The sequence below is a fragment of the Peromyscus leucopus genome, chromosome 17, assembly GCF_004664715.2.
Source record: "Peromyscus leucopus breed LL Stock chromosome 17, UCI_PerLeu_2.1, whole genome shotgun sequence".
Lineage (NCBI taxonomy): Eukaryota > Metazoa > Chordata > Mammalia > Rodentia > Cricetidae > Peromyscus > Peromyscus leucopus.
In genome coordinates this window covers 32,618,389-32,762,567 of record NC_051077.1, presented here as the reverse complement: position 1 = coordinate 32,762,567, position 144,179 = coordinate 32,618,389, and the positions used below count along the sequence as shown (strand labels likewise).

At 45.8% G+C, this 144,179-nt stretch overlaps 1 protein-coding gene across 5 annotated transcripts; it reads right to left on the bottom strand.

The window, feature by feature from the left end:
* Window positions 1-39,315: 39,315 nt before the first annotated feature.
* Dctd (dCMP deaminase) lies at window positions 39,316-135,425 on the bottom strand. Of its 5 annotated transcripts, none has more exons than XM_037211735.1 (6): window positions 135,310-135,425; window positions 66,749-66,880; window positions 66,205-66,340; window positions 43,539-43,655; window positions 42,099-42,195; window positions 39,316-40,646 (listed from the first exon to the last, which is right to left on the bottom strand). In XM_037211735.1, exons 1-6 carry the CDS (start codon window positions 135,370-135,372, stop codon window positions 40,568-40,570), a joined length of 624 nt encoding a protein of 207 aa, XP_037067630.1. In that variant the 5' UTR covers window positions 135,373-135,425; the 3' UTR covers window positions 39,316-40,567. The 5 variants fall into 5 exon arrangements, with proteins under 5 accessions (XP_037067630.1, XP_028710364.1, XP_037067631.1 ...); XM_028854531.2 differs by lacking the exon at window positions 135,310-135,425 and adding an exon at window positions 68,003-68,049; XM_037211736.1 differs by lacking the exon at window positions 135,310-135,425 and adding an exon at window positions 68,007-68,039.
* Window positions 135,426-144,179: the final 8,754 nt, after the last annotated feature.

The following is a 144,179-nucleotide window of genomic DNA, read 5'->3' as shown; positions in this document are numbered from 1 at the left end:
GTTTACGCCCAATTATAATGCTTTAGGCAGAGATTAGGCTGTGGCAACTTCAGGGAGGAACCTCCCATCATGGCCAAGAATGCAGAACTGGGCTTTCTCTGAGAGGACAGGGTTTAGAGAGAGAGAAATTGAGCAGAAGCAAGCTGGAGGTTCCAGCCGAACAGTTTAACAGGCACCTCAGTCATTTGTCCTGGGCTTGATACTGAAACCCATCAATACCAAGAATAGCATCAAAAAGGCTTTGGCCAGCATCCAAAAGAAAAGAAGAAAAAGTAAAAGTGAGTTGCTCAGGAAAGTAGGCAAGCCTCAGTGCTACACCATGAGGATCTGCTAGTAACTGGGGTGGGAGTGGACAGTTGTTGGAGGACAAGCGCATTAGCTCATTAGGGGATAATTATTCTTCCCATATTCCTAGCATGTCCTTAGATGAGTCTGTTTTCCTGGGGGATGGTCTCCTAGCCAGGTGATAGACAGACCCAGTTGAATTAACTCTTAAGGAAGGAGACAATAGTATGTAATATTGTAAAATTTTGGAGCAGATCAAAATGTCTTGTCTCTACCAAGGGCCAGAGATGTTCCATTTTGGCCAAGGGGCCTGCAGAGTAAATGCTAATGTTTCCTTTATTAGTGTTACCAAGGGAACAGGAGGCAGAGCCCCAAGTCCACCATGATAAGGGAGTGTTCATCCTCAAAGCGACCCTCCCACCAACCCAAAAGATAAGAATGTAACCAGACAGCATCTGAAATCTAGATTCCCCTAACACTCTCCCGCAAGTCTCTACCGATGTTGTTGGAAAGTGCCCTGATTTATGACTTTCCTTTGTCCTGTAACCGTGAGAGTCCATATAACTGCTTCCATGTTTGACTGTGTCTTTAGGGGCAACTGAAATATGGTTCCTGGGCCACTCACACTTGGCTTAGATTAAGCTATCTCTTATGCCCTTGGAGATGAGAGCTATATTTTTGTGTTGACAAAAGAAAAGCAGATGATAAGGAAGTTGAGGGCGGCTAAGCTTTCTGCCCATCTGGTCCCCAAGTCAGAGCCTTTATAGAAAGCAACATAAGTGTTTTGAGTCTGAACAAAGCTTGTGTAGAAACCAAAGTCACCAGTTTCGCTCTCCCAAGGAGTGGGGCTGTCTACATGGCAGATCTAATCGCTACCATTTTATTTCCGTTCCGTCGTCAAATAAACATTTTTATCCCACAAATTTATGGGAAACAGCTCTCTCTCTCCCCGATACGCGCATGCTAATGTACTTCCTGCCCTGCCAGTGTTTGCAAAAAGCCTTCTCAGCCTTTGACAGGTAGGAAATTTGCATTTCCATTAGTGAGGCCTTTGTCAATTGTGAGTCATAAAAGCCCCAGAAGAATAGGGAAGAGGGAAATGGATTGTGTGCTGTAAAAAGGGAACCTTATTGCACGGTTCAAGGCAAGGTACCGAAGAAGGAGACAAAGCCTGCTGAGTAGGCTGGGCAAACCCCCACAATCCAAGAACTTCTGAAGGCTCACGCCTGTCACAGGACAAGCAGGGGGAGGAGCCTACATGTGACTTGACTTGTTCACCATTTCTTATGTTTGACATTCAAATCACACACCCAGCGGAGGGGGATAGGAGAACATGGTACTGCTAGTCCGGGACAAGTGTTTCTTGTTCCTGCCCCATTAGCTACTGCTGTAATCTTCTCATTTCAGATCCCCACCCCACCCCATCCCCCCCCACCCCCCCACCCCCACCCCACCGTTTGGCCACAGCGACTCCGGCCGGGCTGAGGGTTTGATCTGTGTATGTGGTTTGTTTTCCTCTTTATGGTGATAGAGTCAAGACGCCCAAGGAAAAGAAAAGCTCGCGAATGAGCTAGCAGCGAAAAGAATGATGCAGACCGAGCTGCTCCGTTTGTTATCTCATTTGCCCTCCAAACTCTGTCCCTCATCACTTCCCGTTAAGGAATTCAGAGGCCGCACGAAATGCCAGAGAGAGGGAGGCCGCTGCTGAGTCCCGGGATGGAAGGAACACGGGACTTCCACGGGTAGCAAGCAAATGCAAAGGAGGGGGCCAGAAGCAGTCCCCTCAAGGAGACCCCAAGCCTCTTCGGGGCTCTGGAGTCACCACAGAGTAGGGGCTCCTTAAACAGTGGTTACGTGATAAACAGAGGGGAGCAAACTTCTTTAGCAGTGGTCCAGAGTCTCACCTGTCTAGGTGCGGGCTACAGGCTTTGTTCCATAGACGAACGAGCTAGCTAACCTTGCCACATCCAGCCCCTATCCTTTGCAGATGCTATCTGAGTGACTGCTCTATGCCAGGCACTGAGGGTACAAAGACTCGGGCTGGCCAGATCCTCTTGCTAGTGGATGCTAGGCAGAAAAAACTGGAATGAAATGGCCCTCTGCAGCCATCTGCTCCCATTTGGAACATTTGATTATCAATATGTCAGCTCTCTGTGAGACAAATGGCATGATCAGTGGTCAGTAACACCCTGCTAGAAAGGGAATTATTTTTATTAAGGAGGCAGATTTCGAGCAGTGTAATGGAAAATCTCCAAGCTGCTTGTAACTCACTTCTATCACTGGTCCTCCACGGCTAGATTAAAAAATAAACTAGTGCTGCTTGCCAGTAAGTGATGGGAATCCAGAGTTTGTTTGTAAGTAATTGCAAGGCTGAGGGTGAACCTTATCAAGATAACCAAAGGATCATGGGAAAGGGAGGGTAGAGACCAATTTGGAAGGTATGAGAAGGCTGTCTGTGAGCAAAGGGAAGCAAAGACATGAACAACAACATGGAATTTTCCAGACAGTGCAAAACTATCCACAAATTCCGAGGACCTCATCAAGCTGGGCCTCTGAAGCGTCAGAGCTGAATACCAAGGGAAGAGAAAGGCCTAGCTCTCTAGCTAGAGCCCAGATCCAGGATCTTGGAGAGTTTAGTCTGGTTCCATTCTCAGTGGGACACCAGGAGAGGATTTTAACCCAGAAGTGACACAATTCATCCAACATGCGTTTTGTAAAGCTCTCCCAGGTACTGAGAATGGGAAGCAAAAGCGAAGAGATTTCGTTATGATATAGCTGAAACCAGGACTCTGGGGTCTTGAACACCCCCCTCCCATAAAGAGAGAGAGAGAGAGAGAGAGAGAGAGAGAGAGAGAGAGAGAGAGAGAGAGAGAGAGAGGGAGAAGGAGGGAGGGAGGGAGGGAGGGAGGGAGGAGGGAGGAAGGAAGGAAGGAAGGAAGGAAGGAAGGAAGGAAGGAAGGAAGGAAGGAAGGAAGGAAAGGAAAGGAAAAAATCAAAAAACCCCTAAGCATTCATCTTTCTTACTGAGTTTGGCAACATTTGAAGAAAAACAATGAAATAACAGGTGGAAACTAAAATGCCAGCCATCCTGTTGATTGACTAGGTACAAAAGCCAAAGCCTTCTTAATAAAGACCCAACAATCAAACAGTCCTTCACCTAAACAGCTTAAAGCAGAAAAGGAATCAAGAGTGTAAGTTTCCCCAATCTGGACTGACCATGTTTCTCCAAAGAGCCATAGAGTACCTACCAAAAACTCCAACACCAGGCATGAGAAGTTCTCTTTTGAGTTGTTGGTCAGAGTTGTGCAGAAACTCCCCCCAAACATTACTGGCTAGCGATATTGCCTTTGATTGTCTCCCAGAAGTGGAAAGTATTGCTTCAATGACTCTGCACCTCAGACACAGAGCCCAGAGCACCTAAGCTGAGTCTGACCTCACAGCTTCCTTCCTGAGGGTTAGCTTTCGTGGTACCAGAGGGCACCATTCAAGCTTCCAAAGGCGGGAAGCAACCAATAGTCCTACCCAGTTATGATGCCTAGGACTTGCAATCACAACCAGCACGGCCCAATAACCCTAAGGATGAAATAGGGGCATGCATAACTTGGCAGTCACCAATAGCTCTCCAATTGGACTTAAGGCCCACTCAATATGAGGGAAATCATGTTCATTCCCCATACTGAAAACCTATCCAACTATTAGGGGCAAGTGAATTCATGGATCTTGGGGGCAAACCTACAGCCACCACTTTACTATGCTAGCATAAACATAACTACATTCTAAATATTTATTCTTACACCCACAGATAAGCATGGCTTCCACTCCTCATCAAGGCGAATTTCTCTTCGCAAAAGATGGGGACCATGACAGAAAACCACAGCCCATCAAAATGCAGAGCTATGGCACCCAATCCCGCCTGATGCATCTGCAGCACAATCCCTACACCTCAGGCTCAGAGATCATTTTGGAAGAGGGATTGCAAGAGCCAGAGGAACAGAGAGTTTAATGTGAGATTGTGTCTTCTAGAAATGTCCAAGAAGCTACATCCATGAAGTCTCACCAACATGGCTGCCCATATCAGGAGGATACCGAAAGATATGCTAAAGTGGGAGAGGGAAGTACAGGAGGCCTCGAGGATACACAAAGAACTACACAGGAAACTGAAGAATGCTGAGAACTGGAGAAAAAGTCTTCCCCAAGGAAGGGCACACCAATGGGTAGTCCAATACCAAATGGTCAGCCCTGAAAACAAATACATACAAGTTAATGTTATCTAGACCGAGCAGGTTGTCTTTATGTATTTAGGAACACACACACACACACACACACACACACACACACACACACACACCACCACCACTTCCACCACCACCACCACCACCACCAACAACAACAACAACAACTAAAGAAAAAGAGGTCATGAATTTGAGAGGGAGCAAGATAGGGTCCATGAGAGAAGTTGCAGGGAGATAAAGGGAAGGAGATGAAATGATATAATTACATTATAATCTCAAAAAAAAAATAGAATTAAAAAGACTACAAGCTTCCTAACGTCAGGTTCCCAGAGGAGGAAGTCCAAATCCGAGCCAGCCACACCTTCCTCATTCTCCCCAGGCAACTGTCACTTGCTTGTCCCAAGGATAAAGAGGAACAGGTGACATGAGATGCTAGGTAGGAAGAAAAGGAATGGCAAAGGGTCGCTTGCCGCCATCAGCACGCGCCATGACAAATAAGAATCAACATGGCAGCATCTTCTGGAACAAACGGTATGACCAAGATTTGGTAACATCCTTTCTGATGTAGATAGACAGACTGTGCCTCCTCGGTTGAGGGTCTGTTTGGGGGTACTTGATGTAAAGTACCAACGTTGATACCTCTTGTCATAAATATAGTGGTGGGTAGTCAGTAACTCCTTTTATATATGGCTAAGATGGTAGTTGATCATGCTTTTTTGTATAAAGAAATGCTTCCCTCACCTGACAGTATCAGTCTCTATCTGTGTAAAGCAGAAAAATATGATTTTGCAACTAAAGAAGACCAACCTAAAGTTGTGTTGGGTCCTGCCCACCCCCCTCATGCTCCCCTACCCCCCACCCCCCACTCCCGTTTTTTTGGGTAGCTGTTGCCTTGCTTGCTGACCTTGATCAGGTGTCCTCCCTATGCTGATTCCCTGCCAGTTTCCTTCCTCCTACAACAGCTTAGGGAGGTTCCTTGTTTGTGTATCCTACATTTGGTGTCAACAGCTAGGATGCAAGAATGTAAAACATCTGTAGCGAACTTCTGCCCTCCGGGATTCTCCCACAGTGCTGTAAGCCTGTATTTAAGGCCTCCTCCCTCCTTCAATAAGCTGCAGCATTTGGCATTCTGCTGAGAGGAATGACCCACTGTCTTGTCTCTGTTTTTAATCCTCAGCCTCTTGGTGAACGGGTGGTAGCGTGGGCGCTACAAAGTTGGAAGATGAAAAGAAATATATGATGCACCTTAGAACAAGAGAAAAAAAATTGAGAGGGCACTACCACCTTAGTGAGATATCAATTTACATATTCTAATACTCCGTAACTTAAAGTACTTGCCTAGAGTCTCCCAGGACTGAGCCTGCCGGCTTCTTTGACCTCTGCCCCAGGAAGCATAACATTCCCTTTCTCATATTCCCATCCTCCTGGTGGTAGTCATAATCTCTGATGTGCCTGCCTTGGTTTTTGTTTTATTTTGGTTTTTTTTTGTTTGTTTGTTTTCTCTCTTTAACTTCAATGAGTTGACCTTGCACTCACTTATGAGTACATCTTAAAACCATTTTGTCTGTGCGACCAAGAGCCTGCAAAAGGGACCCTGAGTCTTCAAGTGACAATGGGGTGGGTGGGAGAGGCCAGAGGTAACAGTGATACAGGACCTCTCTGCATAGCGAGAAACATCAAGCATGCAGAAGCATCCAGCTGCATCCTGTCAGATGCTGGTCATGAAAAGAGCCAAGCTCATAGCTCACAGACTCAAAATATTGATTGCCAAGCACTGCGCTGGCCAGCCCCAGCTCTGGCCTGGGGCTAGCCCACAGCTTAACCTCTCGGTAGGAAACGTTAGTAATGAAAACTTGAACCATCTTCAGGGAGGGGGCATTCACGGTCATCCTTTCAATCAGGAATCTGAACCGGGGCTTCCATGCCTGCACCCTCTTCGGGCGTGAAGGGGCTTCCCCACACACCCTCTCGTAGCTTCTGTACCTTGGCGACGAAGACTCGGAGCTCCACCGCGCCTACATTTCCCCTTTCCAAGTTAGACAATTCCCCAGCTCCTTCGTAACCTTTGCTCATTCCTGCATTTGATTCGCTGCAGCTTTACCTTCTCGCCCTTAAAATTCAGAAAGCAAAGCTCCGCAGGACGCCCTGTCACGGAGCCCTGACCTCGCTGTGTGTGTCCGGCCCAAGGGTTGCTCCCTGGCGCTACTGTGTCCTGCCCAGTTCCTTCTGACCACACTCCCTCTCGGTCAGTCCCGCTGCCCCACTGGTTATGGAATTCAGCTTCAGAGACCCCCCCAAGTCCCCAGGGCTTTGTCTGCTGAGCTGTCTCCCACCTGGATCTGCATTAAATAGCTTGTATTCAATCCTTAAAACCATGTTACCCATGTTATTACTGAAAGGTGCTTTATAATTCATCAGACATTCGTCAAACTTAACAAGGCTGCCTGAGCCCTGCCAATATGGAGACATCCCCTTCCTTCCCCGTGTCCTCCAGTGTCTCGGGGAGACCAGATGGCCAGCTTCTTGGGTGCCAACCATCCTGCGCTGCTCCACTCCCGACCAGTGTTTCCCGAATGAGATGTTCTGGGTGGCATTTTGATAGCATCCCTAAGCGATGAAGATAAAGAGCAGTCAGCCCAGAAGCAGGTTACTGAGCAGAGCTATATATAGCATTTGCCTAGCATACATGAGACCCTGGATGTGATCTCTAACACTAACACAGAGAAGAAGATGAAGGAGAGGAGGGGGAGGAAGAGATAAAAAATAAAAACGAAGTGGGCTGTTAGATGAAGGCCAACTCCAAGGTCACCAAGTGTCAGCTTGTTGCTCTTCACACACATGTATTTTCCAGCCCTGGTGGTTCCCTCCATGAACTCTAGACCTTGAAATGCTCATGGAGGTCCTATGCTAGCTGTGACCCTGGGATGTTCTTGCATCCAACACATCAGTTTCCTTCTCTTATAACATTCCTACCTAGGAAAACTTCCCAGAACAGTAGCCCCATACTTACCATGCTCTATCTTTGGGACTGCTGCTGCCCGACAGAACTTTCTATGATGCTGGCATCTTCTACCTCATCTCTGTCTGATCGGGTGACCAAAAGCCACATTGGAGATGTGTCTGGCAAGATGGAAGAACCGAATTTATGATTTCGTCGAGTTGGCCATTTAAGTCCAACTGGCTACATGTACCTAGTAGCTCACTCAGGTACTGAGTCACTGTCATCGGTCAGCTGGGTGCTGGTACTCAGCATAACTTGGAGTCACCTGGTAGAGATGGCTGAGGCTTGGACAGGGCTGGACCTGAATGACATCCCACTGCTGTGCCGTGAAAGAAACCAACAGCTTCTGCGTTAAACTACTGAGACTTCGTGGCGTTTGCCTGCTGAAGAGGCTGCTACCTCAGGTTCACACGCTGTTGTCTTACATACTGTCAACAAGCCACCACTGGAGTTGAATAAGACCTGACCCTTGACCCCGAGAAGCTCCCACTCAGCTCCATCCCTAGTCCATAGGATACATTCAACCTTGTGTGTGACGTAAATGGTGAATTCTCAGGGTTTTTGACTTTTGCTTTTCAATGCAATTAAAAGCTCACGAGGGACCCAGACCCCATGTCTACCATTTGATGTACATTGCATTTTTTCTTCCATTATTGTATATATCATCTGCAGTAGAGAAGAATAGGAACGTTCTCCCCGGGTGGCTCCCGGGAGGGGTCAGCCCTGCTGATACCTGGATCTGGGGCTTCTCCAGTGCTAGGAGACAGTTCCTTCCTGTTGTACTTGAGCCATCTGCTTGTGGTACTTCGTGGTCACAGTGGTCGTCTAGGAAACTAGCGGATGCTTCATTCACTCTTTTTTAAAGATAATCTTTTATTTCGTCATTGACATTTTCATACATGCATAAAAAGTGTCTAGATCATATGTGTGCCCCCCCATTCCTTTCTTCCATTTCCCCCACATCCCCCAGCATGTGCCTCAAGCATCTTCACGGCCCTCCTTTTTTTTTTTTTTTTTTTTTTTCCATAACTCACCGAGTTCAATTAACACTGCCTATTGGAAAGTCACCGAATCTTCCCGGCCAGATCTTGTACTAGTTGTCATTACCACAGTAAGTTCCTGAATACAAGGGCCATGAAGTCCCAGAGACACGGTTTCACAGCAGTCCGTCCCCTCCCTCTGACTCTGGTGTTCTCTCCACCCCTTTTCCTCAATGTTCCCTGAGCGAGCGTGAGGAGGGCGGGGTTTCATATAGATGTCCTATTTGGGGCTGCGCACTCAACGGTCCCTCATTCTCAGCACTTGGCCCAATCATCAACCTCTGTGTTAACTGCCGCCCACTGCAGAAACAGGTTTCTTCTCCGGCCAAGGCACTAATCCACGGGTAAAACCATAAACATCTAGAAGGCAGTTTGACATGCCCATTTATCAAAACCACAGCAGTAGGTTCCCCCTAGGGCCTATGACCTCCTGATTCATGGCCTTTCCACTGGGTTTATAGGAACATTCATCCCCCCCACCCCCTTTTTTTATGTAAAGGGATAAATTGGGACTGAGAAAGAACCTCGTGTGTCCCAGTTCCCCCCAGCTTAAGACAGTGACATAGAATCACTGTTTTTCCCCCTCGTGGGATAGCTAGATATTCTCCAGGACGCTTTGATTTCAAAGTTTCTATCCCAGTTTCCTGACGACTACATGTCACTGTGACTTTTCTTACCCTGTTGTGCCATTATCCCTTAGAAGAGGGAACACAGATACCACACGAACTTCAGGATCATTATCATATATATATATATATATATATATATATATATATATATACATATATATATATATCTCATTATCATATACAATAGAAAATGTCTATTCCAGTGTGCCAGGGGCTCACGAAAGCAGATCAAGAGGATGTGACACTTATGCTAGGGGACACTGGGTCCAAGGCCAGCATTCTGACGGCACGATGCCGTTTGTCTTAATTTACTAACTTGTTCAAAGTGTACTTACTTCACGCCTATTCTGTATCATGTGCTGGGGGGTGTCTCGTGAAAGCTTTGAAAATGAGCAGAAAGAATAGCCTAGAAGGAAGTTTGGCTATCGGCTTCATTTCTGCGCCTGCCTGTTTCCCGGGGAGGAACTGAGCGAGGGGCCATTTGCAAGAGCACACAGTCATTAGCCCAGGGCAGGCAAGAGGTAGGAGAGCTGCCAGCCATCTGCAACAACAGTCCCGTTGCTATGTGTCTCTCTTCCTCACCCCTGAAGTCCATGCCTTCCGCGGCCTGTCCGCGGCCACATTAGAACCCTGCGGGTGGCTCCCTCCAGCCAGGCCGGTCCTGAGAAGACAGACCTACCTGCTCTCTGGCAACTTGGAAGCCAAATGGAGAAAGATGCACCTCCACGCCTGGCCACCATGCCCACGACTGAGTGATCCTGCCTGCCACACTCAGAGCACAGCCACCAGAAGCTGGGTAGTTCTCTGTTGTCATCCTCATCCAAAAGACTGCTGCTCCAGTGAGTCAGAAATTAAACTTCCTGCCAGCTGAAAGCCTTCATCGGACAAAAATGGCAAAACACCATCACTCTTGCTGGGGTTCTACAGCTTCTTGGGGGCAGACGCGAACAACTTCCTGGGTATCCCACAGTGTTTCCTTCTGACCCCAGCCTTTGCTAGGTACTTATATCCTGTGTAGCAGGAATCTTAAAAGTTCTTATTAATAAAACAAACCTGGAGCCAAGTATTGGGGTGAGCACTGGAAAATCAGAGAGACAGAAGAAGCCACAGCTAACCTCCTCTGGCCAACTTCTCAGCTGATCCTGTTTCCTCAGACTGGAAGCCTCTGTGTCCTCATAGCCTAATGGCTCTCAGCTGAACTGTGCTGCTCAAAACCTAAAAGCTTAACCAGCCAAATGCTTAACCAGCCAAATGCTGCTAGTTTCTGGTCCTCACACCTTATATACCTTTCTGCTTTCTATCATCACTCCCTGGGATTAAAGGCTTGCTTTCTGGGATTAAAGGCATGATGAGTCACCATGCCTGTCTGTATCCTTGAACACATGGATTTCTGCCTCTGGAATGCTAGGATTAAAGGCGTGTGCTACCACTGCCTATCCTAAGTATCTAGTGGCTTTTCTGTTCTCTGACCCCAGATAAGCTTATTAGGGTATACAATATTTTGGGGAACACAATACCACCATAATCCTGGACTAGAAACTCAAATCACACAGGTCCCTGAGTGACTGACCATGCACCAGCTTCCTCCCTCCATGTCTCCTCTGCAAAGCCTGAGCACTCTGGTCCATTTGGCAAGAAGTTATCCTAACTATGGGGATCTCACCAATCTCCACAAAGTGGAGAAAGGAAGGAAGGTAGGAAGGAAGGGAGGAGGAAGGAAGGAAGGAAGAAGGAAGGAAAGAAAGAAAGAGACAGAGAGAGAGAGACAGAGAAGAAAGAAGGAAGGAAGAAAAAGAAAAGAAAAGAAAGGAAAGGAAAGGAAAGCAAGCCCTGTCTGAAACCAGGAAAGAAAATCCAATATAAGAACAACAGGCTGTAGCTGCCCCCGCTGGCTACCAGGTCTCTGCGATGAGTACCTGCAAGACGCATTGCGTTCTCTTTCTCCATGAAAGCAGATGTCTAGGCACCTGGTAGCTCTGCCAGGCAGAAGCTGCAAGGGTCAGAAAAGGTACAGCAGGCACAGTCACTCACACCGAGGCCGAACGCTGGGCGTCATGACCTCAGAGGTGAGGTCGAGCAGAATCCAGCTGCATCATTGAACCTTCTCTCTCTGAACTGCAGCTCGGTCCACCTTGGGCTCAGGTGTCTTGGAAGCGTAATTAACCGACAGTTGTCAACTGCCTTGAACTAGGGAAATGCCACAATAAACAGTACATCTCATGAAGTGAGTCACCGCTCCAGCCTTCCTGCTGGGTAGGAATCTGGGTCATGATTCAGGATCAGTCACCACTGTTAGTTTGTGGACTAGATACATTTCTTGGCTAATCTAAACAGCTTTCTGATTTCTATTGTTTGGACTGTCTGATGCAGAGAAAAAACAAAACAAAACACTTTTTAAAAACTGGGCCGAATCGAACCTCAAGCTGGCCTTGAACTCACCATTCAGCTGAGGATGATTTTGAACTTCTGATACTCCTGCCTCCACTTCCCTAAGTGCTTGGGCTACAGGTATGCACCATCAGGCGCAGCTTATACCATGCTGGAGATCAGAACATGGGCTCTGCGTACGCTGGACAAACACTCTACCAGCTGCGCTATACCCCTCACCCCAGCTGTTAGGTTTTCTGTTTTTCTTTTTTACCTGGACAGAGTCCGCACGTAACCCAGGTTAGCCCCATTCTCATCCCTTCTCCTCTTCGCGTGTGTGGTGCCTGCCCACGCGTGTGGACAGGTATGGCGGCAAGAGGCGGACGCTGGGATGTCTTCTTCAGTCACGTCTTCATCACATATATGCATGTTTTGAGACAGGGTCTCTCACGCTGCGGCTACACGGTTTAATAGCGCTTGCTCTAAAGCCAGTATCTAAAGAACTTTCTGTCTATGAGGACAGCAGCCTGCGGTGGCTAAGGAGGAGGGAAAGAAAGGAACTGTCCACACTGGAGAAATGTCATGAGCTAGGAAGGCACAGAAAACATCCCCAGAGAGACCTGATGGCTATGTTCGGGGTCTGAGTCGCCCTTCCTGCTGTGGGCAAGCAAACCTGGCCATGGCGTGTCTTGTCTTCTCACACAGACTCAAGTCCTAGAAAAGCCAGATCCCAGCACCTCAGTACCTCACAAACGCTATAGGACCACCCATTGTTTGTGGTACCCCATCGAAGACCTGTGAGCTTGAGTCCCACCTTACAGACAAGCCCCCCTTCTGCTCCTGCTCCTGCCTGGCCAGCATCTGAGGTCGCCGGAGACAAACAGCAGCAACTTTACCTCAGCTGGTGCCGGAACAGAAACCGTAGATGTAAAGCCGCTGGGAAGTCAAAAAGCCTGACCCAGAGGAAGCACTCCAGCCTGGCAGGCAGCATGGATTGTCCACTAAAACACAGTGACTGCTGGTAATGCTGTTCCCACCACGTTCCCCCTTGGGAAGACAAGGGAAATACATTATTTCTAGGGGTGGAGAGGAAGGGAAGCCATCTTTTTTTTTCTCCGCAGGAGACCATGGGGAGCCACAGAGAGGTGGTGAACTTGGAAGTCCCCTCAGGCACTCACTCACTTCAGGAGCCCTGGGGAGAGGAAATAAACATCCTGAAGTTCAGTGTCCTCACCTATGAAATAATGTCCACCTTGCCACAGTGCAGGAGGCTAACAGAGCTCACCCGGCGCTGGACTCTTTCTTCCCTTCATGATACACTGGAGAGATTCCTCAAGGAACTCGGTGAGAAATAGCATCTGAAGGGGGGGGGGTTAGACATGACCCCTACGGGACTCCTAAAATCCCATGCTTGTTAGGCACATGCTGCCACTGTCTCCTTCTGACTCCCATCAAATGTGAAGCTCGGTATGAGGCCACTTGGTGCTCTTTCTCTATGGAAACTTGTCGCCTGCTCCGGTCCAGAACCCGACACGTAGGTGAATGTGGGGGTCTTCCCGAACACCACAGCGGAATGTATTGGAGGAGCTGGAATTCAGGAGTTCTGGCCCGGGTTGCAGAAACCCGAGTCCAGAGGAGAAAGAGGCTCAGATGCCCGAACACTTCACAATGAGGGGTGCAAGCAAACCAGTTCCTCCCAAATTAAAGGGTCAGCATTTTCTCAGCATTTTTTTTCTCCACTGCCAGGTAAGGTACATTTTTATTTGTTTGTGTTTTTGTTTGTATAAAATCCAAGCTAGCCAGGAACTCATGATGTAGCCCAAGCTGGTCAGGAACTCACAACGTAGCTCAGCCTGGCTTCCAACTTACCATCCTCCTGCCTCGGCCTTCCCTAGTGCTGAGATTCAGGTAAGTGCACCTCGCCAGGCTAATGATGCATGTTTATTTTTATAGTCTCTTTATTAAAGATGTATTTATTGTTTGCTTGTCTGTGTATATGTGTACACACTGTAGTACATACAAAGTCAGAGGGCAGTTTATGGGTCCTGCCACCCTGACTTCCCAAGGATTGTACTCAGGTCATCAGGACAGACAACAAGCATCCTTAGCCCTGAGCTGTCTCTCTTGCCCATAATACTTTTAGTTAGTCATTATGAATGGACTTTACCTACTGTCCTTTCAAAGCAGGATCCGTATTCAGGCCATTTGAAAGGCTCTTTGGTCTCTCTCTCTCTCTCTCTCTCTCTCTCTCTCTCTCTCTCTCTCTCTCTCTCTCTCCATTCAAATGAAAACGTTTTTTCACAGATTCTGGTCCCACCTCCCATAGAGAAATTTGTGCTTTTCAAGATGGTGTTTCGCCCCAGCGTCTGGTGGGGGTCGGCTCAGCTGTTTCTAAACCAGGTTGTGAATGTCTCTGAGCCACACAGATCTCCTTCAGGTCCTCCACCTTGTTGAGACTCACAAGGTGGTTGGTTGTTCTCGCGGTTTCAGTTTCTCGGGAGGCCTCTTTGGCTTGAAGGCTTTCTTCAAGGTTTCCCGAAAAGGATGTGTGGCTGCTCTGTTTTCAGTACTGGCCTTGGTCACCTGTCCCTCAGTCTCCACACTCCCACTTTAGGTGGAAGTGAAGCTTGGTTGCCTGTGGAATCCAGAGTCTCCACCCTCCCTGCGAAACAGGTGCTTGGTGTATTAACACAGAGCTGAAACATGTCTCCGTTTTCATCTAGAACCTGCCGCCTTGTATTTCCTTTGACCTGTGAGAGATTTTGTTGCTAGAAAGATGCATCAGGGTCTGTTGTTTCTTCTTCCTATTGTTTTATTTTCTGTGTTTTTCTCTCTTCAGAAAAAAAAGCTTTATTAAGTATAGCTGCTTAATAATAATAATAATAATAATAATAATAATAATAATAATAATAATGAAAACCTAGCCAATGCTTCTGGTATATTCCCGGAGTTAACAGTCACAGATTTTAGAAAATTTTCATCACTCTAAAAATAAACTGCACACCTGTGAGAGTTATTTCCAATTCCCTCCCTGACGACCCTAGGGAAACCACCTGTCCCAGTCTGCTTTCTGTGGGTGCTGATAAACACCGTGATCAAAAGCACCTTGGGGAGGAAAGGGTCTACTCATGTTAGAGCGCTTACAGTCCATCCACAGGGGAAACCAGCAATCCAGCAGGCCTGGAACACAGACTCAGGGCTGCAGCAGAAGCCGTGGAGGAACGCTGCTCACTGGCTCACATTTAGCTTTCGTTTACCACCTAGAATGACCCACCCAGGGGTGGCCCTCCTCACGGTGGCCTCAGCCCTCCATATCAATCATTCATCAAGAAAATACCCCAAGACTTCCCTAGAGGCCAACTCTGATGGAGGCATTTTCTCATTTGAGTTTCCCTCTTCCCGGATGACCGACCCTACTTTGTGTCAAGTTGACAAAAACCAATGAGCACAGAACCAATCTGATCTCTCCCGTAGATTCATTGGTCTTGAATAGTCTATAGAAATGGAACCACATATAACACGTGGACTTTTGCTTTGGTTTCTTTTACTTGGTATATTTTCAGAGTCCATCCATTGTGTTGCATAGGTTAATATTTTATTACTCTTCACTGGCCAACTATATTTTGTGGATCTACCGCATTTTCCTAATCCACTCATTAGTAGATGGCTAATTGGGCATCCATGGATCCATGGGACGGGGAGGGGGGGGCCGTCATATGCAATGTTGCTGTGCGAATTCATGTGCAATATTTTGTAGAGATCCAGGGGTAGATCTGCTAGGTAATTTCTCATGTTTTGGGGAAACATGCTTCTCTTACAGGGTCATTTTCATCCACTGCTCCTGAAATTCTTTATTAAGCAAGTATCGGTAAGTGTTTAGGAAGCCATTACTTAGCGGTGGCAGCAAGTAAGTCCCAATATTTCGGTGATTCAACATGTTCAGCGTTTATTTCTCCTCTGCCTGCCGACGAGAAGTCACTGGTTGGCACACACAGCTCCTCCCAGGTGGTACTTCAGAGACACCAGCACATCTGCTTCTGAAAACCCACGGGCATCGGTTTTCCCACGAGTGAGACGCCGTCTCGTCGACCCAACTCAATGCACGTGGGACTGGAAACCCAGACCGAGTCAGGATGAGCAGCTGTTCCCACAAGCAACTTCATGGCACGATAAAACAATCTGAAAATGTCACTGGTCAGCTGGCTAACTGCCACATGTGGGTTCAGTAAAGGCTGTATGCTGGACGTGGCACAGGATGAATGGGGGAATCTATGCCAGGAGACCGGTGCAGATGGGAAGGAGGATTTGTGTCTTTCTACTTGTCGTCTGTGTCCAACCAAACACTGTGATACAAGTAGGAACTGTTAAGTTGAGGTGCATCTGTGAGCTTGGGATCACTCCTTTTATCCAAAATACCCCATCTGTTTATTCCCTGACGCCATAACTACCGCCCCTATGGAGAAGAGGCCAGCCATGGATCTTTGCATTTGGGACGTTATCTAATTGGTCTTCTCTAGTCACAGTGTAGACCCGTTCCTCTTCTCAGTAGGACGGTGAGTCAAAGTACTCCCCTGCCGCTAGCCACAGGATGGACATTTGTCCCACAGTAGATCGGATTGACCCTTCTCTCTGGAATTTGAACCCAAAGTAAGATGACACAAAAATAGACACACCCAGAGGTCGGGGTCCTGAAGGGATATTGTCCAGTCCTTTCAGCCTCTGACACCTCAAAATGCTGCCGTCCCAATTTTCCAGAGCCCGGCGCCTTAGCTTTGACTCTGTGAGTTGCCCCAGATCCTCACACGGAAGCTCGGCTTAATTAAGTCCGTGTTGGTCTCTTGTCACTGGCAACAAAGGATCCTAACTAACACTCCACCTAAGGCAGGAACCTAAGGATCCTTCTAATGCCGCCTCTGATCTTTCTGCCTTCAAATCCTACAGGCCCTACAACCTGTACAGCTCTCAGATCTGGCTCCTTTCTCGGAGAACTCCGTTGCTAAAGTTCGGGTTCTCGCCATTATCTACCTGAACTTCAAGAGATCCCTTCACCGCTATTTCTCCGTTCCCATAGAAACTCTTCGAAAGCACAAATACAGATTTTTAGACATTATAATGGCAACATCGGTGCAGTGGAATGATTTGCTGGAGGACTGTGTCTGTTCCTACGGTTTTCAAAGGCAGTCTGGCCATCTGCATCAAGAACCGTTACGAACACAATACCGTAACACTCAACACCATTTGCTTGCCAGAATTTTTTTCCACTAGAGAAAGACTCACACACAAAGATTTATATCTGAAAATGTTCTCTGAACTGTCCATCTATTCATTCACTCAATAAGTATTGAATGCCTGCTCTATTCCAGTGCTATGATTGCTACTCAAAATAAAATTATTGAGGGCACAAAATACATGGGTAGTTAGAAAGAACAGATGAAATCAGCAGTTATGGTGGTATGGTATGAGTCTGTCATCACAAAATGCAGCATTTCAGGGAATATTTAATGGTACTGGGAAATTTACATTAAGGGCTGAGGGGGACCGGTTCAGTAAGTATATAAAATATAAACCAGGTTTAAAAGAAATCTTACAACAAAATATTAACAATGGTCAACTCCATCAAGGAGATTGACATTTTTTAAAAAAATCTTTGCCTTTTTCTCAAATTTTAATAATGAAAAAAAAATAGATATTTTTAACCAACATACTCCCTACTCAATTTTATTTGCCTCATACAATTGGTCTAGGACCTCATACAAGTTGGTCTTTTTTTTTTGAGACCAAGGTCCTTCTAGGTAGCCCTGCTTGTCCTGGAACTTGCTATATAGAGCAGCCTGGAACTCATAGAGATCTGCCTGCCTCTGCCTCTCCTTCTAGAGTGCCCGGATTAAAGGCATGTGTCACCAGGCCTGGCTTGGTCAGTTAATTTTTTTTTTTTTGGTTTTTCGAGACAGGGTTTCTCTGTGTAGCTTTGCGCCTTTCCTGGAACTCACTTGGTAGCCCAGGCTGGCCTCGAACTCACAAAGATCCGCCTGGCTCTGCCTCCCAAGTGCTGGGATTAAAGGCGTGCGCCACCACCGCCCAGCTTGGTCAGTTAATTTTTAAAGGTCTTAAGAATCAGTGAGGAAGCACTATCACATCTCTACACTATGAAAAGCCCATCAATCTTCTACTCACCTACAGAACAGAGGAAACAAAACTCCCACAGTGTATCCATCCTCGTCTCTCCAACTCTGCATTCCTTCCCTACCTCAGTTCCCAAAGTAGGAACTATACATACCTGAGTTTCAGATCTTTCATACCTCAGAGGCCTTTTCCATGGCCTGGTCCCCCTCCCACAATTGCGCTTGCTTGTCTGTTTTCACCCAGTCCACAAACATTCACGATGTGCTGTTCCCGAGCCTGGCTCTGTTCCGGACCCTAAGGATGCAGCCGTCAACAGCAGACAAAGTCTGGTCTCACGGACCTTGCACTTGAGAAGAGGAAGTCAGAGCTGGGGCACACGCAAGTGAGCGTGGGCAGCACTGGTTTCTTATTTCTACTTCAACAAATGACCAGAGACCCTCTCGGCTTTAAAGGTCAAGTTTATTCTTGTACAGCTCTGGAGGTCAGAAATCCAAAATAAATCCTGTAGGCTGAACTCAGGTGTCAGCAGGACTGGTTTCTTCCTGGGGCTTTCTGGCCTTTGTCGTCTTCCGGTGGCTCATCGTGGCTCCTTCCTCCATTTCTAAAGCCAGTAGTTCAACTTCATCTCTTTTATTTGGTACCCAGCACCCCTCTGAAAAGGTTAGGCTCAACCAGGTAAGTCCAGAATGACTTCCTCCATTTTCCAGTGTTGTTAATCATATCAGCAACATTCATTTCACCACAGAAGGTAATTGTGTGTGTGTGTGTGTGTGTGTGTGTGTGTGTGTGTGTGTGTGTGTGTGTGTGCATTACAAAAAAATTCCTATTCCTCCTGTGGTTGATATATTGTGCACCCCAGTAAACTTATCTGGGGGGTCTGAGAACAGAACAGCCATAATATTAAACATAGAGGTTAGGCAGTGGTAGCACACGCCTTTAATCCTAGCATTCCAGAGGCAGAGATCCATCTGGATCTCTGTGAGTTCAAAGCCACATTGGAAACAGCCAGGCATGGTGACTCATGCCTCTAATCCCAGGGAGTGATGGCAGGAAGCAGAAAGGTTTAGAAGTCGTGAGGACCAGGAACTAGAGCCTGGTTAAGCTCTTAGGCTTTTGAGCAGCAGTTCAGCTGAGATCCATTCGGATGAGGACACAGAGGCTTCCAGTTTGAGGAAATGAGACCTGCTGAGGAATTGGCGAGGCGAGGTTAGCTGTGGCTGGTTCTGTTTCTCTGATCTCTCGCCCCAATACCTGGCTCCGGGTTTGTTTTTATTAATAAGACCTTCTAACAATTCCTGCTACATCCTCTTTTTCCTCCTGCATTTCCAATTCTGTATCACTTCCCTACCTCAGTTCCCAGAGTAGTTATGTGTACCTGAGATTTTGAATACATATATACATTTTGAATATATATATATTCAAAAGTTCCAGTGACTGGCACATGGGGATATTCTGGAGGTGGGAATCTTGTAAAGGAGTCAGAGGAGGTCACAGTGACCAGGTGGCGGTCAAGTGCAGTCCTATCACCCTCGATACCCTCCGTACTCATGGCGTTGCCCTGGCAAAAGAACTCACAACAGCATGAGTTTCTCTCCTCTGGAAGACCCTGCTCTCCCTGCTGCCTCCTGTGGTGAGCTGGTGTGGCCAAGACCATGACTTCACAGGCCATTCTCATCCTGCTTGATAAGTTCTGGTCCAGGTGCCGATTTCCCCAATAGCCTGTGAATTTCTTCAGGACAAAAGGAATGAATTTTTCCCCACCCCCACCCACCCTGCCCTCTCTGCCAGGCACAGGGAGCGACCAGTGAGTAGCTGACAGACACTTGATTACGTGAACGGGACCTGGCCTTAGAACCAAATACGAACTCAAACTCTGCGCCTCCCACTCGGCAGTTAGAGTAATTGGCAGGGTTTCAAATCCCTCTCCAACCTCTTTTCTCACGGCGGAATGGGATGACAGGGATGTCGCTTGCTTGCTAGGATTAATTTGGGAATCTAATAAGGATAAGAATATGTAAAATGTCTAGTGCTTGGCTTACGGTGGAAATTTCATTAAACTGCAGAAAGCTGTGTTTTATAATATTGGGGGTGAAGAGCAGTTCACAGAAGCGAAGTTACTGAAAATTTGTCCTCAGTCACTTCAAATCAAGCTGAGGCCCTAGAGCTGAGTGCACACACAACGGAGGCGCTGCCATCCTGGGGGAGGCCTTTGGCCTCTGTTTGCAGAGCTCTTTGTCTCACTCACACTGTGTCCCTCTGGGGCCCACAGCATACATTTTCATACAACACAGATGTGTGAAGTATTCACTGTACCCCAAGAACTCGCCGGGTACCAAGGTCCACAGATCACCAGACAGGCTCATTTCAAGAGAAGGACAAAGCAAAGTAAAGAATCCGACTCAAGCCTGGGAGGGAGCGTGTATTCTGGGTAACATGAAGATAATATTTGCTTCACAGAACTCCTTGGCCTGTTTGACTGCACTTCAGGGTTGGAAGAGAACACAGTCTATTTCCATGAGATGTCCCCCTATTTTCCATGCAGGCTCTGGGCAGCCATACCGCTTCACGTCTGTGGAATGTGCTGGCACACCCATTCTGATCTCCCATACGGAAAGATGTCCCACGACATCCGTGCAGCCCCGGTCGGGAACATGCACGCACAGGTGTGTAGAGAGGCAGGCAGCCGCACAGGAGCAGCCATGATCTCTCTGGAAGTTTCCACTTGCCATCTCTCCACTTCTTGCTGCTCAACCATGACGTCTGGTGTCTCCAGACAGTGAGAACATGTGAGATTCCCAGTAAAACGCTCAGGCCCAGTAGGCTACTTATTTTTCTGCCGCTGTGTTAAAGTACTCTGACGGACGTAACTGAAGGGAGGAAGGGTTTATTTCAGCTAACGGTTTCCGAGGGATACCGTCCATCACTGTCGGGAAGAACAGGCAGAGAAGGCAGGAAGCAGGGTGTGAGCAGAAGTGTGGCTGGGCTACAAAACCTCAAAGCCCACCCCTACCTCCCTTCCTCCAGTGAGGGTCTACATCCCAAAGATGCCATAGCCTTCCCTAACACCTCCACCAGCTGAAGACCATGCACTCAAAACACATCGCGCGCGCACACACACACACACACACACACACCCCTCTCACGGGGGGCAAGTCTCATTCAAATCGCATCTGGGATGTTATGTGGACATCGTGTCAAATTGGCTTGCTCTTTCTACAAGGTCAGGTCCTCAGTGTCCACTCCTGCCCACGCACCCCAACACTGAGAGGTTGCTACACAGTTGTCTGGCCTGCCCTCATCACTCCCCTCCCTGGCCTGGTGACAGGCCACTAACAGGGCTGTGGCCACACACCTTGCCCTTTGCTCTGGGTGCGACAGAGGCAGCTCCGGTAGAGCCGCTAGTCAGGTAGCCATGGCAACGGATGTGGGGGCCAGGTACCACGACTTCCCAGGTCTCACCCAGGTGTGTGGGCGACCCGCTCTAGCCTGCAGCTGACTTTGGCTTTCCTCACTGACCCCCGGCCTCCTGCTAAACACATCTTTCCCCCACCATCCTCACATTTTCTCGGAGATGCAGCGTGAATTTTCTCTCTTGCCTGTTTGTCCTGGATACCAGTGAGAGTTCAGCAATGATGGGAAAGGACAACGTGGCCACGGAGTCTGTAAGGACCGGGTCCCGCTTATTTTGAAATTTAAATTCGGTTTTAAGTCATAAAAGGGCAATAAAAACCTTACGCTAAATAAGGAAAAGGATCCCATCCGGGGGCCTAATCCCTGCCCCGTTCTGCTCGGCTTCTCTTCTTCATTATGCTTGTATAATACAGTATGGTTTCTATTGAGTGTTTCCTTCCTGTTTTTACACTTATTCTTGCTTCACTGACTTTATTATCGGCAGAATTTTGCCGCATTTTTTTTTTACATAGCCATAAATACTATTCAATTCAACAAATGCATACAAATGGTTTCCATTAGAATTTTAATCTACTCTCCAAATGAAAGAAAAGCTTAATATAAATCTTTTTAAATTACCAGAACATAAATTCAGACAGGGACAGCTCCACCTAGACGACGCACACGGGGTCACATCCTGCTGTCCTCGCTCATAAATTAATTGAGGTCTCTCGCTGCCGTAAACGAACAGTGTGCATTCCGGAAAGATCATATCTGCCAAGATTGTAGATTGCTTTCCCTCCGACTTTGTAAAAGTCACAGCTTACAATACCTTCATTATGCCAATGAGAATGGCTGTCTCCCCAACTGGAAGGAAATGGGTGTTTTGTTCTGTTGGACCAAGATTTACAGAATGCAATTTTCCTCCATGCAGGAGATATGACAAACCTACTGGAAAAAAAAAAATGTCATTTCACAACTTTTCACTCCGTCACCTTTTTTTTCCCCCACTGTGAGATGTGGACTCTCTCCCCCGCCGTGAACGGGGCTGCGCTGACATTTAATGGCTAAGTGAGGTAGTCGCAGGTGAAGTGAAGGCATCCTTCCAAGGGGCTGAGCTGAAGAGAGTTCACGTCCTCTTCTTTCGCTCCCTGTCTGGAGAGGTCCCTGTGCCTGCTGCAAGTGAAGGAAGGAACCGTTGGGTCCTGGGACCCACTTGAACATGAGAACTCCCACGAGAGCAGGCGAAGTGGCCTCAGTTTCCCAGGTGTTCTCTCTGCATCCCAGACTCCCAGCCTGCCTGTTCTGCCCTTGGCCAACAATCTCTCCCTCTCTCTCTCTCTCTCTCTCTCTCTCTCTCTCTCTCTCTCTCTCTCTCAGGAGGACACCTGAAGGGCAGAGTTGGGGCCTGGATTTTTTTTTTTCCCAGTTTCTCGTGTCATAACCTAATGCTGTCTAGCAAAGCTTCTGCATATTAAATCGCCTTTTAGCAACCGGGAAGGGGGTGGCGTGATGCGGGGAGGAAGGGCCCCTTATGCAAATGCATGATGGCTGACAGGACCTCACCCAGAAGAAAGGGCAAGATTAACTGAGAGACCAGGGGTCAGGAAACCCCAGGAAACATCACTCTGCAAAGCCACTTCCCTGTCCTTGAGTCAAGAGCCACCGCTACCGATCTGAGCTCTTCGCCCAAGGCCGCACCATCCTGGATCTGTCACCGCTTGGTCTCAGGGCTTTGGTGGGTGAGAAATCCGAGGAGGTGTGAGGAGGGGTCAGGAACTGTGCTTTGAGTTCTGAGGGCTTCTGTGAGCTTTTCATAGCAGAGAAGCAGCAGACAGCTAGGGCAAAAGGGAGGTTCTCTCCCTCCCCGCCGCCCCGGGGTGGGGGGTTGGGGGAGCCAGGCTGGTCCCAGGTGACATCGGTCCTGCAGCAAGGCTTCCCACCTGGGTGGCTGCTTAGCTGCAGTGGGCAGGAAGGACAGGACAACGTCCTGGGGCGGTGGCGTTCCCACAGGCTGGCGAGATTTCTGCACGTCTTTCTGCAAATGATGATCTCCAGGCACATAAAGTGGCCTAAGAGCCTCTTCGCAAACAGAGCGGTGCCGGGCTGCTCAAGTGCCTATTTCTTGACTCGAAGCCCATTTGCTTCCCATTAGCAGTAATTCCAAGCCTGAAAACTCCAATCACCGAGTGATAATAGAAAGACTGCTCAGCCATGGATTCTCGGGAACACGGGGTCCAAATGGATTGAGTCCTATGCTTAGCCACGAGCCTTCATGTTTATGCCACAAGGGCCAGGGGAGCATGTCTGCATCACAGGGACCTAGGGAGCTGGTAGAAACTGGCCTGATGTTCCTGAGAGGCTGAGATACTGAGAGAAAGAGAGAGAGACAGAGAGAGCACAGAAGAATGGGGGTTAGAATGCGGGAAGTTCAGTGCATGTCTGTTGGATACATGGTTGGGGGAAGGACATACTGTGAACTGAATCGCATCCCCCCACCACCGACCACCAATTTGGTTGAAGCTCCCTGTGTGATGGTTTTTGGAGATAAAGCCTATGGGAGGTTGTTGGGGTTAAACGAAGTCTTAAGAGAAGTGTCATCATGATAAGATGAGTGACAGTTATGTTTGAATCTGAAATGTCCCTCAGAAGCTCATGCTTTGAGTCCCCATGCCTCAGGGCGGGGTGCTATGTGGACAGGCTGTGGAACCTTTAGGAAATGGCGTCTAGTTGGTGGAAATAGGTTATCAGGCCTTTGAAGTGTGCGTTAGGCACGGTTCTGCAGAGGAACAAGACTGACAGAATAAAAATATATTGCAATGAGGTTTGGATTAGCTAATGTGACAGACAGGTGTAGTCAGATTTGGGGGGGGGGCACCAGCTCCCAAATAATAACACGGAGACTTATTATTAATTATGAAAGCTCGGCTTTCAGCTTAGGCTTGCCTCAATGAGCTCTTATAACTTAAAGTAACCCATTCGTTTTCATCTACGTTCTGTCACGTGGCCCCTTACATCATCTTTCCATACGGCCCATGCTGCTTCCTGCACGTCCAGCTGGCAGCCTTGCCTTCTCCTTCCCAGAGTTCACTCTCTTTAAAGACTTTATTATTTTTAAACATTTTTTTCTGTGACTGTCTATACCCATTTCCTTCCTTCAGCATCGAAGCACATTTTTAAACACATTGTCCCTTTTTCGAGGTGTCCAGATCGTGACCCCCAGAGAGACCACCAAAGACGAGCATGCCGGAATGCAAAAGCGAGGTTTAATTCTGGATATCCAAAAGCAATACAAGCCTAGGCAGGGACTTTGTCCAATACACCCAACGCAGTGGAGGCTGGAGGAAGCGCCCACCTGTCTGCAAGCTCAGTTTTTAAAGGGGAAAGTCACAAGGTTACATCATTTAGGGTGCTAGTGAGACCAAAATGAGCCATCTTAGAAATAAGACCAAAATGCTTTCACCTAAAATTAAGCCTAAGATTTCTCCTTTTGGGAATAGCCATTAGTTACTGAAACCAGTCAGTTCAATTCCAGAAACCAGAAGTGTAGAAGTTCAGAGTCACAAGATAGTCATGAGTAATGCTGCCAGACTATGAATGTCCTCTCCTGGTTTCCAGGTAACTGCCACAGAAATGCCCACCTGAGGCAGCCAATGAGAAATGGTGGCGGCAACCACTCCTTAGAAGTAATTCTAGAAGTCCCTACAAGCGAGCCAATCAGAATTGTACCCGTACTAGCACCCCTAAATGATGTAACCTTGTGACTTTTCCCTTTAAAAACTGAGCTTACAGACAGGTGGGCGCTTCTCCAGCCTCCACTGCGTTGGATGTATGGACGAAGTCCCTGCCTAGCTTGTATTGCTTTTGGATATCCAGAATTAACCTTGCTTTTGCATTCCGGCATCTCGTCTTTGTGTCTTCTGGGGTCACGATCTGGGCACAACACTAGTATGGATACAATTCTGATTGGCTCGCTTCTAGGGACTTCTAGAAATTACTTCTAAGGGAGTGGTTGCCCACCACCATTTCTCATTGGCTGCCCTCAGGTGGGGGCATTTCTGTGGTCAGTTACCCTGGAAACCAGGGAGAGGACATTCCATAGTCTGGCAGGCATTACCTCGTGACTATCTTGTGACTCTGTACTTTTACACTTCCTGGTTTCTGGAATCTGAACTGACTGGTTTCAGTAACTAATGGCCTATTCCTAGAAGGAGAAATTTTAGGCCTTAGTTTTTGGGTGAAAGCATTTTGGTCTTATTTCTAAGATGGCTCATTTTGGTCTCACACTCTGACTACATGAGCCAAATCTTAAACTGTCATGGCATCTACTGTGTGGCTCATTCTGTGCATGGTGCTGGCACATGGCACTGGCTGGTTAAAGCCAGAAGGCAATGGCGGGGAGCCACATCTCTGTACACCCAGCACTGGCCTGCCTCAGAGACTACAGGACCAGGGATCTACATCCACTCCTTGTCCAGAACTTTCCTTAGCTTTCTTAGGCCCTATGTTTGGCTATTCCAGCCTCCACGTTGGACGCCGTATGTAGCAAGTCTTTCTCTGTACCACCAGCTCCCAAATAACAACACGGAGACTTCTTATTAATTATGAAAACTCGGCCTTCAGCTTAGGCTTGCCTCAATGAGCTCTCATAACTTAACCCATTTATATTAATCTATGTTCTACTACATGGCTCTTACCTCTCTCCCATTCTGTGTGTCCTCTTCCTCTCTCTGCTAGGAAGTCCCGCCTATCTCTCCTGCCTACCCATTGGCCGTTCAGCCTTTTATTATACCAATCACAGCAATTACATCTTCACACAGTGTACAAGCTATTGGCATGCTTTAGAGACGAGGAACGTGGTGGCTTCCTTCTCAGCGTGTGAGACTGGATGCTTCCACAGTTCCAGTCTGGCACTGCAGGCCGGCAGGATTCCTGGAGAAGCAGCGGTCTGCAGTCCATGTGGAAAGGCTGAAGGAGCTGGGTACCAATATCAGCAAACAATGGCAGTAGAGACAGCAACAGGCTCTGTAGGCTGACTGGCAGAGGAGCGAAGACAGGCAGACAGAACAGCATTCCCCGCCCACCCCCCACCCCCCTACCCCCCAACCCCCCACCCTCCCCACCCATGACCCCCCCCAGGCCTCTTCATGTCTAGACCTCCCCGACACAAGGTCCTACCCATCAGTCTTCCTCCTTCAGCTAATCCTTCCAGAAACACTCTCACAGACCCACCCAGAGGCGCGTCTTTTAGTTAATCCCAGATATAATTGAGTGAACAATCACGATTCACCGTCCCAGTTTGGACCCTGTTCGCCGTTATGTTCTCTGCTCCCTGACCCACTGAGGTATGATCAGCTCCCGCGACACCCTCCACCACCTCTCACAGAGAGCTGTGTTGCTCTGCCACAGCTTTCCCACCAGCGGCCTGATGCGCCCCCCAAAAAACCGTGAGCCCAGACAAGTTCCTCTCTTACTTATTTTTGTCAGATACTGTATATAGCCACAGCAGTGCAAAAGTGACTGATACACTGTCCTTGAAACAGACCAGAGAGCTCCCCCATATCTCCTCCTGTCATATGAGCATCCAGTAAGAATGTGGCCAGAGTTCAACAGGATCTGGCTATGATGGCACCCTGATCTCGGACTCTTGGGCCTTCAGAACAGTGAACAGAGAGTCACCTGTTGTTAAAGGCTGCTGTAGTAGTAGTCATGGTGTCCTGCTAGAACAGCTTACACTAAGATGGGCAGACAAAGAGCAAGTCGTGAGCTCAATACCAGGTGAGGCCATCCAGAACCGACCCCAGTCTGCTGATCCTCAGCCATTCTACAGGCCAAGGCAGTGGCTTGATCTTCAGTGGTGCCGGGGAACCTAGCATGACATCCAATGAGCCTTCCTACACGGTCAGCGCTAGCTATACGCACATGGGTGTGGGACCAGGCAATCTCTTTATCTTGTCAAACCAAAATTCCGCCCATTAATGACTCCTCACCCCCCACCCCCCACCCCTGCTCCTTCCAGCCCATAATTCCTTCTGCCTCTACGAATTTGTGTTCTTTACCTACCTCTTCAAAGCGGCATCAGGAAATTTTATCATCTACTTCTTTCACTTAGCGTCCTATGCTGTGGATATCGCTCTATATAAATAAAACACTGATGGCCAGTGACCAGGCAGGAAGTATAGGCGGGACAAAGAGAGAGGAGAATTGGGGAAACAGGAAGAAGGGGGAGAGACACTGCAGCCACCGCCAGGACAAGCAGCATGTAAAGACGCCAGGAAGCCACCAGCCACGTGGCAAGGTATAGATTTATAAAAATGGGTTAATTTAAGATAAAAGAACAGTTAGCAAGAAGCCTGCCACGGCCATACAGTTTATAAGTAATATAAGTGTCTGAGTGATTATTTTATACGTGGATTGTGGGACTGCGGGGCTTGGGGAACCTGGAGAGAAGCCCTCCAGCAACAGTCCTATTATCCAGACTCATCGTATTCCTCTAGACAGTAGGACTTCTTCCTCTCTAAGACTGAATATTCCACTGCACGGACATGCCAGTTTGCTTACCTGGCCATCCATGGTGGAATGACTCCTGCCTCTTCACTATTGTGAATGTTACTGCCATGAGCACAGGTGTGGAGTGGCTGGTTTATAAATGCCAGGCAGTCTAACGCCCCTCACATCCGTCATCTGCTCCCCTACTCCATCCAGCACCTCCTGAGATCTCCCTCATAAAGCACCCCACGACCCCAGCACTAACCTCCCACAGCCAGGTCAGCATTTACCCTGGCTGAATTTCCTATCTGCCTGTCCCACATGTTCCAGACAGGGTGCTAACGTTCCCCAGCCACGGCTGTGGAATGCTGGCCACCCCAGTACAGACTCACAGAGAACTCTGCGAGTCTAAACTCCAAGACTTGACTCTCCGGAGCTTGCGATTCTCCCCCTGAAAGCTGGCTGGTGCTTCTCTGAAAGTGGAAACCTGCCAACCCGCAGCCCAGGGACGCTGACAACTCACTTGGCCGGGTGAGCAACGTCACAGCTGTGTCCAAGAGAGGAGAGGCAGGAGGAGCAGAGACACAGGCAGGAAGCCCACTCCGGGACAATGAGGCTCTTAAGAGTCCTGACTGAGCAAGCAGGCTAAATTGAAACATCATCCCAGTGCCGCGGAGTGATTGCGCCGAGGCACATTGGCAACGCATCAGACAGCAGGCAACATGGCCGCCGCCCGGGCAGGGGGGCTCCAGCTGACTTCCTAATTGGGCCAAGGCTCCTCCAGTGTTCTGGAGTCCAGCGGCATCAGCACCAGTGGCCAAAACACTAATCCTCGAATCAATTAAACCGTGTTGCCTTCCCTGAAGCCACGGGACTTCTCACTCGTCGTGATCAGTCACGGCTTTGAGCCCCACATTCAGGGCTGTGACCCCGGGTAGCTCAGAGTCTGTTGTACTCCTTCCCGAAACCCTGGCGGCTTCTGCTCACTGTCCATTTTTGCTCCTCTTCACTTAGACGCTCACAAGTGATGCTTCGTTAAGGGGTTGGACGACAGGGTACGTTCATTCCATAGTAATCCTTTCTGCATGCACACACCATTCACCATGAGTCCCCGGGGAAGGAGGGAACCCCGTCACAGGCCGCTTTCTAGCTCTTAGAGTTGGAACTGCATTCCCCAATCCTCTACCGCTTCATCTCCCTGCCGCCGCCGCCGTTTGAAATGTAAGGAGTTACTTAATCAAGTAAGTGATTGCCTTCGCTGTAGATTGGTTGGTTTGGGTTTTGGGGGGAAGGGCCTCATGCTGGCCTAGAACTCATGGCCTTCCCCCTTCAGCATCGGGAGTGCTGGGCTCATGGGTGGCATTTTTTTAAATACCACTTTGCATTTCCCCCATCTTGCTTGTCCTGGATGTGACATGGAGCTGTTTGTAGGGGTAAATGAAAACTCAGGGGCACCCTCCCCCCAACCCCTCCCACTTGGAAGGTAGTACCGGAGAAGGGCTGAACTCTGAACTCACCAGTTCCTCCTCCACTTCTGTCTCTTCTAATAACCCACGAGAATCAAGGTCACAAAACACACAGGCAACATGCTCACAGTATGCAGTTTCCTCTAAGTAATACTCTTCTGATTATTAATTAAAGCCAGGCGGTGGTGGCGCATGCCTTTAATCCCAGCACTCGGGAGGCAGAGCCAGGCAGATCTCTGTGAGTTCGAGGCCAGCCTGGGCTACCAAGTGAGTTCCAAGAGAGGCACAAAGCTACACATTGAACCCTGTTAAATCGCTGATCTGTTTGAACTCGCATTAATAGATATTAAATGCTGCTTATTATAAAAATGCTAATAAATCATCACTTTTTTTGGTTGTTGGTTTTGTTTTGTTTTTTTAACTAACCACCAAATGGCTAACAAATGAAATTTAAATCATGAAGTCTGATACTCCTAGAGAGGGATCACAGGGGGTGGTACGTTATAGAGAACCTGTTTTGATTTTGTTTCGTTTTAAACACAAAGAGCCCGTGCTGATTTCTGGCCAGTGCCTCCCTGGCCCCTTTCCAGCCGGCAGTGAGCTTCTGCAGGGCAGCTGACCAAGCAGGGGCTACAGTCTGGAGGATGACGGGGATACCTGGGCTGCAGAGTCTGGATATGACCTCAGCCTCATTAGTCCTCACTCTAACCATCCGAGCTAATCAGCACAGACATGCGCCGCTCAAGTGTTAATCGCCCTGTGTCTTATAGCCTCTTCTTCCAGGATTGCCACGGGTAATTAAAAGCTCCGCCACGAAGGCCAACCAACCTCGCCTGGGCTTAGATCGCTAGAGCAACTGCTGTCCGCTTTCGAGGGAAAAGGAGGCAGGAAGCGTGAGGTTTCCCTAGCTGGACACAGTTCTAATGCGAATTTGGAGCCGAGCATTGCAGCAGTCTGCCCAGGCTGCTGAAAACTCCACCCTCTTGAAATGCACCCCATCCCCTCAGAAGTGCACCCCGTAACTCGACTCACTGTGCTGCCTCTTACGAACGGGTCAACGCAGGCACGCTAACAGGAAGAGTCCTCGGGGCTCTAAATTTGTGAATCAGTAATTGACGGTCCCATTTGCTCGGCATCAGCAAACCACGAGGGCCCGGTATATATCAAGCTGTTCTACCTTTCTGCTTTTGCTGAAGAGACGATATTAATCACACTGTGTAGTCCCGGTAATACAAGAGATAGAACTACAGGTGAGGAGAAAAAAAAAACGTGTGCGTCGGATTTCTGTGACTGTAATGCAATACTTGTGAGAGCCAACCGAAAGAGAAGAGAGGTGGGCTGGGGGAGCTGGCTCAGCGGATAAAGTGCTTGCCACACAGGCGTAAGGACCTGAGTTCAAATCCCCCAGACCCATCTGAGGCTGGACACAGTGGCCTCCCTCTGTAATCCCCAGTGGGTCCACAGGAGGTAGAGAGAGAATCTCTGGAGTCCCTGGGCCAGCTAGCCTGGAGTTCACAGTGGGGAATTAAAAGCAATTCTGTGTCCAGGTAGAAGCCCAGGACAAATCCGAGGTGAACTCTGACCTCCACGTGTGGGGCCGTGATACACACAGACCTGCACACTCATGTACACGCAGACACATACACAGTTCGTTTATTTTTTATGAGGCATGATTTATTTTTGCTCACTCCCTCCCAAGTTTAAGTCCATGGCTAGCTGGTCCCAAGGCAAGGCAGTATTGCCTGGTGGGAACACAGTGATAATACTTCCGGTGGGAGCTAGCAGGACTTCCTGGTGGAAGCAACTTACCTCAAGGTCACCAGGAAGCAAAGAGAGGAAGGGCTAAAGTCCTAACTTCCTCCCACGAGACCCCTACCTCTACTTCCCAATAGCACTGTGGGTGAAGAAACTGAAGATCTGAACTGCAGATACACCTAATGACTGGGCACATCTAACATGCCTTGCAGGCTGGAAGCCCAATCTTCAGAGGGGCTCTGCACCGCCCAGCTCTCCAGACTGCTAGAATTCCTAGCCACGCCCCCAGCTAGAGACCGCACATGCGCTGTCCAGTAGCCAGGCAGGATGCTCAATCATCCCAGGGCCTTGCATCCTATATAATCCGTGCGTGATCAGGTAATTTGCACGAGCGTGATCACGTAGCCTATATACATGCGTGGTGTAGTTACGGAAGCCCGTATGTGCATTTGTGTGTGTAGGTGGGAGATCTATAAGAGTGGGTTCCACCTGTCCCTTCTCCTCTTCCTGCACAATCTTTCCATAGGCCTAAGCACCCCCTTCTATTTCCTCCCCTTAATAAACTCTAATAGTGGGTTTTGTTGTACCTCTTGGCTTTTCTCGCATGGTAAACAGTGCCGCCGCTTAATGAATAACGTTATGCCGCTTAATAAATAACAGACTCTTCCGGGGCATCCCCATCAGCAGAACGATTTCCTGGATCACCTGTTGGCCTTTTGCACCGTGTTAACATTGGCACAGATGCAACAGACCACGGGTGAAGGGAAATGCTGGGGAGCCCATCAACCCATGACTTCCAAAGGAGGGGTGTGGACTCTGAACTGTTACAGTCAGGGAAGGAGAAGAGAAGGAAAGAAGGTGAACTGCCTTTAAGAATCTCCCAAAGGTGTGGGAGGTGGGGGGGGGGGGGGATGGCAGCCGGGCTGGAGAGTTGGCTCAGCAGTTCTTCCAGAGGACCCGGGTTCAATTCCCAGCACCCACATGGCAGCTCACAACCGTCTGTAACTCCACTTCCAGGGGATCTGACACCGTCACACCAATGCACATAAAATAAATTAAAATGAATGTTTTTTTTAAAAAAAATCTCCCAAAGGTGCTAAATCTTGGCTGTGGAGTCATTAGCTTTTGAACACTCCCTGGGATGAAATGGGAAGTTAAGCATAAAGCTCCTCTGCTAGATGCCAAATACAAAGGCTGTCTTCAAGAAAAGCATGGTGCGGTTGTTTGAGCTATAAGCTAAACTAGCCAGTCTGTTCTGATTCGCAAAAGGGCTTTTTTTTTGGTATCAAATAATGAAACGTGTTAATATTTGAATTATCCATCTAACCGGAACCAGTATTTTCCAAATCATCAAAAACGCATTATGATGCCATTCATAGGAAAAACACCAGTTAAAAATAGAGGGTTGGGGAGCGTTCAATTGCCAACACTGCTTACTGCCAAGCCTGATAACCTGAGCTCAATCCACAGGTCCACATGGCAGAAGAGAACTGCCTCCTCTGAGTGCATTATTCATCCCTTGCAAGGGCGGGGCTTCCCAAGTCTTGTCATTTCCCCAGACCACACTTCGAGGGGGACTCTACCACTTGAACAGCATTCCAATGAGGACCAAGCGGTTGTTACTGCTTATGTGGCACCAGGGCAGAGCCTTGTGAATCTTGTAATTTCGTGAGCTCCTCCATCTTGTAAGGTGTATGAGCTTTTCTCCTCCCTGCAAAAAGGGAATATTTCAATCAAGAGGAAACAGCCACACAACACCAACATTTTTCAAAGCTACAAAAAAATGTAAGGCAATGCTACTCTTTTTACTAAACATCCTTGGTTCTTCTGGAGGATTCAATAGTCATTCTTCATAAAAACATACTATTTGTGTTAACATGAGAAAGGGTTGTCACTGTTATTTTAAATGAATTAAAACACAATTTAAATTTTTAATGCACTACATACCAATAGCTCTAATCTGTGGAAAGGAAAAGTCCATTGGTATTTTTAATAATTTTTAAGAGTGTAAAGGGACCGTGAGACTAAAAGTTTGAAAACTGCTGATTCCAAGGGATTGGATCATAAGGGAACAGGAGAAAGCAGTTTTCTGAAGAATCAACACCCCCTGTGGGAATGTCCTATATTAAAGAGGCTAAAGAGACATGACAGCGTAGGCCACACTAAGCCCTAGATGAGACTGTACTTTGGAAAGATGCTACAAAGAAAATTATCTGGTCAAATTTATAAAGTCAATAAATGCATTGTGATGATGTATGAAAATATCCCTGTTCTTAGGAAATAGACACTAAATATTTGAGGACCAAAGGCTATAACGTAACTCAAACTAAAAAAAAAAAAAAAAATGCTGTGTCTCTCTGGGTGTAAAATTCTTATGATAATCTAAATAAATAAAGTTCTTCACAAAGGAGTTTGAAAGTTAATGTAAAGTACACAAATACCTTATAAAAGATGTACCATTTTTCATCTGAACAAATATTTTAGTATGAGGATGTGAGGAGAAGATGAGTAAAAATTATATAATCAGACAGCTTCCCAATTTTCCATGAAAGGACATGCAGCGGCTATTACCATGACTTACAGCTGTTATTCACCTCTTTCTCCGCACAGCCTCCAGGATAGAGTTTTGGATGCTGAGCACCCTTGCAGCTTCCCTTGCAGCTAGGAGTAGCCATGTAAACCAGCTGTGACCAATGAGATGAAAGAGAATTTGCTGGGGAAGTTTTGCTTTCCTGACCAAAGGGACAGGCTAGAGATGAGAATCTTAACTATGTACTTAACCATGCACCACCACGATGTCTCTCTCTCTCTCATACACACACACACACACACACACCCTCGGATTCTCGCCATTCAATGTGACTTGAGGTACTTGGACTCTACAAACAAGTTTGACATCAAGTAAATGCCAGTGAGGACAACATCAAGGGGGAAAGTCTAGATCTTTTGTTGACATTATTGGTCACCTGACCCACTTCTGGGCAATCGCATAAACCTGCACTTCGTTTTATGTGAAGGAAGAGTACCCTATCGTTCAAGCCACCAAGGCGGGTGTCTGCCGCGTACAGCTGCACCCACTCTTGAAGCCTACCCATTAAGGCTCAAGAAATAAAGCAGGGATGAGGCCACGCAGCACCGTGCAGAGGAAGTGACTCCCCAAAACAGAATGCCTACTTAAGACCTGGATCGAATGACATCCTTAAATTCTTAAACAACACCAAGACGCAGTCATTTTCACTAACCAAAGTTGAAGGACCGTACGACAGTTAAGTACTCCACAGTGATTTAAGACTAAAAGGTTAAGGCGGCTTCCAATCAGATGGGTTTCAGCACAAACAGCATTCAGGGTGCCCTGCCAAAAGCATCCATTATTGCCAAATTCCTAATTCAAAACCACATATAAGAACACTGTAACTCAAACACGGAAGTTAAAAACAAGACATTTAAATAGTGATCTCCCTTCTCTCTAAAAGATAAGTGTGCCTATTAACCCCAGATGCTAACAGGGAGATTTCTTTCTCTTATATTCTAAATGACAATTGTTTTTGTTTTTTTTTTTCCCCAAGCCATTCACAAGGAAGTCAACCTTAAAAAAAAAACAAAACAAAAGAACAAAAATCAGGAGGCTGGCTTCTGAAAAGCCGCTTGGCTTAACTGAAATGTGATCAGGTTTCGTAACTTTTAAGTAAAAATATTAAAAGCATGGATTAAGCTGTGCAACACATGGTGAGGAAGGTAGGTGGTGGGCTACGGCGAGGCAATGTGTGCCTTCTGAGGCAAGTGCATGTCTTCTTGTGGCCTTTATCATCTAGTTAGAGCAGGAAGCGATAACCACGAAATGAAGTGTTTCAATATCATTTCCAGACAGTGGAAGAGACGTCATAAAACAAGGTTCTTTATCCGGAAGACTGTTGGGGGCATTATCTGTGGCAGGGTCCTCAAAGAGGAAAAAGCCAGCTAGAAAGGAAGGTCGGAGGAACATATAGAGAAGGCAGAACCCTAGCTCAGTCCTGAAAGAGGTACAGAAACGCGTGGATGGTCAAAGCACACACATTGAGAGTCTAAGAAATGCTGGTTTCAGAGCCAGATGTCGGGTTGGGGAGACCGCTAGTGGAGAGAGTACTTGCTGTGTGCACGTGTGTGTGTGTGTGTGTGTGTGTGTGTGTGCACAGTAGGAAGTTTTCCTGTATCCAACCAGCCCTGCAGCCGCTCGGTCCCAAGTAAACACACAGAGGCTTTATATTAATTACAAGCTGTATGGTGTACGGCTCACGCTTCTTGCTAGCTAGCTCTTTCATCTTAAATCAACCCATTTCTATTAACCTATGGCTGTGGCTTTTCCTGCTCTTTCACATTTTGCTTCTTCTGGTGGTGGCTCCCAGCATCTCTCCTGCCCCGCCTTTCTTCTCTCTATCCCCCATCCCTCTTGGATCTCCCGCCTGGCTCCATCCTGCCCTGCATAAGCCAATATAGCCTTATTTATTAGCCAACTGGAGCAACACATATTCACAGCACACAGACAGACATCCCACAGCACTAGTCTGCAACCTACCCTCACAATCTAGGTCTGGTGGGACACGCCTGTAACCCCTGGGCAGAGGCAGGGGAATGGAGACAGGGGGAACCTAGGAAGCTTGCTGGCTAGCCAATCTAGCTGAAATGGCTGCGCTCCAGGTTCACCGAGAGCCCGACACAAAGAATAAAGTGGAGAGTACGAAAGGAAGACATCCACCACCGACTTCTGTCCTCCGCACGCACAGGCACAGGCAACCATGGCTGCACACATGTGCACACATGTGTATACACCACACATACACACAGATGGAAAGACCCAGGTGTGATGGTACAACCCTATGATCCCAGCACTCACGAGTCTGTGGCAGCGGGATTTAGAGCTGGAGGTGACACAGCAATTTCCACATGAAACCCTGTCTCAAAACGATAACCAAATATAAGGGGAGTGTGTGTGTGGGGGGGAAATGCTGGCTTAAAGAGTCTTCAGCAGAGATTGTGGGTTGCAGGGCATGGGGGAAAGGAGGGCGCAGCAGGTGTCCAGGGCTGAGGGAGACAGCACAGGTAAAGGGGGAACACAAGCCAAAGGCAGCCCAAAGAGCAACAACCCAAGCGTCTGTCAGTGGATGAATCCATAACAAAAGGTGTCACTTTACAACATTTCTTCAGTCTGCAACACAGATGAATCCTGAAGGCATCATGCTAAGTAACACAACCCATCACCAGAGAATTCTGGGACTCCATTTACAGAATGAGTGGTGTGGTGTTATTGTACCGTGGTTTAATAAAACGCTGATTGGCCAGTCGCCAGGCAGGAAGTATAGGCGGGAATAGCAGACGAGGAGAATGCTGGGAAGAGGAAGGGCTGAGTCAGGAGTCGCCAGCCAGACACAGAGGAAGCAAGATGACAAGGCAGAACTGAGACAAGGTACCAAGCCACGTGGCTAAACATAAATAATTATGGGTTAATTTAAGTGTAAGAGCTAGTCAGTAATAAGCCCAAGCTAGTGGCCAAGCAGTTATAAATAACATTGAGCTTCTGAGTGACTATTTTATAAGCGGCTGAGGGACTGCGGGGGGGGGCCCGGGGTGGGACCGGAGAAACCTTCCAACTACAGGGTGGTATCTGGGGTAGTCAAAGTCATACAGAAATGATCGTGGGGGTTACCAGGGACCAGGGAGAAGAGGGAGTTCATTACTAAGGGAATGTGGAGTTGCAGCTTGGAAACCACTCATTCTAGAGGTGGATGGAGCAACAGCTAGCTGCACAACAGAACTGAGACCAGTACCACCGAGCCGAGCCTAAAGACGGTGAGGATAACAAAGTCTTATGCTACACACATTCAAGAGGGGTTTGTTGTTGCTGTTATTGTTTTTCAATGAGAGGAGCGGCAGAAAGCAAGATGTGGACCTGGCTTGTGAGTGAACACAGTGCTTAAATGGAGACTCGGTAGCTGATGAACACAAAGGGCAATGTAGTTGTGTAAGGCTCCAGGTCAGAGCTCCCTGGGCTCCACGAAGCAATTTCTCCCCTTGTCATGAGAAGATAACGCCTTTTCCCTTCCTTGATCAACAAAAGGACCTCTCTCCCAATTTTCTCTGGAAATATCGAACTCCATTTCATCAAAGACGGGAACTCTTCAAAGTCTCTGACCTTCCTGAGAGCCTGGCTTCTACAGAGTGACCTGGCTCTGGGAGATGGCAACACCAACCGCAGAAACCATCAAGGCCATGACTCAGGTGCCTGAAGTTCATCACTCAGTTCGATGAAGAAGATGGCTTCATCGGTCTCACGCCATCACAGCGCGTTGGAAACCGAAGTGGGTAGCATCAGAGAATCCAACCCACGGTCAGCACTCGGTAAATATTTGGAGACATCCTCTACTCTCAGAAGAGAGGGTGCTATACTAACTACCCCATCGGCAGGTCTGAAGAGACGTGCTAGAATTCTAGAGTAGTTCTCACGTAGGCCAACGTAGGCGACCACCATGTAAGTGACGTCTTTTCCTATAAATGTCATCAGGTCCCAAAGCACTGAGCCTGGGCACATTGTGCCTGCCCCTCTGCAGCTCAGCACAGCTCGTCACCACATTCCCAGATGACATGGGTGTGCAAAGTTCTCTCGAGTACATTCCCAGATGACATGGGTGTGCAAAGTTCTCTCGAGTTCCAGTCCTGCCACTGAGCCTAAGGTAGGCTGTCCTGCTAATTACTTAGAGCTACCATTTCTAGAGTGGCCTTACTGTTTTTAAAAACATCACCGACAAACAATAAAACCTGTCTAGTCCTAAAAGCAAGACAGTCTTCACCCTGAATTCCTTGGACACCTTTGCAATTACTTACCACCCACCCCATCCCAGACAGGGTTTCCTGTGTAGCCTGGGCTGGCCTGGAACTCAAGAGAGTGATGGGATTAAAGGCGTGGGCCATTTTTAGTCACCCTGCGTAGCTTAGGGTGGACCTGAACTTGTCGTCTTCCTGTCTCCACCTCCCAAGTGCTGGGAATACAGGTCTGCTTCTGCCTTTGGCTTCATCCTAGATATTTTTAATCCTCTGGTAGATATAGACATTGGAAGAGGAAGAGCTATCCATGGCACCTAAGAATTTCAGATCACTGGACACAGGAGCCCGTTCTTATTAATGAGATTTTCCCATCTGGTTTTGCTCGTCTTATTTTGCTTCACGTGAAATTAGGGAACGTGGCTAATAAGTTAGATCATCTTCATGGCGAGGTCCAGTTGGACTCCAGAAGGCTTTAAGGACATGTGCAAGAGGGGGCGGGGATGTGTAAGACGTCTGGAAAACGGTGCCTACCATTTCCCTCGAACGTCTGCCTTTTCATGTGGTCCTGCCAGCGGTTCAGTGAACGATGGCTTCCTCATTGTCATCTATTAGCCATGACAGGCAGCCACAGCGGCTCTCAGATACAGCCTCCCTTCGCCACAATTATCCAGCCATGCCTGCGAGGCAAAAAGAGTGCTTGGGACACCCTCCTTCTGGACCGCTCTTCCCAAAGGCAACAGTTCAAAGCACCCCCTCTATGAGCAGGAGCCCTGACATCCGCAGAATCCTCCGGACAGGACAATTACACTCCTCTTGGAGCGATGGCAGAAACGAAGACCTAATTACCTGCAATCCAGGCACCGGGGATCCAGGCTCAGCAAGAGTGCAGAGGTGGAGGCCTGCCTGTGGGCGGACACCATCCACGGCACTAGCACCCCGCAGACATCTCAGCCACCACCTGCATACCCCTCCCCCAAGAGAAAAAGGAAGACGTGGGTTTTCACCACCGTTCAACGTAACAAGCCGAGACAAAACAACAGCATCAAAATTAAGAAAACGTACTAGTGACTGACGAGCCCCTGGACCGATCTGCACACGGCACACGAGAATTACTGCCTGAGAACAGGGCTTACAACTCGCAGCAACAGAAAATGAGACGGCGTTTTCTGTCTTTGTCTCTCTTCTGATTTCTTCTACTTCCCTTCGGAGCAAAGCAGGAGCAAGCGGAAGAGAAATAAACCGAGAAGGAAAACGAAAGAGGGTCATGGAGAAAGAGGAGAGCGGAGGATGGGCTTGGGGCCTGAGGTCTGGCTGTTGCACTCACGCGAAAAGCCGGACATGGCAGCATCCGTGGGAGGCTCCTGGGTTCGCAGAACAGCAGCAAAGACGAGAGAGAAACGCCCGCCTCACAACAAGGTGGAAAGAGGGAACTGACAGCCAAAAAGTTCTCTTCCGCCTCTACAGGGGCACTGTGGCACGGTACACACTGCCAGGCACACACACACACACACACACACACACACACACACACACACACCCGCACCCGCCCCCCACATACACAATATTAAAAGACTACAATGTATTAAAAAGAAAAAAAGCACCCCTCCCCGATCCTGGAAAGAACATGGCGTCAACACTTCCGATACACTCTGGGCACACACCTGCTTAACGTGCTTTGCAGACAATACAGAAACAATCCAAGCAGAGAGCTGAGCACATATAATAACACAAAAATGATCATGCTTTGGTGCTGGTAGATGATTCTAATAAAACTTTAATAATATTGGTAAAGAGCAAAAATGACAAAATGCCCCAGAATAGAGTTAAAAAAAAAAAACAACTCAGAGACGAAGTTTCATAAAAACTTTCATGAAAAAGTAAGAGCAACCTAAAAGGTAATCATCTTTAAGATAAAGAAAACCATTTTATCAAAGGCACCGGGCATGTTTAACAGAAGTTAAATGGAACAGAAAACAAAGCTCACAGCGGAGCACACCCCCCCCCCCCCCACTGATCACAGAGCCGAGGCTGCCTGTGTGGCTGAAGGCACACATGAGGGACAGTCACCAGTGGGTCTGGAAGAGACCACCTCCAGTACAGACTTTCCCACAGTTCTCTTACAGGACGGGAATGAACGCACTCTCTGGTTGTAGGGCGCCCTTGGAAACAAACCATGTTGGCACGCAGCATGAGTAACATGTTTCCACACAGCGGGGGGAAATGGGATTGGGGAGGGGGGGATGCCCCACGCTACCCATCCATAAACTCCAGCTGTCATCACACAGTGCCTGGTCTAGGGGGAGGGATGAGCCGCCTCCTCTAGGAACCACTTATCACTGGGATAAATGTAACAGTGCTGTGTGACCAACAAACCAAGGAGAAGAGGCTGGAAGCAGAGGGGTCGCCACCCTCCAGAGGGATAGCGTGCCAGGGCTGTGTGTGAGGCAGGGAGGGACACACTGAGAGGACATTCCCGGTTCAGCTGTGCTGATCTGGGGGGACTCGTGTCACCCTCGATCCTCTCTGGGTAGGTGGGTGCCAGCTCCCCTCAACTGTACAGCAATGGCTCTCCTGCCTCCGTCCGTGGTCCTGGCGTGACAAGGGTAGGCTTCATTTGGGCCAGATGTTCGCATCACTGTGAGGCTGCTAAGAACACAATTATGTGTGTGTCCTAGCGAAGGAGCGGCTGTTGGAATTGGTGGGTGACAGAGAGAGCCGACACTGTCCTAACCCTCACCCCAGCCAGACGGTCGGCGAAGGCGGAAAGACCTTCACTCCAGCCCCGGGGCTGGCAGGCCCTTGGGTTCCAAATCAAACTAAATCAACAGCTTAAACAGATGTAGATCCGTGGGACGGTGGGGACGGGAAAGAGGATTCAAGGTCTGCGTGTGCTGCGCCGGCTATTAAAAAGTTATGCGCGACTTCCAGATGAAAGGCACCAGGGGCTTCTGAGAGGAGAGGAGCCCTCTTCTTCCGGGACTTAACGAGACGGAACTCACTGAAGCTTCTGACTCGGCTGGATATTAATTGAGTCAAAGTCAATGACAATCTTGCTGTACTTGGGGGTGAATTTTCTAAACATGAAAAAAACAAAATATATACAGGAATTATCCAACGAGTAGTTAGAGTGATTTGTTTATTTCAGCTTAAACTGTATTTCCAGGGCAGAGGAAAGAAATATCCTGGGATTCGCTTGATATCTTATCTCTATAGGAGCCAATTATAGTGCCCCATACGGAGAGGAACACAGAGCAGAAGAGGCTAAGACAAGATCGATGCATGGGGTGGCTCGGCTTGTGTGTTCTTCAACTATCCGAGTTCATGAATTATCCGGGAGTCAAAGGATTTCTAACAAGTTAGCAGCACCCCATGATATCCGATTACAGTTTCCCCATCATATTTATCTTATTTTCTAGGAAATCGCTGCAGCCCACTCTGAGCCGCTCTAAAAGCAAACACAGTCCATTTTCTTGTGCGTCTGAGCTATATAGAAAGACAACTCTTAGAAGTGGGGGCAAGGGGACTTTCTAAATTCAAGCTCTCCGAACGCAGATACGGCTACCCTACCTGAAGATACTTGGGGACTTTTTCAAACGAGTAAATAAGAGAGCAGGTAAGCAGTGTTCCTCCATGGTCTCTGCTTCAATTCCTGCCTCCAGGTTTGGGCTTTTTCCTTCCTGCCCTGACTTCCAGGATGCCAGATTGTAACCCGTGAGCCAAACCGAGCCTTTACTCCCCAAGTTAGCTTCAGTCAGTGGTTTATTAAACCAGGAGCACACAAGGCACAATAATTCAAGACACGCATCATGCAAAAATCGTGTTTCCAACTGGGCATGGTGAGTGGTGTCACTGGGGAGACTGAGGCAGGAGGCAGCCTGGGTTACCCAGCAAACTCAGGGGCAGCCTATTCGTACAGAGACCCTGTCTCGGAAAACAAAGAAACTGCCCCACATCTCTAACTAAGACGACAACCCACGGGGCAAGTGGCCTGTCCCACAAGCCTTCTCACTGCCGACCAGACACACAAGTTCACACTCTGCAAAGCTTCTCGGTCCGAAGTCAGTTTTCGGCTGCTCATAAAAGATGGCAAAACGAACAAGGCAAACACGTTCTTCCCTCTGCGAAGATAATCACGGACATGGCAAGGGCTCCCTCTCTTAATTCAAAATGTTGCTCAGGAAAGAATTCCTGGTGTCTCACCCTGGCAGCCCGCTTTCATCCTAAACTATCTCCACCAGAGCCCTTTACATATGCAAGATTTATAAAGGCTTGGCAGGGCTAGCACAAAAGTGGTAAATTTTTAAATGTCTTGCTCCTTGCATAATTAGCCTCAGCCTTCGAAAGTCACTAATATTAAAATATAACCATTACACAGGCTGTCTCCAGATATTTCTGTCGTTTACTCCATACCTAAAATAATCTTTAGGGGCAGATGCTGTCACATTCCAAAGACACTGCCACCACGTGCGGGGACACCAGACTTCAGGCCAGGCCACGTGCATTTCTACACCAGTTCCCCGACCCACCTGAACGTAACCCCAGCCAGTTCAAACAAGAGTCTGGCGGCTGTTGTCTCCTCACTGTCGTGGTATTTATCCGACATGAAAATGACTTCTTTTATACCTGAAAAGGTAAGAGTAGAAGATAAGCACAGACACAAAATTCAAAAGACAGGCAAGAGAAAGAGAGCCCCGCGCCGATGATTAATTACCTTTCTCGAGTGAGCGTGCAGACAATGTCCAGTTACTGAACTATTCATCTATGGCTTCCCAGGACAGCAGAGGGGACTGTATTTAATCTGCCTTCCAGTCTTTATGGATTTTTTTTTTTTTTTTTAAAATATACAAATGAAAAGTAAAAACACGTCAAGCCGTCAAGCCTTGATCTAATTAACAAATTTTCTTCTTCATGGGCAGGTAAGCAACTATTCTTTATTCACGAAGCAACTACTCAACTCAAGAGGTGTAGAAGGAGGGTGCTGGCCAGTCCAGAGGTCAGCAGCATTAGGCATCCAAGAAAAGTTCAGCTATCAGTGTGGAGGGGCAGATCCGCCTCCGATCTCCTTAGGCGGCATGAAGCTCAGCCAGGATTCCTAACCGTCTTCTCCTCAGGGCTGCTCTGTATCCCCTTTGGAAGGGGTGAGCCCACACACTGCTCTGGGCAGGCGCCTACTGCCAACCCCTCCGCCTGTGACCAGCTAAGGAAGCACCCCCAAAAGAGAGGTTAATGGCAGCAGTTTCATGGGCACCCACGGCTGTGGTCCGCTATCAGCCGACTTCTGCTCTGAAACCCGGGGGGCTCGTGAGAAACAGCCCCTTCAGCCCCCACATCTGGCTAAACATGCTAAGTCTTTACATCTCAATCTAAGAGCTTTATGGAGATCAAGCGTAGCTCACTCTTAGGTGGAACAGTTCAAACACAGGTACAATAGACAGAACACAACTTGGTAGGTTTACGGCAGCTGTGATATAATAAAGGAGAAGCTCGGAGTAACATTTGAGTCTCATGGTATTTATATGCAAAGATATGCTTAGACCCTCAAATATCTACCACGTATTAGATAGAAATTAAAATTTGATATACAGACTCTCAGCTGACCTTGTTTCTGACAGAAGTTCATTTCGCTCCCTCCCCCACCCCCATCTATGCACAATATGTCAGAGAATGGTAAACTGACAGTAATTATATGCAATGCCTGTGTTCTTTTTTGGCAGCTTGCAGTTTAAGAAGTTGCAAACTAAATTAAAAACATGCTAAGAATCACAGAGGATGCAATTAGTCTCAGAATACCTGGCACCACTCAAAAAAACAAAACACGGGGCATGTGCCACCAAGTTGATAGCGCAATTAATTTAGATCTAAACAATAACAACTTCCGATCAAACACACCTGCGCGCGCGGAGCTGCTGACGAGCAGACCCCCCAGGCAACGGTGACAAATGGGAAGGGCCTGGTGTGGTGCCTACCTGCCTGGATGATCAGCTTAGCACACTCGTTACAGGGGAATAAGGCGACATACATGCTGCAGCCCTTCACATCAGCCGAATTCTTGTTCATGATGGCGTTCAGCTCAGCATGGCACACTGCGGAAGAGAAGAAAGGGGCTTAGGCTGCAGCTCATGGAAGGTTTACTAAGTAACTCTGTCTCCACCTCCGAAATAGCACAGAATACTCAATAAAAATAAATCGATTGGAAACAGCAACCCCGAGACTAGCAATAAGGGCCGCGTGGTCTGTCTGGGTGGGGATTACCAGGGAGGGTTGGCTGTAGCAGCAGCTGGCCTTGGTGCGTAAGCACCTAGGGCACCAGGAGGGACTGAGGTCAAGTACCTTCACCCACCCTAAGCGGAGCAATACCTCACTGCTCCACAAGACCCTGGGGTATTGAAATGCCGGTATAAAATGGCTCATTTGTGTGTCGGTCAGCATGGCTGTTAAGAGGGCAGGGGGCATAAGGACACAAGAATAAGAAGTGAGGCTGAGAATTTCTATCCTGAGGGGTCTGCTTCTGCTCATCACGCTCAGCCCTGAGCCCTGAGGGGGGAAAGAGAAGAAAAGAAAGCCAGTGGATAACCAGCTATTTATCTGTTTTACAAACACACGCATCCACTTAAGCGCAATGAACAGTCAAGTTCTCTACATACGGATCCACCCCACCAAGGACTCCCAAGGATCATGCGAGCGTCCTTGACTGAGTGAAAGGACAAAAGAAGTACCCTCCTTTCTCTCCCTCGCTACCAAAGCTGATATTCCCTGTCCTGTTAGGGTGGCTGTTGCTACTCCCTAGCCACAGGCCTGAAATAAAGAAAAACTCCAGCACAGATAAAGCTCTGAATCCCTCCACCTGCTCAGCAGGCTTCTCATCTGAAGGTTTTGGGTGTGTTATCTACAACTACCTTGCATACTCCTCCTTATGACAATTACATGAATATTTATCCCCAGAGGAACTTCCAAATCAGTATTTATTCCGTACTGGAGAGTAATGGTCTAGCCTTGGGAACTTTTAAGAGAACCCCCAGATGACTCAAATGTGCAAACAAATTCGGGAAGCCCTGTTCTACAGGCTGCCCGGAGATCCCAACATATACTCCGCACACAATACTAAAACAAGCACCCGCAGTGTGAATGGAGTCTCTCTCGGGTCATGGTCCAAACCATACATAATTCCTAGGAAACAAACACGGCTCCCTTCAAGGATCTCCTCTACCGTCCATCTCCAGCCGCCAGCCTCCCATATTCAACCTTCATCCATCGAGATTGTCAGTGCACATTGGCCTAAGCTCGCCGAGGCCCACGACCCTGGGCATTTCAATCACTACTTGTTCATAGAGTCAGGCACATTTATTGAGAATCTATTCAGGGTTAGAAGGATGAAGGAGGCATATTTATTGAGAATCTATTCAGGGTTAGAAGGATGAAGGAGACACGTTTAGTGAGAATCTCTTCTGAGTTAGCAGGATGAAGGACCAGCCTCCTGGTTTTGCATGGAATAGCCAACTACCTGGATAGTAGTAGCCAGGCAGTGTTTTACCAGGAAGCTACGCGAGAGCTCTCTCAGGAAATGCTTGTGCACACCAGCATCCTCAAACTGGGAATTAATTCCATGTATTAAGAGTTCTCAGCATGAGTGAAAAAAGGAATCGTCTCTGGCAATACAGGGAGCGAAAGAAACAATCTGTGATTCATCAAATCACAGACCACCAGGGAGCAATGGCTGGCTGGAGGGACCTGAGTCCTGTCCCCCAAGCCTGCCTGTCCCATAAACTCCAAGGCCACGGGAAGACAGGAGAAAACCCAGAAAGGGTTGGAGTGGACTTCAAGAGGTATCCATGGCCCCTTCTCCCCTGGTGGCCAAGACGGCAGGGTGGAATCACTGAGTTTAACACTCTGTTCAGTGTTAAAAACAATTAGATATAATTGTTTCCTCTATGCCCCCCTTGGGGGCAGAGCCCAGCCCTCCAAGTTCTCGGTAGCTCTCCCCAGGGTCTAATGGCATGCCAGGAACATAATGGTGTTAAATATTTATTGAATAAATAAAGGAGAAAATGCAGATCCCCATTATTGATGGTGACGCTGGGAAACAGCAGTTCTCTTCCTTTCTCAAAACTGGGCTTTCCCCATCTAAGAAGTGTTCTGTGGATGGTGCCGGAGTTCACGTTCAGAACTTCGAAGACCCCGATCTGTGACCACACAGCCTTCTGGTGTCCTCCTCTGGAAGAACCGTCACGGTGACCACAACCAAAACCAAGTTTATCATTCGTGAAAATCACCCGAAGAAACAGCGCGTCTTGGGTAAACCCCGACATGGCCGGAGACGGGCAGTGTGCAGAAATAAGACACAGGATTCTAAACAGGCGTCCTTTACCCTATCAAAAGTCACGGGATGAAAATGCAAAGCTGCTTTTAAGAGAAGGTCTGCTGGGTGACATGGACGGATGTCGGACTACAGGCCGGCTCACACCCCACAAGCTTACACCTTCAAAGTCAAATGACTGAATGCCGGCGTGTGGCGCACGCCTTAATCCAGCACCGGAGCAGAGCAGGCGGATCTCTGTGAGTTCGAGGCCAGCCGGCTACAAGTGAGTCCAGGAAAGCCAAAGCTACACAGAGAAACCCTGTCTCGAAAAATCAAAAAAAAAAAAAAAAAAAATGACTGAATGATAACCAAAAAGAAAACCATGCACTCTGAGGAGAGGGGACGACAGACCCCCACTCTGACTGCTCTGGCTCAGTCCTGCACCCCTTTCAACTTCAGAAACCACAGCACACTGTTCCCCAGAACCCCTTCCCTACCAGAGGCCTATGTGACTAATACCAGCCTCCTGGGGTCAGAAGGGGTCCAGAGGACCCTCAACCTGGGAGAACACCCTCACCCTGGACCTGCCCATCGCAACTCCCACCTTCAAACTCCCCACAGCCCCTCAGGGTTCACAGTCTCCAATCTTCCCTTGTGAAGGGGGGGGGGTCCCCCACAGCCTCTGTATCACTGCTTCATCGTCTGTGGAGAACCACTGAGTTGGGCCTCGGGCCTAGAGCCCCACACTGCCCTTAAGAAGGAACAACGGACCGACCTGATAATCGTCCACTCAATCTGCTGCCTGTGCACTGGAGTGAAATGCTTGGGGCCTGTTTCTCAGCCACCTACAGACCCTGAAAGCGGGTGACCTCTAAAGCTGCTTCAAGCCAGAAAGCTTGCTTCAAACCCACATGCCCAGCCCTTCTGGTCCTGGTCCTGGATAGGAAGGCCACAAGTTCAGGTAGCTCTCCCCACAACTCTGAAGTCTTCCCTCGAGGAAGACAGAATGGGGAAAGGGCTTCCCAGAGGACAGCACCAGTGCTCAAGGCCCAGCTTGCCACCAGAGGGTCTATGAGCTTTTGATAAGGTGGGTGCTCTGTTTGCATGATTAATACCAGCTCTGGGAACGTGTACTTCGAACTAAAAATAAAATCAAGTAAAAGCAGGCGGGGAAACAGTTCTGTTGATGAAGTGAGGTTGTGAGTTCAGACCCCCAAGGATCCACATAAAAGCTGGACACAGCAGTACATGTCTGTAATCCCAAGAACAGCCACACCAGGGGCAAGCGGATCTCTAGAAGCCCTCTGGCCAGCTAGGCTGGCCTATGTGGCTGAGGTCCAAGCCAATGAGCCTGAAGTCCGAAGCGCCTTTAGATGGATACCCAAGGTTGTCCCCGGACCTTCACACATAAGCCATAACCCACACCTGTGCGCATACACACCCACCCACCCACAAAGAGATAATAACAACAACAACAATAATAATAATAAACGGTAAAAGCAGTTTTTAAAATATCAAAGTCCACCGACTTTTGGCTTTTTCCTAACATTCCTCCATCCTCCAGGACAAGCTCTCACTAACAAAACAGGGGCTCCTCTCTCGGCCCAGCACAAGGCTGCAGCCCTCACCCCCACACACACACCCCACCCCCGCGCTGAGTGGTGGCTTCCCTCCACTCCGCTGCCTCCTCCCTTCACCACACACAGTCCTCATTCATTCAGCAGAGGTCAGGCGCTCGGCGCTTTAACTTTCTTTTCAAGAGGAAATCATTTCAACAACTGCTAGTCTAATTTTAAAAATAACTGTCTCATTGTAATGCAGATATAACCTCTAGTTTTCTTCTCTCCAATTTTTTTTGGGGGGTTAGGGCATATTAATTATACAGAATAATAGGTTTCACTGTGCCCTTTTCATACATGCATAGATCATTCTTTAGTCATAGCCACCCTGTATTAACGGTCCCACCCCACCCCAGCCTTCCCCTCCTCTCTTTTCCTCTCCCTGATCTGAGTCTTGGTTTCTAACACCCTTCCTTCTTTCTCATGCCCGCCACGCCCCGTGTGTCTGTCTGTCCGTCTCACTGTGATATTTTTTGCTATAAAGCCCTAGCTGGACTAGCACCTCCCATGTAGCCTGAGCTGGTCTTGAACTCACGACATTCCTTTCTTTAGCCTGAGTCCTGGGATTACAGGCATGCACAACCAAACCCAGCAAGTTACAAAATCAGTTAAGTGGGTTTTCCTTGCTTGGTGGTATCGGGGGATACCTAAAATCTGAAGCAAAACTCACAGCATGCCTGTGTCTCAAAACCAACCACGACTGGTCCTGTCTGGCAGTTCTTGTGTGAGATTTTAGAAGGACAAAGAACTTAGGGCGCACAATGCCTAACAAGTATTCATAAGGCAGTCCATAGTGTCAAAAAAGATGAATTTTCCCATTATTAACTAGAAATCCATATCTACAGCTAAGCAAAAACTTAAGTCCCCAAATAACGCAGATATCCGATAAGCACAAAAGAGTGACAAAAACCCTTTAATTATCCCCAACATCATATAAAAGGGACAAGCGCTGAAAATACCCGATTAATGCATACAAAGCGTGGTCATCAGAAGAGGGTCTGTTCCAGGTGATGATGAGACAATTCATACACTTCGCTCTTTTCTTTCTTTCTTTTTTCTATTACTAACTGTCAGAATTCAGAACTGCATTAACCTTGGCCCACTGAGAAGAGACTGTATAATTAGAAAACTATATTTTTCAAATTCTCTCGCACCGGGGCCTGATTAATCCTTACTGTCTCACGTAGGCGGTTCTCGGGAAGTTTGACAAATTTACAGGATGTACTCTATCCTTGTTAGATGTAAGAGATTCAGCATTTTATAGATCTGACTTCCATCACATCTGATGTGAGACTAATACAATATCTATTTTAGACACCAGGACTATCACAGCTACTCAAGTTGAAAAGGAAAAGAGAAAAAAGAAAAAGAAAACACATTTGAACGATGCTAAACAAATTCTAAGTGCTACACATATAACCTGGTGGTCACAGTGTCACCCCCAGTGACCTTAGTCTCCTGGTGAGACATGAGAAACACTGGAGCCCCATAAAATCTGGACTCAGAAAAAAATTTGCACACACACACACACACACACACACACACACACACACACACACACACACACACACCTCCTGCTTCTAATCCAAGACAAGTTTCCCTTTTCTTGGACTTTACCCTGCAATTAGTAATGGATATGAAATGGGGTACCCCAATTTAAGGCTGATATATACACGTTATTAACAAGCGGTCCCACCTCTGTTCTGATGACCCCACTCTTTTGCCATTATTCTCCAAGTTAGAATCTACGTGAGTTTACTCCGGGGGTCCCAGGGTGTCAGAGTCACTAAGTGTGGGCACCTGTCCAGGGGCACACCTATGTCCACCTCACCCTCACTAATGTGCAGATGCCGGGTGGAAACTTCCACCGAGAGAGGAAGGGCACACACTTCTCCAAGATCCATTTAAGGAACTTGCTTCACCACGGTGTCTAGAACTAAAATGGAGCTTCGACGACTGATCTCTTAATTATTGAGAGATACCCTGACAAGGCCCCATATGTCACTGCCGGCCTTCCATGGACCTCTCCTTCAAGGCAATAATTAACCACAGCCAAGCCCCTGAAGTCACACGCCACAGCCTCCACCGCCCAAGACACTGCCCGACCCCAAAGGCTCACTTTGTAACGGCTACCCCCAAATCTGCAACCAGCATTTCTAGAAATGTGCTCCCCAACAATGTCATACCTATGTGGTAGGGGGCACGAGAGCTCACAGACCACTAGGGACACCAGGAATGTTAATCACACAGGGCTGTCTCCTCAAAAGACAAAATGAATACCTGTTTCCACCCAGAAAGTCGGGAGTGGAAGCTGTTAATGACCAGGGGATCTTGGCTGTCTGTAGAGCCGGGCTTCACCCAAACGCCCCCAGAATGCTTACCCCAGATTCTCCTTCCCCAAACCTTTAGCTTTGTTTCTCGGTCAATAGAACTCTTCCTTGGGAAGATGTCAGATGTATTTTATAGCCTGCTGACCTCCATGCTAACTCAGCCAGAAACCACACCAGGTCCAACGCCCTTAAGCCACGGAACCCATCTCCACGATCACATGTATTTTGCAAAGGAGTTTTGATGAATTCACGCCTTAATCCTCCTCCTGGGAATTAAATTACAACAGGAAACATTTTTTCCCAAATTGTACCATGTTTAAATATGCTTACAATAAACCGCCTGGTGTCAGACTCCACAGCAGTGGGTCTCAACCTTCCTAATGCTACGATCCTTTCACACAGATCCTTATGTCGTGGTGACCCCCGACCATAAAAATATTTTCACTGCTACTTCGTAACTGTAATCTTGTTACTGTTAGGAATCGTAATGCAGATACGTATTTTCCGAGGTCTGGGGTGACCCCTATGAAAGAGTCCTTCAATCCCCAAAGGGGTCTCGATCTACAGATTGAGAACCACTGCTCTAGAAGTTTTGGACCCAGGACCAGCTAAGTCCTGCTGACCTGAGTTTTGTTTTTCACCTGGCCTGGATCATTTCCCTGTTGGCTGTGACACTTGCAAGGGGACCCCACCCCCCAATACACATACACACCGGTACCCAGTCTTCCCCTATAGCAAGGTTTATAACTGTAAAGTGGCAGGCTGATAAGTTATCAGGGTTTCCCAAGGATCTAAAGCCCAGCCTCTCAGAATGATAACACTCTGCCTTTCTCTGGGCATAGTTCATGAAGAACACAGAATTATGCTAAGGAAGCCTTTGTTACCACAGGTCAGAACTTGGCAGGGAAAGGATGACTTCAACCCTAGGAGATCCCCATGATGGTGAAGACTCCTGGGAGATGGACAACAGGGTCTTCTTTGATGAGCAGAGGTGACTGAGGAGGAGAGCATTTTTGCCTGGCCAGCCAATGGACTATGTGTGCACGCTAATAATGCCTCTCCCTTCACCCAGCCCCACATTTAGCCAGTGACCTTTCTCCTCAGGAGATCATGGAAGACAACCTCACAGCCTTCTGGCATCAAGGACACACAGAATTCCTTGAGACACAAGAGAATATAGTTTGTATGTGGAAATGAAAACAGGAAACTGAGATTAATTCGGAGAGGCCCAGCCCTAGGCTGGGAAAATGTCTATTAACTTTCTGTTTCTACCCTGTACCCAGAGAAGAGATGACATTGAAAAAGAACCCAGATCTAGAAAAAAAGGCACAAGCCTCTCACTCAAAAGCAGCCAAATCCCCCAGGTTCCAAGCAAGGCTCGAACTTCTATAGCACCCACAAACTACCCAAGCTCTACTGGCTGCTGCAGCAACTTCCTGGGGCCACGCTTGGAAGAGGACACCCCAGCTCTCAGAGCGGCTGCTGGCTCTGCCTTTCCCCTCTTCTTCCTCCTTACGGCGCCCACTTCGCTGTCCATCACCCCCCACTTCCTCAGTTCAGGACTCTGATGGACTTCAGTATGTACGAGCTTCAGCCTTCCGACCAGAGAGAAGTCCCCCCCCCTCCCCCCCCCGCCCCCACCCCCGCCAGAGACCCTACAGGGATCAGAATCCAGTAAGGGCACGGTGCACAAGATCCACCTGGTAGCTAAAGTTAGTGTTGCTTCCTACCCTGTAGGGTGGCCCCAGAGTAAGCGGGTGGCCCTGGGTGGCACACTTCAGCTGGACCACAGGAACACATTCCCACCCCCTCTCGGCAGCTCTGTTTCCATGCCATCCTCTACCCCCTTCCTCCGCCTCTCAATAGAGCTGCTGGTAACAACTCAAGGCACCCAGGGGAGCCACTTAGCCCCAATGGTAGTGCTTAGGGCTAAAGACATTTCTGACTGTGGTGTTTCCATTATTGATAATAAAGCCCCCAGAACTCTAATTACATTGCTTCCCTATGTGCTAAGGGCACACAATCAGGTCAGGAGGGGGAGGAGGGAGAAATAACTGCATTTTTATCCATGGCGGAGCCAGGCCAACTCTGTTCCTACTGCTCGCAAGAAATACACGGGCATTGCTGAAAAGGGATTGAGAAGGTACCAGGAGCGAGAAAGCATCAGCCACCCTCCGACAGTCTCTCTGTAAATATACACAGCCGGGCTTCAACCCTTCCCTCGTGGGTCCCCAGCTTTTAAAGGGTAAATTGGGAGTGCACTGGGCAGTGGAAGAAGAGTCAGGATCCATGTTCTGGGGCTCATTAATTCCAGCTCCAGGAGGACTGACCGCTTCAGGCAACTCTGATTGCATCTCAGCGAGAGGGGTAAGCAGGATGAGCCGACCCAACTCTAACTTGGGATTTTCCAATCCATGCAGTTCCTCAAACTGCCCTACATTCCTAGGGCGGTCCTCTAGCAGCTGCTCCCAGCTCTTTCAGCTCATTCTGAACTCATTCGAAGCGCTGGACTCACGCTCCACTGCGGCTCCAGAACTTTCCGTGGCTGCAGTCACCTGGTCCCTCTCTGCCCAACGTGTCCCCGCTTCCTCTCACTAAACACGAGCCTTGGGAAGCCATCCCTTCCCCTGTCCTGAAACACCTACCCTCTTTTTCCTTTTCTTAGTTTTTCCCACTCTACTGGATGATTTTTTTTTTTTAAATCAACTAACAAATGCCTGATACAAAAAAACAAGAAACTAAAAATAAGAACTCCCGTCTCACAAACTACACGACTCTGTCTCAGTCCCACATGGTTCCAAGGCTGGGCCCTGTCAGAGCCACACACTTCAAAACTCTAGCTAAATAGTACCCTGCTTCCTCCAACTTGGCTCCAGTTTGGCTCTGAAGGTTACCACTGTTCAAAGTGCTGTTGGCAACACCAGCCTTGATAAACACAGACTCACTTACTCTACGGAACTCTTGGCGGACCTGGGCACAGCGGAAGGCTTCATTGCCACCCACCCCCCACCCTGCCCCCTCTTTTTCACACAGCTCTGCGGCCCTCCCTTCAGTCACACTGCTCTTCATCAGGCCCTTCCTCTTACACCCAACCGCCAGGTGCTGAGGTTCTCATGGGTCAGAACCTCCTGTCTCCGAACACACTCCCCTCTCACATCACCCATGGAGACACTCAGATGCCCAACCCGGCAGGGAGGGTGTCACCAACCGGGTCCTCTTTCCCCACCCCCACCCCCACTCCAGTCTGGCCAGGAGCTTGCACAGTCGCACACTTCATCCCCCCTCCCCAAATCTTGCCCCTCCCCACTGCCCGCTCCATGACGGGGTGCTACTGCTTGGAACTGCTGGGAGGAAGGAATGAGTCTTCCTCTCCAGCTCGGCATCAGCATCAACCCATCTGCTTGATACGCTCTCCAAGTCAGCCACATCGTGTGCTCACCTGTTCCTCCTTGCTCCAGCACCCTCTCGCCTCCAAGCTCCCTCCCTCTTCTGCAGCTGCCTCACAGCTGGGCTGCTGTTACCACTTCTGCCCCAAACACCCATCGCGCGCACACACACACACACACACACACACACACACACACACACAGACCGGCCTTAGTCTATTTGGGCTGCTCTAACAAACTGCTACATTCTAAACAACAGATAACAGAGCATTCGACAGATCTGGACGCTGGGAAAGCCAACGTCAAGGCACTGGCAGATGCGGGGTCTGGAGAGGGTTCCCCTTCCTGGGCTGTAGACGGAATCTCCTCCTTGTGTTCTCAAATGGCTAATTCCACTTGGCCTTGGTGTCAGTGTGTGTGTGGCTTCCACACGTGTGTACACACACACACACACACACACACACACACACACACACACACACACACACGGAAGCCGACACTGGAGTGTCGTCCATCATCACTTCTGTAACTGAGTTTTTGAGACACAGCCTCTCATTCAACCTGGAATTTGTGGATTTAGCTAGAAAGCTAAGGAGCCCCACGATGCTCTCGTCTCTGTCCCTCAGCACTGGGGTGACAGATGTACACCACCACAGCTGGGTGCTGGGGTTCTAAAGTCAGGGCTTCACGGTGTGCCATCACCCCAGTTGCTCACTGAGCATCCTTTACAAGGGTACTAACCCAAAGGCTCCGCCCTCTTGATCAGACGACCCCTTCATACCACCACGTTAGCCTCCAACACGATCTTTGCTCTCAAAGCCTGGGCTACTTCTTTTCTCAGCACACATCATCCCACCAGGGAGCTTAACCCAAGCAGTCCCCACCAGGGATGCCTCACCCATGCCCAAACACCAACCTGCCCATCTCCCCTGATGGGTTCCATCTGACCCTTCAGATCTCTGCTCAAGTTACTCCCTCAGGAAAGGGGCAGCCAATAATGCCGGTTCATTTCACTCACATTGACATCTACCTCCTCCACAATGAACTTGCAGGTGCTGTGAAAACGGACCAGAGAGCGCGTGCATTCTGTTTACCACTGGTACAGTTCCTGGCATGTAAGAAACATACAGACATGCTGTCCTAGAGTAGCAGGCAAACGGATACACAGGAAAGCACTCTGCAAAACACCCATAAAATGTATCTCTAAAGCAACATGACTTGAGAGGCCGGCTTCTTCATGAGCCGACACACTCAGGCTGACAGAAGAACAGATGATTCCTTAGTATTTATTTTAACTCCCCAAAAGGCGTTAACTCATTTGCAGAGGGGAAAAAAAAAATGGCCAAGGGTTCCGCTTCCCTTTATTCACCTAAACTCAAAATTAATGGCATTTCAACCAAGTCTTTTAATTGCAGAATTTAAAAATTCATACTCAGTTATCATATTCAATATTTTAGACTTGCTATATGGCATCGATCATGGGAAAGAAGCAAAGAGATCAAACTGTGCACTTCCACCGAGGAGCCGGTGCGCAGCCCTTCAGGTGGCCGGGTGGCAGCGTGCTAGCCTCTGCTCCCACCTACGGTCAGCGTTCACCACTGGCGTCTGCCAGGGCCCAGCACTCACCTCTGTCCAGATGAAGACCACCACCGCTGCCTGATTCACAAAAGGATTCCCAAGTTCTTCCCACCTGATCTTAAAGGCACCTCTTTCCTCCACGCAGGTCATGTGGCCAAACACATTCTCTCTCGCTTGTGTACGGTTCCCCAACCTTCTCTAACTTAATGCCTTTTAGTCTCCACATTTGCGGGTAGCCTGTACCCTGTAGCTACTCCCCTCCTAGTCTTGAACACTGTCTCTAACTGGTTTATATTTACCTTAGAACTGCGGAGCTGGAGACGCAGCTCGATGACAGAGAACTTGCCTAGCATGCACAAGGCCCTAGGTTCGATCCCCAGAACCCCCAAATGGGATCAAAAACTAAAAGAAAAGGGAAGGGAGGTAGGAAGCCTGAGTCTATCTACGAATTCATCCTTATGCACATATGACGTTCTCCTGGTCACTCACAACCACTTTCATAGCCTGCAGCCTTGTCTGAGCATGCCTTCAGAATTCAGCAAACAGGGCAACACGAACCACACGCCACCGGTTACTTCATTAGTATTTTTTCTTTGAAATTACAGATGGTAGCGTCTTCAGCAATGATCTGCTCCACAAAGAAACCGAGAGGTCAGGAGGGTGAAATATCTCAGCAGGGAAAAGCACCTGCCACGCAAGCCTGTCAACCTGAGTTCAACCCCAGAACCCGCATAAAACCGCCAAAAAGATGCGAAAAGCCAGCTGCAGTTTTATGGGCATCTGTCATCCCAGCATTCTTATGGCCAGTGTTCTAGCAGAGGTGGAGACAGGAGAATCACCCAGCAGCTCTCAAAAGCATGCACGGGCACACACAGAGGCAACACAATTTTTTATTAAGCTGAGAGACAGACTGAGACTCATTAGTACATGCCAAGTGCCGTGTCTAGAAACTCCACTACCACCAGGAATAACCAAAAAAGATGAGGAACCCAGGGCTCCTGATGGCTGGCCCAGGTGGGGTCTTTTCATGAGAATGTGATTACTGCTATTTTCAGTAAACTGGGGTTTACTGAGCTGATATCACAGACAGGCACAACCCCATCCAGACAGAGATGTCTTAGGATGTAAAAGCAAAGGGCAATATAGACATAAACCCCCTGAGAACCAGGTTTTCCTGCCTGTGTACTGGCTGGTTTCCCCGTCAACTTGATACAAGCTGGAGTCATCTGAGAGGAGGGAGCCTCCACTGAGGAGATGCCCCCATAAGATCAGGCTGTAGGCAAGCCTGGAGGGCATTTTCTTAGTGATTGATGGGGGAGGGCCAGCCCATGGTGGGTGGGGCCATCCCTAGGCTGGTGATCTTGGGTTCTACAAGAAAGCCGGCTGAGCAAGCCATGATCCCAGCACTCAGGAGTCTGGGAAGGGAGAGTTGCCATAAATTGCCTAACACTGGCTACATAGCAAGACCCTGTCTGGGGTGGGGGAGGGGAACAGGGGCGGCGGCTGTAATTATTATCATCAGAAATATTCATTTGTGATGGAATGGGGGAAAAAAAAAACTGGGGTGGGGGTGTCCATCAACAGTCTCACCCAGCTATGAACCTCAAGGTCGACAATACCAACCAACTTGGCAAGCCGTGCCCACCGGCACGATAGTGGCGTGAACCTTACGCAGTTAACCGTCTCTCTTGGAAGCACTAACTTTCCTGCAAACCTTTTACTTCAAGGTAGAGTACAAGACTTCACCTTAGCACACTTCTGGTCATCAGCCTGAGAGCTTCTCTTTGGAATAGAGAGACATGGGTGTTTTGATGGCAAGGCCTAATCGCCACAGGCAGGCATTTTAGCTTTACCTACATCTGCTCTTTAGAACAGGGATTATTCTGTTACTGACCAGCCTTTCTAGATAGTCATAATGAAATGATCACTGATGCTTTAAATATGACTAACCCCGTGCTAATAAAAAAAAAAAAGCACACTTTATTTGATAGAAATCAACTACATCCACAAAAGTTATTTGTTCCTTCCTGAATTATACCTCAAGGTGAAATAGTCTTCTCTCAAGCTGGGTAATATAAATGGCAATGAAAAGACCCAACATAGACCCGAGTTCCCACACCATGGTAGCCTGCCTGCTGGTTCATTAAAAACAATCTACCTGATTTCCGTCCTTCACAAGTGTTCAAAGGTTTTTCCGTTGGTTATATTAGTTATTTGCACGAAAGTCTCCAATTAGACCGCTGTCGGGCCACAACTCCAGGACAGCCAGGCAGGCAGGGGAGGGAAGGCAGGAAGTTACATACAAAATGAAATTCTGCAGAGAGACAGCGTGTCATCAAATGGACGGATCTGCCTCACAAAACCAGAGGGGCGTTCGGTTTCAACCGGAAGAAGCTCTTAAAAAGTGGCGAGGAAGTCACAGCTTTGAGGAGGATCAGCCTCCTAACTTCTTGATAAATTAGTTTCTCAAGTCTAACCTTTTGGATGCCAAAGAAATACATCACATGCATGGCAGTCAGGAAAATGTCAGTGTTCAGGGGGGTAAGGCAAACGGCCACGTAATCACTAAAATGACATCTCCGCATGCTTAACGATATGCTAAACATGAAAAATAAAGATTAAATTTAAATACAGAATTTAAAGAGGCTTTGCCACACGCTGGCAAAAGTGGTGAAAGTTGCCATGTGGATCTGTCACCTTAATTAATTCCTGGTTTTTTCAACATTTCATTCCCAGCACCACTTTCTCCCTGGGCGAGCGCATGCCCACGCACGCGTCTGTGTGAGTGTGCGTGCCTGTGCATACACGGGGGCCAGAGGAGGACCCTGGGTGTCTTGCTCCATCACTCTCTGCTTTAATTCCCTCGAAACAAGATGACCCACCAAACCTGGAGGCGAGGCAGGTGGCTAGCCAGCCCCAGCGACCTTCCCGTCTGCATCTCTCGACACGCTAGGGTTGCAGGGCTATGCAGCTACGTCCTGCTTTTGTTTTCCCTGCGGGTACCAGGCGTTTGGACTCAGGAGCCTCCCACTTGCGCAGCTGCAAGTGTTCGTACCTGCTGTGCCATCCATCTCCCCAGCCTCCGCAGCCCCATGCATTCTCTCTTTAGAGTATTCCTGTAGCAACAGGAACCGATTCCGGTAGAAGTCCACAGCTCCATTTCTGCCCAGTGCACTCAGAGTGAAGGTGCCGCCACCCACTCCTAGGAACATCAGGACTGGGGTCCCTAACAGGACAACATGGGATATGGCCAGCCTAGCAATCCTGCTTCCTGACCTGTAGGGGTATTGTGTTCCCCCAAAATATTGTGCACACTAATAAACTTATCTGGGGTCAGAGACAGAGCAGCCACAATATTAAACATAGAGGATAGGCAGTGGTAGCACACGCCTTTAATCCTAGCATTCCAGAGGCAGAGATCTACTTGGATCTCTGTGAGTTCAAGGATACAGCCAAGCATGGTGACTCACGCCTTTAATCCCAGAAAGCCAGCCTTTAATCCCAGGGAGTGGTGGTAGAAAGCAGAAAGGTATATAAGGCGTGAGGACCATAAACTAGAAGCTTTTGGCTGGTTAAGCTTTTAGGCTTTGGAGCAGCACAGTTCAGCTGAGAGCTATTGGGATGAGGACACAGAAGCTTCCAGTCTGAGGAAACAGGATCAGCCGAGGAATTGGCAAGGTGAGGTAGCTGTGGCTTGTTCTGCTTCTCTGATCTTCCAGCATTCACCCCAATACCTGGCTCCAGGTTTGATTTTATTAATAAGACCATTTAAGATTCCTGCTACACAGACCGAGGAAGACGCATACTCACACACCGAGTCCTTTCAACGGTAAACAGCAAGGCTGCAAACGCAGGGCATCATGGGAGTGTCACAACCACTCTGTAAAATTCCCAGAAGCCCACCAGGCAAAGAACTTGACTCTACCACAGCCATAATGTCTCTCAACTATTTCATCCAAACTTGCTAGAAAACCCCAAGGAACAAGCCATCTCTGATTTACCAAGAGTATTTTGCCTCCATTTTATAAAATGTGGTATTTTGATGAACTGTGCGTCACTGTAATGAATTTCACAAAAATGTCAGCCGAATACTTCATCGTGAGTTTAGCAACCCACCCCCTCTTCATAAAAATAAAAATCTCCCCGAGTCTTTTTATATGGCAAATTAGATAAATTTGCTGCCTCCTGGTTTTTTTTTTTTAAATGTTGCTCATCCGGAAATTGCTCCCTTGAACAAGGCTGCCTTCTTCTTGACGCTGACTGGCACAGACATCACACCAGCTTTTGGATTTTTTTTTTTCAGGGGTGGGGAAGGAATGAATGGGAGAGCAGTTTCTTTAGCACGGGGGGTTTTCCTTTTCCCTATTAAAATTTAATCATAATCAAACAGCTTCATGAAGTTTTGATCCTAAGGCTGGAAGAACAAAAACACCCTTTCAGAAGGCTTCTCTGGAGAGACAGCCCAGAAAAGGCTGTCTTCCTATGAAGACATTCTGCGTTTCCCTTCCTACCAGCATTCTGCGTTTCCCTTCTCCTCACCAAGTGTCAATCACGGCTGATGACTTCAAGCTTGCGGAGGAATGAATAAAGGGGAATTGAGTTGCATTATTATTGGTAAACTCAGATTCGCATGATTTGTCAAGGCTCCCCGGCTTGGTCACTCTGGGATGCTGTGACAAAACACCACACTGAATTCTTATTGTTCTCATGACTGGAGGCCTTAGATCAACATGTTGACTTCCGGTGAGGGACCAGGTCTAGGTTTACAAGCCACCAGCTTCTTCAAGGGTGGAAGCAAGCCCTCTCTGGGGTCCCCTTCGAAGGGTACACTTGCCCATGGGGACTGTACAGGAGGGCTCAACCTTCAAGGCCCAATCACCTCCCACGGTCCCCACCTCCAAACACCATCCCTTTGGAATCAGGCTGCCAGCTTAGGAATTCCAGAAGCGACAGGCGCAGCCCACCACACTCCTCTGAAGAAACATGAACATACGTCATACGGAAGTGGCTTTCAGTCTGACACTAGGCCAGGCCACCACTCCCCTCCCCAGGTACTTGATTTCTGCTCGACTGCAAAAAAAAAAAAAAAAGATAACCAATGTCTTAAAGAAGCTGAATTCCACAGCAGACAGGCAGAGCGCCACAGCAGAAATGGCCCTAAGGCTCTCCAAACAGCACAGGCCACCTCACTGCTTCAGCTGTCCACCGGAACCAGCTAAGAACCCTGCTGCTAAAGACACAATAAACTCTGGTTATAGAAAGAGAAACCAAGCTGGGACTCGCCTAGAAACCTCCTCTCTGCTAGCTAGCTTTCACAGTGCCGGAAGGTTCTAGACAGGCCGCGGAGAGAGAAAAGCCATCAATGGTATTACCCAACAGTGAACCCCTCACGCTAGAGTACCAACCCTCCAGGCCAGATGGACCACTGGTAAAAGAGCGGCCTGAGGTTATGGAGACAACCAATCACTCCTGGAGTGGATTTGAGGCCAGCTCCACGGGAAGGAATTCATGTTTGATACCATTCAGCCTGGACAAAAGCTCTTGGTGAGGGAAGTGATGACCCTGGGGAGGATGCTACTACTACTTCTTGCTAAATGGGCATGTTGTCAAACTCTATTCTAAATATTTGTGTTTGTACATGTAGAGGAATGCCGCCCTTAACCTTGGCCATAGAAACTTCTCTGTGCATCAGTCAGTAGTTCATGCAGACACTAACAACTGATCAAAGTTCAGGAAGGAGGTGAGTATCGGGCGCTCACCGCTAGACAGGACATCTGTATCAACACTTGCCCCCTCCAAGGCTCAGGAAATACCTCAGAAGGGGAGGCGGGAAGAATGTAAGAGGTAGGCGATGGGGAGATGCGCTGGGAAATGTCTTCTGGATATGGCCTGAGTGTCACACTCAGGAACCCACCGCAGCTGAGGTTGGTTACCCGCACAGGATCGGTCCACTGAGATCAGTCAACATCCGAACTGGCACCACTAACTGTACTCAGCGGGTCACCAAAAATACAAGAGAGGAAATGAAGGAGGCAGGCAGGCATTTTAGGGTGCCTGGAGGGAAGAGCCGAGTCGCATACAATCAAGATCCACTTTTTACATGTATGAAATTGTCCAAGAACAAATAAAAGATATACCATTAAAGACACACACACACACACACACGAAAGTGACCCTGCCCAGGAATCAGATGTCACCCTACACATGAAACATTACAGAAGGTGCTTGGAAAGGGGTAGAAGCAGATGCTGTAGACTTAGAAGCCTGGGATACCGTGGAATATACTAGAAAGGGTTAGGATTCCGGCCACTCCTCCAGCTGCAGGACCGCACATGCGCGGTTCAGCAGCTAAGTCAGGGGTCTTACGTCACCAGGGCGCTTGCAAACTCCCACAGCAAACCTGTCTCGAAATCTGAAACCTGTGCATGCGTGGCGTAGCTCCATAAGCCCGCACATGTGCAGGGGAATCCTTAAAAAGCCGGACACAGGCTCCTCCCCTCTCCTTCTGCCCCCCCCCCTCCGCCAGTGCCTCTTCCCAGGCCTAGTTCTTCTGTCCACCACCTCTCTCCTCCTAATAAAGCTCAGATACCGGGTTTTGTCGAGCCCCGTGACCTTTCTTGCACGGTAACCGGCGCCGCTTATTATTTAAAACCAACAGAAAGGACCTGGTGTGGTCCCCACGCACCTGTAAAGGCCATCTGATAAATATTACTGTAAACAATGATGACATGCAGCGCCTTTGGTCATGACATGACGGATCTGAAGCTTTTCTGTTTAGATGAAGGTCTCTGTATCGGACACTTTTCCCCATTAAGTAACGACGTCCCTGACAGAATCGTCTTGTCACGCTGGCAAAGGCGCAGGGGCAGGACCAGCTCCTGCCTGTGGAGGCTGGAACCTCTTGCTTACATCATGGTGGATCACAAGCAGAGAAGGGGACAGGCTGGAGCTCAGCCTCCCTCCCTCCTTCCCTCAGGCCAGGGCCTCAGCCTAGGGCCTGGGCCTGGAAGGAGGTGCCACGCACATTCCAGGGCAGGCCTAACCCTTTCAGTTAATCCTCTCTCACAGACAGACAGAACCTCCCTCATAGACACACCCAAAGATGTGCCTTACTACCTTACCTGGCCTTTCTTAATCCAACAAGGTGACAACAGAAATTTGTCCTCACGGACCTGCTGACTTAGCAGTTAAGAGCTCTTGAAAAATCTCGAAGGGTTCCATGTATTGGGGGGGAGGGAGGGACAGCTTGACCATACAGTTGCCATGACAGGCTTGGAGGCCCAGACAGAGCTTCTGTGACAGGCTTAACTGGCAGGCAACACCCAGATCCAGGAAAAGCCATAAACTGACCCTACCCAGGGAGGGCCTACATCTAAGAGGAAGTATCTGACATCCCAAACATTCCAACCATTAGAAAAGGTTAGATAAGATGGCCAGATGTCCCAGAGTCTAGCACACACCTTTTCCTGTTTTACAGATACACCTAGACAAAGGTCAGCCAATCAGGGTCCTAACCCTGGATATCCCCTCCCCCCGCCAACCTCTGCTATGATTAAAACTCTGCCCCACCTGAGCTCAGGGCTCTCTGCTCTCACCATTGCATCAGACAGAGACCAAGCTTGGATCTTGAAAATAAAAGCTCTTTACTTTTACATATGGGTCTCCATGGTGGTCTTGTGGGGGGTCCCCTCGATCTGGGCATAACATTATCTATCCTTTCTTATGGAGAAGCTTGGTCAACAATTAACAGATGTGAGGGAAGAAAAGAGTTATAGCATCCAGTTATGGCCTTACTTATTTTATTTTATTTTATTTTAATTAAGATTTGTAAGCTTCAACAGAAGTTTGAAAAAAAAAAACGCCTCTGAACATTCTTCTAGATGCCAGGCAATCTGAACATTCACCTCTCAGTGGCTTGGAAAGCCCTGGAAAGGCAGGATTGAATGCAAGTGTACACACAGCCGTCATTATTTAGACTTTAAAGCCCATCGTTAGGTGTATTATGATGGTAGTAATACTAAATGCCTTTTAAAAACCATTTAATACCTTCTACAATTTTTATGGCACATCAAATTACAAGGTTATTCTCGTGAAAGAAAATTGTCTACACTCTAACACAGCTACACATAAAATGAATAATTGATGAGCGAAGGCAGAGAGCTCTGAAAACCTAGAGGTATCCCATGGATGATAAAAAATAACGCAGACAGACAACCGCTGCTCAGAAACCCAGCAGCTCCTCAGTAAAGAACAATCAGTGAGCCTGGACAGACAGACACCTGCATGGCTTTGGTTCCTCCTGGGAAGGCGCTCCAAAGGCACCCTCCCCGCCCTTGACAAAAGTGACAGCTTCGGAACAAAGCTGGTCTCTCTGAGGTTACAGAGCACCATGCAATGAGGAGAGAGATGTGTGTGTGTGCGTGTGTACGTATAACTCATCCAGAGCATTATCACAAACACGCCCAGGCTCTCTGTGACTGAAGGCACAGGCCCCACTTTGAGAAGGGCCCAGTGACCCCTGGGGACCCTCCACACTGCACTCTACATCCACTGGTTATCTTTAGCAACCAGCCTGAGGACCGACCACAGACTGACATTCCGTGGAAGAACTCGTCCTCACGTGGAAGAACTCGTCCTCACCAGGGCTCGGAGGAAGGACCCATACGTCACTGTCCCGACACAGTGAAATATTGACTGGAGTGAGTCATACATTTCAATGTAGATTTTCAACGTATCGACCTTTTCGCTGTGACCGTTCTTAGACGGGACATCGAACTGTACGGTGAAAAATTATTTTTTTGCACAGACCTCAAAACAACTCATCATCTCCCCCTCTTTCTTCCCATCAGAGGCTCAGGGAATCAAAACCAGGGTGACAAGGTTTCTAAAACATGCGAGCATATTCCTCACATAACTCACGACCACGAGCTGTAGCTTGGCCTGGGGGCTGGGGGAAGAGTTTCTACACTCCCAATTTCTTCTGAGATCTTGCCACTCCTACCAGGGGTGAAATGAACTGACTATTCAATCCCCTTAATCAGGAAACTATTTTTTATGCCCTGGAGACCCATGGACGCTTTGTAGCTGTCTCTACCACCTTTTACTCCTTCAATTCCCTCTTTTTTTCCCCACAAACATGCAGGATTTGCCTGTGAGCAGTTTAGAAAGAAACTTCTGGGGCTTATTTAAGAAGATTAAGGTCCACGAACATTAGTAAAAAATACATAAATTAGACTTAAAGGCAGCCATGGACTTCCTCACGAGGAATACCCAGAGGAAAAGCCCACCAGGGAAGAGTCGACAAACGAGACAGGTCTTACATGGAAGCCTTGTGCTTGGTTTCCGGAAGGCACAATCCTTCCCATTTAGACGACCTTAATCTACTTTGCTTCCAACAGAGTCAATCTGTTCGTTCTCAGACATAAATACCAGGTGTAACGTTACGAAAAGTCAGAAACGGAGACATGCCACCCAATGAGGCTCTCTTCTGGAATTACCTACCCAGACAGGAAAAGCAAAGCTGATTCTCCTCCTCCACAGGTCTCTGGAGGGATTCGATTCCCACTGGGGCAAAGACGGGAGGAAGCACCTGCTGGGGTATCAATCTACAATGTCCCCTACAGGCTTATGTTTTTGAGTCCATAGCCTGTGAAGCTATTTTCAACAGTGTACAGCTTTTAAGAAATGGGGTTTACCTAGCAAAATGGCTCACCATTAAAGGTTGGCTTCTGGTCCATGGGCTGTGAACCAACACTACCTTACACTTCCGGGGCCAAGGACAGAGCCAACCCGATGCCATGCCATCCCCACTGTGATGGACTTAGAAACAGAGCGTCCCACGAAACCTTCCCTCCCCTAAGTCATTTCTGTCAAGTTTGGTCACAGCAACAGTAAACTAACACAGCACCTCTCCTAATTTCAAGGTGAGCAGCCGAAGAGCCAAGGCCAAGGTCTTCCTTTTCATATTGCTGCCTTTGGTTTTGAACACAGCCCATGATGGGACCAGAGACCCAAGCAACAAGAAGAGGAGCTGCACCACCCACCTCCTGACGCTCGGCTCAGGCTGGTACCAGCTTTCCCAGAGATGAACTCGACTCGTCCTCCTGAGGCCAAGAAGCCGAATGTATCCTGCCTCTCAGCAGAGCAAGGGCAAGCCCTGCCTGGTTAGCAGAAACAGCACTCGGCAAACTGATTTTGCTTTCCCAAAGTAGAGAAACGACCTACAGAGCCACGGGACCTGTGTCCCTGGTCTCTCTGCAAAGGGCCATGGCCTTCACTGCATGCTCTGGTGTCTACAGGCTCTCAGGCCACCGTGAAACACACCAGACTCACAAAGGCAGCAAGGCCCAGGACCTCAGGGCCAGCCTGCGTAACAATGACCAGGCTTCCATCAGTGGCTCTCTTGGAAACTTTAGGGACGGGCACAGGTGGAGCTGGAGAGATGCCTCAGCTCTCAACAGCACTCGCTGCTCTTGAGGTAGACCCAGACTGGGTTCTCGGCACCCACATCAGGCAGCCCACAAATGCCTACAACTACAGTTATAAGGGACCCGACACCCTCTTCTGGCACCTGCAGTCACTTACTTGTACCTATGTATAGCGAGATAATTTGATGACATTGTGTAAAGATATGTCACTGTGATTGGTTTAATAAAAAGCTTATGGGGGGGGGGGTCAGCTCAAAAAGGCCCTAGGTCCGGTCCTCAGCTCTGGGGAAAAAAAAAAAAAAAAAAAAGCTTATTTGCCCAAAGCTAGACAGGATTTTCGGGGCAGAGAGGACGCTGGAAGAAAGAAGGGCAGAGCTACAAAGAGATGCCAGGGAGGCAGAGCAAGCAGCATGGGCTTTACAAAGTAAAGGTAATGGAGCCATGTCAAAGAACACAAAAAATATGGGTGGACAGTGGTGGTGCACACCCTTAATCCCAGCACTCGGGAGGCAGACCCAGGCGGATCTCTGTGAGTTCAAGGCCAGCCTGGTCTACAGAGTGAGATCCAGGACAGGCACCAAAACTACAGAGAAACCCTGTCTCAAAAAAACAAAAAGATATAGGTTACTTTGGGTTATAAGACCTCTTTAGAAACAAGCCTAAGCTATCGGCCAAGCTTTCATAACTAATAAGATGTCTCTGTGTCTTGATTTGTATGCTTACTAACAGGACAGAGAAAGACATGTAGTGCAAAAAACTCATGCAGGTACACATACATGCACATAAATAAAAATACATAAATCTTCAAAGGAGATAAAATTATCAAAGAATTAATTAAAACATTATTTAAAAGAGATAGTAACAGGAAGCATTTACAAAAAAATTACATTTTTCTCCCATTCCATTTGTTGATAACTAAAAGAGAAGACTAATTTTTTCAATGAAGCCCTCGGCAGGCTCTGACAGGAAGCAGGATGGAATCTGAGGCTGCCTTACCATACGGGTATTTAGTATCCAGCTTATTTTCTGCTGTTCTCCTCCAGGGCAACAGGTCATCACTGCATCCATTTGGCATCCCGTTGTACCCGATCCCAACAATCTTGTTTTCTGTATTCACAATGCAGGCTCCGACCTAGAGAGAAACATTGCCCAAGGGTTTGGTAACTATGAAAAGCTGGCGTGCCACTGGGCAGGTGGGCACAGAAGCATGGAAGAATACCCTACGGAAGATAGCAGATTACCTCTGCAGTTTTTTTGGGTTTTTTTTTGTTTGTTTGTTTTTTGTTTTTTTGTTTTTTCAAGACAGGGTTTCTCTGTGTAGCTTTGTGCCTGTCCTGGATCTCGCTTTGTAGCCCAGGCTGACCTCGAACTCACAAAGATCCGCCAGGCTCTGCCTCCCAAGTGCTGGGATTAAAGGCGTGTGCCAACAACGCCCGGCACCTCTGGAGTTTTTAAGCTGCCAGAAGTCATTTCCTAACCTGCTCTTTGTGTACATCTCTACAAGTATCTGAACATTCTCCTAAAAAAAAAACCGATTTACCTGGGAACTTGGATCCTTGCTTCTTTGGGCTGATAAGAAGGCCACCGCCATGAAATACTCAGGCCATTCCAGATAGTCATCCCGTTTTTTGCAGGAAATGTCACTCATGTTGGGTCCAGAAGTCATATGCCACTAAACACGGAGAAGAACGACCGTCAGTCTGCTTTCTGAGTCGATGCATCCGTCCTAAACGCTGGGCAACTTCAGCTGTACTTACTGAGCAGAAATCACAGTGGGGTCCCCCCTAGACTTAAGAACCTCATTTCGGGCTAAAGCAGACATCAGCCTCTTACAGAACTCAGGAAATTGGCCCCTCCAAGCCCTGTGTAAGTAGGTAGGTAGATGGATGATGATGATAGATAATAGATAGATAGATAACAGATAGATAACATTTGAATGGGGCCAGTTTAGAAACCAACCAGGTTATTTTTCTCTTTCCTTTCTCCTTCATTCCTCCAAATAAATCAATTAATCAACTCTGCAGACTGAATCAAATGGGAGAAAACCAAGAAAATGCTAATACTAAAACCAGGTTCTGTAACATGGGCTTTAGGGCCAGGCCTAGATGGTCTCTACAACGGGGAAAGAGTTTGAGAGGGTGAGAGGAGGCAGATAACTTCAGCTAGGAGAATCCTTTCAAAAAAAAACTAGGCCAGGACAGGACCCCACTCACTGAGAAACCTTAAGGTGGGAGTTTCCCAAACCTCCCCTTCACACTACAGGGCAGTATCTAGCAGTGAACACGTAGGGATCAGAAAGCACAACTAAGAGCCAAGGCCCTTGCAACCCTGCTCAACAGGGAGGCAGCCTGGTGGGAACCGGTTTCCCGCCGGCTTTAAGGTTTGGAGGTGGGGGGATGGGTAGGCAACGAACGGGGACACCTTTCTCCACCCCGGGCTGCCCTGGGCTGGCTTCCAAGCTCCCTGGGGGGGGGCTCTGTACCCACCCACCAGCAGCTTCAGAAGGAGGACACTGAGGCTGAGATGTCGCCAGTCCAGGGAGACCCTCCTACAGCCCGGGAGAGGATGCGTACACACACACACACACACAACTCCCCGCCAACTCCGCTCGCGCCAGGATCTCAAGTCTCCACCCTCCCCGCCACGTGGGCGCCAGGAGGGACTCGGGGAGGGGAAAAGGCCGCGAGTGGCCGCCCACGTGCAAGCGGAGCGGAGCGCCGTGCGAGCCGGGGGTCCTCCGGGGGGGGGGACGCGCCGACCCGCCGCTCCACCCCGGTGCAGACCACGCTCTCACCGACCCGGGCCGCCGCCGCCGCCGCCGCTGCGCTGGAAGTCGGGAGGGAGGCGGGGCCCGCGCGCGGCGGAAGGGGCGGCGGGGACGGGCGCGGCGAGCACCCCGGCTCGGTCGCGAACCCCCGACTGCCGCCGCCGCCGCGGGTCCTTGATGCAGAGTGGGTCTGCAGTCTGCTCGGCACGCGTGGAGTCAGCATCTGACCTCTGACCCGCGGCGGCGGCGGGACCCCGGCGGCGTGGCGGTGACTTTTGCGGTTTGCCCAGGGCTTTTTTTTTTTTTTTTTTTTTTTTTTTTTTGCACGGTGTGGCGGTGGTCAGGAAGGACGGTGGAGGGTGAGGTCATTTTGTTGTTGTGTTGAGTGATCTGCTGTTCTGAACAACAACAACAAGCTGTACAAAAAACAAAAGTACAAAAAACAACAACTAAAGATTCCAGATGCCGGGGACCTGAAAGGGACAAGGGATGAAGGGACCTGGTTTAGGTCTATGTAACAAGCCCTACAGGCTGTGTCCTAGCCAGCGATGGCTTCTCAGCTTCCTACCAGAAGGGTGTAGGGCGTGCAGCTGTGCCCCGAGGCCTCATACTTGGAAACTTCATTTGCATTGGCTTTTTCGGTGGACCAGGTTTAGAATTTCTACTCCAGTCCTGGGAAAGACCCTGAAATGCAAGCTAAAGCCTTCTCCGATCAGTCAAGGTGCACACACGCTTGCTTGACGGTCCCCTGGTAAAGTTTGTGGCGGTCCTGTGTCCCAGGGAACTACATCTGATTTCCTTACACATCGTTTACTGGACTCAGGTGTTAGACTTTCTGGAGGAACTTTTGTTCCAACCCAGAATGACAATGTTTGTCCTACCTACCCGCGGGGCTTGCGGCTGCTACCCACACTGCATACCGTCGCTCCATAAATAAAAGCTACTGTAATAATCATGAGTTCTGATCTGCACATCCCCGATCTCAACTGCTAATCCAAACAAAAGCTTGTTAACTGTATTAATTTAGCCTCACGGAGGAAGAATAATGAGAATAAACAGTCGGTTCTACCTAATTTCTCACTAGCGCGAACACATCATTCTTCATCTCTATGGTCCAGCTTGTAGATTCCATAATTAAATTATGTACTGCTCTTGGTGGATACCAGGAAGGCAAAGGGGGGGAATATTTCATTGTTAGCTATAGATTTTTTTTTTTTTTTGGCCTTGATAAAACTCGGGCTTGAAAGAGCCACATAGATTAAAGTGATGATTTTTTAATGTCAAGTTAACTTTAGTTGACTATCACGTTGTCACTAAAATTCATTATGTCCCAAGCGAGTGGTTTCTCTTCGCCATCCACTGCTTGGTCTCTGTCACCCTCATCAATAGTCCTTGGGCCTAGTTGGGTTCATTTCTCTTCTTACCAACATCCAACTAATACATCACCAGTGCTGGTCCTTCAACCACAGCATCATTAAGCTTTCTTCCTTCTCTGCCGAGTAAAGACTGTCATACATAATTTAGTTACTTCTCATCGTTCTCCATTTTGGTCAGCTCCCACACTCCCCCTCTGCAATAAATTCAGGATCCTGCTTGCTGCAAACAAGTTACCCTCACTGTTCCTACATTCCGCTGAACGCCCTCCTCTCGAAGAGGGCATCATCATTCATGATCCAGGAAACGCTCCTGATTCATGGTTTCACAACTAGAGGTTTTCAAATTTTCTGCACCAACAATAAAACCAGACAGCCAAGTGAGAAAAATGCCTGCCTTCCCATGTCTTGCTCATTAACACCTTGTAACTCCAAGCGTGACTGTAAGTGTTAAATCTCTCGCTAATACCTTACATTTTGGCTTATAATTTGTGGCTCTTGCTTCACCTACCACATAGACACAGGGGTCTGCTATATTTTCAGCCATATTGAGATTTCAGCTCCCTAGGCAAGGTGAGGGGATGTCACAAGGGATAAACAGCATCAATATGGTCCCAAGGGCTCTAGTCAGACTTTGGCCCACTCCTCTGCTTATAGAACATCAGGTTATCTATGTGTATTACATTACTTAGAATGTATTTCAGTAGTTCAGGAGTGTGGGGGCCCCAGACTGAAAAGACCAGTCAAAGTAAAATTCTTCTGAGGCTACCTGGAAAGGGACTTGGATGGCATTCATGGATATTGTCCTATCAAGATACCACCTAATGATTCTCCTACCTCTTTTGTTTGCCAAGAAGGGAAGTTTTTCTTTTCTTTCTTTTTTTTTAGTTTTTCGAGACAGGGTTTCTCTGTAGCTTTGGAGCCTGTCCTAGACTACCTCTGTAGACCAGGCTGGCCTCGAACTCACAGAGATCCGCCTGCCTCTGCCTCCCCAGTGCTGGGATTACAGGTGTGCACCACCACCGCCTAGCGGAAGTTTTTCTTTTTAACCAAAGAAACAGAGGCAGAAGTATAGGAAGTAGTCAATATGCACGTCAAGTTTGTTATGAGGGGGAGAACACAGGGCTTTAGTCGGGCCAGACTTTAAATACTTCATAGTACCCTAGTGACCTTCGAAACGTACTTACCTGGGCTCCTGCTGAATTAACGGTATGCATTTAATCATTTTGAAGAAATAAATTTTCTACTATATATTCGAGTGCTGCAAGAATCACAATACACAAACCAGTTCTTGTTACTACCCGGGAAATGAAGAATAAGTGAACCTTGCTGCTGCATTTCACATATGAATGTTCTTCCTAAGTAGCCCATTGAAGTCGTCTTCTTTTTACTTGAGTCCGTCGGTCTGTCCATCTATCCACCTTCCTACCTACTTAACCTCTCTCTCCAACCTTCTTTCTCTGTCATTTATTTTGAGCAAGGGTCTTGGGTATCCAGGCTGGCCTGTAATTTACTTCATTGCTGAAATGACTTTGGTCTTCCTGACTCTATCTTCCCGGAGTACAGGTGGGTCATCACATGACCACTCCACCAACTGAACTACATTCCCAGCTCGTTCCCAGCTGTGTTTCTTTTTATAACCCACCAGCTGTGGGTAGAAGTACCAGTGTTACTGTTTTTCAAAGGATTAGTTATTTTATGTTCCCATACGCTGCAGTCCAAACTAAAATAGATTATTTAAACCTAAGGGAAGATTGTATTATCTCCTATATGACAAGAAAGTTGATGATGTTGTGGAATATGAGTTTAAGATGTATTACATTCGCTTATGCTGTTTAATGATGCAAAGATGTGTTGCATTCGTTTATATTGCATTTGTTTAACTCTGTGAAGCTGTGATACTTTGCCTGCATAACACACCTGATTGGTCTAATAAAGAGCTGAATGGCCAATAGCTAAGTAAGAGAGAGAAATAGGCCAGGCTGGCGTGCAGAGAGAATAAATAGGAGGAGAAATCTAAGGAAAAGTGAGGAATGAGAAAAGGAGGAGAGGAGGATGCCAGGGGCCAGACACACAGGATGCCACACAGCCAGCCATGGAGTAAGAAAAAAAAGAAAGATATATGGAATAAAGAAAGGTAAAAAGCCCAAAGGAAAAGCATAGTTAAAGAGAAACAGGATAATTTAAGTTAGAAAAGCTGGATAGAAATAAGCCAAGCTAAGGCTGGACATTTATAAGTAAGAATAAGTTTCCATGTATTTATTTGGGAGCTGGGTGTCAGGCCCCCAAGAGTTAAAAAAAAAAACCAACTACATGATGATAATATAGAAACTCAGTGTGTGATCTCATAAATACATGTGTGTGTGTGTGTGTGTGTGTGTGTGTGTGTATTTCATATGTGTTTTCAAGCATGAGATCTGTTGTATGTATGTGTTCAATGATAGGTATACAAAGTAGTGATGGACATGGCAGAATATGCCTATCAGAAATAAAAATCAGAACTCTTAAATAGACTTTGTTATAAGTTCAGGGTTGCCAATTACCTTTACTATTTCATAAGTACAATGGAGGCCATTGGAGAAAATTAACTTGGCATATGTAAAGTGCAGATGCTTTGGTCTCGGTATGTGTATATATTATATATAATATAAAAATACACATCAATACAATATATAAATATATATTATACACGATATATTATATAAACATATATATATATATAATATATTATATGTGGGGTATATACCCCAGTGAGGTCTTTGCAATGAGTTAAGGAAAGATACAATGTGGCAAGAGGCTGCACTAGCCACTAACTTCCAAATAAAATTTAACAGGGGCTTTCATTTACAGCGATTTTTAGGCATTCACCTTGTTCTATTTGTGTATCACTAAATATATTGATCAGTAAATATTGGCTGGCTAAATAAATCAGCAGAAAAGAATTGCTTTATACCAAGCCATGTGTAGTCTCCAACACATAAAGCAACACTTTGCAAGCTTTAGTTATTCCCACACTATCTGCCTCCTCCTCTGCGTTTAATAGAGGGGCATTTGGCACACAGAGGGGCATTTGGCTCACTGAGGGGCATTTGGCACAGAGGGGCATTTGGCAGGTGAGACTTTGGGGCTGGTGAGTCCAGCAACAAAGGGCAAACAGAATTGTTTTCAAGACAGAAAAACCCAACACTGAGGGTTTGCTCTCAGCCCCAAATGAGTCATTTGTAACCCCCCGAAGTAAAGGCAGCCATGAAAGCTGCCTTCCTCCCTGTATTCTGCCAATTCTCCTGGCAGCTTACTTTTCCTCCACAGACCTGAACTTGCAGCCCCTTTCATACATAACTGGTGGAAGCTGATGGAAATTACATGTCTTATCACTTCTTAAAGGGGGAAAAAAATCATAAAATGTAAATCTAAAAGAAATGGGCAATTTTCTTGTACCACTTTCTACTCTTGTGTAAGTTACCAAGTGCCAATCATCCCGCTTTTTAAAATTCAGATTTGTCAAGCAGCGTGTAGGCTTTCAGTGTTGTTCGAGAAGAGATAATGCCTCGTGTGGAACCGCCGCTCACACTGCGTCTGTGGAAGTGCCGCCCCGAAGAGACGTGATCAGATGGCTGGTTTTACAGAAATATTAATGATCTCATTAAACACACCCTCTGCTCTGGGGTCACATGGATCTCCTGAAAGGTCATAGACAAGGTATGATGGTCCCATACACAGAGTTCTTTATCGACATTATGCTCGCCACTTAGGTTGTGGCATGTGTTTTAGCTGGAATCACAAGGTGAACACCTAAAAATTATTATAAATGGAAGCCCTGATAATTTTTTTTTTTTTAGAAGTTAATGGCTAAGTATAACCTATGTGCCTTTTCTTAAGTCACTGGAGACCTCACCGGGCAAATTTCTCAAATAAAAAGGCAGGAGTCAAATCAATATTTTAGTGTCATACCCCCTCCCCCCCCATAGAGGTGTATGTTGAGGGGGACATTTGTGATCCTACCCTGACAACAATAGATAACTAATGCCATTGGGAGGAGGAGGGGGTAAAAAGATACAAACAAAATGATAAAGGGAGCTCGTCCTATGGCTGATCCCATTTCCAGTGAGAAGTGCTAAGCTTTGGCCCAGAAGGGGACAGAGAACAGAGCCCAGGTCCTGTCTGTGGCCACCTCCGCAGTGTTTGATAGACAGCTCTAAGATCGTGGAAGGTAAGGAGCGGCCAGCCTCGAAGCTTTGTACAATACCCCGATCCTAGTAATGCCGCCTTCAAGTGAGCCCTGGATTGGAGAGCTGACCATCAGCCCCAGGCAGTGAGCGGTAAGGCACTTGTGGAATCATCCCTAGGAAAAGGAGCGAAATTTAATAGTTTGGTGGTTACAGTAACCACTCTCCTGCCAGAAAAAAATCAATATCTACACAGTGTTAGACTCACACCAAGGACTCCTGGAGCTGAGCCATTTCAGGGAAGAATAAACCCAGATTCATTAGAGGAGAGAGTCAGAATGTGGTAGGAGGTCAAACATAAATACACCCTGGGCTCCATTGTCCAGAAACCCAAGATGAGCTCCTCTCGGACCTGAGCATTTTTTAAAAAGCAGAGAATTTACAGAGCTGGAAGTGACCTTAGCAATCATTGAGTCCGGCCCCTTCTTTTTACAGATGAGGAAATACCAGCCCTGGAAGATTGCCGGCCTTGCTGCAGTCCACACCGCTGATCTGTGAGATTTCTCTCCCATCGCACTCTCGCAGACTCTATGAATCAAAATGCACCCCTTCGCTGCTGAGGACGCCCCTGTGGAAGGAACCGCGTGAAGACTTCAAGGCACAGAAGGTCAGATCGGCCTCTGTGCACTCTCTTTGTCTAAGAGAGACCGACGTCATGTGTTTGCAATATTAGTGATTAAGTAGTGACGCTGGGCAACAGTGAAGGAGGTGTCCCCAAGCAGAGCAGGATTACTTGGAGATTTGGGGTGTCTTCTGCATCCAAAGCAAAGCCCCTGCTGCACAGGGCTACACCTACTCCACTCAGTATCGATTCTTAACATCCTAACCAACTCATAAGCCACCTTCATTGGACTGGAGCGGGTACGCATACAATAACCAAGACAGGAAGAATAAGAGCAGACGTAGAGATCATTCACATTTTAATTGTGATGGCACGTGCCTATAATTCGAAGAGGCTGGAGGCTGGAGGATCATGAGTTCAAAGCCACCCTGGGCTAATTAATACCTTTACATTAAGCCAGCCTAGGTTACATAGAAAGACTCTGTCTCAGAAGAAAAAGGACAAATAAAAATAATTGAAAGATGCTGGGCGGTGGCAGCGCACGCCTTTAATCCCAGCACTCACTCGGGAGGCAGAGCCAGGTGGATCTCTGTGAGTTCGAGGCCAGCCTGGTGTACAGAGATCCAGGACAGGCACCAGAACTACACAGAGAAACCCTGTCTCAAAAATAAATAAATAAATAAATAAATAAATAAATAAATAAATAAATGAAAAAAAGTTGTCCTACTGAATTCCTGCACGACTCAGGAAAAACGTTTCCACTGGTAGAGATCTGTATTTGTTTCTGAAACAAGACCCAGACCAAGAGCTGCACGTGCCATTTCTGTATTCTCTAAAGAAAAAACCTCCATAACTGTTCAACACAATTACAGCTCCTAAGAACCGTGGGGATCAGGGCAAGCAAAGACACACACACACATGCACGCACGCACGCACGCAGGCACGTGTGCCATCTCATTCCAGCCTTGTTGAAACGCCAGAGCTAACATTACCTTTAAATAAATGACTACTATCTTGTCACCCCCACAAAAACCATCCCGTGCAATAAAGAAATCAGAGCATGTGGCGGTCCACCCTCCAGGATTGGAGAAGAACGTTGGCTGTATTTGCTTAGAGACTGATAGCTGAACATTAAGCCTGGCTGCTGAAAACCAAGACTATCTTTACAACAAGAGAATTAACTCTTAACCTTAGCTCTTATTGATGGTTTCATATTCATGGCTCCCGGAGAATCCCAGGGGAGTTTTTCTCAAAAATGTCTTCCTTAACCCCTTATTTGCCACTGCTCACCCATGCTATTCTCATGTCAAAGCATGAATGATACATGTTGGTAACAGATGAGATAGCAAGTTTACATCTCAGAGTGTGACTTCAGCTTGAAGAAATCCATTGTGTTTGTAATAGCTGCCATTCTAGAAGCATCTATGAACCAGGTCCCCATATGGAGGAAAGAATTTCATTTTATAAAATGGTGAGAAATTCTATTAGTGATTTTTTTTTTGTGGCATATTTTAAGTGGGTTATTATTAGATGGAGCTGACATTTTACATGCAGAAATATTCTCTACTTGAGAGTCAAGTGTCATTCAGAAAAGGGAGAAATTATTTAGGATTTTTTTTTTAAAACATCTAAGAACTGCTCCCCAGCCCCCCGCCTCAAAAATCTATCCTTCTAAACGCCTCCATCGGTGGAGGAGTCATGGCTAGAACTGATGTCTGCGATTTCTCTTTGATGCAAACACTATCGCCAAGATGGAATGACTTTGGGATGTGTCTATAAGCACTGATCAGCAAAGGAGATTCTTCACTGTGTCCACAGCTAGACCCCAGCACCGATGAGCCAAAGCTCAGCTGAAGGTCGGCATTAGTCATTCCCAATGCACCGCACAAAGAACGCCCCCCTCCACCTCCCCCTAACAGAGACTCATCCTCCCGCTGTACGTCTGGATATTACAGCAGTACCCAGGATGCTTGAAGAGTTTTTTCACTACGTTTGACTTTGCAAGTACATATTTGGCTCAGCAGAAGCTAAACATTTTAAGAGCACAGTAAGAAACAGGCCAGAAAACATCAAAGCATTATAGCCTTTTGAGAAAGCTTGATGGTCTTGCTGGTACAACTCCCTATGATACGGTTCGCTTGTGATAACAATGGAAAGTGTATCAGTGCAAACTGCTGATGAAACCATCAGAAAATGTAGCCAAGGGTCTTTTAAACACATTTAAGAACTGTTCTTTTGAACTGTGCCTCTTAGCCTTGGAAAACCTCTTCGAGATTTTAAACAGGGCTTTGGCTGAACTGCCGAGCGGGAACCTGAAATTATCTTGTGCGCTGGAATCAATATCAAGCGATATTTTCTCTTTGAGAGAAATTCAATCTGACAGAAAAGAATAGGAGCAATAAGGAAACTGGGACCCTGGTGAAAATGCTTGCCTTCCAAAGATGCGGTAAAGCAGTACAAATTAGGTGATGTCACCAGAGGCAGAGAACCATAGTGACAGAATATAATGTATCTGCGCATCAGAATACTTCATTATCACTACCACAGGTCACTAAGCTTCACAAAACGCATCCATCAGCCTTGAAGGCCATTTGCGAGCCACCGCTGGTAGCTAGATGGCGCAGTGCATCGAGGGAATGCTCTCCCCCCCAGCCCCACCCCCACCCCAAGGACAGCAGGGTTCAAACGGAGGCCCGGGCACACGGCCCAGGCTTTGTTAGTCTCAAAGTGCTCTCTAGTGGCCAGATGAACACAGACTGATCATGGGTACAGGAGTCACTTCAGGAGAGGATTCAGAATGCTAGCTGTCCTGGAGAGACAATTCCCTCTGGCTTTTCATCTCCGGGGGTTTTGTGAATGGTGTTGCCAGCCATCGGTTATTAAACTCAGCGGTTTTCTGTACTGCATGTCGGGGACGTGCCAAATCAATGGGGAAGAGTGTGGGTTTGAAGGGCTCCCCGAACATGGCCCGGGAGGCTCCTTAGTGCAAGGTGATCCTCGGGAGAACACCAAGTCTCGTTCAGCATTGTCCTCTCTCTGTGCTGTGCTCCAAAACCACTTTAGGAAAAGGGAGGAAGTTTAAGACCAGAAGCACTGTTCCATTCCAGGCAGGGTCCACACCTATTCCCAGTGTTTGGTTGGTCCTCACAAGCACCCTGCTGTAGGAATCACTTCCAGCACCCACCTTAAGGCGACAGTTGACAAACTGCAGGTAGAGGACCAGGGAGGCGTCACAGGAAGAAACAGGTGTAGGGCCACATCAATGCCAGGTGTGTCCCAGTGCTACGGATGTCATGGGAAAGCACTAAGGTTACAAAAAAAAAAAAAGGCAGGGGTGTGTCCAGGAGAACTTCTTTATGGATACTGAAATGTGAATTCCATACGATGTTCACATGCCTAAAATATTGTTATTTTGATTTCATTTTAGTCATTGTGTGTGTCTATGTGCCTGTGTGTGTGTGTATGCATGTGTCTGTGTGTGTATGTGTCCATGTCTGTGTATATATATGTTTCTATGTGTGTGTATGTATCTGTGTGTATGTATCTGTGTGTATGTCTGTGTGTATGTCTGTGTCTGTGTGTATATGTGTCTATGTGTGTATGTATGTATGTCTCTGTGTGTATATGTGTCTGTGTGTGTATATATGTCTGTGTGTATGTATGTGTGTCTGTGTTTATGTGTGTCTGTATGCGTATGTGTGTGTCTGTGTGTATGTATGTCTCTGTGTGTATATGTGTCTGTGTCTATGTGTATGTGTGTCTGTGTTTATGTGTATCTGTATGTGTATGTGTGTCTATGTGTATGTATGTCTCTGTGTGTATATGTGTCTGTGTCTGTGTGTATATGTGTCTATGTGTGTCTGTGTGTATGTCTGTGTCTGTGTGTATATGTGTCTGTGTGTGTATATATGTCTGTGTCTGTGTGTATGTATGTGTCTGTGTTTATGTGTGTCTGTATGCATATGTGTGTCTGTGTGTATGTATGTCTCTGTGTGTATATGTGTCTGTGTCTATGTGTATATGTGTCTGTGTCTGTGTGTGTATATGTGTGTCTGTGTGTGTATATGTGTGTGTGTATCTATGTGTGTGTCTGTGTGTGTATATGTGTGTGTGTCTGTGTGTCTGTGTGCGTATGTGTATATATGTGTGTGTGTCTGTGTGTGTGTGTACGTACAAGTCTGCAGAGGGCTGCCCAGGCAAGTGCATGCAGAGGCCATAGCTGGATATAAAATATCTTTCTCTAGTGTGCTCTACCATATTGCTTTGGTGCAGCATCTCTAAGGGAAGGAGAAGCCGGGCATTTTGGGTAGGACGACTGACTGGTCAGTGAGCTCTCAGGATCCACACGTCTCCTCCAGGTGCTGAGGTTGGAGGTACACACAGCCATGCTCAGCTTTTTACACGGTGGATGAGGATTCGAATTCAGGTCCTCAAGTTGGCAGAGCAAGTCCTCTTTCCCACTGAGCTATCTTCCCAGGCCCTCATTTTATTCATTCATTCATTCATTCATTCATTCATTCATTCATTCATTTTGGTTTTTCAAGACAGAGTTTCTCTATGTAGCTCTGGCTGTCCTGGAACTCGCTTTGGAGACCAGGCTGGCCTCAAACTCACAGAGATCCACCTGCCTCTGCCTCCTGAGTGCAGAGACTAAAGGCGTGCGCCACCACCGCCCAACTGGTCATTTTAAAAGGTTAAAAAAAAAAAAAACCTATACTGGTCTCAAGACCATGAAATCAGTAATGGGGTATCCCACTGACACAGTGGGCCTTCCTGGCTGTCAGCCATAGTCTGCCCAAGTCCAGTGACAAGCAAATCAAGTCTGAACCCCGCAGCCTGTAAGTGGTGGTCTCATCAACTGCTTTGGCCTGGGTATTTGTCCCCTCCAAAAGGTATATAGAAGTTTAATCCTCAATCAAGGCCTGGTGGCACAGCCCTGTCATCTCAGCTATTGAGGAAGTTGACTCGGGAGGATCTCAAGTTCGAGGACAACCTGAGCAACATGGCGAACCCTTGCCTCAGAACGTGAGGTAAAGAGGGCTGGGGGTGGCGTTCAGCAATGGAGCACTGACCTGCCATGCATGAAATCCAGATTCAACCCCCAGCACTAAAAATGAAAGTGAAAAAAGAAGGAAGTTTAATCCTCAAAGTTCTGTCAATAGGCTTGGGGAGGTAATTGAATCTCTGCTAAAGGAGACCATGAGTGTGGGGTATTAGGGACCTTATGAAAGGCGGAAGAGTCTCAAGTTTGTCGGCTTCCTGTCTTACCATGAAAGTCCCTGGGCTCCCTTGGGATTCTGTAAAGGGCCCACTACCGAGAATGGCCTTACCCCATGCTTCCACCCAATCCTGAACTTCCCAGCTTCCACAATCATGAGCCAAAAGGACTGTGATTTATTACAAATGCTCCAGTCTGACTGTCGGGTAACAGCAGCAGCAGATAGACAGTCCAACCAGTCTGCCTGTGGCCGGTGCTCCCTTAGGTATCACGGGGGCAACAGATCTGCACCCGCCAGCCACACTAATTATGTTTTGTAAACAGAAAAAAAAAACCACCTAATAATATCTATAGTCCTTGGATTACAGGGCAGCTCAGCGGATTGAAAGTGTTTGTCATGCAAGCTTGACAATGTGAGTTGGATTCCTGAGACCCATATAAAGGTGGGAGGAAAGAACTGACTAGATAAAGTTGTCCCCTGACCTCCGCACATGCATCCTGGCACATGCATGCCCCACCCCACACATCATACACAGATATATCATATAGTAATAATATAGAGAAATAGTACCTATGATGTAAACACTTGAGAGGTGGATGAAGGAGGAGCAGAGGTTCAAGGTTACCTAGAGCTATATATATATATATTGAGTTTGAGGCTCTCTGGATCACTCTCAAAAAGCCAACAGAAAAAAGAAGCAAAGAAAGCCAAAAGAGAAGTTCTATAGGGAAAGCCAGTCCACGGTGGGAAGAAAAGAGAAAAGGCGTGGCAAGCTATGTCCAGTGGTCCTAGGAAAAGCACGGTTTAAGACTGCAGTGTTCCTGAAGCAGATGCCATATGGAAAGCTTGATGCCAGATGGCGAACAGATTAGAAATTCATGGAAACGGATATAGAAAAACCCTCACAGGTGTCCAGCCAATCACCTTTAGCAGTCGGGAAATCCACGTAGCAGGAGTTAACTTGTCAGAGCCGGACCTCCAGGAAGCCAGGGCTCCTGCTTTCAAAGGTGTCTGCCATTTATTCATTGGCAGTCCAAGCAGCACTTGGAAGCCATAAAACCCAGGTGGGCAGATGAATGTAAATTTTCTGACTTTGCTAGAACTTATATGAGCTTCTCCTTAGAGCTCTTAGGCAATCTAGAAAAAAAAAAAAAAAGGTGGACATTGCCATTTTGGGTTTTGATTAAGCACTGTCTTTCCCAACTCTTTCTATCCAGGAAGAGAAATGCCAACGTACACACACACACACACGCACACACACACGCACGCATGCACGCACGCACACACACATTTTCAGAGTGGAAGGCAATGCTATATTCTCTGGGAGAAGGAGGTTGGTCCTCAGAGTTCAGGGCCTCTTTGTCTCTCCAGTTGGGGACGTCAAGACCCACTAAGAAAGAATGGGCCCCTCAAAGACCTGGAGTTTCCCTCCTTTCAACCTTCTGGATGTCCCGTTGTCTGGCCCTGCTGGTCAGTGGCTCAGGCCCTCTCAGAACAGCTATAGACAGCAGCGCCCACACTCCGCAGCTATAACACACTCACACCCACACCCTCACACATACACACACTCACACCCACACCCTCACACATACACACACACACACTCACAACCACACCCTCACACATACACACACTCACACCCACACCCACACCCTCACACCCACACCCTCACACATACACACACACATACACACACACACACACACACACACACACACACACACGCACACTGGCTCAAAGGGCAACAGTTTAGGTCCCTTTTCTCATTTCTTGTCCCCAACAGGAAGCAAGCAGTAGCACCCATGCTTATCTGGAAAGAAACACAAAGAACAAATTCACAGAACAATTGCTTCCTGCCCCTCCATCTCTGAATCCTGACCCTGACCCTGACCCACAGGAGTGAATGGAAACATGAGAGGGCTGCCCTGTGTGCAGTTCTGAGAAAGAACTCAGCCACTGTAGGAGGACAGGAGAGAAGAAGCCCAGCTAGCAGACAGGATGTGCTGCTGGTTTGGACCAGGTGGAGGGAGAACAAGAGATGCACAGACTTCCTCCTACATCACTGGCTTAAGCAACAGGTGGAATGGAGACTCGAGAATTTCTCCTCCTTCTTCTGGTTTTGTTTTGGTTGTTGTTTGGTTGGTTTTAAACACAAGAGCTCACTCTGTGGCCTAAGCTGGCTTGACACTCCCTACATTGCTTAGGCTGTGCTAACACACAGTAATCCTTCTGCCTGAGACTCTCAAGTCTTAGAATTACAGGTGTGAACCACCATGACAGACAATATTCTATCTTATTTTATTTTATTTGAGACAAGGTTTCACATATTGGTCTCCACCTCACTGTGTAATTGATGACCTTGAACTTCTGATCTTCCTGCCTCTCCTCCCAAGTGTTGGGATTAGAAGTGCAGGCCACCACACATGGTTTATGAGGGGCTAGGGATTCAACTCAGGGCTTCACGAATGCTAGGCAAGTACTCTGCCAACTGAGCTCTAGCCCCAGCCCTGCAAGATTCCATTTACTAAGATAGGGGAAAAAATACCTGGTCTGTAGATGAAAGTCTACAGAAAACCCCAACTCTGATTAGGGATGAGACTCTTTCAGATGTCACCAAGACATCTGAGTCTAGACCCCGATTCAGCCTTCTCCCCTGTCCACATTTTCCACAGCCATCAACTCATAGGTGCCGAAGTAGGAGTGACAGCTGTGGTGGTATTGTGTTCCCCCAAAATATTGTGCACGCTAATAAACTTATCTGGGGTCAGAGACAAAACAGCCACAATATTAAACATAGAGGATAGGCAGTGGTAGCACACGCCTTTAATCCTAGCATTCCAGAGGCAGAAATCCGTGTGTTCAAGGATACAGCCAAGCATGGTGACTCATGCCTTTAATCCCAGAAAGCGAGCCTTTAATCCAGGGAGTGGTGGTAGAAAGTAGATAGGTATATAAGGCATGAGGACCAGAAACTAGAAGCTTTTGGCTGGTTAAGCTTTTCAGGCTTTTGAGCAGCACAGTTCAGCTGAGATTCATTCTGGATGAAGACTCAGAGACATCCAGTCTGAGGAAAAACAGTATCAGCTGAGGAACTGGTGAGGTGAGGTAGCTGTGGCTTGTTCTGCTTCTCTAATCTTCCAGTATTCACCTCAATATCTGACTTCAGGCTTGATTTTATTAATAAGACTCTTTAAGATTTCTGCTACAGACAGCTTTGGGCATTGGACAGAAAGGGAAGGAACTCTTGGAACAGCCCAGTGTGTAAGGGGATGTGTGACTAGGATACTCAAGGAGGAAGGAAGGATGGCAAAAGGTGGTCCCACCAAAGCTTTGCTTGTAGAGTTCCTGCTGGCTTGGGGATCTCATGATTGACATGTGTCAATAGGTTCTGGAGGAATTAATAACTTGTAGGACATATTGCCAAGAGCATTTCTGGAAGAAGGCAGTACAGATTAGACTCAAAGAAGATAGTAACCAGGAGGGGAAGAAGAGGTTACAGGGTGAATTGCTATAAAAAGGGCTTCTTCTAATCCTCTGTCTTGGTCCTTTAACTCATAGACACAGTGCTTCAAGAAATTCCATTCCTTTCCCCACAAAGTCTTACTTTTCTCACCTTTCATAAGAAGGCTTTGCAGAGATTCTTAACTTGGGGTCATAGACCGATCCCTCCAGATGAGACTATGGCTGCAGGGTAAGTTTCAAAAGAACAGGAGTCCTCACCCGGGCAAATCATCTTCAAAAATATTCTATGTATTTGTGTGTACCCATGAGTTTTTCAGTAAGCTGAGTCTTTTAATGAACTTCTTCAAGACTATTGATCCAGGGCTGGAGAGATAACTCAGATGTTAAGAGCACGTGCTATTCTTGCAGAAGACCTGGGTTCAATTCCCTGCATCCATATGATAGCTCACAACCAACCATAACTCCAGTCCCAGGGAATCTTATGCCCTGGTCTAACTTCCTCGGGCACCATTCATATGCATGGTGTACAGACATACATGCAAACAAGCAAAACCTCAAACATATAAAATAAAGAAATCTAAAAATAAAAAATTTAAAAAGACTATTGATCCATAGTTGACTGTACTGGGCAGGTTTGTGTGTCAACTTGACACAAGCTATTGAGTCATCAGAGGACAGAACCTCAGCTGAGGAAAGGCTTCCTTGAGATCCAGCTGTGAGGCATCTTCTCATTTAGCGATCAGTGAAGGAGGGGCCAGCCCATGGTGGGTGGTGCCATCCCAGGGCTGTTGGTCCTGGATTCTATAAGATGGTGGGCTGACTTGATGCAGGGGAGAAGGGCTAGGCCTGGCCCCAACTTGGTATGCCAGCCTGTGTTGACTACCCAAGGGAGGCCTCACCCTCTATGAGGAGGGGATGGGGATGGGATGGGAGTAGTGGGGGGTGGGAAAAGGGGAGGGAGGAGGAGCAGAGGTTAGTAGGTAAAAGGAAAGAAAACAATTTTAAATTAAAAATTATATATATAATTTATATCTATATCTTTATATTTATATAATATATAAATTATTTATATTTTTATATAAAATATAAATATCTTTATATATAAATATAAAGACAGTGGGCTGAGTAAGCCATGGGAAGAAAGCCAATAAGCAGCTCCCCTCTATGGCCTCTGCATCAGCTCCTACCTCCAGGATCCTGCCCTGTTTGAGTTCCTGTCTGGACTTCCTTCAGTGATGAACAGCAATGTGGAAGTGTAAGCCAAATAAATCCTTTCCTCCCCACCTTGCTTTTTGGTCATGGTGTTTCATCACAGCAATAGAAATCCTAACTAAGACACCATTTTTATTAAGAAATTCTGAGCTCTCATTGGTCCAAGAGACACAGGTTAACAGGATGGATATGAAATCAGGACCCATCCCTCTGCTGCATACAAGAAACACACCTCAGCTTCAAAGACAGACATTACCTCAGAGTAAAAGACTGGGAAAAGACTTTCTAATCAAATGGACTTAAGAAGCGAGCTGGTATAGCTATCCTAATATCTGACAAAATTGACTTCAAACTAAAATCAATCAAAAGAGATCGAGAAGGACATTACATATTTATCACAGAAAAGATCCACTAAGATGAAGTCTCAATTCTGAACATCTATGCCCCAAATACTAGGACACTTACATTTGTAAAAGAAACATTACTAAAGCTAAAATCGCACATCAAACCCCACACATTAATAGTGGGAGACTTCAATACCCCATGCTCACCACTGGACAGATCTGCCAGATCTAAACTTAACAGAGAAATAAGGGACCTAATAGATGTTATGACTCAAATGGACTTAATCAATATCTACAGAATATTCCACCCTAGCAAAAAAGAATATACCTTCTTCTCAGCACCCCATGGAACCTCCTCTAAAATCAACCACATACTCCATCGCAAAGCAAATCTCAACAGATAACAAAAAAATTGGAATAACCTCCTGTATTCTATCAGACCATCATGGCTTAAAGTTAGATTTCAACAACAACAAAAATTACAGAAAGCTTACAATCTCATGGAAACTGAATAATGCTCAGCAGAATCACCAATGGGTCAAGGAAGAAATAAAGAAAGAAATTAAAGACTTCCTAGAATTCAATGAAAATGAATATACTACATACCCAAACACTTATGGGACACTATGAAAGCAGTACTAAGAGGAAAGTTCAGAGCACTAAATGCCCACATAAAGAAGTTGGAGAAATCTCACATTAGTGACTTAACAGCACACCTGAAAGCTCTAGAACAAGAAGAAACAAAGTCACCCAGGAGCAATAGACACCAGAAAATAATCAAATTGAGGGCTGAAATCAATAAAACGAGAAGCAAAGAGAACAATACAAAGAATCAATGAAACAAAGAGTTGGTTCTTTGAGAAAATCAATAAGATAGACAATCCTCTCTCCAAACTAACCAAAAGGCAGAGAGAGAGCATCCAAATTAGCAAAATCAGAAATGAAAAGGGAGACATAATGGACAATGAGGAAATCCAGAGAATCATCAGGTCATACTTCAAACACCTCTACTCCACAAAATTGGAAAATCTAAAATAAATGGAAAACTTTCTGGATAGGTACCTCATACTTAAGTTAAATCAAGACCAGATAAACAATTTAAATAGACCAATGTAGACAAATTTCTAAGCAGTCTTATTAAATAAAAAACATGGAGCCAAATATAGGGGTGAAAACCGTAGAGATCAGGGAAATAGTGAGAGCCACCAACCTTACCTCTGTAGCTGTGCAGCTACCAAAAGAGAGCTACTTCCTGTCTAACCTGTGCCTTTATTGCCTTGCTGTTCTGCCCTCTCATTGGCTCTTAGCCCAGCCACCTCACATTTTTGTCACTGCCTGTCTGTACAGACCTCTACAGTTGGTACTGGAATTAAAGGTGTGTGTCACCACGCTTGGCTCTGTTCCCAGTATGACCTTGAACACAGAAACCCTGCCTATCAAATGATCGGATTAAGGGCATGTGCTACCACTGTCTGACTTCTGCCTTTACTTAAAAATGGCTGGCCTTTTCCCCTTGATCTCCAGGCATGCTTTATTTGTTAACATACAAATAAAATATCACCACATTTCAGCACAAATAAAGTATCACCACAGACCAATAACCCCGAAGGAAATAGAAACAGTCATTAAAAGTCTCCCAACCAAAAAAAAAGCCCAGAACCAGATAGTTTCAATGCAGAATTCTACCAGATTTTCAAAGAAGAGTTAATACCAATACTCTTTAAATTATTCCACACAATAGAAACAGAAGGAACATTATCAAACTCTTTTTATGAAGCTACAGTTACTCTGATTAATGTTTTAGCAATGTTGGTGAAAATAAAAGCAATTTATAAAAATAAAATGAATTTCTATGAAACTGGTTTAAATTCCCAGAAAGTACATAAAGCTACTATGTAAAATAAATATGAGAAATCAAATGCCAGATAGATAGATAGATAGATAGATAGATAGATAGACAGATAATACACAGATGATAACTAGATAGATGGATAGATAGATAGACATTGAAGATAAATAATAGATGATAGATAGCTAGATAGATTATAGATAGGTAGATTATAGATAGTAGATAGATGATAGATAGCTAGACAGATAATAAATAATGATAGGTATAGGAGATAGGCAGATGGATGGATAGATGGATGGATGGATGGATGGATGGATGGATGGATGGATGGCTACACAGAAAACCAAAACCATTACAGGGTAGATTAAAAGGATTTGAAATAAATGAAGAAATTTACAGCATATTCATGGGCTGGAGGATTCTGAAATGTAAAGACTTAAGTTCTTCCTCAGTTGAAATTTAAAATCAATACAACACCAATCAGAAGCCCAACAGGACTTTCACCGTCCTACAGACAGACAGACAGACAGACAGTTCTTCTTTCTCTTCTCTTACTCTTTCCTGGCCTTCCTTTTGTAAAATTACCTAAGAACAATGGTTTCCTCACCATCAGAGCAAAGATACACACATACAGAGGAGAGACCAGAACGGGCCCTCTTTAGTGAACTGGGTATTGATGTGAACTCATTGTCTTCAGTATACATAAACGGACATAGAGATTGGCACTACCAAAACCCAGCATGTGGCAGAGACTGCTGTTGGTCTCTAGTTCCAAATCTTTACGGATGACAAACCTTGAGAATACAACATCCCTATTCACATCTCAATTTCTATTTTCACCAGATGTAGATCAATTTAAACACCAAAAATCACCTGGGGAGAGAAAGCTCAGTCAGCAAATTGTTTTCTACAGAAGCAGGAGAACCTGGGTTAGATACCCAGGGCTCATGTACAAACCATGCATGGTGGCATGGGTTGGTAATCCCAGCACAGGGGAGGTGGAGACAGAGGAATTTGGAGTTAGTTCCCTGGCCAGCCAGCCTAGCCTAACTGAGGAGCTCAAAGGTCGCAGTGAGAGACCTCAGGATAGAACCCGAGGAAAGGCACCCAAGGTTGCTCTCTGGCCTTCAGGTCCACCTGTAGACACACAAGCACACATGCACCCGAGCACAAAAGTCAAAATAAATGGCGATAGTAGTTGAATACCCTCCACTGAGTCAAATGGGAAGGCATCAGTAGGAGCTCTTATAAACTGAAAGCCTATTAAAGACAGAGGGGGTCTGCGTCACTCCAAAACATGATCCCAGGGCCACCTAATAATAACCAGTGGTTCTCAACCTTCCTAATGCGGTGACGCTTTAGTACAGCTCCTCATGTGGTGGTGACCCCCAACCAGAAAATTATTTCAGTGCTACTTCGCAACTGTAACTTTGCTACTGTTATGAATCGTAATGTAAATATCTGATATGCAGGATATCTGATGTGCGACCCCTGTGGGGGGTCGGGACCCACAGATTGAGAACTTCCGACAAGTCAAGGGTTGACTTCACAGTTAGAAGTCTGACAGACACTACATGAACCAAATGGTCAATGTTATGATGACTGATGGTGGCAAACCTTGACATCTTGGGCCATGTGAGAGGATGCAAGAGCCCACACTGGTTCTGTGATACTCCTACCAAGAATGGATAACCTGAATCTCGAAATGATCCAACGAGGACAGATCTATATTTGCTGGGCATTTAACAGAGCAACTGGGCTGTAGTCTTCATAGAGAGTCAAGAACACAGCATTCAGGGGACATCTGAGGAGGCTGTCCCAGACTGATCAAGAGTAAAGGGACATGTGCCAAAGGCAATGTGTGGTCCTCACTCGAGTCCTTGGGACAACTGGTGAGACCTGATGACAGATTCCAGAGCTGAATTCCTGATTTGGATGGCTGTGGGTTGTACAAGAGTGCCCTTGGTGGAAATACATTGAAGTGCCCAAGAGTGACTCAGAAATGGCTCAGAAAACAATAGTTTTTGCTTCTGTACTTGAAACTTTTCTTTGAGTTTGAGATCGTTTGAACATTAAAAAAAAAAAAAATTAAATTAAATTAAAATACCCACGGAAGCGTAAACACCCTAGAAGAGCCGAGGTGTCGCCAAAGGAGCACAAGTTGGGAGAAGTTGTGCTACTGAATATCAGGAGGTATTAAGGGATGCTGACAAGGACCATGTGGTACTTAATGGCGCAAGGGTAGAGAAATGGACGAATGGAGCAGGAGAGAGCACACATAAACAGGACCACTTTCAATGGAGACTTCGTAAATTACTAGTTAGTGCTACCGAACAGTGGCGGGGGGGGGGGGGAAGCTGGGTTAATTAGAAGACCATATGGAAAAAGTTAAACCCTGCGTACTACCCAGCACATATACAAAAATTAAATCCAGGTGGATTGCAGAGCCAACGTGGGAAGTGAGCAGTAAAGCAGAACTTTCTGAGATGGTGGAAACGTTCTCAAGCTAATTCTCTGCTACCTAATGCACTTGGACACTCAGTGCATATGGCTCGTGAATTTACTTTCGACCCGATCATCCGGTATGGGCAGTGGCTATGCACAGAATTTTTTCAAAGTAGTTGAAGAAGAAAATGTCCCCATCAGTTTGTCCTTGGAAAATAAAAATACTTAAGGGGAAATGATACACTGTACTTCATTAAAATGAAGAATGTTTGCTCTTGGACCAACAAATTGACTCCGTGCATACAGGTGCTTGTCATGGAAGCCTGGCCACCTAAGTTTAACTCCCAGAAGGCAGAGAAAGGCAGACAGAGCGCAGTGACCCACGAAGCTGCTCCCTAACTTCCATACACGTGGCATGGTATGCAAATCCACTAACACACACATACAATATTAAATACTCTAAGAAATAATTTTTATTCTTTATTAAAAGAATGAGGGCGGGCACGATAGAGCAAAGGAAAAGCATATTATATAATTGATACAGGAGTTCACATTCAGATCCCTGAAGAAGTCTTCCAAATGGATAAGAAAAAGATAGTCTAACAAAACAAAACAAAACAAACCCACATAGGGTGCTTTAGTAGAGACCTTATAAAAGGTGATGTGAAATGGTCTATAGAATATATAGGGCTGGAGAGATGGCTCAGAGGTTAAGAGCACCAACTGCTCTTCCAGAGGTCCTGAGTTCAATTCCTGGCAACCACATGGCGGCTCACAACCGCTTGTAATGAGATCTGGTGCCCTCTTCTGGCCTGCAGAGACACATGCAGGCAGAATACTGTATACATAATAAATAAATCTTTTTTTTAAAAAAAGTAAGAATATATATTACCCTCGGTATATTATCAAGGAAATGAAAACTAGAAATCCAACCATATAATGCCATCCTCATGATAGGGTGACTAAAATTAGAGGAATTTCAATGGAAGGGTGGACTTGAATGAGAATGAGCTGGCCACTCTCCTGTGTCAGAGGTTACAGCGTGCTCTCTTTGGGCTGTTCTGGACAACTATCTGGCCTTACCTGGTAAACTGAATGTATGCACCCCCTATTACCCAGAAATTTCATTTCTAGGCAAATATCCACATAAACATGGGCGCACACATGCCAAGAAACATGTTTAAGAATAGCTATTCTCATTATTATCCATAATAGTGTAAAATAGGAAATAATCCACCAGTATCTATCAACAATAAAGTGGTAACGAGGGGTTGGAATGATGACTTAGAAGTGAAGAATATATACTGCCCTCGCAGAAGACCTGAACTCAGTCCCCCAGTACCCACGGTGGGTGGCTCACAACCACCTGCTTCTATTCTAGCTCCAGGGGACTCAATACCTTTCTTTTTTCTTTTTGTCTCTGTGGGCGTTGCACTCATGCGTTCAAACCTTCCCCATTACATACACATACGATCAAAACCATAAAATCGTTGAAAAAGCTAAACAGAAGATTGCTATAAGAATGCAGCGCACTATTTATTATATAGCCATAAAGATCAATGACATACTGTTCTGGCCAGTGTGGGTAAGCATGTAGAGCAAAGGAAACTGATCCAGATAATAGGTTCTTCATCTTCAAGGCCGCCTTTCCCTCTGTGCTCTGCATTTTTCTGCCTTCCCAAATCTCTTTCTTCTTTCTCCCAGGCTCTACCAACAGTGAACACTAGAGTAAGTCTGCAAGTGAGGAAGAGGAAGGACCACACCTTCGCATAGCATCGGTTGTTACTGGTTCCCATTTTTTTTCCTCCAACAAAGAAACAGCATCATTGCATCTTGTTAGCGGTCTGAGAGTCACCTCTATGGCATCTCTCCCCTTAGTCTTTAAATGTTAACAATTCCAGCTTCTAGCCTAGGTTTCATCATCCCTGGAGGCGATGATTGTCTCCTACACCTGCTGTCTTCGTGGATCTCTTTTGGTCTCCACGATTCTTCGATACCCAATTAGAACTCATTATATTAACTTATTTTCGAAGTTCAGGGGATGGCTCAGTTGGTAGAGGGTTTGTCTAGCACACACACAAGCCCCTGAAATCAACCCTCAGCACAGGAGGAAAAAAAAATCTCTGCTAAAATAACTGCGATGACGTCTCCAAATCGACCCCCTAAAGCTCAAAATAATAGCATGATTCCATTTATGTGAAATTCAAAAGCAGACAAAACTAGCGGGATCTTTAGGGAGAAGCGCAGGGGCTCTGCATTGGAAAGATATGGGGTGAGGTGTCTCCTGGGACGCTGGCTGAGTTCTCTTTGCCGGCTTCGATGCAGATGACACAGTGTGCCCCTACATGATTAATTCATTGAGCTGCTTGTTCATGCTGGGCATTTTTCAGTGTGTAGGGTTAAAAAAAATTTTAATAATAGCGTTTTAAAATTACACTTCTTCTAGTTTTAGAAAGAAGAGGGATTCCTGGAATGGAAAAATTGCATCTTGTACATGTGTTGTCTCCCAGTATAGACTACTGGCATCAGGAGCCATTTCACTTACATGACAGAGACAAAGTCCCAGTGCTCAGAGATCCCATGTTGACCTAGATGTGACTTAGGACCTGGAAGAGCTTCGTGGGCTCTCCAAGCGTTTCTCTCACACACTGAGGCTTAGGAACCACTAACATTGACTGTGTTGTATCTGTCTATTGTACACTCACTACAGGCATGATATAGATTCTAGGAATGAACATTTATCGGATGTTTTAGAACAAATACAAAGCTATATGCACACGCAGGAAAATATAAAGCCTGTCATACCCCTATGAAACCATGCATTGGATTTATCCATCCACATTCTCCTAGGTGAAGGATGTCTTGTGACATTTTACCAATCACTAATGGAGCTGAAATAATGTGGGATTTTATGATCAGCTTTTACCACTTCTTGAAGTAAGTGCTGGAAATCTAGAAAGTGGTTTGGATGCTTGATTTAGACTACATGACAGTTCTTGGCTCTGGCCCCTTGGAGACCCTGGTGGTAGCTCTGAAAACTATGAGCTATGCAAAGAAATGGTTCTATATGATTTCTAGAGAGTTCTCTGTCTTACATCTGTAAACTTGCCAGGGATCTGTAGCCTCTTGGCTTTACAGAATTGGTCCTGTAGAATTTCTGTGTTTGGTAGACATCTTAACTCCAGAAGCAGGTAGGGTCTTTGAGGCTTATGGCTAACCTGCTCTGGATGCCTCAGAATGAGGGGACATCAACAAAAGAGAATTCAGGGGCTCCCATTCTAATTCTATTTCCAGCAACAATGGGAACCTGATTCCTTTATAGTGTTATTTTCCCAATATAGACTTCTGACTTCCATGTAATATTATGAAGTTTTATATTAATATAAACATTGTTATCATGGAACAAGGTATGACCCGAAGAAATCCCAAAAGAATTTGGATTACATTTTAAAATTGAGATCTGTATCATCAACTATGATAATAGCTGAAAATCTACCGGGATTTTCTCTGACAATAATACATATTGTGTTGAATTCTTTGTTATTTGATTCATCACACAGAAGATTATGTCTGAGGAAAAGAATGGGCTTAGTAATCACACGAAAACCAGTACGACATATGCTAAGTTCTACTTCAGTACGAGGTCTGCAGCCAACAGACATTAATAACTGAGTGTGTGCTTTTATTCACTGTAAACTGACATCCAATGACAAGGTCACCAGATCCTCTGAAGCTTCCTGTCCCTGGCAGAAAGTAAACACTCTAGGTGTGGCCTGAAAATTATAAGGCTGATGGTTGTGGAGTCCCTTTATAGAGCAAGTTACACAGACTTTTTAAGGGAGTGGTTCACCCTTTACATGACTTAATAGTACACCCTCCCTCCCCGCAAAAAAGAAAGAAATCCAAGTTACCCTAGTTTCATTTTGTGGCTGTGATAAATATCATGACCAACAGCAGCTTAGGATTGTTATTCAGATTTCACCTCCAGGTCACAATGCATCACTGAGAGAAGCTGGGGCAGGAACTGAAGCAGAAACCATGGAGGAACTCTGCTTACTGGCTCCCTCCCTGGCTCATGCCCAGTTAGCCTTCGTATACAGCCTAGACTCACCTGCCTAGGGATGGCGCCACCCACAGTAGGATGTGCTCTCCCATATCAACCACCAATCAAGACAGTCTTTCACAGACATGGCTCTAGGCCACTCTGATGAAGGCAATTCTTCAGTTGAATCTTCCCAATTGATTCCTAGTTTGTGTCAAGTTGATGCTAAAAATTACCCAGAATGCAAACTGATTTTAAAAGTTTTATATTACTTGTACCTTTCATCAGAAACTGAAAATACCTTTTGTCTATTGACCAACCAGACCTCCCCCTTTCCTGGTAAACTATACTTTTAGATCGCCTCCCTTCCTAGAAACTGCAAAACTAATGTGCTAGAGCAGACACCTATCTGAAAGACTCTCGTGACTTGTGAATGACATCATTATCACTCACTCGACTGAGCCGAGCACTTTATGTGAGATAGCAACAAATTATCCCAAAGCTCAGTAGGGAGGTTGCTATCCACGTTTTTCAGATTTTTGAGGTTAGAGAGGTTAAGTTATGCACCCCAGATCACATGACTAGATAGCAGAGCCAGAAACAACTACCTTCTGCAGCCATTGGAATGGGATGGATACAGGCCGGGCACGGTAGTGAATGCTTTTAATCCCAGCACTCGGGAGGCAGAAGCAAGCAGATCTCTCTGAGTTCCAGGCCAGACAATACTACATAGTGAGATCCTGTCCCAAAAAGGGGGGTAGGGTGATGGAGATCGAGTACATCAATACAACAGATGCTGAGAAACCAAGCAGGTTCTGCCTTTTACAAATACTTAATATGAGAACTGTGCTGTGTTAAAGAAAAAAAAATAGTAATTTGTAAAGTGCTGTGTGCCAGATCATTGCAATAAGTTGCTGTATGTACATGGTTTCATTTAAGCCTCATATTAGCTGACAGCATAATTAATTCCCCGATTTCTCATTTTATAAATGTGAAACATGAATCGGAGACTTAGGAACCTCGACTAAGATCAATGGCGCAGTGAAGACTTGGACTGAGATCAATTTGACTTCAGAGTCCATGTATTAAGCGTGCTGACGTACTGTGTCTTGGGATACACGTTAGTCACTTTCCTCGTTACCGTTACAAAAGCTATTTAGAGAAGGAAGGGATTATTTTGGCTCGTGGTTGGAAGGTAGAGTCTCTCATAGGCAGTGTAGGTGTGGTAGTAAGAGGAAGAAGGAGGAAGAGTAAACTGAATGTAGGTGCCCAGCTCACTTTCTCCTTTTTATTAAGTCTTAAACCCCGATCTATGGGATGGGGCCGCCCCCTTGACACTTCCCAGCCCCGTTAAAAATATTTAGAAACATCCTTATGGACAGAAACACCCAGAGTTGTGTTTCCATACGGATCCCAATTCCTACTGAATCGGTGATGGAAATTAACCATCACAGGGCACAAAGTCATGCGTGTGGTGTGATGTCAATTTAATGGTAAAATATGTATCACAGTTACAATGTGGGTGTATGTGTAGAGTAGACCGGAAGGAAACACAAAATAATTACAAGTTCTCACTAAGAATCAGATTACTGATTACATTTATTATCTTCTGCATATTCTTCCCTTCGTCTTCCTCCTCTCCTTCTCCTTCTTTTTCTTCTCCTCCTTCTCCTTTTGAGACCGAATCTCACTATGTAACCTTGGCTGGCATGGAACTTGCTATGGAGAAGAGGCCAGCCTTGAACTCAGAGATCTGCTTGCCTCTGCCTCCCAGTGCTCGGATTAAGACAAGCATCACTAAACCCGGCTTCTCCATAATTTCTTCTAGTTCTCAATTTTTCAGTCTTTGATAAGTATCAGTCATGCAATCAATTCAAAACAATATAAAGCAGGCACATCACTAGCATTTAATGCTGAGTATCCTCTGAAGTCCACTCTTCACAGGTGATAGGCAATCATCTCTTCCTCAGTGCTCAGTTTTGTTTTGTTTTTTGTTTTTTCAAGACAGGGTTTCTCTGTGTAGCTTTGGAGCCTTTCCTGGATCTCACTCTGTAGCCCAGGCTGACCTCGAACTCACAGAGATCCGCTTGACTCTGCCTCCCGAGTGCTAGGATTAAAGACGTGCACCACCACCACCACCCGGCCCCTGCTCAGCTTTTTGTGCCCGCTCACACACATCTTACATGTCCTCAGCCTGACTGGAGCTCACACACAGAAGGGATACTGCCACATTCTTCTCTTGAGCCACACAGCGTCCATCAGTACCACTTCCCGCTCCTACCCATCTCCAGCACTCTCCCTCAGGCCCTCCCCCAATGCCTAATCTCAGCCTGTGTCTTGACAGCTTCCAAAATCTACACAAATGACGCATACCCAGCACTCCAGCCAATCAGTTAGTTGCTTGGCTGCCCTGGGAGCTACGGATTAACCCTTTCCTTCCCCGCTACTTCACTATTGCCATCCCTTTACATGACTGTACACAGACGACCTTTAACCACGAACTCTTTTTATCAACACTACTCTTCCGCCACTGTGGGGCGTTTACCCACCAACCCCACAGTTCCCCAGAGTTTTCTTGAGTGCGAGCAGCAGGAAATATTAGATAGAAGGATTTATTGTGGAGAATCTTGCGGAGATAAACAGATAGAAAATAAAGGACAGCCTCGAGAGGGCCTGGAACCTTTTCCAACGGGCCCTGACTGTCTCTGGCCCAGGGTATTTATAGAGACGCCAAGGGGTGGAGCAAAAGACCTCCTCCCCCAGCACAGCCAAGTGCAGACCATCTCAGACACCTGCACTCAGGCCCGTGGTCCTGATCATCCTCCATTCGGACCTGCTGGGTAAAGCCACGAGGAACCCCAAAACAGGCTCCCACACGCCATACTTCACCTTTGTGGTATAGAGAATGCTTCATTTCTGAGCCTCCTCTGGCCTTTCTCTTTCTCTATGTTTCTTCCCTAGATTAGAATCTGCTGTGGTAGCGCACGCCTTTAATCCCAGCACTCGGGAGGCAGAGACAGGTGGATCTCTGTGAGTTCAAGGCCAGCCTGGGCTACAGAGTGAGCTCCAGGAAAGGAGCAAAGCTACACAGAGAAAGCCTGTCTTGAAAAACAACAAAAACAAAGAAAAATCTGTGAGGCATCATTTTAACACCGCAGCCCCTGTCCGCCTCCCCCCCCCCCCCATCGCATTCACCTGAAGATAAACAGACATCCACCAGCTCCATTGTTTGCTTCCAGAGCTATGCCAGATTCATGCAACTGGTTGCCTTGGCCCTCACTTTCAAACTCATGATTCCACACCACAAATGGGCTTTCATCCTAACACAACAGCCCAATGTGGTAGGTGACAGACAGGGTAAAGATGATTATCTAAGCACATGATGGAAAATTGTGAGCACTGGCCACTCTCCCTGGCTTGGGCTCTGCACTCTCAACATGCCAACCCGTAAAGATGATTGTCTTTCAATCTTTGTTTGCTACTGGGCAAAAAACTAAACAGACTCTTTGCACAGTCCCTTCCCTGGAGAAGGTTTATTCCAGCAAATGATGTAGACCTTGGTCTGTGTCTCTGCCGCTGTCCGTGAGGTGATTTCCGTGCCAGGAATCTCTGCCAATCTCTCTGCTCTCCCATTTCCCATTACAGAGAGAAGAAGCTCCTGGGTCCAGAACATGGTTATCGCAGGATCATTTCTCACACGGCTGGACTGACCACCTCTGTACAAACTGATATGGAGGAGACGGGAGAAGCTTTAGAAAAACCAAGAGGGGACCAGAGTCAAACATTCTGGGCTGTCAGTCCCAGCGAAGTGTCGTCTATCTGGTGAGTGCTTCAGTTAGCAGAATCTGAAAAGTGTGAGCCTGTTCTTACATGGTCCTTGGGTGTTTCTAAGACTCCCCCAAGAATAACTCACTTTGTCATGGTCTTGACTGTGCAGGAAAAAAAAAACAAAACAAACAAATGCTGTGGATATCACTCTATATAAATAAAAACACTGATGGCCAGTGACCAGGCAGGAAGTATAGGCGGGACAAAGAGAGAGGAGAATTGGGGAAACAGGAAGAAGGGAGGAGAGACACTGCAGCCACCGCCAGGACAAGCAGCATGTAGAGACTCTGGTAAGCCACCAGCCACGTGGCAAGGTATAGATTTATAGAAATGGGTTAATTTAAGATATAAGAACAGTTAGCAAGAAGCCTGCCACGGCCATACAGTTTATAAGTGATATAAGTGTCTGAGTGATTATTCTATAAGTGGATTGTGGGACTGTGGGGCTTGGGGGAACCTGGAGAGAAGCCCTCCAGCAACAAATGGCGCCCAACGGCTCGAGTTTCCACCTTAAACCTGAGAATATTTAATAACCAATTCTATACAGAGCCAAAACCAGGTTCCTGCTTCTTGTCTCATATGGGCAGCTAGACGCTGCAAAACGCAGGTTTGAACACTGGCGGGTTCCTGGTGTGTGGGTTTGACCGGCAGTATGGCGGAAATGAGGCGTCTGCCAGTGGCACATTATGCTGTGTGGTAGATTTAGTCTTTACTAGTATTTAAAAAAAAAAAAAAAGGTTTCTGGGCTACACGCTGCTTTGATAAAAGCTTAGACCCACTATTTCTGAGACTTGATGACTCCCAGAGCTGGCGGAAAATGTACCACTGCCATGTTGGGAAGCTGAAGTGGGCGGAGCCAGCAGCCACAGCGCCGTTTCAGTCTTAGAATGGTGCAGTTTAAAGCAATAGGCTCAAGGTAATATAAAAAATAAGCCACGTAACGATGGCTACCACACAGAGAATCTGGATTATGTTGTCTTTGATATTCGTAACTGAAGAAAAACATTTGATTGCAAAAGCTGTTGAGTTATGCCAAAATGTATATTTTAAAGGTAACTTGACTTCAAAATTTGGATTTAAGGATATGTTGCTTTGGAAAAGAGGTTCTGCTTTTGTTTCCACAGAAAGCCAGAGGCTGTGGACTTGTTCCAGATTAAGATACATCAAGTTTCACCAGCCAAGACCCCCTGAAAGGTCTCCGATGACACCATGGCCCAGATGATCCAATATCCAGAGCAGTTTCAAGGCAACTGGTTCAAACAATACAGCCTCACGGACTACCCCATAGGTCTAAAATTTTCTTTGCATCCCCATAAGATACAGCGCCCCCCTCCAGCAGGAAGTAGTAAGAGATGCTACGCCCAAATTCCCAAATATACCAAGCTGGCTTTAGAGGTGGAATTGGCTCACTCCCCCTCTAAACCCAGACATATTGCTTTAAAAAAAAAAAATGGTTAAGCGATTCTTGTGTCCCAAATCAGAAGAGCCCTCTGGTGTGGGACAGAGAAAACCAATATTTTTATTTAAAACAGGTTGATTATAAATGTGATCTCTTTCTAAAAAAGAAAAGGGGATATGATATAGATATTTAGGAGGATATAGAGATGATAAGATAAAAGGATAGATTAATGAACCTACTTTTAAAGAACAACTTGTTTAAAATGTTTTACATTGGTATAGATTTCAGTTTATGTTTAAAATGTTTTACATTGGTATAGATTTTAGTTTGTTGATACAAGCTTGAGGTTGATATTGTTATACTGTGTATATATATATTTCTATTCTTGTTTGAGGTATTATGTTTATGTAACTCATTTAAAATTGTAATGGATAATTAAAAAATAGATTAATAATTGGTCATCTATGATAATCATATCTGTAGCCATGTTAGTTAAGTTTTCTAGGTATACATAGATATATTTCAGATAGATAGGTAATCTTCAAACACTTCATAGACCTAGAAAATATGGCATTTAAATAACTTAAAATTCTGTTGACGTGAGACACAATTGCTCCTGGCTGCACCAATTGATCCCAAGAAAATGTTGGGCTTCTAAGACATTTCCATTTGGAAGTTTGTCTTTTTGGCACAAAATGGCCTACTGGGCAAAGAACTGCCCTTGCCTTGATGGCTGACAGTACAAAATGCAATGCTGTCCTTTCTGGACAAGCAGGACACAAGGAAAACGACCACTGTACTCTGCCAAGACAGGGTAAGATGGTCTTTCAGAAATCCTGCTTCTGAAAATGGTCTGTCAGATACTCTAGGCCTGTAGCCAATTTGAATGCACCAACAATGCTGAGAAACATTAGGTGACTGTCCAGGCTGCCAGTTGTCTTGGTCTACTTTTGCAAGATTCCCAAAAGTTGCTTGCATCCATCTACCATTTCTCAGGTACCATTATGTTCCTTCTCAGGTCTTTGATGTGGTTGAAGACTAGATAGTTGTAATTTCCTCAGTTATGATAAAAGATAAGTTAGATATAAAACCTTAAACTCACAAATATAAGATAGATAGGACATCTTCTTTAATATTGTAACTGTAATTCTTGCTTGATAATTGTTTTGTTATATGTACTTTTACCATGTTAAAGTTAAAACCTTCCTTTTTAAAAAAAGAAGAAAAGGGGAAGTGCTGTGGATATCACTCTATATATATAAAAACACTGATGGCCAGTGACCAGACAGGAAGTATAGGCGGGACAAAGAGAGAGGAGAATTGGGGAAACAGGAAGAAGGAAGGGGAGACACTGCAGTCACCGCCAGGACAAGCAGCATGTAGAGACTCTGGTAAGCCACCAGCCACGTGACAAGGTATAGATTTATAGAAATGGGTTAATTTAAGATATAAGAACAGTTAGCAAGAAGCCTGCCACGGCCATACAGTTTATAAGTGATATAAGTGTCTGAGTGATTATTTTATAAGTGGATTGTGGGACTGCGGGGCTTGGGGAACCTGGAGAGAAGCCCTCCAGCAACAAACAAAAAAAAAACTGGTAAGCCGAACTCCATCAGGAAAGCAAAGAGGTAGAATAAAGAGAGAGGAAGTCTTGGAGAAGAGCAGCATACTCTGAATGAGATGATGAGAACCTCTCTCCCCAGAGAAAGAAAGGAAACACTCAGCTCCCATAATCCCTGTAGCGTGCTCCATGGACCAGTGCTGCCTTTGAGCTGTTTGTTAAGTGTAAGTTTAGAAATTATACATACCACAAACCTAAGGGTTGGACAGATTAATTCTGTCTGTTAATTTTAAAAGAGAGAGAGAGACTTAGCTTTTATCTATCCTTTATTTACTTTATTTTATTTATTTTATTTTTTTTTTTTTTTTGGTTTTTTTGAGATAGGGTTTCTCCGTGTGGTTTTGATGCCTATCCTGGATCTCACTCTGTAGCCCAGGCTGGCCTTGAACTCACAGAGATCAGCCTGGCTCTGCCTCCCAAGTGCTAGGATTAAAGGCATGTGCCACCACCGCCCAGCTTCTTTATTTGCTTTATTACATTCTACAATTGTACATAAAGATCCAATACAAAACTTGGCATGGCAGCAAATGGTTGAAAGTCCTAGCATGAGGATAGCCTGGGCTACATCACAAGCTCAAGGGCATCCTGGGCTACACACTGAAATCTTGTCCTGAAAAACCTAGTAGAGAGTGTGAAGAAAACTCTGGACCTCCTTCCCCGCTGTTGAAATGCTATCCTTTGGGCTTCTGTATATTCACAGAAGAGGCTATTCTGTCCAGTGCAAACACAGCTACCTCCATTGCTGTGGAGAACTTTCCTTGGTGTGCCTATTGGACATTTAGTGCTGTTTTCTCCATGATGTACCAAGTATGTGCCGTATTTCCCATCCAGCTCTGTATTAGTCAGAGTTCACTAGAGGAACAGAACATACATATTATCTATAATATATATACATATATATAATCCCCTTTTGATATAAATTTTATTTATTTATTTATTTATTTATTTATTTATTTATTTATTTATTTATTTATTAGACTAGTGCTGCAGCTAGTCCAACAGTGGCTGTCTCCTGATGGAAAGGCCTAGAATCTGACAGTTGTTCAGTCCCTGGGGCTGGCTGTCTCAGCTGGTCTTCAGCATATACTGGAATCCTGAAGAAGTAGGTTCTAACACCAGTGAAGGAATACTTTGGCAGAAGGATAGATGAACTTGCCAGTGGCCATGAGAGCAAGCAGGCAAAAAGCAAAAGCTTTCTTCTTCCGTGTCCTTTTATATAGGCTGCCACCCAAAGGTGTGGCCTAGGTTCAGGGTGGGTCTTCTGACCTCAAATGATTCTGACTTACGGTGGGCTTTTTCCGTAGTTGGGGTTCCTATTGCTGTGTAGAGACATCATGACCGAGGCAACTCTTAGAAAAGAAAGCATTTATTTGGGTAGCTAGAGTTTCTGCTTGACATTCAGACTTTGTCAACAGTTATACAACAAAGGTCAGCTCCATAACCATTATATCTATATGGCTGGGCAAGCTTCATGCTCGTATGCGCGCTGCAGATCATTGTTTGCTTCCAATTTCGTTGTGCTGGATGCAATCAGTGTAAGCGGTCAGAGCTTTACATTCCTGATCCACCAAGGGGCAGAGCAGAGACAGCAGGGGCGGGGAGTACAGATAAGGAGAGAGGGGCGGGGAGTGAGAGGGAGAGGGAGAGAGACTGGGCCTGGAGTGAGCTTTTGAAACCTCAAAGCCCGCCCCTAGTGACATACCTCCTCCAACGAGGCCACACCTCCTCAACCATCCCTGACAGCTCAGGACTAAGCATGCAAATAGATAAGTCCATGGAGCCAATCTCATTTAAACCACCACAGTTTTCCCACCTCAAATGACCCCATCGAGAAAAATACCTCACAGGTGTATGGTGATGTTTTATTTGTACACCCAATAAAGCTTATCTGAGGATCAGAGGGAAAAGCCAGCCACTGTATTAAACATAGAAGTCAGGCAGTGGTAGCACACGCTTTTAATCCTAGCATTCGGGAGGCAGAGATTCAACCGGATCTCTGTGAGTTCAAGGCCACACTGGGGAACAGAGCCAGGCATGGTGGTACACAACTTTAATCCTAGCACTAGTTAACCATAGAGGTCTGGAGGTCTGTACAGACAGACAGGAAGTGATGGAGCTGGGCAGAAAGAGGAAGTGACATAGCTGGGTGGAGAGAGGAAGTGAGATGGCAGGGCACAGAAAGGATATAGGTAGGGTATACAGGAAGTAGTTCTTTTTGGCTGAGGATTTCTGGTGGTAAGAACATGGCTGACTTCTTTCTGCTTCCCTGATCTCTCAGTTTTTATCCCAATACCTGACTCTGGTTTTTTTTTTATTAATAAGACTGTTTAGTAATTTGTCTTACACAGGTGTGCCCAGCTGCTTGGATTTTAGTTGATTCTAGATGTAGTCAAGTTGACAACTAAGACTGGCCATCACATGCTCCCCCAAACCTGTGTTTCTAAGACAGCTTTCAAACAAGGACTAGCGTTTGAATCCTCACCTTAGCTGTGCTCCCATGATCATAGACTGCTTACTAATGATGAAGGAAATCTGACAGGCACTGTCTTTAGCTGTGACAGTGAATCCTCATTATCATCTTGGAATCACCTAGGAGACACACTTCTGGACATGCCTGAGAGGTTAAACCAAAAAGACAAACCCAAATCTGAATGTGGGCAGTGTCATCCAATGAGTTGGAGTTTGAAACTCAATTAAATGGGGAAAGGAAGAAGCCTATTGTGTCTTTCCTGCTATAATGGACTATGCCCTCAATCTGTAAACCAAAATAACTCTTTCTCACTTAAGTAGAGTTTTGTCAGAGATTTAATCAGGTGAGAGAATTGTGCATCACCAATCATATGTCAAGCAGGCAATGGGAAGTGCACAGTACCACCTATGAGGTATGATCCCCACCCCACCCCAAATTTCCAATATTCCCATGTAGACTGATCAAGCAAATGTGACCCGATACACCAAATGATGATTCTAGGTTAAAATTTATACATCCACCGCTATAGTTAGTTTTCTGTTGCTGTTAGAAAACACCATCCCCAAGACAACTTACAGAAGAAAGTGTTCATTTTAACTCATGGTCCATAGTGCTGGGAACAGCATAGCAACAGTTAGGCATAGTGGGAAGCTGAGAGCTGACATCCTCAACTGTGAGCACAAAGCTAAGAGACTGAGCTGGGAATGGCGTCAGGCTTTTAATCTCAAAGCCTGCCCCCAGTGACATACTTCCTCCAGTGCAGCTGTACCACCTAAGTTCCCAAACAGTATCACCAACTGAGGACCTAGTGTTCAAATCCCCAAGACTATGGGGACACTTCTTATTCAAATTCTACAACCATTTCAAATTTTTCATTGTTTTGGTTTTGTTTTTTAATAACAAGGTGGGGGAACCCTCTTAGTGATTGTGAACGGTAGTCTATAGAAACCAACATCTTTTCTCCACGTTGTGAAACCTATACTTATTTTTTAGTACATTAATTAACTGTGAACAAACTGATTGGTTTTCATTCAATTTAAATTGTGGTTAATATAGCTATATATTATATAATAAAATTATCTATAGTAAAATTTAGATTTCTTAGGGAAGGCCAGAACCAGAAAACTCATCTATGCCTATGGTGATATTTTATTTGTACTGAAATGTGATTTTATTTGTATGTTAATAAATAAAGTTGCCTGAGGGTCAGAGCTAATAGCAAGCCATAGCAGCAGCTGGGCAGTGGTGGTGCACGCCTTTAATCCCAGCTCTTGGGAGGCAGAGCTAAGCGGATCTCTGTGTGTTCAATGATACAGCCAGCATGGAGACACACGCCTTTAATCTCAATACCAACCGTAGAAGACCTGTAGGTCTGTACAGACAGGCAGTGGTTAGGAGGTCATGTGGTTGGGTTTATAACCAATGAGAAGGCAGAACAGAAACACTATAAAAAGACAGACACATAGGAAGTGGGTCTCTTTCGGAGAGGTAGGACCACCACGACAGTGAAGGGTAAGGTTTTTAGCTCTTAACTATTGCTCTGACCTCTTGGCTTTCATCTCTGTATTGGCTCTGTGTTTCTTATTTAATAAGATGGTCGGTTACTTCTACATATGCCATCTTGCTTCTGGGGTGATCTGGTCTCTAAATACGGCATTGACCAAATGTCCACACACACATGTGCACCTCATACCAAAGACAGAAGTTTCCAAGTTTCAACAGACTTTTCTTTTAGCCCCTTTACTATATGAGATTTAGATTCCACATCCTTGTTGAGGTTATTATAAAATGTGTGGACTTAATGCATGGAGTAAACCTCTTAAATGTATTTTCTCACTCAATTATTTAGACTTAATGTTTATGTGACAGTGTTGAGACTCTGAAGAGGTTTCCATCATATTCAAAGTATTGCTGCTCTCTGGACACCTCAGGGTAATTTCTGACATTACGACAAATATAAAAACTGAATGGCTGAACTTGTGGATATAAAGTAGTTACATTATAGCATTATAAATTATCTCTCAAAAGAACCTGTTCAGTCACATATTAGAGTTCATTTCTATAACATAAAATTTCATGTCTACACAGGGAAATCTCAGGAATAGTTACTTTATATGGTTCTGGGCTTTTCTTCCAGTGTAAGTGGGAAGAATGCCTCTGGCATTACCATAGAATACAAAAGGAATGTAACACCTTACATGGCCATGATTGCTATAATAGCTATAAAGTGTGGCTGTGGGCACCTATTTAAACATGTATTTTATATTTAATAGCTATTGTATGTAAAATGAAACAAATTTAATTGGTAAAGTGATAATGGAGTGGTAAATGGGGTAGACACAGACGCTCCATTCTTTCTCTTCACTGTAGGCTGTGTTCAAGTTTTCAAACTAACGCTGTACCAGCTCCCCTGACACCCTGTTCTGGTTTTCTTCTGGTCGCTCTGGCTCCTCAGCTTTACTTTCAAAATTCCTTTTCTTTAACTGCTATTCAAATACCTCCCTCTAGAACCCTTGCCTGGCTCCAGCCTCACTCTACACTCTCTTTGGGAATCCTTGACAGCAGCTACCCATGATGATTCCCAAACACGTACTTTGAACCAAAATTTATCTTCAGCGCTTCACACCCAGCTACACATCTGTCTACTGGACATCTCTACTTGAGTGATTCACGGGTACTCAGAGCATGTGTCCACTGCTCACAAACCTTTCTGTGTTCTTCTTCCTCTATTCCCTTGATGATCAGGTAATAGCTTTACCTCAACACCAAACTCTTGGGTTTGCTTTCCACCTTGTCTTTAAGAAACGGTCTCTCACTGAACCTGGAGCTTGCCATTTCAGTTAGACAGACTAACGAGCGGCTCCCCAGGATTAGCTTCTCCCCGCCCCAGCTTCAGGATTACAGGTGAGTGTAGTCCACCTCCAGCTTCCTAACACACACACACACACACACACACACACACACACACACACACACACACACACACACACACACACACGGACACACACACACACACACACACACACACACGGACACACGGACACCTCTGGGATTCTCTGAAACAACAACTTTTTTTGTTATTGCTCTCTCTCTCTCTCTCTCTCTCTCTCTCTCTCTCTCTCTCTCTCTCTCTCTCCTCCCTCCCAGTTGATTGTTCAATAAGTGCATTGATTCTCTAAGCTAAATAGCTTTCAAATCTTTTTCCTCTCTCCGTCTTTGTTTTTAATGATTTTGTTGATAGCTCAATAGTTCCAGTAATTTTCCCAAAAGTATCTCCCTCTTTGGGAGACTGTGAATCTCCTCTCTACGTTGTTGTTAGAATGATGTTCTTAATATGCAAATGATACTCTCTCCCTTCCCTGCTCTTGAGAACTCCTAGTTACTCTTACAGGAAACTCAAATCCCTTGGACTGCGCTACCCAGCCCTTTTCCTGTTCACAGCCCTCATGCCCTGTTAACAAACTGCATGGGATCGCCGGGTCTTGTTCCACTGCCTCACACCTCACTGCCTTTGTAGATACTGCTCTCCTTCCCTAGAATGCCTGTCTACCACTGGCTTGCTTACCTGATGCCTGCTACCCTCAGAATCAGCCCAGCACCGTCTTATCTGGGAAGCCTGCCCTCGCTCAATCCGTCTGCTTAGGTAGCTCTCTGTGTGCTGACACGATGCGAAGTTTATACATCAATTACACTCTACAGTATGATAATATTGGCTTATCTTCCTCTCTGTACCTTTCACTGGATCGTGAGATTCTGAAGCGTCAGAACTCCTCCTTTATCTCTGTGTCCACGTGACCCGGCACGGGATATTCGCTCATCAAATATTTATGGAATGGAATTCTATATTAAAACTTAAATTGAAGAAAACTTTCAGCATATCATTTATAGTATCAAATTTAACAATGGTGCTGATAGCCACAATCAGACATTCATTTTTCATGGTACCAGATAACCAGAGATCTATAGTTTTAAAAGAGAAAGGAAGTTGTTAAATGGTCTCCAGAGGTAGTAACCAGAGATCAGGAGTAAAGGGGTTAAAGAAACATTGGTCAAAGGACAAAACATGTCAGTTATGCAGGGGGATAAGGCCACGAGTTCTACTACAACTAAGTATGGAGGTAAACACCCAGATGTCCAGTACTTGAGGGGGTGAAGCAGGAGGATTACAAGTTCGAGGATAGCTGGGTTACACAGTAAGATCCTGCCTTGAAAGTAAAATTGAGCTGGAGGGATTGTTCGGTCAATAAAAATACTTGCCTTGTAAGCACAAAGACTTAAGTTTGGTTCCCAGAAACCGCATTAAACATTAGAAGTCTCTGGGCAGTGGTGGCACACACCTTTGATCCCAGCACTCTGGAGGCAGAAGTAGGTGGGTCTCTGTGAGTTCGAGGCCAGCCTGGTCTACAGAGTGAGTTCCAGGATGGCCAGGGCTACACAGAGAAACCCTGTCTTGAAAATCCAAAAATAAATAAAGAAAAAAATAAAGGGAGAAGGAAGGAAGGTAGGAGAGGGGGGAGGGAGGGAGGGAGGGAGGGAGGGAGGGAGGGAGGGAGCCAGGTGGGGGTAGTTCATGCTTATAAACTAGCACTGAGAGGTGCAGACAGACAGCCCTGTGACTCACTGCCAAGCCATTCTATGTGACCCAGTGCGTTCCAGGCCAAAAAGAGACTTTATATTAAAAGCGATGGCTAGCACCTCAGGACCGATACCCAAAGCTGTGCTCCTGCCTGCACATACATGTGCGCACACGTGACTCTGCACACACATGAACACAGACATATACCTCATCATTTTTCCAGTTAATATCTGTATACTATATACATAAAACAAATACTCTGAGAGTACATTGTATGTGTTCACACACTTACCCAAACACGAAAAGCCTATGAGGCAATGCAGAGTAAAATATTTAGCCATTCCATAACATGCACATATATCAAAACACTGTGTTGTGTGGCATACATATACACAATTTTACCTGTTGATTAAAATATAACAATAATTGTTTAAAGCAACAAAACGGTCTGCAGAAAGCTAAGTTTTCTGACGGTTTTACAGCAGAACTGTCCATAGCAAATGCTGCTCCACGTTAGCGACAAGTTTACTTGTCTGAAAAACACAACCACTTTTCAACAGTCCGGACGCCGCCCTCACTTTCTAAGGTGCATTCATTTGAAATGTAGCTACCTGGAGATTTAAAGAGAATGTCCCCTTTCATCATTTATGGAGTAAGTACTGCAGGTTTGATCTTCGTGGGAGTCATCCGAAGCAATGACTTGTGACAACATCGGCTGATGTTTTGCAGACGACCCACATCTCCCTCAAGGCAGAACTGTACAGTCTCACATCCGACAGCCAGCAGCTGCAGAAGGAGCCAGGTACCTGCTCACATAAGTTCCTGAGGCTCACAACTTCATTGTATTATGGTATTTGACAGAAATCCCTCCTCCTGTTTTCAATCATTCTTGGTTATAAAGTTATCAAATTATGAAAACATGAGGATTAGAATCTTTTTAAAACATTTTCCTGTCTGGGTTATTTTTTTTTTCCAACAGCAAAATGAGATTATTTTTATGGAAGACGACTTGCTGAAATCCCCCACTCCTTTGTCCTGTCAGTTGGCTTTTCCTGGAAAAGAAGCTTACTCCTTCAGCATGGAGAATGGGAATACTTATTCAGTCCTGAAGAATACCATTTCAGAGGTAGGATACAAGAAATATGATGCTCAGTCTCTTTTCCTTTTGTTCCCCAAACATGGGAAAAGTTAGACAAGACTCTCCAGGACTCAAAGATTGGAAGACAGCATTACAAAGTAGTATTCTGTGTTGGTTCAGCACCATGGACTGTGGGAGAGTCGTCCACTGCCCCATGTAGCAGGATTTTATTTCATTTTTTTAATATTTTATGTATAAATCATTACCTAAAAGAATAGTATTAAGCAATTGCTTAGAATATAAAATAAAAAAGTTTCAACTTCTGTTTGTAACTATTTTATCCAAAAATTCAGCCGTACTAAAGTAAAATGTATACAAGGCAGAGTATTGACTTATTCTATTTTCTATTGTTATAACAAAACATCTGAGATTTGATGACTTATGAAGAAAGAAGTTTATCTATCCCACAGTTAGGGAGGTCTGAGAGTGAGATACCAGTGTCTGCTTGGCTTCGGGTAAGGGTCCACAGCTGCATCGCATCATGTCAGAGGAGGAAAGAGAAGCAGGCTTATGCAAAAGGAGCTTGAGTTCCAGAGACTCTGAGAGAGGTGCACAGGACTGCTTTATTAATAATCCATTTTAACAGTAGCCAATAGAGTCCCACAGAGAGAAAACTCATACACACGCCTTCATGAAAATATTAGCCCATTCTTCAGGAAGGATCATTCATGGCCCAAATGCCTCTTCAACCCTGTTTTTATACCACAGCAAACCCAAATACATAATTCACAAATAAGTGCATGTACATTATGGGTAAAAGTTCAAAACACCTGTATTGATACACACACAGATGAATAAGGTGTAAGGTTTCCACTGGAGATGTTGGCACATGACTGAACATGTGGCTAGTGTAATGATATAAGGTGAGGGAAATATCTCAGTCATTGTTCTATTGCTGTGACGAGACACCATGACCAAGACAACTCTTAGAGATAAAACATCTAATTGGGGGCTCACTTACAGTTTCAGAGGTTTTGCCATATTATCAACATGGCAAGGAGCATGCCAACATGCAGGCAGGCACTGGGGCAGATGCTGAGAGCTACCTCCTGCTCTGGAGGCAGTGGGAGGCACTCTGGGCTTGACATGGGTTTTGAAATCTCAAAGCACACCCCCCAAGTGACACACTTCCTCCAACAAGGCCACATCTCCTAATCCTTTGAATGCTTTCAAATAGTGTCACTCCCTGGTGACTAAGCATTCAAATATGTGGGGACCATTCTTATTCAAACCACCACAGGAAAATTTTTTTTGGGGGGGGGGGCGTGGCATTGAGACAGAGTTTCTCTGTGTAATCTTGGTGCCTGTCCTGGATCTCGCTCTGTAGACCAGGCTGGCCTCAAACTCACAGAGATCCCCCTGGCTCCGCCTCCCGAGTGCTGGGATTAAAGGTGTGCGCTGCCACCACCTGGCCTAGGAACAGCAACATGAAGGCTAACTTGGAAAAAGTCAATAATAAAGTTAGGAGGCTGTGGCAAGAATCTTTACGCTCCTTCATTCACAACTGAAGGAGACAGAAAGCCATGGCTGTAAGAATTTTCATATATAGGAGCGATTTCTGTGGCTCGGGTTTGGGTGTTTTGATGATGATATCAGCATCTAATTCTGCTGTGCTGCACAATCAGCTTTTGGAGGCATGTGGAAAAATAATTGCCCTTGATAATTATGTGAGACTGTAAAAATGCCACAGCAGAACAATGAAGGAAGAGTGGAAAGACTCAAATAAATAAATAAATAAATAAATAAATAAATAAATAAATAAATAAATAAATAAATGTCTGTGCTACACCCGAAAACATCCCTGGATGATTCAGTTCCTTAGGTGCACATAGAGGACCCGGTCCACTGAGAGGATAAGGGATTTTCTAGAAAGAGTTTGCACCAATCGGCTTTCTTCAGACAAACACTTGAGGCAGACAACCTGTGAGGAAAGGCTTATCTGGATTCCTGGCTGCAGAGGTTTGGTTCACAGTCCCTTGGCCCTATTGGCTTTGGACCAATAGCAAAGTCGCACGACATGGCATTGTGTGGCCAATGATAGTACTCACTTTATGGCAGCCAAGAAATGAGAGAGAGGAAGAGAGGAGAGGCTGGGCGCCCACTATTCTCACCAAGAACCCATGCCCAGTGATCTGGTCTCTTTCCACTAGGCCTTGCCTCCTAAAGGTCCCACCACTCGGAAGAGCATCATGGGTCGGCCAGCAGGCTTTCAGGGGACATTGAAGGTCCACACTCCATCCGAAGCTGAACGGTGGCTGTCTTCTAGAGGCTGGAGCTGACAGAGTATGAAATGAGGCTCCGCAGTATCAGTGGGAACATTAGCACTCAACTGGCCCAGGTCACTATCAGTGGGAATGCTAGTACTCAACTAGCCCAGGTCACTTGGCAGAACCTAACAGCAAAGAGCAAAGTGGATGCAATTAGCATTAATTACAGCAAGATTGGAATGTCAGCCAGAAGTATCTAACGTGTAAGGGGTCCAAGCATATGCCTCGTGGACAATAGCGCTCCTGGGAGCCTGAAGGTGCTACGTGACCCTAGTCAATTAAAGGGAATCAAGAATGGATGACCAGAAGGCAGAGATGAGCTGAGGGAAGGCTACAGAGTGCCATCATGCCACTTAGTCAAAGGTAAGGCCATGTGGAGTTAAGCCGAGAAAACAAAACAAAACAAAAACCCCAGAGCTCTTCCTTAGGTCCATCTCAGGAGGGCTAACCTTGACTCCGCTCACGGCCATTTCCCGGGTTGCTGGACTCACACTCAGAGTGACCATACTCAGTACCTGGCAGCATGTATGTACACTCCTAGGCAATTTGTGAACTAACAGCTACAATGAAGGGAAAGGGTATATCAAAAGCGATATAAAACATGAATATGAATGAGCGGAGAGTGGAGGTGGGCAAAGCCTCCTATATTGTTAATTATGTAAATCAGACCTGATCCCATTAGTCAGAAGGCTGGGTTAGGAAGATCACAGGTTTCAGGCCAACTTGGCTACATATCTGGAAGAAGAAGAGGAAAGAGAGGAAGGAACAGGAGGGAGAAGAGGAGAAGGAAAGGGAGAAGGAAGAAGAGAGGGAGGAATAGAGGAGGAGGAGGAAATACCCATGAGCACAAGAGTAGTCTTTTGGCCCAGTTGGGGGCTGCATACGGAATTTATTCTATCAGCCTCCTCTTTCTGGAATACTCTTCCTTTGGCTATCTATATCCTTGGCCAACTCCTCTCCTCCTAGTCCTGAACACATCTCTCTTCTCACTGAACTGACTGCAGCGGCAGGTTATCTGAGTCTGGAGGCTTCAGCGGACCCTGCATGCGTGGACAGTTGCCAGCAGTGGGGTGGATGGAACGGGATGGCGGTTAGAACTGGGAAGAATGTCTACGTACCTTCCAGCAAATGGTGTAATCTAAGGATGGGGACCACTACCTCCAGCACTGTCGTCCTTCCTCATTTTATCAGCGTTATTCCTCATCTCATCAGTGTTCAATGCTCTTTACTAAATAAATATTTATTTCATTTATAATAGCATTTTTCATCCTTAATTTTTAAAAGAAAGAGACCCAAATTGTACCAGCTTTGGGCTCCATAAAACCTTGCTGTCCTGCCTAGCCTGACTATTTCTTTTTAATACTGTGGCCCACTACATGTCTCCCCAAACTGGCCACTCCTAATCTCCCTTAAATTGCTTTATTTCCAACATTCTAGACATTGATCTCTACTTATTTCTCATTGTCTGACTCCCTTCACTAAAGGGAGTAGGCTCCAACAAGGAGGAAAGATTCCGCAGTCTCATCTAGTGCCTTACACACAGTAGGTACTCAAGAAGTATTCCTGAAGAAGGAGAAAGAATGAAAGTAGGTGCTATGGTTTGGGTCTTAAATGTCCCCTAAAGCCTCGTGTGTTAAAGGCTTGATCTCTAAGATAGCAATATACAAAGTGAGAGCTCGGTCCTGTGGAAGGACTCTTCCTTTGATGATAAATTCATAGTTTAACAGGCTATTGGGAAATGGTAGAGACTTTCAGTGGTGGGGCCTGCTTAGAGTAAGCAGGTCAGTGGGGATGTAGCCGTGGACTGACTCTCTCTCTCTCTCTCTCTCTGTCTCTCTCTCCCTCTCTCTCTCTCTCTCCCCCACTTCTTTACACACACACACACACACACACACACACACACACACACACACCCTGACATGAACAGTTTTGTCCCATCCCATGATATTCTACCTAACCAGAGCCTCAGAAACAATAGAACCAAATGACCAAAGACAGAACTTAGAAGCCCAAACAAACCTTTCATTCTTTTCAATTGTTTGCCTCGGTTATTTTGTCTCAGCCATGGAATTCGGGCTAATACAAAAGAGAACTGGGAGAAGGGATAAAGAAAGAGAAGGGGTGAGGAAGGAAGGGTGGACGGAGGCTGGGAACACACCACTTCAACACACGACTGTAGGGAAGGGAAGTGACCCTGCAGGACAGGCCTTTTCGGTACATTAACGATGTTGAGCTGGCTATCTTGAGACACTTCTGACATAGGTTGGAGCTCTGAAACGCTGTTCTTTTGTAGGAGAAATTGACATCTATGAAGGAAATTTCCATTTGTCAGGCAATCACTCCCTCTGTACCAGGAAGAAAATGGTAACAAGATCTCCAGAGACTCAAAGAAAGCTTGACTGAACGATGTGTAGCAAACCTTATCTTTGTTTAAAGTGACTTCCTGCCCATTTCTTAACCAATTTTTTTTTTTAAAGAAAAAACAGGTATTTAAAAACAGGACCTTTCCACACACCATTCTTCCTTTTGTTTTTTACAAGGAAGCAAGTTAAGCCCGAGGCTTAGACACTTTCTTTGCATCTACTCTAGAGATTTATTTACTTCTCTGTATTTTTCTCTGTGTGTACATGACGTTTATATGTTAATAAACTTCTATTTGTTTTTCACTTGCTAATCTGTTTTTGTCTCAGGGAATCCCAGTTAACATTTAAGAAGGACAGAGTGAAAAGAATACATCCCCAAAGAGGAAGCCAAAGACATAGTGTTACCTGTAAGGATAAATAGTGAATGGTACCTGCAGGGGGCCCTGCCAAGGTATGCAGTTTAGAGAACATGCTGCACACAACAGATCTAGTGTACCACGTTTATTGGGTGGGTAGGGTGTGTGTGTGTGTGTGTGTGTGTGTGTGTGTGTGTGTGTGTGTGTGTGTAAGGCCATCACAGAATGGGGAATGAGAGAGGCAGACAGACAGACAGAGAACAGGCAAGAGCGCAAGAGAGGAGCAAGAGAGAGAACTGTGACAGATGGACACTTTTAAGGGGGGTTGTGTGTGCCGCATAGGGAAGCTGACAGCTGGTAGCTGATGGTGGAAACGTACCACACCTGGCGAAAAGTGATGCCGTAACTGCCTCTGTTGTAACCTAGGCAGACTGGCGGGGAGCTACCATTACCCAGGCTGAGAGTCAAGTTCATGGAGCGTCCTGAAGGGGATCCCTGGTTCTTATGTCCCCCAAACAAAGAACTGGGCAGAGGCAGTAGATAACACGTGAAGAGAGAGCAATTACTAAGAAAGATCACACTTCCAGGTGTTGTGCCCAGATCGTGACCCAGAGAGAACAAAGACGAGCATGGAATGCAAAAGCAAGTTAATGGATACCAAAAGCAATACAAGCCTAGCAGGACTCGTCAATACATCAACCAGTGGAGCTGGAGGAAGGCCACCTATGAAGTCAGTTTAAAGGAAAAGCACAAGGTACATCATTTAGGGTGCTAGTAGGGTACAATTCTGATTGCTCGCTTTAGAATTCAGAAATCAAATTCAGTTTTCTTCTAAGAAGTAGTTGCCACCACCATTTTTCATTGCTCCTCAGATGGGCATCTGTGATTACACAGTACTATGGAAATAGGTGGACATTCTATGTCAAGCATTGCCTAGAGGAGAGGAATATAGTCGCAGCATTATCCTGACTATTGTGATCTTATTTTTACATTCTGGTTCTGAATCTGAACTGACTGTTTCACTAACTAATGCTATTTAAAAGAAATCTTAGCTTAGTTTAGGTGAAAGCATTTTGGTCTTATTTCTAAGATGGCTCATTTTGGTCTCACAGGGGAGGAAGAGGGCTGGAGTAGGGGACAGGTCCCCCTTGTACAAGGTTGGGTTGTTTTGTTTTGTTTTGTTTTTGCTGCCTTGACATAAGCTTTTTGGGTTATTTGCATAGTGCAGGCTATGAGGCACAGGCTCCATCCATGATGTGGGTCACATGTCTCATTAGCATATTAACGCTCCACCCAGCATGCACGGTCTATGCTCTGAGACCAAGAAAGGAGGATTCTCGGAGACCTGGAGACTGAAGAGATTTCAGGGACCATGGACAGACATACTTTATTCACAGGCCTGGAGGCTGCTCAGCAGGCAGCCTCTAGCAGCCACCCAGGCACACACACACACACACACACACACACACACACACACACACACACCAGCACACAGGCCATATGGAGGTAAGCAGGCAGGCAGGTTGGTTAAGGCGCAGGCAAAGGTTCTAACTAAGGCTCCTGACCCCAAGATCATGTTTACAGGAAGTTCCACGACAGATTACATCACTGCTAACTTTTGGGGATCAGACATCCAATGTCAGCCATTCGCACTGACTCAGAGTCCCCAGCTGTCCAGCATCAACCATGTTTTAGCTGACTCATGTTGGGGTATCCAAATCCGCATCGTGTTCTTTAAACATCAACTGGCTCTTCCGGTTCTGTTCTCAACACAGATGGAGTATTTTAGAATTCTAATGTGCCCTAGGGTATTCTCGGACCTTCCAGAGCATCACCGGCTGAGCCAGTGGCCGAGGCTGGATGTAGTTGGCCTGGGACGGTGTGGAAATGGAGAAGTCCTAGCCTTCCTCTTAGTCGATAGTTTTTTTCCTCATGTGCTAATTTTGTAAGGATCGCTGCAAGGACCTCACTCTCCACACCTTTTCTTCTGCTTCCACAGCTGTCAGGGAGAGCTGAGGCAGAACATGGCTATCTAGCCAGCCCTGACCAGCAAGAGAGTAGACAAGTCCAGGAGTCATGGTGTCAACAGTGAACACCGGCAGTTTATGGGGCGCAGATGACTGTCGTCATCAACAGTGGGCCAGCAAAGGCCCAGGAGGACGGCAAAGAGCTGAACTTAAGGGCCTGATGCCTCTTCTCAGCCACCCTGGAGTGACTCTCATTAAGCTAACTGAAGGGATTCTAGCAGGCCGGAGCATGGCAAACACAGACCCGAGCAGGACAGACATTGCAGACAAGTTTGTCCTCTTTTTTTTTTTTTTTTTTTTTTAAGATTTTATTTATTTATTATGTATACAGCATGTATGACTACAGGCCAGAAGAGGGCACCAGATCTCATTGCAGATGGTTGTGAGCCACCATGTGGTTGCTGGGAATTGAACTCAGGACCTCTGGAAGAGCAGTCAGTGCTCTTAACTGCTGAGCCATCTCTCCAGCCCCCAGGTTTGGCCTCTTACCCGTTTTCCTCCCCCTTACTAAGCAGTTACATTCCTAAAGCTAGGCCCCAAGGTTTGTCTATTTCCTTATCTGGCTGGCCACTGACTCGTTCCTGAGACAAAACACCAAGGTTCAACAATCAAAATTCATTATCTTGCTAATCTGTCCAATCAGGTTTACACACTCACCCTAGTGAAAGGACCACGCAGATGCCATAACTGGCTGCTCAGTCTCCTCTCAGAGATCAGGCCTCCATTTCTCTTTCCTAAGACTTGAGCAAGCCATTTCTGGGAAGGCCATGAACAAAAGACATAGTCCTTGCAGTAGCTCCCTTTCTGCATGTACTCTGACTGCTCAAGGTTTGGCCAATTGTTTACCGTCTGGGACCCCTCACCAACTTAGAGCTATGTGCATGGGTCAATGTGACATCCTGGGTCATTGAACCAGCCCCCACATTCAGTATGTGCTAGGTCAGCCAGCCTCCATGGGACTTGTCGAGGCCTGCCCCAAACTGGTAACTGTAACCCCCAACTAACCCTAGCCAATTAAAAGTTACTAACATGATTGCCACTCGCATAACCCAATCCTGAGTCTGTTCCTATGTAGTCCGTAGACCCCTAAGCCCCCCTTGCTTTAAAAACCCTGCCCCATTGCTACATGGGGTCTCTCCTGCTCTGCTGCTGCGTCAGATGGATGGAGAGTCCCAAGTTAACTCATAACAATACAAAGAGTCTTAGCTTTTGCATCGGATTCAGTCTCTTGGTGGTCTTTGGGGGGAGTCTGGGTACAACACTAGCCCAGACTCCCCGCCTCTCCCCTTAAAAACCCACCCCTGCAGAAACACCCTCTCTTGCTCTCTGCTTTCTTGCTTACTTGTGCCTGGGGCTGCTGCTGTCTTTACAGACCCTGCCTTGCCCTTGGAGGGTAATAAATCTCCTTTGTGCTGAGCGTTAGGTGTCTGGGTGTGTCCTGTACCGATTCTGCAGGGTGGGGACGACCTCCCTTTCTTTTGCTTCTGCAGGATTCCTTGCCCTCCGGCCAGATTTTGCTTTCTCTGAGTTCACTCACCTCTGATCAACCACACCCTGAAAATCTTACACAGAAAACTAGGAAATAAATAATTCATAAGTTTTAAATCTCGCGTCCTTCTCAGCGTTGCGGTAAATCTAGCCTATCCATCAGGGAGTGCTTGGGTTCGAGGAACCTAATGACTGTACCCCATACTCTTGTCATCCAAAGCCACGGTCCCCTCTCACACTGTTACTAGAGTCCTGGGCCATGGTCCTGATTCTTCAAGTTCCAACAGACCAGACTGGGCCATCCACTGCCTCCGAAGAGAGACAAACAAGTCTTGATGACTAGGAAAAGAATTTGTTCAGTGTGACTATACTGATTAGGAACGGGGACCATTGTCCTAAATCGTGTCTTCAGTAGTAATAGCCCCAGGATAAATAGAAGAAGGAAAAAACACGCAGGGCTAAGAAAGAAACATAGTCAAGCAGTCTTGGTGGCTTGGTTGATCATTAGCTCAAGCAGGGGGCCAGCTGAGTCCAGAAAATTAGTTTTGCTTGAAGGGGCAATTTGGTTCCCATCCTGAGATGATTGCTCGCACTTGGGTGGGGAGAGGTCTGCTTCCGTCCCAGGGTGTAAGCCTGCAGGACTTAGCCTACCTGGAATTTGAATGAGATAAACCAAGAAGAACCAGATTGAGAGTGGTCCAGAAGAGCAGATGGAACCGGTCTACACAGTGACTGGGACCTCCTGGGGGTTGGGGGGGGGGTGCAGGGGTCATTTCAAGTGAACCCCTTTTACGTCTTCAGAAAAAAAGAATAGTAAATGCAACCCATGATATTTTGAAAGTAAAAACAAGCAAATTAAAAAAGCACTGCATCCATGTAATTTTTATTATAACATCTTGTTATAATTATTCTAATATATTACTGTAGTTATTTCCATGCTGTGCCTAATTTAAAACTTAAACTTTATCAGCGATCTATATGCCTAGGGAAAACTGGATAGAGTTAAAGTCTGTACAGCTTCTGGCCCTGTGGTCTTTTGGGATAGACTGCTGCCACAGGTTGAAGTTTGAGGTCTTGGAATTCGCTCACTGGGGGGTCTTAGTACCTACCATCCTCAGAAGAGGGGGGCTCATGTACAAATAAACACCTACTTAGAAGAAAGGAAAGGGGAGGGCACTCTCAAGACCTGGATAGCAAACCGGAAAACAGCCTTTAACTCAGAAGACAGTGTAACCAGCCTGCCTGGCAGGAATGGATATACTCTAGAGACAACTGTGCCCCTCTCTTTGACTATTGATAGAAATGACAGACTTCAAGATGTCGTCAGAAGATTCCTCAGGAATCTCCTGCTGATGGAAGAAAAGGTTGAAGCCCTGAGGGCAGTCAGAGGAGCAACCTGTTTCTGGAGAAAGGTTTACAACTTGTTAGATGAACTTGTGGGAGAGACTTGGAACTGAGAAGATTATGGACCGGGACCCACATCTTAGCTGGACCACTTAGGAATGCACAGCTCTTAGCTTCTGTTTGAGATTTCCCGGGGGAGCTTGTCTCTGCATCTCTTTGTCCTTCTCCCCAGTGAAGCCACGCTGAACAAATCTCCTTTTCCTGCTTCTCACCATCAGTTTGGCTCTTTTGATTGGCTTGTTGAAGGCAGGGAGCCAAACCTGGTGTGTTGAAGCACAGACCGTGACCCCAAGTCCCGTAACAACAGCTCTATTGGCAGGGTCTTTTTCTCCTTCTACAAGTGTCCTAGATACATAGACTGGAGATTTGAGAACAAGATTGTATCAATAATTAAAAAGAAAAGAAAAAAATTAAAATGTTAAAAAGAAAAAAACAAATCAGGTTCTTTGCATGCCTACATAGCTCGACTTTATTATTTAATTATGTGCTATTATTTAATTTTTAGCCTGACTTTATTGTTTAATCATGTGTATGTGTGAGTGTATTTGTGGGGTAGTGCAAGTACCCGTGGAGACTGGAGGTAGGTGGCAGATCCTTTAGAGCTGGAAGTGTAGATGGTTGTGAACTGTCCAATGTGGATGTTGGGAACCAAACTCGGATCCTCTGGGAGAGATGCTCTTAACTGCTGAGTCATGTCTCCAGCTCTCTGTAAAGCCTTTTCAAGATGAAATAAAATGAGCAGTGTTCAACAATAAAATAAAATAGTTAATACTGTTTAATAGAACATGTTGCGGCATACTATACTCAGAACAACAGAGACAAGTACAGGGACAACAGATCTGGAGTCTTGCAGTCAAACAGAAGAGAGCTCATCCTCAAACAGAGGCAAGAGGCAATTTATAGCCAAGTGGTGTATTGTGTGGGGTGGGGGGAGGTCTGTGGGTGGGAAATTACTGTGAGCAAACATCAGAGACACAAGCACCATCCGGCACACCATGTACACCAATGCAAGTACACATAAACACACCGGTAAATAAAGTCTTCGAAAAATATTTAGATGAAGCAAATTAGATTTTTAAACATTTTATAAATCAAATTAGTGATTCTGGCAAACCCAAGTTGTCTTAGTTAGGGTTCTTATTGCTGTGAAGAGACATCATGACCATGGCAACTCTTATAAAGAAAACATTTAATTAGGGTGGCTCGCTTACAGTTTCAGAGGTTCAGTCCATTATCATCATGACAGGAAGCATGGTGGCATGCAGGCAGACATGGTACTGGAGTAGTAGCTGAGAGTCCTGCATCTTTCAGGCAACAGGAAGTGGATGAGACACTGGCTAGTATCCTGAGCATAGGAAACGTCAAAACCTGCCCTCACAGTGACACACTTCTTCCAATAAGGCCATACCCACTCCAACAAAACCACACCTTCTAATAGTACCACTCCCTATGAGATTATGGGGGCTAATTACATTAAAACTACCATATTCTACTCCCCGGCCCCCATAAGCTTGTGACAATATCATAATGCAAAATGCATTTAGTCCAACTTCAAAAATGCCCACAGTTTATCACAGTCTCAACAATGTTTAAAATTCCAAAATTCAAAGTCTCTTCTGAGATTTATGCAATCACTTGACTGTAATCACCTGTAAAAATCAAAGTCAGAAAAGCAGACCACATACTTCCAACATATAATGGCACAGGATATACACTACCATTCCATAATGTAGGGAAAGGAGCATAGTGAGGAAATACTGGACCAAAGCAAAGTAAAAACTAGCTGGGCAAACTCCAAATTCTGTATCTCCATGTCTGATGTCAAAATGTTCTTCAGATCTCCAATCCTGTTCAGCATTGTTGACTGCAACACACTTCTTTCTCTTGGGCTTGTTTCATTCCCTGTTAGCAGCTCTCTTTGGCACATATCCCATCTCAGATATCTTGGGTTCTCCAAGGCAACCCAGGCTTCAACTTCACAGCTTCACACAATGGCCTCTCTAGTAGGCCTCCATTCAGGGACACCCCTGACACATGCCTGGCCTCAGCAGCTTTTCTTAGGCTCAGAGGCAAATTCCATAACCCATTTCTTCTATACTTAACTCTAAATCCAGAACCATATGCCTGAAGCTATCAAGTTCTGCAGCTTGCTGGGGCTGGATCATGGCCCCCTGCTTCAATTACATCGTCACCAGCTTTCTGTTCTTCACTGCCTAAGTTTGAATGTACTGAAACTTGCTCTGTAGACCAGGCTGGCCTCAAACTCAGAGATCCACCAGCCTCTGCCTTTCCAGTGCTGGGATTAAAGGCGCACTTGACTGTGAGACCAAAATGAGCCATCTGAGAAATAAGACCAAAATGCTTTCACCCTAAAACTAAGGCCTAAGATTTCTCCTTTTAGGTACAGGCCATGAGTTACTGAAACCAGTCAGTCCAGATTCCAGAAACTAGGAAGTGTAAAAGTACAGAGTCACAAGGTAGTCACGGGGTAATGACTGCCAGACTATGGAATGTCCTCTCCCTGGTTCCCTAGGTAACTGACCACAGAAATGTTCCCACCTGAGGGTAGCCAATGAGAAATGGTGGTGGGCAACTACCCTCTTAGAAGTAAGATTAAGCCATGATTTCTAGAGGCCCCTAGAAGCAAACCAATCAGATTGGTGCTAGCACCCCTAAATGATGTAACCTTGTGGCTTTTGCCTTTAAAAACTGAGCTTGCAGAGAGGTGGTCACTTCCTCCAGCCTCCTCTGTGTTGGATGTATTGGACGAAGTCCCTGCCTAGGCTTGTATTGCTTTTACATATGCTTTTGGATGTTCCAAATTAAACCTTGCTTTTGTATTCCAGCATGCTTGTTTTTGATGGTCTCTCTGGGGGTTGAGATCTGGGCACAACACTGACCACACTCAACTCTAAGCTTTTCTTTAGTTCCTTTTCACAAACTGGAAAGTCACCACTCCCTATCACCATTCCCTATATTTCTTAATCTGTTTATCTCCTTGAACACAGGACTTAGCTCCATTCCACTTCCTGGTGCTTTTTTTTTCTACTCAAAATTTACATTTTGTAATTGACCCTGCTCGGCTTGGTCCTTTTCATAATAAATCCTTATAAGCACGAAAACTAGTAACTATACAACAGAGTCAATACTAGGATGTTTTGAGAATTACTCTGCCAACGGAATTAATTCTAAATTCTTTATTTTAGCCTCAGGCAGACTCTTTGAACAAGGGCAAAGGCAGTGACTCTCTTCACCAAAATACCACAAGAACAATCTTCTAGGCAATATGCTAAAACTCTTCTCCTCTGAAAACTCTTGAGTGAGCCCCCAGCAGTCCAAATAACTCTTAGCACCTCTGTTTTCCATGCTCCTACTAGTATGGCCCATTAAGCAGTGCTTAAAGCTTGCCACTGATTTCATAAACCAAAGTACCAAAGTCCAAATTCCTCCAAACAAAAACATGGTCAGGCCTATCACAACAATACCTGAGTCGCTGGTACTGACGTTTGTCTTAGGGTTTTTATTGCTGTGAAGAGACACCATGATCAAGGCAACTCGTAGAAAGAGAACATTTAATTGGGGTGGCTCGCTTACCATTTCAGAAGTTTTATCCATTATCATCATGGTAGGGAGCATGCTGGTGTGCAGGCAGATGTGGTGCTGGAGTAGTAGCTGAGAGTTCTACATCTTTCAGGCAACAACAGGGAGTCAACTCAGACACTGGGCAGTATCTTGAGCACAGGAAACCTCCAAGCTTACTCCCACAATGACACACTTCCTCCAACAAGGCCATAGCCACTCCAACAAAGCTACACCTCCTAATAACACTATCTCCATGAGATTATGAGGGCCAATTACATTCAAATTACCACAAAAGCTAAAGGTTCTTGCTGGAAACGGGTTGGGAGCAAGAACATCATCTCAGAGGTGACGGCAGGTCAGGGACCTGCTGAGATATTGAGAGCAATCATGTATTAAAGATGAGGCCTCACTGACTTAGGATTCTTTTACTAAAACTGGATCTTACAAGAAGGTGCCCAGATGACTAAAATTCAGCCACCAGAAGAATCTTTATTGATCGAGGGATACAGAATGAGTGAGGTGTTTCAATATGCTGCATTCTGAAGGGTCTGAGAGCATCCACAAAAAGAACTGTGCCATCAATATTTTGGCCTGTTTTATAAAACAAGCAAGTCTCTCTTGCCTTCATTTTTTTTTAAACTGGCACATATGCTTTCTTTACACTGTGACATCTTCCAAAATAAGAGACACCTGGTGATTTTTGTTGTGCACATGTAATATTATTTATAGATCCAGGCCCATGGTGAGTTATGCTATTTGTAGTATTTTGTCAAAGCAATCTTATACCATGTAGCTTTCATGCTATTAAAAATTAGATAAAACAAGTGACTGGAAAGATTGCTGAGTGGTTAAGAGTGCTTGTTCTGAAGTCATGAGGACCAAAGTTTGGATGCTAGCACTCACATAACACTGATATAATGCTTTAGCACCAACTCCAAGGTTAGCAGAGCCAGGAGGATTGTTGTGGCCTGCTGTCTTCCAGCCTAGACAGACCCTGCCTCAAGGAATAGGCAAAGTCATAGAGAAGGACATTTGATGCTTTCTTTTGGTGTCTGCATGCATACACCAGTATGCACATCAATGTACACAATGCACGTGTGCACATGTGCGCGCGCGCACGCGCGAACACACACACACACACACAAATAAATAAAACCCTCAAAAAAGTTATATAAAATGAATTAGATTTTGATCTTTTAGATCTTTTACAATTAGATTTTAGATCTTTTACAATAAAATTAATCAAGATAATAACTATTCCTAGTTCTTTTTTTCTCATATTCATGTTTATACTATAATTACGGGATCGCAGTGTATATAGAGACACTCATGCCCTCACAACTCAGGTGACAGAGACGCAGCCTTACATGGGCAGAATCATTCTCTTCAGCAAGGGGACATTGTGAAAGTTAAAGAGGCTGGAACTGAAGAATATTTGTTTTTCTGGAGAAACTAAAACCCCACATTTCCTCATTTCCTCCGGGACCTGGTGAGAAGCCCTTGCAGTCAGGCAATGGCTAATTGCTCGACAGAAAACATCGGTGCGGCTCCTTGGGCTGAGACTCTACCCATAGGTAATTTTCGTTCCCAGCACCAAGGCCTTTCATCTGCTCCCGTGTCTTCCAAAATTTCAGTGCCATGGTTGGTAAAGAGTACAGATTGCCATTTCATTTTTGAGAGTCATTCAGAAAGAAAGAATCATACTGCAAGCCTGGGACCAGGAACAGATTGAATTCATTAAAAAAAAAAAAAAAAAAAAAAGTACAAGCCAAACTGTTCATCTCTGGTACATGAAAAATTATCACTGTTGTTGTTAAAACCATATGCTCTAGGTAAAAGGACAGGTTTTGTATTCACTGTGACATTTGTTCTGAGGAATGTTAATGCCCTTAATGCTAGTATGTGCTTAGCAGTAATTTGCAAATTTGAAAAGCTACTCAAGAGTTCAAAAATGAGTAAGGAAAATACAAATCCTAGCCTGAGGTATTTCTCAATTGTGTCTGAACATTAGATCATCAGTAAAGACCTACTATGATACTTGGCAATGTTTTATAGCTCAAGGTATGCAGATTTAATTTTTTTAAAGTTTATTTTTATTAGTGTGTGTGTGTATGTGCTTGTGTGTGTGTGTGTGCTTGTGTGTGTGTGCTACATGCATGCAGGTACTCTAGGAAGTCAGAAGAGTGAATAATCTCTCCAACCTCCAAGTTTAGCATTTTTTTAGAAAATATTTATTTTAATTTTTGTCTGTGAGAGTGTCTACAATGTGGGTGCCATATGTGTGAAGGTACTGGTATCGGTACCACAGAAGGGCAGAAAAGAGCCTTGATCCCTTTGTTCTGCAGGAAAGAAAAGAATAAAAAAAAAAAAAACCAGTAAGATTTACAAGAAACAATGGGAGCCATGAGGGAGTGGAATGACATATTCAAAGAGTTCTCAGAAAAAAAAATTGAGTAATCATCCTGCATCAATCAAAACTTGCAACAGTAAAAGTGAAGTCATTCCTAGATAAACAAAATGGTTACAGTTTGTTGCTAGCCAGCCCAGAAGACACTAAGGCAAAACCCAAGCGATCCCTGACACTGTTGTCTCACACGATCATTTGACATAATCCAGCTCTCTTTCTCAATGGAAGCAGTCAACTGCAACCCGACTCCTAGAAGTAAGTCAGAAGGTCCATTAGTAACTGGAACAAGAGTGTTAATGAGTTTTACTCGTAATAGTAAAAATTTATGAGCAATTCAAATGGGCATCCGTTAATGTGTGGGAGAAACACTATGCAGTACACCCATACAATGAGATATTACCCTTCAATAAGAAGAAATGGTACACTCATACATGCCATACCATGAATGAATCTTGAGATACACTAGATGCAGATACGGCTCAATGGTATGGTGCCTGCCTACTGTGCATCGAGACTCCGGGTTCAGTCTACAGCACTACTAAAATTTCAGTTCATGTGAAATCTCAAAAACAGAGAGGTCTCTAGACACAGAAAGTATATTAGCAGTCACTTAGGACTAGAAAGGACAAAGGATTGGAAGACAATGGCGAAAGGTAGAAGACTTTCTTTGTGGGCCTATTAGTCAGCCTTACATTACTGTATTGGTTACTTTTCTTTATCATACTATGATAAAGTATTATGTCCAAAGCCACTTAAGGAAAAAAGAGTTTCTGTTGGCTTGCAGTTCCAGAGGCCTAGAGTCCATAGTAGTGAGGAAGCCGTGACTCGGCAGCAGGAGCCGGAAGCTGGCTGATCACATATGATCTGCACACAGGAAGCACACGGAGAGAAGAGGAAGTGAGGCAGAGCTAGAAACTCTCATAGCCCCGCCCCTAGTGATGTGCTTCCCCCAGCAAGACTCCAAGTCCTAAAGATTCCATACCTCTCCAAAGAGTGCCACCAACTGGGGACAGAGTACTCACATACACGAAGAAAATGTCTCACCCAAACAACTACAGTTACTGTGACTCATATCTGAGAGGTCAACTTCTAAAGGGAAAAAGCTCATAGTTTTAGAGATTCCAGGCCAGGATGGCTCACCTGTGCTTTGGGCCTGTGGTAGTTTATGTGCCAGGAGCACTCTGAAAAGGAAGACTGTTCACATCTTGGTGAGGAAGCCGAAGAGGGAAAGAGAGGAGCCCTAAAGCTCCTAAAGCCATATCCTTCATCATCTGGGGAACTCCCACCAGGCTCCACTTCCTAAACATTCATTCTACTGCCTCCCAATATTGCCATGCCGGCAACCAAGCCTTGACCATGTGGGCCCTTGGAGGACATTGAAGATCCAAGCCCCAGCAGAGAGCCAGGATGATTTTCCTAAAGTTGTGGAACCAGAAAGATGGCTCAGTGGGTCGCCTGACAACCTGAGTTCAATTCCCGGAACCCACACAGTGGAAGGAGAGAACCAACTCCTGAAAGTTGTCCTCTGACCACCAAGTGTGGGTGGCACACACGCACGATGCATGCACATGTGCGCTCCACCCCCACCCCGCACATGCATCCGCATGTACACACAAATAACTTTGAAAAATTGACTGTCTTGATGGTTGTAATCCTGAATATACAAAATCTTCACTGAATTGTGTCATTTAAATGAGTTAATTTTATTCATGAACTGTTATAAAAGTTTATTGTAGCTATCGTGACATTTTTACTCTTAAACACTTTGCAAAACATTTCTTAAAAACCAGTACTAAGGGTCCCATAGTTGTATATTCTCTCTGTCTCTTGTCTGTCTCTCTCTGTGTCTCTCTCTCTCAATCTGTCTCTCTCTAAGCTTTCTTTGTCTCTGTCTCTCTCTGTGTATGCAGGTGGGCATGTGCATCAGTGTGTTATTATTAATATAGTACTCTCTCTGGGACTCTTCTCAGTCTCAAGAGCCCATAGGCTATAAAGGTCTTCCAGGCATGGAACTGAGATGCAGTGTAGAGGCTCTCTCAAAGGATGGTCAGAAAAGGCTATTGTACTTTCTCCCCCGAAACTCGGTGCACAAGTAACTCATCTCTTGCCAAAGAAGTGAGCAAAGACAAGATGAGTAAAAATGTTCTCTTGTTGGAGAGAATATCTCTGACCTTACAATTGTCTTTCCGCCATTCTTGTCAGCAAAGATAGCGATGCTGGCCTAGGAAGTCATAGATCGAAGATGATTGGAGCCACTTTACTGCATGGGCTGTGAGCCAGTGTCCCTGCAGAAACAGAACATACTGTGGGAGAATGCTTTTGTACACTTGTTTAGTAAGATGCTGACTGCCAGTAGCCAGGCAGGAAGTATAGGCAGGATAAGCAGGAGAATTCTGGGAAGAGGAAGGCTGAGTCAAGAGTCACCAGCCAGACTCAGAGGAAGCAAGATGACAAGGCAGAACTGAGAAAAGGTACCAAGACACGTAACTAAACAAAAATAAGAATTATGAGTTAATTTAAGTGTAAGAACTAGTCAGTAATAAGCCTGAGCTAATAGCCAAGCAGTTATAATTAATATAAGCTTCCGAGTGATTATTTTATAAGTGGGCCATGGGACTGCAGGGGCCTGGCGGGACCAGAGAAACCTTCCGACTACAAGAACACATGCCCCGGACAGGGTCATGAATGGAACACAAATGCGATCTTGTTTGATTCTCAGCACCACACAAGAGCTGCAAAGGAATGCTGCTTCTCGGCTCCCATTTGTTTCCTCCTCCACTGTGCAGGTCAGATGGTGAGCCCTTCCTCGGACTACAGCTCCCAGGATTCACTAGTTACTGGGAAAGGTCACCTAAGAAGCCACGAAGATTTGAAACAGCAAGGGGCAGGAGAAGATGCATCTGGTGGACACTCAGCCAGGCTCCACACACCAATCCTCTCCAGCATCACATGTAGCTACCAAGGAGCGGTCCCCCTCAGTATTCCCTGTGAACTGCTCTCCCACAAGCCAACAGCTAAGAAGTGTCTTCTCATTAAGTCAACATGGATGAAGTTATTTTTAAAAAAATAATCTATTCTAAGTAAATGCATACTAAGTATCCCCAATTTAGAGAGAAAAAAAATGGGTAAAAGGAATTTGGAAATGTTGGTGTAACCCCACCAGTGAGAGATGCCAGCCAGGCCTGACTTCATGGGAGACGTAACATTCAAATGTATGTGACTGGAGACGAGGTTTATTCAACATCTTCAGGGAAGAAAGGCCCCTTTCAGCCCCCTTGGATGGTAACGTACCTTTTCTGCACATTCCCAGAACTCCCCATGCAGCATTCTGCTGACGGTGATGTGATGAGAGTTCCTTGCCAACTTGACACGCTCTAGAATCACCTGAGAGACAAGGCCTCTGGACACATCTGTAGAGCAGTGGTTCTCAGCCTTCCTGATGCTGACACCCTTTTAGTACAGTCCCTCGTGTTGTGGTGACCCCCCCCAATCACAAAATGATTTTCATTGCCACTTCACAACTGTAACTTTGCTACTGTATACGCAACCCCTGTGAAAGGGTCCTCTGACAACCCCCCCAAAGGGGTCGTGGCCCACAGGTTGAGAACCCCTGCGGTAGGGACTTGCGTTAGTTATGTTCGCTGATGCAAGAAGACCCGTGTTAACTGTAGGCTGGAGATCCTGGACAGTGTGACTAGAGGAGCAGGAGCTCATGTTGTTCCCTCTGTTTCCTGGCCAAAGCTGGTGGTGTGACCGGCAACTTCAAGCAGGCTCCTGAGGCCTTGATGTCTCCACCATGATGAAACAAACCCTTTCCCCTTGAGTTGTTGTTGTTGTTGTTGTTGTTGTTGTTGTTATCATCACAGCAGCAGGGAAAGAAGCTAAGACAGGAAGTGGGGCCATTGCTGTAAAGAACCCATGTGGCTCTTAGGCCATTGAAACTGGTTGATGGTTGGAATGGGAAAGAATTTGGCACTTTGAGTTAGAAAAAAAAATATATATAGCACATGGGAAGCATTCTTATGGGAGCTTGAGAGGACAAGAATGTTGAAAGAAACATGGACAATGAGAGGCCCAGGTCAGAGGTGAACAAGGACTCTTCTAGGAACTGGGCTAGGGACCATTTGTGTGGTACTTTGGCCAAGAATATGGCTTTGTTCGGACTGTGTCCGGAGAACCTTAGTGAAGATGAATTTAGAGATCACAGACTCATTTGTTTGGCACAGAAAAATCCCACGCTAGGAGAGCATTCCGGTCAGTCCTGAGAAAGCACCTACAATTGTTAAAGAGATATAAATGCCATCAAAGTGAATGATCTGTGCTACACTGGAATAGTAGGAAAGGTGTCCTGAGGGCAAAACACCACCATTGAAGGCTCCCCTTTGAAGATCCACATCCATGTAGGAAGAAGAGCCTGTACTCAAGGGTTCCCTGATCCACAAAAGCAGCTGCCTCGGAAAGCATTTGGTCCTGGTTACCTTTGCCAAGGAGTTTTGCCACAGCAACAGGAAAAGAAATCAGGACAGGAGACAAAGAGATGTATACATCTGGGAGTCGTGTACACATCTGGGAGATATGTACACATCTGGGAGGCATGTACACATCTGGGAGATATGCCGTGATTTTTGCTTATTCTCGGCCCTGTGACTTTAAGATGTTGAAAACAAAGAGCCCAAGGAAATAGTTTAGTCACGAAAGTGCCTGTTGTGGAAACATGAGAACCTGAGTTCAAACCCCCAGCGCCCACACCAAAGTCATGTGCCACAGCTGTGCTTCTGCAACCCCAGAACCAGGGCAGAGGTGGGACAGAAACGGATCGATTCCTGGAGCTCATTCCCTGGCTAGCCTGGCAAATCGAGTTCCAGGCTCTGTGAGAGACCCTGTCTCAAGGCAGAAGGAGGTGGTTAGTCAAAGAAGATGTTTTGATGTCAACCTCTGGCCTCCACAGATACATATATGTAACACACACACACACACTCACACACACACACACAAGTTGAGAATATGATGGTGGGGGGAAACCACCCCAGACTGTGTTGTGGTTGTGGGTGCTTGGACACTTTCCCTTTCATAACTTTCTTTTCACTTATTCTTTGTTTCTTTCACATCATGCATCTCGATCCCATTCATTTCTTGTCCCTGCATACCCACCCTCTGTCCTTGTCGCCTCCCTCCCAGATAAAATTTAAGAGAAAAAAGAAAAAGAAAAGGGAAAAAAAATCTCATTATGGAAGCTGCAGTGTGACACAGTGAATCACGCAGTAAACCACACATCTTTACTTGTAAGTGTTCACTGAAGAGAGTCATTGGTCTGGTTCGGGGCCTCTGGTTTCTACTACACTGTCTATGCTGGGCCCTCACTGGTACTCCTCTTGGTTATCCGGCTGTTGCCCTGTGCTGTGGAAATCCTGCATATTTGGGTCCCTTCATGTGCTCCAGTAGATCACAGATGGGGTGGCTATTGCGGGTGGGCCAACACATAACCCTGGTTCTGGGCCCGGGTAGTTGTGGGATTGGTCAGCCCGACCGCTCTCCCTTGTCCTCACCACCAGGGGGAGCTCTCCTGCATTGCCCTGGCGAGTTCACCTTTTGCTGCATCAGCAAGGGGCGGGGCCAGTTCTCCTGCTTTTGTGTCATCAGGGTCTCCCACACCTACCCCTTCAGGGCCAGCTCTACCTTGTTGCCCAGATGTGGTGTAGGGACCACTCTCCAGAGCGCTGCAGCAGATGAGGGACAGGGTTAGCACAATTTTTTTTTCTTTTGGTTTTTCGAGACAGGATTTCTCTGTGTAGCTTTGCGCCTTTCCTGCAACTCACTCTGTAGCCCACTCTGGCCTCGAACTCACAGAGATCCGCCTGCCTCTGCCTCCGAGTGCTGGGATTAAAGGCGTGCGCCGCCGCCGCCGCCGCCGCCACCGCCCAGCCAAAATTATTTTTTAATATATAAAATTATCTCCAGACACTCTGTAAAAACTACTTACAAAACATCAATTAGCTTCATGTTTAGGTTTGATTCCCAGTCTCAATTATTACTGTGTTTGGGTGAGATTCCAAAATCCAAAACAAACAAAAAACAAAACAAAAAAACACCCAGATCTGACTAAAGTACTTCCAAGCACTTTCAGAGACACTTCTCTGTTCAATAAAGAAAACTCACACTGGAATGGCCTCGTCTCCAGGTTACTTCTTTTCTTTACTGGTTAATGTTATTTATATCTATACACAGATTTGGTCTGTGGGCACAAGACTGACTGAACTAATTCCAGAGGGTCCAGAACACTCAGGCCAGTTTTCATCATCAAGAAATTTCTACCATCAGAAAGTGGACAAAACTGGGCTGGAAAGATGCCTCAGCAGTTAAGAACACTGGCTGCTCTTCCAAAAGACCCAGGTTCAAATCCCAGCACCCACATGGCAGCTTACAACTGTCTGTAACTTCAGTTCTAGGGGACACCCTCACATAGATATTCATGCAGGCAAAACACCAATGCACACAAAAGAAAAAGAAAAAAGAAAGTGGACAAAATCTGCAGCGTGTCCAGAAGCATTTGTGAACCCATCAGATATTCTCATGGAGGAGCATTTTTTTAAGGTACCAGCAGAACAGTGGATACTTTTGAATATGCATTCTCATGCCTAGGAAGACTCCAGGATTGCTGAAATTACATTACCGCCTTGAAATCCATGTTATTTGTTTATGGACAAAAAGGGCTTATCTAGCCAGAATCAAACATAAAGCCACATGCAACTGCATTTTCTGGTATTAATATTCTGTGAAATAAGGTGACATTAGAGAGGGATTAGCTCCCCCGACGCACGATTTTACATAAATGAATGCCTGATCCTATAGTTCCTCAGCAGAGCTCCGTGGCTGCAAGTCTCAAACCCAGCATCAGCTCCACTTGCTTCTCTTCCTTGTGTGCCCTAAACAAACAGCGACTTTGAATCATGATTTCATTATTGTAGACAGTAGAATTCCATCAACTATCCAGAGCACCAACAACGTCAAAGTTATGAAGGAAAATCTCAACCCAAATTCTCGGTTTACCCATTTCAGGCAATAATCTACAAATCCAGTTCCCGAGTATCCAAAAGTCATAAATATTCAGTGCCTTGGAGTCTTTTCTAATGCTCAATTGAGAAGGCACAGCTTGCTTTTTAGACTAAGTTTTGAACTGCAACTCATCAATAATGAGGTATGTCACCGAAGGCCAAGTAGGCATCCTTCCTTTAGTCTAAACAAAACGTCCTGGGAATGGGCCTCGGAAGAAAGATTCTTGGCGATGTGTGGAGAAGCTCAAGGATATATATCTGTTCTTCTCTATAAATACAGTTCTATCCACCAGTAGCTACTGCATAAGCTGCGCATTATATCACACTTGAGGCTTTTTAAAGGGGTGATTCTTCACACGCGGATAAGTTGAAAACAAGACATTTTCTGTACCCAATAAGTTACTGGCCTCTGAGACCTATAAGGGAAATTTTGAACTGACAATTTTCTTTGGAAAAGCTGTGAATGAAAAAGCCTGGCAAGGAATAACTAAATAATATTCTCTTCTGTGTAACCGTTTAATAAATCTTTTTTTTTTCTCTAACTAAGATGTATAGGTGCCATAAAGGTAAGTAACATTGCATCCTCCAGACATATTTTACATATATTCTGGCTAAACACAAGATACAATCTAATTTCTACAATAAGTGAATTAGTAAAGTCATGAATCTTAATGTTTGATTGGTTTTTACTTTATGAGCTAAGAAAATTTGCATAACAGATTAAAAAAAAAAAAAAAGAATCCTGCTATATGGTCCAGACTGACCTCATTTGCCATCCTCCTGCCTTAGCCTTCCGAGTGTTGAGAAGACAGCTGTGTGACACCATGTCTGGCAAGAGATAACTTTATAAGGTTTATAAAAGGTAAAATTGTCCTTTGAAAGGATCTGGCATGTGGTGGAAGGCAGATCCATAAAAAATGAGTAAATACTACAATATATTTGTAGTCAATTGCACCAAAAATTCATAATTAAATAAATGATTAATCCTGAAAAGATAAAACTATAAAAATAAACAAACAAACAACTCTTACAGACCAAAATAAGATGCGATAAGCCAGAAGAATGTTCTAATATTGATGTATTCTATTTTATGTATATGTTTTGTTTGCATGCATGTATGCTACACTCCATACACACCTGGTGCTCAGGGAAGCCAAGGAAGGTGTTAGACCCCCTTGAACTGGAGTTATGGATGATTATGAGCCATCATGGAGAACTGAACCTGGATCCTCTGTAAGAACAGCAAGTACTTTTAATCAAGGAGCCATCTCTTCAGCCTCCTGAAGAATTTTTTTTAAGTAAAGTTGCTCTTCTGTCCTAAACATCAGATGCCCAGCAGGACCATCTCAGCTCATGATTGTAGAAAAATGTACCAGCCATATTCTAGAACTGGATGGAGATTTAATGAGGGCCACAAAATCTGGCTAAGAATGAACACATGTACAGATGAGCAACACCAAGTGGACTCAGCAGGTTATGTACGTACACACACATATACTTTGATATATGTAACAACAGTAATTAAAGAAGAGGTCATGAATTGGAGAAGGTATTGTGGAATATTATTTTAAGATGTGGTACATTTGTTTATGCTACGGAACATTTGTTTAGTGAGCAAAGATGTGCTGCATTCTTTTTTTTTTTTTTTTTTTTGGTTTTTCGAGACAGGGTTTCTCTGTGTAGCTTTGTGCCTTTCCTGGATCTCGCTTTGTAGACCAGGCTGGCCTCGAACTCACAGAGATCCACCTGGCTCTACCTCCTGAGTGCTGTGATTAAAGGCGTGCGCCACCGCCCAGCTGTGCTGCATTCTTTATGTTGCACTTTGTTTAACTCTGTGAAGCTGTGCTACTGTGCCTGTCTAAAACACCTGATGGTCTGATAAAAGAGCTAAATGGCCAATAGCAAGGCAGGAGAAAGGATAGGCGGGGCTGGCAGGTAGAGAGAATAAATAGGAAGAGATATCTGAGAAAGGAGGAGCAAGAAGCGAGAAAAGAAGGGGCCAGCCACACAGCCAGCCACGGAATAAGAAGCGGGGGAAAAAAGGTATACAGAAATAGAGAAAGGTAAGACGCTCAGAGGTAGAAGGTATATGGGATAATTTAAGTTAGAAAAGCTGACAAGAAACAAGCCAAGATAAGGCTGGGCATTCATAAGTAAGAATAAGCCTCGGTGTGGTTTATTTGGGAGCTGGGTGGCGGGGGCCCCCCAAAGAGCAAAGAACAAAGAGCCAAAAGAATAAAAAACAATCAACTACAGGGGGAGCTGTAGGGGGTACACAGGGGGAGTTGGGGGTGGGGGTGAGGGGAGAGCAGAAGTGATGCAGATCCAGTACTCACCTACAAAATTCTCAAAATATCTGGTTTAAAAAAAAAAAAAAAAAAAAAAAAAGGCGTGCCATCCCCTCACTGAATAAGAGCTTGGAACACTTCCTATTGTACGTGTGTGGTTCTGGAAATCGGATCTAAGTCCTTCCCGAGCTGGACGAGAGCCCTGCGGCTTGGCTGCATCTCTAGCACCATCACCCCCACCCCACCCCCCACCCCACCCCACCCCTGCCTTTTTTTTTTTTTTTTTCTTTTTGAGACAGAATATCACTAAATTTCCCAGGCTGGTCTTGAATTCACGTGGCAGGCAGGGCAAACACTCAGCCTGTGCTCCTCCTGCCTCAACCTTCCCGCAACTGGAATCACGCACGGACCTGGCCCTCCAGGCCCCATACACCATCAGCCTGTGTGCTCATGACTCTGAAGACGACTGTTCACTGAAGTCTGTCAGCTTCCTGTTCCTCCAGGCTGAAAATCTTTTTGTTGTTGTTGTTGTTTTTCGAGACACCGTTTCTCTGTGTAGCTTTTGGAGCCTATCCTGGAACTCACTCTGTAGACCAGGCTGGTCTCGAACTCAGAGATCCGCCTGCCTCTGCCTCCCGAGTGCTGGGATTAAAGGCGTGAGCCACCACCACTGCCCAGCCAGGCTGAAAATCTTGCAGGAAGTGATGTGATTCAACTTGATCTTTCCCTCCTCCCAGTCCCCTTCCCTTCCCCTCCCCCATGCTTTCCTCTCTACTCCCCTTCCTTTCTCCTTCCCTACCTTCTCTCCCCCTCCTCTTCTCTCTTCTCCTCCCTTTCCTACTTCCTCTCTCCTTCCCCTCTCCTCTCCTCCCAGTCTCCCTCTTTCCTCTCTCCTACCCCTCTCTTCCCCTCCCCTTCCCTCCCCTCCTCCCTCCCTCTCCTCTCCCCTTCCCTCTCCTCTCCTCCCCTCCCCTCCCCTCCCTCTCCTCCCCTCCCCTCCCCTCCTCTTCCCCTTCCCTCTCTTCTCCTCCTCTCTTCCCTCCCCTCCTCTCCCCTTCCCTCTCCTCCCCTCCCCTCTTTTCCCCTCCCCTCCTCTCCTCCCCTCCCCTTCTATTCCCCTTCCCTCTCCTCCCCTCCCCTTCCCCTCCCTCTCTCTCTCCCCTCCCACTCCTTCACTCCTGACTCTCCCCCTGCCAACAGCTCTCTAAACAAGTACACCATTACCTTTCCTTTATGTACTTACTCTATAACGCGGAACTCTACTGGAAAGGGCGGAAGTCCGCGCCTGCGCACAGCCACTGGGCACACTTGTTCCGTCTTTCATTTGGGTAACAGACACATCGAGACATTTGATCTTTACATCATACATAACTGGGTTGGTTTGTTTGTTTTTAATTATTTGTATTGCCTACAGCATGCAGCGTGGCGGTCATAGGACAACGGGCGGGCTCGGCCCACTCCTTCCCCCTTGTCGGTTCTGGGGACCCGAACTCGGGTCATCAGCTTTGGGCGCGTCTTTACCTGCTGCGCCATCCTGCTGGCCCATATCTGTTGTACACGCTGTGTCTGTCGTAATTTAGTATGACCCGATTAAAGTTCCCCTTAACAGGGTGAGCAGCTCTCTTTTGCCGTGGGGTCACAGAACTGTTTCCCTAACCCTGGGGACACACAGGTCGGGTGGTTTTCCCATCACTGCGGAGCTGAAGCTGACAGACATCAAACCCCTCATCACATCAAATTAAGCGACACTGGAAACAGAACACAAATCCGTGCCAACCACTTGAGCAAAGAAAGCCGTGACAGAACCGAAGACCCTAATGTCACACCCAACGCTCTGCAGGCTCAGCCCCCTCCACTACAGTCCTGGCCGTGATTTGAACTAATTAGAAAGTGCACTTTAGCCAGAGGTTGTTATTCTCTCTTGCAAATCAACAGCTCTCGTCAGCAGCTTTTCCCAGTGGCCCTCAGACACCCTGGCCGACCTTCAAGCACTATTATATCATGAATTATAATAAGCAACCAGTTTGAACTTGGAACTCCAGGCCCAATATTCAAATTACTTTTTCATAACGACTTGGAAAATCATATTTATGTCACAGTAGCTTTTGAGGGGACAGTAACCTGTGACTCTATGCAAATGAATTGCACACGTACAGAAATCTTATTTTCCACCCCTAATTTAATTTTAACTGCAGGAAAACTGTATCTGCCTGGAGGCTACTGTAAACATACTCTGAGTCCACCCCACCTTAAGAGTTCCCCAGAATCCTTTCTCTGTCGATGATTTTTAGACTCCATAATTGTTAGATGGCTAATACCACATGAAAAACTCACCTCTCCTGGGCCAGTGAGCAGAGCGACAGAAAGCTGGTGTTGCTGTAACGGAAATTCTGTCATTAACTGGGAAGTTCCCAGTGACTAGAGGCAAAAAAAAGAAAAGGAAAAGAAGAAAAGAAGAGAAAAGAAAAGAAAAGAAAGGAAAAGAAAAAGAAAAACTGAGGCATCATTACAGACTTCTTGGCTGGAGCCACAGCTAGGAGTCAGGGATGTGTGACGGCTACATGGCCTTAAAGTGGCTGTTAAGTCACAGAACCGTGACGCTCAAAGGTAACTTAGAAAAGGTTTAACTCAAACATCCTTAGAGAGCTCAAGGTCTCGGAAGCTGAAGGGCTCCCTCAAGGTCAACCAGGGAGCCTTGGACAAGATCCCAATTGGAGTCTTTAGCATTTTCCTGAGCTCTGCTCCGCAGACTCAGGATATTGGATGATAAGGAATAAAATCAGAAGTCTGCCGTGTGGTATGCAGATCCCAGTTGTTTACTGTTTAGTGGGTACCCAGGCTAGTGACACCTACTCTCTGCCTGCCTTTGGTTGAACATCAAAAGCTACATACGTTTTTCTCATTGAAATAGCGTCTCACAGGAAACAATGTCCACTGGGTATATCTTACCTGCTGTTTAGAGTCAAGAACTGGCAATCAAGCTTGGTGGTGGTGGCGCACACCTTTAATCCCAGCACTTGGAAGGCAGAGACAGGTGAATCTCTGAGTTCAAGGCCAGCCTGGTCTAGAGTGAGTTCTAGGACAGCCAGGGCTACACAGAGAAACTCTGTCTCTGTCTCAAAAAAAAAAAAAAAAAAAAAAAAAGAAAACCTAATGAAAAAAGAACTGGCAATCAATGCCATTGTAGAGTATAATCAATTTCATAATATCTGTCAATAGAATAACTCACCTTGTAGAAAATGTTTTCAGGGATGAAGATAGAGATTAGTTGGTAGGGTGCTGCCATGAATCTTGAGGTTCACTTCCTAACACCAAAGGGGGGGGGGGGAGCATCATGGAATGCCAAATCAGAAAGCAGCATACATCTCACCACTAACAAGGCTGAGACTGAAGGATTGCCCTGAGCCATGTAGCTAATCTTAGCTATACTGTGAATTCCAAGCCAGCCTGGGCTACAAAGAGAGACCCTGTCTCCAAAAATTGCATGAACAAAAGAAGGAAGAGGTATTGCACATGTGTGTGCATACACACATGCACACATACACACAAGTGGGGAGAACCGGATAATAAATCCTTTAAATTGAAACATAAAATTAGCATATGATCCAACAATTGCATTTTTCCAATGCAAAGTTCTCCTTCCTTAACTGGGAACTTTCATAATACCTCTGAGCATGAGCCCCCCAAAGAACTGATGTCCAGATTTCTATAGACATTTATATACAGCTGTGCACAGAAATGTTATTCACAATCACCAAAAGGTGAAAATGCTGTGTCCATCAACAGATGACTTGGTGTACACACACACACACACACACACACTGAATGCGATTGTTACTCCCCTTTTAAAAGCAGTGAAAGAGAAGATGGCAAAGGATAAAACCTCCAGGAATGTGACTCCCCTCCGAGACAACTGCATGATCACAGGTGGTAGCATCAATGCTTTGGAACTCAGGAGTCCGTTGAAGGAAAGCCTGTAGTTTCCAGGGTAAAGCTTGAGTGGTGTTTCACTGTAACTAATTGTGACCAGTGTCTCTTACCTCTTAGCATGGTAGCAGCTACCTGTCTCTCAACTCCAGGCCTGAGGCAGGCAGCTGAACAATGCATGGGAACCAAGGGACACAAAAGAACCATTCCCCAAATATCCAGGGTCTATGCTGCAGCTGGAGTTTTCTCTCCAGGTCCCGACAAGCCCTGGCAGTCCGACAGCCCACTTATAAAATAAACACACAGACGCTTATATTATTTAAACTGCTTGGCCTAATGGCTCAGTTATATCTTAAATCAACCCATTTCTATTCACCTATAAGTCGCCACATGGCTCGTGGCTTACCAGTATCTTAACATCTGTTTGTCATGGCGGCGGCTGGCAGCGTCTCTCTGACTCAGCCTTCCACTTCCCAGAATTCTCCTCTCTCCTTGTCCCGCCTCTACTTCCTGCCTGGCTACTGGCCAATCAGTGTTTTATTTATTAACCAATTAGAGCGGCGCATTTAACATACAGAACATCCCACAGCACTATGCTGTGACCGCTGGCTGCTCATTGGGATCACAGAGGTGCACCTGGAAAGATGTGGCCAGTGCTGCCCTGCCCCCATGGTGCTGCAAGCCCCTCCACTTCTGGCTGAAGTGACTTCAGCCCCTGGCTCCCATCACATCGCTCTTTACTCTTTTCAGAGTCCAGATAGCAAAACCATGAGTACCTTCAAAAGCAGCTGAATTTATGGGAGAAATACAAAGTGACCATGCATGCCTGAGTGAGGGCATGCCTTAGGCCAATCTTTGTCACAGAGATAGACCACAAGAAGAACAATAACAACAAAATGCAAATCCTGCTGGGCATGGTGGCGGTGACATTCAGGCTCAGTAGAACAGAGGCAGGCAGATCTCTGTGGGTCCCAGGCCCTCTGTTCTCCACGGCAAGTTCCAGACACAGGTACATAGCAAGAGCCTGTCTCACTAAATAGTAAATTAAACTAAATAGTACAAATTTAAAAAAAAAATCTGGGTAAAAGCAAGAATATGATTCTAAAAATCACCTGGGATTGAAAAATGGCTCAGCATTTAAGAATACTTACTGTTCTTCCAGAGGGCCTGAGTTCAATTCCCATCACCCACATGGCAACTCCCAACTGTGTGTAACTCCATTTTCAGGGGATCTATCTGATGCCTTCTTCTGATATTCGTGGGATCCTGCACATATGTGTACTTACATATATTTTCAGGCATACACACACATTCACATAAAGTTAAATAATTTTTTTTTAAAGAAGAATCACCTTATTGTTAGATTCAAGTATACAGTTTCAGTTAAAAATAAAACCACAGCTGGGTGGTAGTTGTACATGCCTTTAATCCCAGCACTCAGGAAGCAGACCAGGCCGATCTCTGTGAGTTTGAGGCCAGCCTGGTCAACAGGGTGAGATTCAGGACAGGCACCAACACTACACAGAGAAACCCTGTCTGGAAACCCCCCTCCCCGCCCCTGCAAAAAAAAAAAAAAAAACCACAAAGCAAACAAAGAAATAGGAAAGTTATGGCATGGGGATCGACAGAAGCTGCCCCTTAAAAAACTGATGAGGTATGAACCATTGCTGAAGATACACACTGTAACTGCAGAATTTAGAAAAAGCCAGTCTCAAACTGAATGGGAAACTTCCTCTGTGCTGGCTAGTTTTTCACAGAGCTGGAGAGTGCTGTGTAGCCTGCTGGGGGAGAAAAGAATAGATATGACGAATGATAATGTGATCAGTTTACTCTAGCAATGAAACTGGAAACAAGAAATATATATAGATTATAATCATCAAGATCTAGCAGATGAAAGCTGTGAGTGTGTGTAAGTTAAATTATAAAATATAATCGATGTTTTTTGCTAGTCTTCAGGACCTGAAGGCGGCGATGAGGACAAGATAGACAAGACTTCTGATCAGCTCCATTTTTTTTCTTAGCATATAGCAGGGAAAGTGTAACTTTATCTTTGTTCAGCAGCAGGATATTGCTTATTATTATTCTTGCCTAACTACAGCGCAGTCACCTGATTTCTGAGAGGAGGTTCTGGTATTTGTGAGAAGAGGTTCTGGTGCTATGGAGACTTAAGCAAGGCCTAGATCTAGGAAAAGAGGAGAGAAGCCCAAATATGGCGGCATGTGTGTCAAGGGTCGCTTAGGCTTATGGCTCCTGTCATTTATACAGGACATCTATATTAACCCAATTGCTACTGAAGCTCAGAGAACATTTTGGAAGAGGAGGAAGAAAGAATTCAAGAGCTGCAAGATAAGAAGTACCAAGAAATACTGTCTTCTAGACATGAGATGGCTAGCTCACTCACAAACCCGCAGCCACTGGGTTGCCCGCCTAAGAACTGCCACACTCTTGCACTATATGGTTGATACTAACTGGACACGTGGGTCGTCAGAAAAAGAAAAAAAAAAAAAAGACCAAGTCTGGGGGTTAAGGGGGACATAGGGAGAATTAGAGGTAGGGAATGTGGGGTAGATATGATAGTATTTCATTGTATACATGTAGGAAATTCTCAAAGAAAATTAAAAATTGTGGTGAGATATTGTGCACCCTAGTAAACTTGCCTGAGGATCAGAGGACAGAGCCAGTCACTAGATTAGACATAGAGGTTAGGCAGGGGTGGCACACACCTTTAATCCCAGCACTTGAGATCTCATGCCTTTGCTTGGGAAGCACACAGGCCTTTAATCCCAGGAAGTAATATGGCAAGGCAGAGAAAGGTACATAAGATGTGAGGAAACAGGAACTCATTCTCTTTAGGCTGAGGACTTCGTAGAGGTAAGAACTAGTGGCTGGCTGTTCTGCTTCTCTGATCTTTCAGCTTTTACCCTGATATCTGTTTTTTTTTTTTTGTTTTTTTTTTTTTTTTTTATTAAAAGACCATCTAAGATTTAAACAGCAGAAAATAAATATAAATAATAAAATAAGTTCTTTATAAAGAAATTCAAAACCCAAGGAGAGCAAGTTGCTTCAGCGGGTAAAGACACTTGCTACCAAGCCTGACAAGCTGAACTTGATCCCAGATGCCACGTGGTGGAAGTAGAGAAATGACTCTTGCAAACTGACCTCTGACCTCCACTCACACAGCATGCCATGAGTGCTCATGCACATCACACACAGATACACAGACAGGAACCAAGTGAATACACGGGCAAAAGCTAAAATTCAGTGTCCTTTTTTAATAATGAACAACAACATTACATATTTGTTAAATGAGTGAATGCGTTAGCACCAGCCCTAACCCGGAAGAAGTACTGAGACAGAAAAGAGAGAGGTCCCAAAGCCACATGAAAGAACAAAGTTCTCCGTAGATGAAAACCTGTGGACAACTACAGAGTGAAATATAATCGCAACTTTACCGTCTAATCCCACATTTTTGTTTCCTCCATAATTTAGGAGACCTGTGCATTCCGATGACTTAGTTTGGGGGTGCACAGTGTAGGAAGCAGGCTGTTACTTTGTCTGCTGCTGAGGTTAAGCTGATGTAAATGCAAATTAGAGCCTTGAAGCTGCAGGATGTAAAATGAAATCCCCCACACTACCCACAAGGAAAATGAGAGAGTCTGCGCAGAAGGAAGTAAGACACAAATGTAAGTACTTTGCTTCAAAAAACTCAACCGAACACGAAAGAAGAGTGCAATGCAATAAATAAGGAATACATAAAACAAATGGGGGGAAATGTTAGAAGCAAGTAGCTCCTTATTAGCAATTAACCTTTTTAAAAATCAGATCAATCTTCTCTCTCCAAATTAAAAAATACTCTTCCTCAGTCATTCCCAACAAATGACAAAATGAAGAAGATTCATGGGGTGACCCCATTCTCCTATCAGGAGGGAGATGGGGTTTCCTCTCAGGAAAGGCATCCTAGGAAATGTCCAGGTGGCCATTTGATTCAGATAAACAAGGGCAGGTCCTTCAGATGAGTAAGAGATCAGACTCAATCATATATATGTCTGTTTACAATCAACTTGATTGTCGGTACACAGGACTGTGAAGAAGTTTGACATATGCATTAGTTACTGTTTCCACTGCTGCAACAAAACCCTTGACAAACACGGTCAAGTAGAGAAGGCTTGTTTTGGCTCATAGAGAGTACATCCATCATAGCAGGGAAGTCTGGAGGCATCAATGTGAGGCTGCTGGTCACATTCCATTCATAGTTTGAGCAGAGAGAGATGAATGGTGGTACGCAGCTCACATTCTCCATTTCATTCAGTTTAAGACTCCAGTCAAAGTACGCTACTGTCCACATCAGGATAATTCTTCCAAAACCCAATTTACAAACACCCTTACAGACATGCCCAAAGGCTTGTCTCTGACATGATCCTTGTCCCACTGACTGACAACAATAACCATCACAACATACATGAACCCATCAGTGTGTGAACCTAAACACATCACAGGAATTACTGTGCGGCTGGGCTATAGGTGAAAGACAAACACAGTGCATTAGTTGACTACCCTTGGCAGAGTATCAGTAAAACACTACAGTAGACACGTTTCTCATTGGACGTCAGTGATGGGAGTTTACATGACAGCGTCAATTCTAACATTCTAAGGGAATTACAGGACAATACCCATCACCCAGCCTGTCAATGTGTACGCGATAATCCAGGTGGCCACATGGCGAGCTTCTTGCCTGCGTTGTATCAAGACCCAGGAAGGGTGGTAAAGCAGGGGCTGGAGGGCAAAGAGCTGTAGTTCTACATGAAGATCAAAGCCGGAAAGCCAAACCAATCATCGTGAGTCGATCGTGTCATAAAATTGTTTATTTTTTTTTTAATTGACACAGTTAGCTAGATGAGACAAAAAGATGACTCAAATAGGTCTGGAGAGATAACTCAGAGGTTAAGAGCACCGGCTGCTGTTCCAGAGGACCTGAGCTCTGTCCTAAGCACCCATATGGTGGTGTAACTACAGTCCCAGGGGAATCCAGCACCCTCTTCTGGCCTCCGTGGGCACATGCACATGATGCATAGATATACAAGCAGACAAAACATCCATACACATGAAAAAAAAATAAATGAAAAATCTCAAAAAAAAAAAAATTAAGAAGGCTCAAATAACCTAAAGGAACTATGGAAATCAAGACATGACTACAGACTCAATACAAATAAAAAAAGACAATGAAGGAGTATTATGAACAGGTGTATCATGGCAAAGTGAGCAGCTTAGATGAAATTCTTAGAGGTTCAAAAATCTTACCAAAACTAAATCACAAAGAAATAGAAGATCTAATAAACATAAGCAAGCTGGATCAGTGATTATAAATCTCCCAGCAAAGAAAAAGCCCTGGACCTAATGGCTTTACAGGTGAATTCTACCACATATTTACAGAAATCAACACTAATTCTTTTCAAACACTTCCCAAAATACTATAAAGGAAGGTGCATTTTGTATTGTATTCTATGAGACTAATATTACCCTGATACCAAAGCCAGACAGTGACACTTAAAGAAAGAATAACTGTGACCAACAATCTCCTATAAATATTGATGCAAAACTTCTCAACAAATACTGCCAGCTGAGTTCAGCAGCAGGGTGAAACGAATAAAGGTCATGATTAAGTGGAATTTATTCCTGTAATCAAGGAAGTTCTGCATAGAAGCCCTGGACAGTGTAAGACACTGCCTAACAGAATGAAGGAGGGGGCGGGGAAAGCCACAGACATCTCAGTTGATACAGGAAAGAGGTGCTGAGTTCAATTTCCAGCAACCACATGGTGGCTCACAACCATCTACAATGAGATCTGGTGCCCTCTTCTGACCTGCAGGCAGAACACTCATTGTATACATAATAAATAAATAAATCTTAAAAAAAAAAATGTCATATAATAGAACACATTTTAGGAGGAGAAAGAAAGTGCCTCGATGCAACAGTAGCCAATTATGAAAACCCACAGTGGACATCAATAGTGAAAAACTAAAAAAACGTTAAGTCAATGATCAGGAATGATCTCTGTTTTTGACATGTCTATTCAACATAACACTAACAACCTCTAATTAAAATAGTTATTCAAGAAAAATAAATGAAGCTGGGGAGTTTAATCCTCAGAACCTATGTTATTAAAAACAAACAAACAAACAAACAAAAGCCAGACACAGTGGCATATTTGTAATCCCAGCAATGGGAGGTAGAGATGGGCAGATTCGAGCTTACTGGTCAACCAGCCCAGCCCACCTGCTGAGTTCCAGGCTAGGGGGTGACTCTGTCTCACAAGGCAAGGACTAACAGCTGAGAATGACCTGTAGCCTCACACATATGCTCACACAAGCACAAACAATTAAATGACTAAACACATGACATCCACATTGAGAAGAAAGTAAAATTATCCTTGTTTGTCCATGACATGATCTCATATGAATAAAAAATCCTGAAGACTCCACACACAAAAAAGTTAGAATTGAGATATAAATTCATCAGGACTGGAGAGATGACTCAGAGGTTAGGAGCATTTGTTTGTTTGTTTGCTTGCTTTATTTGTTGGTTGGTTGGTTGGTTTTATGAGACAGGGTTTCTCTGTTTCGCCTTGGCTGTTCTGGAACTCACTCTGTAGACCCAGCTGGCCTCGAACTCAGATCTGCCTGTCCCCGCCTGGCTTGCATTTGTTGTTCTTATAGAGGACTCAGTTGGGTTCCCAGCTCCCACACAGCAGCTTACAACTATTCTTAACTTCAATTCCAGGGGATCTAGCACCTTCTTCTGGCCTCCTTGGACACCAGACACACATGAAATACACATACATACATGCAAGGCAAAACATCATACACATAAAAAAATTGACATATCTTTCATAAAAGAAATCCTTCAAAGCAGCAAAATACACAACACACAAAGATCAGGTGCATTTGCATGTGTTGACAAGGCAATCTGGAAGGGGAATTCTGAAAGCACTTATCACTAACAAGACAATGTCATCAACCAAAATAAAATACTCAGCAATTAACCATGGAGATGAAGGACTTGTAAAATGAAAACTATAAAATATTGCTGAAAGACGTTTAAAAGACAAAGCTAAAAGCATATAGCCGGGCAATGGTAGTGCATGCCTTTAATCCAAGCACTCGGGAGGCAGAAGCAGATGGGTCTCTGTGAGTTCGAGGTCAGCCTGGTCTACAAAAGCAAGTTCCAGGACAGCCAGGACTGTTACACAGAGAAACTCTGTCTCAAAAAAACAAAACAAA

What these genes read in the sequence shown, in the direction of transcription:
- Dctd (XM_037211735.1), bottom strand. Translation starts at nt 135,372, where the DNA reads ATGACAGAATTTCCGTTACAGCAACACCAGCTTTCTGTCGCTCTGCTC. An exon ending in TGCTCACTGGCCCAGGAGAG is followed by an intron (nt 66,881 to 135,309) that starts GTGAGTTTTTCA and finishes CTCCGTGTTTAG; the next exon opens with TGGCATATGACTTCTGGACC. An exon ending in TAAGCTGATCATCCAGGCAG is followed by an intron (nt 42,196 to 43,538) that starts GTAGGCACCACA and finishes TTACCTTTTCAG; the next exon opens with GTATAAAAGAAGTCATTTTC.